The sequence below is a fragment of the Lygodium microphyllum genome, chromosome 27 (assembly GCF_053477565.2).
Source record: "Lygodium microphyllum isolate KBCC chromosome 27, Lygodium_microphyllum_v1.1.10, whole genome shotgun sequence".
Taxonomy (NCBI): domain Eukaryota; kingdom Viridiplantae; phylum Streptophyta; class Polypodiopsida; order Schizaeales; family Lygodiaceae; genus Lygodium; species Lygodium microphyllum.
The window spans coordinates 16,127,825-16,272,003 of NC_141161.1; the positions used below are offsets into that span (position 1 = coordinate 16,127,825).

Sequence of the window (144,179 nt, forward strand, 5' to 3'; positions counted from 1 at the left end):
CGTGCTAAGTGTAGATGTGTGAACCCATCTAACCAGGTTGTCCATCATTAATGTCCACATGTGTTGAGCTTGTTATCTGAACACTTCCCCTCAAGCTCAACTGCATCTCTCCAACTCCAAGTAAGCTTCGAAACTTTTGAAGCTTCTCTGTACCCAATGCCTTCGTAAAGATGTCAGCTATTTGATCCTGTGTGCTGACATACACCAAGTCAATCTCACATGCTAGTACCTTCTCTCTCACAAAGTGGTAGTGTACCTCAATATGTTTTGTCCTGGCATGGAACACAGGGTTCCTAGCCAACTGTATACTGCTCATGTTGTCACAATAAATGACAGCTGGACCTTCCACCTGCACATCTAAATTAGCCAATAACTTTTGTAGCTATACTATCTCACATGCTGCAACAGCAGCACCTCTATACTCAGCCTCTGTACTCGACAAAGCAACTATAGATTGCTTTTTGCTACTCCAAGTAATTGCTGCACTACCAAGAGAGAACATGTATCTGCTGGTAGATCTTCTATCAGACATACTACCAGCCCAATCTACATCTGTGTATCCAAACACTTGTACATCTATACCTGCCTCATAGAAAAGTCCATAATATAATGTGGACTTCACATATCTCAATATGCGTCTGACTGTATCCAAATGTGGCTTTCTAGGTACTTGCATAAACTGGCTCACAAGATCAACAACGTAGCTCAAGTCTGGCCTTGTAATGGTCATGTAGATCAAACTCCCCACTATCCTCCCAAACATAGTAGGGTCTTCTATCTAATCCCCAACATCTACACTCAACTTTACATTCTGCTCCAACGGGACTGAAAGTGGTTTGCATGCTGTCATATCATACTTGGACAACATATCCAAGCCATACTGTCTTTGGGACAACCATATACCATCATCACATCTAATCACCTCAATGCCAAGGAAGTACCTTAGCTCACCTAAATCCTTCATCTCAAACATCTTCTTCAAAAAGTCCTTGACTTCAGCAATCCCACTATCACTATCACCTGTAATAATCAAGTCATCCACATAGATGACTATGATGACCAAACCTGCATCTCCCTTTCTTACATAAAGTGAGTGATCAGCATCAGAAACATAAAAGCCAATATTAACAAGATACTCTCTGATCTTGTCAGACCATGCTCTAGGTGCTTTCTTGAGCCCATAGAGCGTCTTCTTCAACCTGCACACATACGTGGGATGCTCTAAATCTTCATAACCTACTGGCTAATCCATATACACTTCTTCCTGCAAATCACCATGCAACAAGGCATTCTTCACATCCATTTGCTGCAACCTCCAACCTTTGGCTGCTGCCAAAGCAATCACACATCTGACAGTTGCCATCCTAGCAACTAGACTGAAGGTTTCATCATAATCTATGACATATGTCTGGGCATAGCCTTTTGCAACTAGCCTAGCTTTGTACCTACTAATAGAACCATCTACATTGTGCTTAATCTTATAAACCCACCTACATCCAATAGCTTTCTTGCCCTTCGGCAATGATACTAGATCCCAAGTCTTATTGGCCTCTAATGCAGCCATCTCCTCATCCATTGCTGCATCCCAATGAGTATGACCAACAACATCCTCAAAATAAGTGGGCTCAACATCCTTAACTAGTTTCACCATAAAAGCATAATGGTGAGCTGCATAACCTTCAAAACCAAATCTTTTAACATATATCTAACCCTGCTAGATCTGCGTACCACCGGATCACTCAATGGAGCCTTTACATTATTATGAGCTCTCTGTACACCCTGTGTCCTCACTGAAGGAATTCCAAGCTCATCATCCAAGCTCTCTGAGCCACTGGAGTCTCCATCAAGAACCGCATCAATGCCTTCTAACACTTTATTCTTTCCTTTTTCTTTACCTGTAGTGCTACTAGATGCACCTAAAGATGTAGAGCTACTCCTTAGTCTCCTAGACCAAGGACTACCAGATGATGCCTCTGGTCCACTAAGAGTCCGTGATTCTTGCTTTTTAGCCTGCACATGAGTGTCATGATCATCATCATCATCTAATGCATCACCACTAGATGCATACCAACTGCTCATTTCATCAAAGATGACCTCCCTGCTCACTCTGAACTTCCATGTGACAGGGTTATAACAGCGATACCCTTTTTGCTCTAAAGAGTATCCAATAAAGACACATTTTTCTGCCTTTGGATCAAGCTTCTTCCGTAGCTCATCTGGCACATGAACATATGCAACACAACCAAATACGTCCAAGTGCGATACATCAGGCTTCTTGCCAGTAAAGCATTCTTCAGGAGTCATCCCATGAACTGCAGCTGTGGAAGTTCTGTTCATAATATAAACAGCAGTATGAACAACCTCACACCAAAAATGTTTAGGCATATTCTTTTCAGCCATCAAGGCATGTGCAACTTCTGCAATATGCCTATTTTTCATTTCTGCAACACCATTTTGTTGTGGGGTATACCTACATGTGAACTGTCTCTTTATCCCATGAGACCTCAGAAAATCACTGAACTCATTCGAAAGGTACTCTCCCCCTCCATCTGACCTCAAGCACTTTACTTTCAAGCATGTTTCTCTTTCAACTGCAGCCTTGAAAGTTCTAAAGTGCTCAAATGCTTCACTCTTTTCCTTCATAAAATATACCCATAGCTTTCTAGAAAAATCATCAATGAATGTGACAAAGTATGAACTACCTCCAAGAGATACATTTTGTGTAGGCCCCCAAATGTCAGTATGCACAACATCAAGGATATTTTTGCTTACATCTCTATCATGTGAAAAAGGTTGTCTTACTTACTTACCAAATTGACATGCTTCACATACCTTATGAAATTCTGCAACTCTAAATGTATGCAAACCTTTGGGCTGCATTAATTTCAGCCTTTGTACATTTGCATGTCTAATGTGTTTGTGCCAAATTTCAATATCTGCAACAACACCTTTTCCTTTAGCATTCATAGTAGGAATTCCAACATCCAGAGTAAACATACGTCCAACTCTACTTCCCTTTGCTACCAACGTACACTTGTCATTGAAGTCTTCTACAAAGCATCTCTTTGCATTAAATCTGACTTGCAGCCCTTGCTCTACCATTTGACCGACTAACACCAAGTTCTTTGTAATAGATGGCACATGTAATACATCTAAAAGACTTTTTGTCTTACCATCATGCAAGGACAAGGGAACTTTTTCAATGTGTGAAATTGGGTGGCATGAATCATCACCCGTTGCACATAACTTGCATTTTGCAAATTCTGCATCTCTCCAAACCATTCTGCATGGCTAGTCATATGATTGAATGCACCTGAATCAACACACCAAACATCATCATGTGTTCCCTTTCATGTAACAGCATTCAGCATATGCTACATAACAAATAGACGTTCATTTTTGTCTTCATTCTGTCGTGAAGATGATGCATAGTTTCCTTGCTGCAACTTACCATTGCGAATATCATCTTTCTTAGCATAACATTGGGCTGCAATATGACATGTTTTGCCATAGTAGTGACACACAATACCAGAGTTGTTAGAACCTTTGTTCTGCCATCCACCTCTTCCTCTAAAGCTCCCCCTACCTCTAAAGTTACCACGACCTCTTGAAACCTACATATCTCCAAATTGCTAATTCAATCTGTTTTGTTGGTTGTCACTACCACGACCTCTTGAAGAGAATCTGCCACATCCCCTTCCTGAACTGGAGTAGAAATCTTGAACCTGTTCACCACTTCTTTCAAATATCTCACTCTGCATGTTGATCTCTTCAGTGATCATAAGGGAGACCAACTCATCGAAATCTGGAAATGGCTTTCTGGCATATAAGGAAGTTACAAAAGACTTCCAAGCCTTTTCATTGTTAACTCCACCCAAGGTAGACGACACCAAATCATCATCATCAGGCATTGCATCAATCGCTGCCAAGGCATGTGCAATGCTCCTTACCTTCAATGCATACTCATTGATAGACATCTTCCCTTTCTTCAATGTATTCAACTCTTGCTTGAGTTGAATCTTTCGTGCCTTTTTATTTACAAAAAACATACCTTCAAGTATGGTCCAAGCTGCATATGAATTCTCTGCATTTCTAATATGTCCCAGTATATTATTATCAATTAGTGCAGATAGCCAATACATAACCTTTTTGTCTTTTGCATTTCATTCCTTACGTGCCTTTGTCTCTTCTACAGTTGGAGGATCACGCATCTCCGGCTCCTTTTATTCACCTAAAACAAACTCATAGAGGCATTTTCCAATAAGGAAGTTCGTGACACGGAACTTTCATGAAGGGTAGTTATTCTTGTTGAGCTTCTCAATGATGGGGTTTCCACTGTTCTCTACCATTATAACAAAACTAATGCCAAACAACAAGCAAATCTTCTGCAACCCTCGACGTGTAGTGCACAACAATACACCAGAGAGCCTTTTTCACTGTCTGCTCAACAATACATGTAATCTGCAACCAGTTTGCAGATAAACCTTGTGTTTATTCAGTGATAAACACCTTTGAACTTATAGATCTCAAATCTGTAACCTGTGCACCCACTTTCGGTCAATACAACCGAAGTCACAGTGTACCCTGAAACTGTTGTTTGCAACCTTGCGGCTCTAAAACGGAGCCTGAAACGGCCTCAGATGCCCAAAATGACTGCAGGAAAGTCCTAAAGGGCTAATCTGCAGAATACACATCTCTCTTTCCGCACACCAAATCTCACTGCAATCTGAGATTTTTGCTCTGTCCTACTTCCAATGCCTCCATAGGCACTATCCAAGAGGAGAGTGGAAGAATGGGAGAGCTTCTTACCCGTTGCTTGCTTGCTCAAACTTGGCTTCTTCTCCTTCACTTCAGCCTTAAAAATCAGCCTCTCTCAGTGGCACGGCTCTAATACCATGTGAAGAATCGCGTGGTGGGGGGACTTGCACAAAATGCTGCACCGAACACACAGAATACACAAGGAGAAGCTCACTTAAGAGACAAGAAGAGAGATGGAGGACAAAACGTTTTCTTTCTGGTTTCTTCTTCTTCTTCCACACACTTTATAATATACACAAAGTATAGATAAGATACAATATAAAGAAAAGTGGCCTACTAAGTCAAACAATGCATAATTGACTACACTAGTCGACTGGCGCTATAACTATGCCAGCTGTAAATAGGTGTAACAACCTAAATATAATAAGTAATGAGTCAGTGGCCATGTGAGAGTCATAATGACCACCGACGTGCTAAGTGTAGATGTGTGAACCCATCTAACCAAGTGGTCCATCAATAATTTTCGCATGTGTTGAGCTTGTCATCTCAATAGATATGTGATTTTTATGACAAGCAGATTCCTATATCTCATTTGTATTGATTCAAGAAGCTTGTGGATCTTCACATGAAGGATGAGACCCTTATGTCTAATTTGAACATTGATCCAGCCCACACTTCTCATGCACTTATAATGAGAGGAAAAATTTATTAAAATGAAAATAATAATAATTGTGCAAGAGAATCACAACCCAATAGGGGCAAGTCTCAATCTTGTGGTGGGCAATCCCGCAATAAGTCTTGCAATCATAAGTCCTCTTTGACATGTCATCATTGTGGGCAATAGGGTTACATTAGGCCACAGTGCCATAAAATGAAAGGCAAGGGAAAAGTGTAGGAAAATGCAAAGTCCACTGAGAATGTGTCTAATTCTACCATCAAGATCAAGGAGATAAATGCCTTGTACAATTCCAATTATTAAATTATTCATACTTTATCACCTCATGCTACTCAATTGACTAATGCTCTATCTTCTTACTCTCAATGTTGGCTTTTTCATTCAGAGGGTTAGTTCTACGTTACCTCACATTGTCATTTGTTTCATAGCTACTATATTGTTATGGGTTCTACTAAACTAGGAGATAACACTGCATTTGTTGTCGCTCTCACGCCAGCACACCACCAAGACCCACAGACCACTTATATCTTCAAGTGTTTCAAGCCAAGAGCTATGGCTACCTCTCACACGTAGCTATGCACACTCTCTTACGCACAAGTATAGTGAGCTTACCTTTGAGTCTGATCAAGTTACCTCCTTCCACGAATCCATTGATAGCTCCATGATCCAAGATGCACTTTCAAGCAAGCTCCATAGGCATGCACACGAGAAAAGAGGAGAGAAGAAGATAATAATGAAGAGAGGATAAGAATAGCTTCTCCATGGTCCCTCACTCTTTTACAAAATAAATTACAATGTGCTTGGCACTTTTCTTGCAAAAATATTAAGGTGTACTAATTCTTGTGTGCCTTCCTCTTACATTTAGAACTTTTCCTACGCTTTGTGTCTTCAAATTTTCCTGAGTGTGCCTTTGTTCTCCATCTTCCTCTTGCCTTGGGACTATCTTCCGCTTTGGATTTTTTCTATTTTGGTCTTCTGAGGGTTAACATTACCCCTCTCCTAGCCAAGTTCCAGTCCCATGGCACTTTATGGTACAGGGCTAAAGATGTTGAGGATTGGTGTGGAATGGTTCTTGGAACCTTTGGGGATGTTGGCCATGATGGACACACTCTATGAAGTACGTTTTAAGGTTGCTAATGTCAAGGATAGATTGGTGGTTGAAGAAGGCCTCTACTATTGGCTTGCCATACCGCTGCAATAGTGTACCTGAAAAGAAGAAGAGTACACTTTCTAGGGGGTGTGTGTACCTTACCGTGCAATGCACTATGCGAGTGACAGTGGAATTGGGAGATGGGTTGACATAGGTAAGCCTAAGATGTCCCACACTAGAGGACCCAATTCATGTAAAGAAGATGTTATGCGTAACTTAGGGAGACATATCTATCAAAATGTCATACCCTTAGTGTGCCCTAAGTTGTGAAGTGGGGTAGGGGCTAAGGTGGTCCCTAGGTGCAGTGGTGGTTGTGACACTCATAAAGTACAAATGGAGAGATTTTATTTTTCTTTTCTTTCCTTTTTTACATTTTTCTCTTATTTTATTTTCTTTTCTTTTCTTTTCCCTCCTTTTCTTTAAAATTATAAGGGAGTACATTAAGTGGCATCCTGTTAATGGACATGGGCCTCATCATTAGGTTGGCTATTGCATAGCTATCTATCCCTACATTAATGTCAAAAGAGAGAGGTGGTAACCGCTCTTCCTTTGCACTAGGCTTTTATTTTAGTAATATTCATAAGAGACTGAGATAATTACAAGTGGTGATGAAGATAAAATCTAAGCAAGAAGAGAATACCTTGAGGAAGCTTGCTATGGATGGGTGGAGGTCCCTCTCCATGAAGGTTAAGCATTCCTCCAAAGATGCAGTATTCAAATTGTAGATCTTAGGGAAATCATACACCTCTTGATTGAAATCAAATCCAATTCTCCATGGGTAGGGCATGTAGATAAGATCATTTCTCTCATATGGTAGTGTGCTACAAAATGCTATCCAGGCATCTAAGTTAGAGTCCCAAATGTTTCTTCATCACTAAGGTTGTGCTTCATACCCCTCCACTTTCTTGGGCTCCTCCACAACATTGTCCTCCCAGTAATCTAGAGGCTCGTGTTACCACCTTGTGGAGTGTCTAATTCTCTTCTCTGATCATCTCTTCCCTAGCCTCACCGAGAGCCTTATCACTTCCTTAACTACCCTCAAAGATAATACTATGTCCATTTTTTGAGAAAAGGTGACGATGAATTCAAAGGGTCAGTTGCGATTGTCCCATTTCTCCCATACTACAAGTTCATGGTTTCAGCTCACATGATCGCAGTCCTCTCCTTGAGGAATGGCAACATGAGGAACTTGTAGTGGCTTGGCTCAGAGTTTTCTTCATGTCAGCTCTACCTGCTCTACTGCTTATGCCTCATTTCCACCATTCTTTCAAGGGTTATGGCTTCTTTAACATGCTCTTCTATTTGTGCGTGTTTGTAGTGGGGGACTTGCTTCATGCAGGTGCTCTTTCTCAACGTGGTCATGCTCAAAGTTTGGCTTCTCTTCATGTATTGGCTCTCTCAACTCTTTAGGGAGATACTGTGCTCTTAGTGCTTTGGCTCCCCAAACCCTAGCAATTTACATTCTTCCATGGTTAATCCAACTGTGATCAAATGAGCTCTTTGTTCCTCCACACCTAAGCTGGCCCTAGGTTTAGGCACCTTGGCATGGAGTCTATGTTTAAGTACTTTCCTTTCTAGATCCAATTTCCTTTTGAGTTCATCCATTGTCTCTTCTTCTCTTGTCTGAGAGACATTTAGTACCATGTTCAAAAAGGATTTTTGTTGTTCATGTTGGGGGTAAAGGCACCTTTGCCTAATTGCTAGTGTATTACTACACTGACACTTACCGTGCCTATACATTGTAGGTAGTGTGTGCCCATCACTACGAGCTCATTCTTTATTCTTTCAGTGACATTTGAATAAAGGGAAGGCTAGTCACACATTGTGATTGTTGGAGTTCCACATTGTGTATGTCTCTCTCTCTTACTCTTGCTCCTTCCACCATAGCTCTTACTTCTGCTCGTACTTCCACTTTAGGGTTCACCTCCCTTCAACTAATATCATTCAAATACCTACAGCTCGATCTTCACTTGTGCTAGCCATAGCCTCACCTTTGAGCATTCATTCAAATACCTACAACTTGGTCTTCACTCGTGCTAGCCATAGCCTCACCTTCAAGATTTCGATCGGTCTCATCCTTCTCAGGTTCACATTGGGGCTTCTTGGGCACCCTTTCACGGCATTTATTTGAAGGTATTGGAGCTCTCTTTTATTGCTTTACTTTAGTTCATAGGGTATGAACAACAAGGCATCCATGCCTCTTTGCTTCTCGTAAAGCATACACCTTCTCGCTACATTTAAAGAGGGAGCTTCCCTGGGTCCTTGGGGACCCCGCACACCTGGCCAAAGCTTTGTTGCAGCTCCCCAACCTCTCCAAGACTAAAGGCGCCATCAACGCAGCCGATCATAGGTCACTTCTCAGCTTCACTTTGGTCCATAGCAACCCTCCCACCCAGGGGGTTCACATCGAGAGGAGCTCAAATCAAAAGGAGACTACCTCTAGGAACTCCGAGAGAGCTACGATGACAAGCAAAAGATCAAGCCCAAGTATTCAAGATAAAGGCAAGGGCACTGAGTCAAGTCAGGAGCTAGCAAAGATAAAGATGGAGCTAGCTAGATTACAAGAGATGATGAGACAATCAGCATGCCCTCACATCCAATGCATGTATTGTGGCAGAAACCACCTATCAGCTGAGTGTCAGGACCCTCGGTCCCAATCTTGTGCCAATTGTGGTAGGTCTGGCCATGATGCCATGCATTGCAAACTACCGAGGAGACTCCCATACTTGCAACCATATAATCAACCATACCTAGTGAATAGGCCACCAAACTTCTTCAAAAGGGGAGCCCCATTGGCTCTCCCGGCACCCAATGACACCGAGCTAGCCATTCCTAGGATGGAGATAAACCCTATGGACATACCTAGACCACTTGGACCCTACGTGACCGATCCACTAAGTGACATTCCACTCCACTACGTGGAGCTACGTGGAGGAGTCGAACAATGAACAGTCTTACATGCACCCTTATGTCTCGTATGATGAAGAGAGCAATGCAGTCCTTATGGACTACCAACCAGTACCAATGATGGCATTAGATAGAGGCAGAGGTAGAGGCTTAGGAGAGCAAACCCAACAGCCAATCACATGTTGAACTTGCAATCACGCAGGACATATCTTTTCGCGCTACCCTGAAAGATGGGAGCAAGAAAATCGAGACAAGGCTGATCATAGATGCGCTAAAGGTGAAATCACACACCTCTTTGTTGATTCAACTATCTTGGATTGTGGGGTGTTGCCACCTTTTCCATAGCCAGCTTCCTGTCCAAGGTTGTTTTCCATCTTATCTTAGAATAAGGCTTGTTATGACAGGGAATTTCTTCCTTTTCTCCCATAACAGTTTTGATTTTTTTCTTTTTATTTTCTCTTTTTCTTTTTTTCTTATTTTTTCCTATTCCCAAGGGTGGTTCCATCTTTTTCTTCAAGAATAGGTCGGCCTGACAAGGACCAAAGTCCTTTTCTCCCATGTCTGTTATTTATTTATTTATTTTTATTTTCTTTTTCTTTTTTGTTTATTATTTAAAAAGAGGAGAATGGAAGGAACATCATGTATCAGAACTATCCTCACCATCTCTATTGAATCAGACAGAAAGGGAGCAACGTTGGGGTGGAAGGTGGTTGTGAGGGACTAGGAGAACGAGGCCACTACATCAAGATAAGAAAAAGGGCTATCGATAGCAATAGGCAAAGCCTTACTGACCGACACACAAGGAATAAAGGAGCTATCCGTGGTGATTGTCAAAATCCTCCCAAGGAGGGTAATAATTCTTAAGGCAATCGCCATTAATTAGGAAGGGATCAGCAGAAGTATCAATTGTATGTACTTGGATAGAGCCATTAGGGTTGATGGGTGGCAAGTACCTTATACAGGCCCATCTATCGCTATTGAATCTTTCCCGAAAACTTGTTGAATCTTGAATCATAAGCAAGGACTAAGTCTCCTTCATCCTTAAACTCTGTCTCCTTTGATGAAGTTGTCATGATAGGTCTTTCTTCGAGCTTGTGTGGCTTTCATGCACTACTGTAGGGCCATCCTGCAAGTCTCATCTAGACATTCCGAGTGCAAGAGATGGTGTTGCAAGGACTCATAATCTCCCAACCACTCTTTGATAGCCACGCGCAGAAGGTAGCTCTAGTTCAATAGGAAAGATGACGTTTGCACCATACACCAACTGGAAAGGGGTCTATCATGTAGCATCCTTATCAAAGGCTATGTACGCCCACAGGGCCTCTATAAGTCGATCATCCCAATCACAATGATGTGTGACAATCATTCTTGTCAGGATCGAGCAAAGGATGTGATTGGTGACTTTCACTTAACCATTGGCTCTAGGGTAGTAAGGTATAGAGTTGCGATGGAGAATCTTGTATAGCTCTGTCAATTCTTCCATAATCTTGTTAAGGAAGTACATACCTCTATCACACTGACGAGTTCTAGGGGATTGCCAAAACAAGTGATGAATTTCACGTACAGAAGCAAGGCGCTATTGCCATCATCCTGCTTGAGAGCTTTGGCTTCACACCACTTTGTCACATAGTCTATACAGACCAAGATGTATCTATTCTGCTTCCTTTTGGTTGGCAAATTAATGGGACCCACGAAGTCAATTTTCCATTTCTCAAGTGGGAGAGATTCTTACCCGTAGCTTGCTTGCTCGAACCTTACTTCTTCTCCTTCACTTCAACCTTCGAAATCAGCCTCTCTCAATGGCGCGGCTCTGATACCATGTCAAGAATCACGTGGTGGAGGGGATTGCTCAAGATGCTGCGCCGAACACACACAGAATGCACAAGGAGAAGCTCACTCAAGAGACAGGAAGAGAGATGGAGGCCAAAACGTTTTCTTGCTGATTTCTTCTTCTTCTTCCACACACTTCACAATGTACACAAAGTATAGATAAGATACAACATAAAAGAAAAGTGGCCTACTAAGTCAAACAATGCATAACCGACTACACTAATCGACTGGCGCTATAACTATGCCAGCTGTAAATAGGTGTAACAACCTGAATATAATAAGTGATGAGTCAGTGGCCATGTGAGAGTCATAATGACCACCGACGTGCTAAGTGTAGACGTGTGGACCCATCTAACCAGGCGGTCCATCATCAATGTCCGCATGTGTTGAGCTTGTCATCTCAACACACTTCACATATGAATGTCCCACATACTGCTTCTGGGTAGAGGTCCGACTCCTTCAAGGGAGTGGTCTCCTCTTTTAATGCTCCACTAGAACGAACTTCCTCTTTCAATGAAGACTAGGTTTGCTCCTTGGGAAGCTAGAAGGGTATCAAGGCAATTTCAGGTTTGGTGTGGGGATTAGTTACCTCCTGGCTTGAGGACTCATCTTCTAAATATGCATCCAAGAACGTAACATAACAGAAACCTTTTGAGGTCTATTTGGGCGGTTGCCGAAAACTGGTGGTTATTGGCAATGTGCATCGTCATCATCCTCTCTTGGGAAGGGTTGATTAGGGCAATAAGAGCCACTATTAAAGGAAGGCTTATTCTGCTTAATCCATTCTTTATAGAGGTTTTGCATATGACACAACTCATTAGTGAGTCCAAAGGGTACTAGAGTCATTCTATCTAACAATATGGCATCTTTTGCTTTTGTAGCTTCTGAAACTTCTTCCTCATCTGTACCTTTTACGAGTAGGATAGATTCTTCTACTTCACTCTTATAATCTTCTTCTACAATGTCATCTTCGTCCTTTTTGGACTCTTTTTCAGCCTCTGTGGGGGCTCTCTAAGAGAAAAACAAACTCTCTGTTGTGTCCTCTACCTCTACTTCTACGTCTGTCTCTGCTACTATCTCTGTCTCTATCTCTATTTCTACTACAGCCATGTAACAGGGAGAAAAATACATCCATGCTTCTATCTCACTGTTAGAGGTGACTTTCAAAGTCATTTTGGGTTTAGACAGGAGGTATTGACCCATTGACAAAGACTTTGCTTCTTTCGGTAGTTGGCTTACAATGCCCACTGTCAGGGACTATGCATCTCTTTTCTTGGAAAAGATATGTTTGTGACGGCTTCTTCCTCTCCTAATCTGCCATCTGCTACTTCATTGGAAGATTCGGTTATGACTCCACTGAAAGTGGATTCATTGCCTTTTTGCAATCCATACAACTTCAGTACCACTTTGTTGGGTCCTCTGCCTAGGGTTAGGGTCTCTTTGAACCAATTCGTCTGTGCCCTTGCTTCAAAACTTCATGGTCTTTCCAGTAGTCAACAGAGGATATGAGGTCCCATAAGAATTTGGTTTTACCACCAGATAGGTCAATCAATAGTCTCTTCTTGCGAGGGTTGTCTTTACATATGGGAAAATGCCCAAAGGCTTGATTCTGCTTTGGTCTGCTAGTTTGATAAACCACTATGTAGGTTGCATTCCTTACAAGTCTAGATTCTTCATTGTCACATCCATCATTATGTTCACTAATGAGCCTCCATTAATCAATGTGCCTACTATAAAGCATCCTTCAATCCACACACCAATCTCTGGGGTACCAAGATCCAAGGAGGTGTTAGCCACATCCACTTATTTCACAAGCTCTGGCTCTTTATTAGGCTTAGTTGTTGTTGAGGGAGCAATCCTTAAGCCTCTTCTTCTCGTCAATATGCTTTTGAATTTCTTTCGACAGCTAGGAGACAATATTAATAACTGTCAAAATGTAAAGTTTGGTTTGAAGATGTCTCGGTCTTTGACCAAGTCATATTCTTCAATAGGATCCACATGCTTCTCCAGTCGGCTAGGGAATGGGGCAACACCCAATCTGATCTTCCCTCTTTATTCTAGAAGCAACAACATTTGCACTTCTTCTACTTCTGGAGGTACCTCGATATCCTCCATCTCTTAGACGTCTGGTCCCATCTCTGCAACTGTCTCTGTGGCTCTATAGTGCTCTGTATACTACATTTTTTTCTCCTCTGCACTGTTTTTTTATCCTTGGGAAGATTCAACTTCAGTGTTTTCACAGAGAGAATATTCTCTTTTGGAACTACAAGTTCTCTTTTCTTGGCATGCATTATTGCAGCAACTTTCAATTCCACCAAATTGGAAGCAGGTTCTTGGATCTTTTAATGGGTATCAGAGGTAGCTTTCATAGGAGCTGGACTAGGACAGTCTTTTGTAATGTGGCCTTCTCCTTTGCATCAACTGCATAAGGACCTATAGTCCATGGACCTTCTAGGATTTGGACAATTTGGTGAGATATGACCTTTTCTTCACATCTCTAAAACTCAACTTTTGATCTCTGGCCACCGCCAAACTATCGTCCTCTATAACTTTGAGAGGAAAACCTCCTTCGGCAGAAACTAGGACCGAACTCCTAGGCTTTGATCCGATATCCTAGGTAGTCTTCTTGGATTCCAACAAGTTGAATCTTGCTTCTTCGTCTTTCTTTCTCATTTCATGCATCTCCTTCAAAGAACAAATATCCTCTGCATGGTTCTTCCTCAAATCGTATGAATAGAAGGCTCCAGGAATAGTTGGTTGTTGGGTCTTTCTATCATTCTATTAAATGTTGTAAGAGTATAGTGAGACCAAATGGTAGCACAAAAAACTCATACAAACTAAAAGTTTCCCTTGATGGCACTTTTCACACCATGTATTAGATCACAACACATCTCTTCCACCTCCTACAGAACTAGATATGTTGGCTATATTCACCTTCAGCCTCTGTAGCTATTCTATAATCACATCCATAAGCTTCTTGATGCTTGCAACAAAATTGGACAAGTAGTCTTTCAAATATTTACCTCCTGAAGTACTTACAGTAGGGTTTTGGAAAGCCTCTATAATCACTACATAGAATGGTTGAGTTGATCAAGAGGGTCATCTATTCTGGTTCCAATTTATAGATCATGTTCAAGCCGGGGTTTGTTGGTTCCAATTAGTAGGGTTTCACTATTTTTGTTGAGTCGCCATTGGGGGAATTGTTTGAGGCCACTGTTGTTGTCGTTGAACCATCATTTTGAGATATTGACGTCTGTGACCAGCCACTGTGGATTCGGTGCACTATACTGCGGCACTATTTGCATCTAAGGATAGAGGTAGGGAATTGTCCCTGAGACTATATTTAGTGGGTATACCATTCCTGGCATGGGAGGAGGTAGGACTCCTCTTCTTAAGATTGTTGACAACCTTGCTTTTGCTTCATCATGCAGTCTTGCACCTTCCTCTATAGTAACTTGCAAGTTAATTGGTCTTCTCAACTCCACAAACTTATAAACTTCCAGTTATAGGCCTCTAAGAAAAACTCCCTTCTGGATGCATTCATCCAAGTGATGGTTGGTCTATCTCTTCAGTATGGATTTCATTGTAGAGACATATATTTCTACCCGTTCACTTAAGGATTGACTTAAGTTCATGAACTCCTCTCGCATCCGCTCTTCAAAACCTTTACGCCTGAATTTAGTGAGGAAAGCCAACTTCAGGTCCGTCCCATGTGCCAAAAGTTCCTACTTCTTGTCTCTCATACCACTGAAACGTCGCGCCTTTGGAAGTGGCAAGGAATATCACCCAACCAATGCTTGGGGGTTCTTGCATTGTTAGCTACACACACTAGCATAAACTCTGCTACATGAATATCATGGGTCTTCATTGTACTCTCCCTTAAAGATGGGCAACGAGACTACATTCGTTGGCATGTGATCAATATTTCCAAGATGGATCTGATTAGGAAGGGGACCTTGAGTCACCACATGGAGACTTCTGTAAAGAGTGCCGTTAGGATGTCAAAGGAGGCTTTTGTTGCTAGCTCATTTTTTGCTTTGATTTTTGTATTCTCTCTTCTAACATACCTCTCGACTCGTTCTAGTGCTTGACTCTTGATTGTCCTATTCATTATAGAGTTAGCTTCACCTAGTTGGTTTGTACTTTACAAAATAGAATCAGAGGGGGCTTCAGTCTCTAGAGGACTCTCTTGCCAACATTTCTTCTACTTCTTTCTTTTCAATGTCTCTGAATTCAATTGTCATTTCGCTACTACAGAGGGGGAGATAATCAATTCTGAAGGTATTAAAACTCATTCTTTTGAGGATCTTTGTGGTGCTATCATCATAGTAATGCTAGCTTTTGATGGTTTCAACAGTGTATGTTGTAAAGAACACTATGTCCACCAACTTCCAGTGGGTTGCTAATTAGACAAATAGAAGGTTGTTAATGCACCATGCGTCTCACATATCCTGCTATTGTGTGTCCACAAAAAGATTCCAACTCTTTTCCTTCTTGTTCTCGTGAACCTCCACTAACCACAACTCTTGAAGCTTCTTCATGATCTCCCACACTTGATGATGTTTGGAAACTCCTCAATAAATGCTAAATCTTCTATAGACAATTGCCCCCAAACAATTTGCCACCAAAATGTACGTCTCTATTACTTCAACAAGGAGAGAAAATAGTCCACCACATAGAGCCTGTGTCATGATGGTAATATGTTTCCGCCATTGTGGAATGAATTTCTTGTAGAAAGCGTCTTTAACAATAAGAATCTCCAATTCTTCAGTGGTAGAAGGAACTTTGCAAGCATCCATCGAATTCTTCTCCTTCAACAATGCCATTTTCAGCCTCTTCTGATGCTTGTTGACGGTGGGTTTCCTTGGCTGTGCACCAAAACCATGGAGCCTCAAGAGGAATACCAAGAATATGGAGAATCTACTGCAAGAAATTCTATCTTGTGTCATCAAAAAATATTTTTTTCATATTTAATATAACCACAACAATGAAAAAAACACTAGGAATAAAAAATCTTCACACAGCTTCATAGAAACCATTCTCCCACGGCTTTAATTTGAATAAAATTGATTATATTCTTCATAGAATTCATCAAAAGATCACAAAGATACAAGAGAATACATCATTTTGAACGAAAATCGTCACATAGTATTATTCTTCAAAGGTTCCATAACTTTCTCTCACAATCTCTTACTCATAGATAAATTGTTTTGCATAGATCTCTCTCTCTCTCTCTCTCTCTCTCTCTCTCTCTCTCTCTCTCTCTCTCTCTCTCTCTCTCTCTCTCTCTCTCTCTCTCTCTCTCTCTCTCTCTCTCTCATGCATGCTCTCTCTCTGAATAGTACAATGAGATAATCAAGAATAATCATTCATAACCCCTCTTTAGTCATGGATACCCCTTCCAAGTGGTATGTCTGGTATGAAAGTTCACCAGAGGTCACTACAATGTCCCTTCGTAGCTCAACAGTGTCACTGTCACTTCAGTCTTTGCTTTGAGTCTTCAACACCTACTTCTTCCACTTCTTTGAGCTATGTTGAACTTATATTCATCTCTTCCCAAGGTTGGAAAACTTTCCCAAGCTACACATTCATCCATCATTACACATAGAGGCATACAAAACATAACAGAACTGAGAGAAAGGCTCTACAAACGGTCAATGGAGAGTTAACAGAAGGCATCAAAAAGCCTTTAGCTCAACTTAAATCATTCAAAACCATCAAGAATCAATCAACAAGCTTCCAAACACTGACAAACTTCATCAATCATTATTCCAACCCCTCATACAGAAGAAAAACGGAGCAAAACAGAAGCTCAAAACAGACCCAAACAGAACCAATTAGACACTAATAGGACATCAATAGAATATGTCATAACATCATATCTCCACTATAAACCATCATGAGTTTCCAAAACATAATCATCCTCATCCAAAACACTCCCAAACACTTCCAAAAGAACTAATCATCATATAAAATCCATCAAAAATCAACCAACCAGTCCATGCAAGCTTGTGATGTTGGACAAACAGATCAGTCTATATAGGCTCTATAGCTCGATACTTCGCTAGAGCTTCATGTCCTCCTGATCATTATATGAGGCTCTATGTATTATGTTATGGTGACAAACTCTACTAAGCCACTTAACTATGAGGAGGCTATGTGCAAAGGTGATTCTAATTCTTGTGAGAGGACTATGCAATCTATTAGATTCACTGCAGAAAAATTATATATTAGACTTAGTTTCCTTGCCTGATAGAAAGTGTGCATTGCTATGCAAGTGGATGTACAAGTTGAACAGTATCCCTAGTCGCTGTATGCCAACATATAAGACCCAATTGCTTTTACTAAGGATTTTAAGTAAGAAAAGGGAGTTGACTTTGACGAGATCTTCTCTCCTTTGGTCAAGATGAATATCCTACGCTTGGTGTTGGCCTTGGTTACTTAGTTGGATGTTGGGGGTTAAAGGCCCCCTATGCCTAGATACATACATTTACTTATTTATTGTATCCACACACATGTACATTGTAGATGGTCGACACCCATCAATGTCCCATTGTTATTTATTCTTTTAGTGGCAATAGAATAAGGGAAGGTAGATCACATATTGTGACTATTGGAGTTCCCACACATTGATCTCTCTCTTCTTGCTTGAACCTCCATAGCTCTTGCTCCCTTCTTACTTACCTTCATGCTTCTACTTTTGCTCCACCTTTCAACTACTTAGTCCAACCTATGTAATATGTGCTCAAGAGTCGAGGCATGTGGGACTTGGTTCAAGGATCTAAGCCTTTTCCTTCTCTAATTATCCTCTAGTCCACTTATGGAAAGTTTGCAATGGAAAGCAATTATCAAACTTATGTAGTAGTTGATTCGAGAGTTTTACTCATATTTTTAGCACTCTCCTTTTGCATCAAAATGTTGGGCTTACCTTAGCAACCACTATGTGACTCAAAATAGAACATGTAAAATTAACCTAGATAATGAGGCACAAAAGTTTTCGATTTCAAAGGGAAATGACTTAAAAGTCAAGTTGAATGAATATCAACGGTTAGTGGCATCGAATTCTTCATTTGGTACACTAAAGCTAGAAGAAGATCGATTGTCTTTATTTTTAAACAAGCTACCTCTAAAGTCTTTCACTATCTTTCAACAAATAACTTCATTCCCTCATACGCTTCCTTTTACAACATATCAACTCCTATGCTTTGTACAACTACATGATCATATCCATAAGAAAAATACATTCTTCAAAAGATCCTTTAGTTTCTACATCATATAAGGGAAAGCTAAGTAATGGATTGAGTATAAAGAGAAAGTACATAGCAAAATAATGAAGAACACAATATCAATGAAAGAGAGGTGCAAGATGTCATCGAGAATAGGAATCCACTATGACAAGAGTACAATGGTTGAGTACCAGCTCACACACTCCACAATATCCATCTCTCCACGCTAAGAATCTGAAAGTATGTGAATGGATAATGGATTATAGCCACACTCCCTCCTTTTATGGGCAAGAAAAAAGAGTTTTCCCACCACAAAGTAGGTTTGCCAATTATCACATAAAGAATAAAGAGAGTGTCCATAAATTAGGCCATAGGCACCCGTGAACCTATGATATGGCCACTTCTAACACCTCTCCTAGAGCATAGGTGAACAAGCAATGAATACTCCAACAATGTGTACTATACTAGATGTGCCTCAATAAGGAAGCACCCTAAAGAAGAAATCCAAATGCCATAATCCCTCTTTGCAAGCAAAGTAGTTAAACTAGCTATATTTTGCTTCTTGTAATCACACAAGCTCCATGGATAGCTCGCCATGACACCAAGATTCCTCCCCTATGGCATAAGCATGTCCTTTGGATCCCCTCATGCGAGACTACATGAACACATCATGTTACTCATCAAAGCATGAACTTGTCACTAGACACAAAAGGTTTGAATCATCAAAAGATGTGAACTTGACAACAAGTATCAAATCTTCCAATAATGAAAGAGCATCAACATGCCCTCTCTTCACCCTCACACTTGCCCCTTCTCGGGGCTAGGAGTGTGTGAGGGTTTGTAACATCACTACAGCTAAGAAAAAACGTGACCATAACATCCACCGCATGAAGCAACATCATGTATTTTGTATCTGCCTTCTTTGCAAATGTGACAATACACCACACCATTCATTATCTTCACCTTCACATGCATAACCCAATACTATCACATCATGATGGACGTAACGATTCCTTTTAAGATGGGAGCAATCCAACACCTTCTTTGAAAAGCACTAGTGACCACAAGAACACTCAACCAAAGCTCTATATGATATGTTAGGAATGATGAATCTCTCAATCACAAGGAAGCCAATAGGATCATAAGAAAGTGAAATGAGAAAGAAAAGTACTTGCATGTTACCTCGATGGAGGATTGTACTAAAGATCTTAAAGAAAATAACTAGGGGCTAGCACAAGTTTACATGTGCGATAAACACAAAACACAATTACATGTGAGCCACCACAAACAACTTGCACATGAACCAAGTCTTGATAATAGTGGGAAAAAGAAATTTTAACGCACGAACTCCAATCGCAACCTAGCATCAACAAAGCAACGTCAAATGCAGGGACCACATGCCACATGCCACTAACTAATTCGTTAGTTGCTCAAATAAGTCAAAGGCATGAATGATGCAACCGATGCAAGCAAGCACCACATCAACATCAATGGAGCTAAACAAACGCATCAATGGAGATGCTATTTAGAGTAGCACATTCCTAGTGCAATGCAATATTGCAAGCCAATGCAAGCAAGCAATAGATCAACACTATAAGGTCGATGTTAGCACAAGTCATCATCGCCAAATTTGAAGTGCAATAGATCCGTGTGCAACTAGACCATCTCCAAGCTCCCTAGGAACACATATCTCAATCACATGTCGCATGTGCCAATCAAACACATCAACCTTCCATAATGTAGAACATAGAGACCATTCATCGCAACTCAACAAAGCACGACAAAAACTAAGACAACAAAAACATCAACATCGATTACCAAAACGCAAAGTCTACTAGCATGCAATATAAAGTGTAGCATCAGCAAGAATAGTTAGATGCATCACATTATAGCCACACAAACTCAGTTATTAAATGCAAGTCAATGACAGCACACGCAATGCTTGGAAAAAACGATAGGGTCCACATAGAATAACCACCAACAGACATAAACCTGCAAATGTCACCAACAATCAATCTAAAGCCACATGCATGGATAATGTAAAGGTGTTTTCTCTTGGCACATCAATGAAAACCAAAAGACAACCATGAAATCATAGACATAACTCCCTCAACAAATCTTAACATTTGATACCACGTTAGAAGAGCAAAATACGGCACACGCAATGCTTGGAAAAAACAATAGGGTCTACATAGAATAACCACCAATAGACATAAAGCTGCAAATGTCACCAACAATCAATCTAAAGCCACATGCATGGATAATGCAAAGGTGTTTTCTCTTAACACATCCACGAAAACCAAAAGACAACCATGAAATCATAGACATAGCTCCCTCAACAAATCTTAACATTTGATACCATGTTAAAAGAGCAAAATATGCAACGAAATAATGAAACACAAAATCATGGACATAGCTCCCTCAACAAATCTTAACATTTGATACTATGTTAGAAGAGCAAAATACGCCACGAAATAATGAGACAAAATGAATGAAGACAATACACAAGATGTAACTTGGAATAGGAATCCACTATGACGAGAGTACAATGGTTGAGTGCCAGCCCTCACTCCACAAGCTCCCCTCTCCACAACAAGAATCAACAAGTACCAAAATGGATAATGGATTGTGGCCACTCCTTGCTTTTATAGACAAAAATAAAGAAGTCCTACCACAAAATAGACTAACCAATTACCAAATAAAGAATAGAGTGCCCATAAATTATGGTAGTGGGCACCCGTGAACCCGTGATATGACCACTTCTAACAAAGGTAACACACCACAAAATAATTGCCCCTCAAGCTAAACCCAATCAATGGTGGCACAATGTGCCTCCTAAAAAAATTTGCTTGTATACCCATTGTCAAAAGGCATGCCATGTGGATATGTGTTATGTTATTAACCAACAAAATATTACTTCACTTTACTACCCTTTTTCAACTCATTAAAACATCCCCAAAACTCATATTAAAAGCCCCAAAATTGTCTAGGCACCCACATTTAATTTACTATGAGTATCCGAGTGTCACCTAAGAGTGCCTAAACGCCATGCTAGATGGTTGGTTGGTTCATGTGCCTACACTTAGGGATCTATCCAACCACTTTACACACTCCACATCCCATTTTCTATAGTTGTTGCATTCTCACATTTTGCAAACTAGCTACCATGACTCTGCATAACTACATTTCTTGTTCAAGCCAACCAATTGTTACCCAACTTCTACAATCTGGTCCAACTACAAGAAACCAATTTGCAATGTCCTAACCAATGTTCCTAACATATAGACTAATGTGTTTTGCTATCCTAACTACACTAGCTTACATCATCTCTAAAATAGTTTCATATGTGCATTTTCACTTGTTCATACTATTGTCCACTTCTCATACCTTTCATTCAATGGTGTTTTCTCCTCAGATTGCATTTGCTAGTGCCCACTTCTCTAGGACTACAACAATTGCATTTTCTTCTCCTGTTACAATGGCATCCTCCAACATCCAAGCTTTGAAGTGTGCTACTTTGAGATCATCTAAAGGTCGTCTCCCTAATAAGCCCACTCGTAGAGCCAATGGTTTGAGTTTTCCCATGCTCCTTCGACAATTTATTTTATTCATTTCATTGAGTTATTTCCCTCCCTCTTGGCTTCACTATTTATTGTTTTTTTCTAGTCTCTTTGAGTTCAAATGTCACAATCGACTTCATACACATTTTGTGTTTTCTCTGTAAACCCTAAGGTGTTCTCACACCCTTGCTCTGCCCTCTTTAACCCCAAAAAAAAAAAAAAAGTTGCGAATTGAAGAGAGAAATATAATGGCATTACTTGCATTCGAAAGGCTTATGAGATTGTACATAAAGAAATCCAATTTGAAATGCTCCTTTCTTAACTAACACACCTCGCTAGTACATAAAGGCATCCAATTAGAAATGCTCCTTGCTTAACTAACACACCTCAAAAGAGCAAGTGTCAAGCTGCACAAAAAAATGTGCATGCACTACGGCCTCCTTGCTGCCATTGCCCTGAAGAGTATTGCTAAAGAAATTTTTATTTGGGTCATGGTAACATGGAACTTGTAGCAAGAATGAGCATTTTCCTAAAATAATAGTTGCACATAAAAATTGTGCCAAAAATAAACACTACGGGCTTAGAAATTATGAGCATCTTCCAAAAATAACAATTTTACATGAGAAAAAAAATCCAAATACTACAAAGGCTTATAAGAAAGGGAGCAACCAAAAAACCACAATTATTGGTGCTCTTACACAAAGTTGCAAAACCATTTCATTCCTTGATAAGCATATCAAGAAAGGTTAAAGAGGGTACTGCCTCTTATCTTTTCTGCCAGCCCTCATTTGTATTTTGAAAAGCTCTCTATCAATTAGTTGTCCTGTTTCCTCAGGGCTATTTTCAAATGTTTAACGACTCAAGCATTGTCTGGCAGTGTAGGGTTATCTGCCAGCGTAGGTTTAACTTTGGCACGCCATACGCGTTTTGGCGGTCCATTTTTGGCTCCATCCTTGATGGCACCTTTACTTTTAGTGAGGCTCTTTCCAGTAAGTGTGCACCCAGAAGCTGAAGCACTGGACTGCTCAGAGCTGAGCAAGCTGACATCTAAAATATTATTGGCATGTTTTTCCCATTGCTTAAGCAAGTCAGTGATGTGGACATGCTTATGCGCTATATCCACTGGCCTTTTGTCATATTCATCACGAATGTCAATGGATGCTCCTGCATGCAACAGAACCACTACAAACCACAAAGATGCTCTCCTGGCTGCAATATGCAGAGCAGTCTGCCCATATCTGTTTTGAGCATCCAGGATCTGTGGTTGTGCCTTCGGAATTGAGCTCCACATTTTATCCCTGGCCACCTTGTCATAGTCCCCCTTCAAGTTTCTGAAACAGTTTCTAGCATCAAATTTCACAACTTGTTTCTCGTCCACTGTAGCAGAACAATTTGAACCTTGCACTATGCAGCTTGTTAGAGTATTGCATGTTGGGCAGTCCAAACAGAAACCCAAACCGGCAGCTTTCAGGAGTACCTTTGCCACATCTTGACGATCAGCAACAGCTGCTGCCATCAAAGGGGTCCAGCCATCTCCTGCATGCACAGATGATAGATTATCAATCCAAGCACTATGTATGTACTTCCGACCACTGAACTCAACAGCAAATTGGATTACCTTTACTAATCAACCATAAGCAATCAAAAGCATCATCTCTTCAAATACAAATCTGGTCAAGATAAAGGAACATCAAGGGAAGCTGCTGTGGCTCTGGCTAGTAATGCCCGTGGTCTTACCAAAGATAGGAATGGTGAACCATAATGTATTCCAACATCCTAAGATGTTGGAAGTCCCAATTTTAGGTAAGGGATGGGCATGATGTAGGACAATCAAGGGTTGTTGCCTATTTTGGAGAGAGTGATATACAGAAAGTTATGTACAACAAATGCTCGTTTTGAAAGGACTGTTTTATCTGTTTTATGTTTAACAGCTATGCATGCCGACTTAGTTGGTTTCCTTGATCTTTGGTCAGCATTTCTTTTCCCAGTAATGTGATTGGTCACCATATGCTTTTTTTCATATACATCTCCAACCCCCCTTCGAGACTCTTAACTGGTATCAGAGCAGGCAAGGAGTGCATGCTTCTCGAGACAGCTTAGGAGTGCACACTTCTCAAGGCGTAGTCAAGTGTGAGCTGGGTGAGCAAGCGACTGCCAAGTGGACAGTTGGCGGCCTGTTGGAGAGCATGCAGCCAAGCACAATGGTCGCATGCAGGGAGCGACCAGGCGTGCTGGTCGGGTGCAGTCGACTGTTGCACAAACGACGACTAGCGATGGGCTGGTGACAGGCAAAAGTTGTCCACGTAAGGCTAGGCACCGATGGGCAGTTCAACGATTTTTTTTTCCAAAAATACCCTTTTCTCTTTTCTCCCTCGTCGGGCGTTCACACGCAAAAGCACAAAGTCAAATTTTGACTAAGGAATTTGGGGCTTTTCCTGGATTTGGGGACTTTAATGCAGAACTAGACAATCTGACTCAGAAATTGCAAAATCGGTGCACATTTGCCCGGGAGTTTTGGGCCTTTTCACATTTAGTAAAATTTTTTCAATTTCACTAGAATTTGTGCACACCAAATGCGAGAAATTCAGGGATTTTTCCAGACTTGATGAGAACAAGACACAACAGTGATATTTGTCTTAGAAATTGCAAAAATTTGCGACATTTTGCCACCAACATTTGGGGCTTTTCATGTACATGCAAGAATTGGGCTGAAATTTACCCAATTCATTGATGCACATTGGACCCCGTGCAATTTGGGGCTTTTATTGTTTGGGTGAAATTTGTGCACCATTTAGTCATTTTATGTACATGTGGGTTTAATTCCATGCATGTCAGAGACAGTGCAGATGTATGGTTGATGCTTTCAGCACAAAAATTTTGGGGCTTTTGACTGTGCGTGTCAAATTTTGTGCCCATGGATGCATGTACAATAGAAATTGCAACTAAATTTTGGAACTTCTCAAGTAATGTGATGTATTTGTCCTTGGAACAGCTGTAATCAGTTGGGGAGTGTTGTAGCACAAGGTTTAGTGCTTCTGAAAATTTATCTGCAGATCTGAAATTTCTGCTTTTACGTGGTTATTTATTGGTTGGTTGGTACTTGTTTGTACTTTGGTCACTTGTGTGACAGTTAGGGCCTGCATTTACTGAATTTTTTGGTCACATTTGGGCTGAAAATCATGGCTGGCAGTGGTGACAACAATCATCTCATGCACATTAAGAAGCTTAAAGGAGCACATAACTTTGCAATCTGGCAAAAATAGTCCTATAATATCCTGTTGCAAAAGAAGCAAGCAAAACCGACTAAGACCAAAGTAGCAAAGCCTGCAGATATGGAACGGGAAGACTGGGATGAGTTAAATGAGCTTGCACGCCCAACCATCCAACTATCAATTTCTGACGCCTTGTTTAACATTGAAGGTTTGGATTCTACCTATGCTATTTGGACTCGACTAGAAGAACTGTATGCCCAGACGAGTGCCGCAAGCAAAGTTTATTGGCTGAAAAATCTCATGGATTTGCATATGAAAGAGGGTACAGCAATGTCTACTCACTTGAGTGAGTTTAACTCCATTTTCAGCCAACTGGTTACCTTGAAGTTCATGATTGATGAAGAACTTAAGGCTACATTCTTGCTTTGCACTCTGCCAGAGAGTTGGGATACATTCAGGACTGCTATGAGCAATTCTAATGCGATCCTTTTGTATGCTGATGTAGAGAGTGCTCTACTCATGGAAGAAATGAATCTGCCAAACAATGCATCCAGTAAGTCTTCCAATGCTTTGTATACTAGGGACAGATCATAGTAGAAAGGCAAATATTATAGCAAGGGACGCAATAAATCACATGGTAAGGATTTTGAATGCCATCATTGTAGCAATAAGGGTCACTTTAAACGTAACTGCTACAAATGGAAGAAAGAGAAAGGAAAGGGCAAGAAGACAGATGATAGCAAAAAAGAGAAAAAAGAGAGCCAGCCTAAGAAGAGCAGTATTAAAATTGAAGAGGTAAATGTAGTCACTCATAACAATAACAGTGGGAATGACGTACTCTTTGTCTCTTCACACTTTAGTACGCATGCTTTACTTGCAAATATGAATGATGACATGCATACTTGGATTCTAGATTCGGGTGCTTTTTTTCATGTCACCCCTCATCGTGAGTGGTTTTCTGACTATACAGGGGGTCGACATGGTGTTGCTCATCTTGGGGACAACTATGCATGTAACATTGCACATATTGGCAATGTGCAGTTGTAGTTTCAGCATGGTTCTGTCTTCACACTTCAGTATGTACGGCATATACCTCAGCTCAAGAAAAGCTCGATTAGCACAAGACAACTAGATGACGATGGATTTCATACCACCTTTGGTGATGGGAAATGGAAGATCTGTAAGGGATCTAGAGTGATTGCCAGAGGTTGTAAAAGCGATACCTTGTATCCTCTCCATGTATCTAGTGTGCGTAACCATATTGTTACAGTGACCGAGCAGCCAAGTGTTTCTTTGTGGCATGGTTGGTTGGGACACATGAGTCAAACTGGAATGAAAGTGCTTTCTCATTTGGGTTGTTTGCCTTGTCTTCGTTATGTTAATTTTGAGCATTGTGATCATTGTGTTTATGGTAAACATACATAGATGTCTCATAAGAAGTCTCTTTTGTTGAAATCTTCTCCTCTAGAGTTAGTACATTCCGATATATATCAGATGACAGGGTTATCTATAGAGGAAAAGAAATACTTTGTCACCTTTGTCGATGATGCTACACGGAAGGTATGGGTTTACCTTATTCGTAGCAGGACGAAGTGCTTGACAAGTTTCAAACATTCTCGGCATTGGTTGAGAATCAAAATGATAAGACACTTAAATGTCTTTTCTCTAACAATGGTGAGAAATATGTGTTGACAAGTTTCAAAAATTCTTGGCATTGGTTGAGAATCAGACTGACAAGACACTTAAATGTCTTCTCTCTGACAATGGTGAAAAATATGTGTCCAAGGCCTTTCAAGCATTTTGTGATAGCAAAGGGATAAAGAGGAAGCTCATTGCCCCTTATGATCTGCCCCAAAATGGTGTTGCAAGGCGTATGAATCGGACCATTCAATATAAGGTCCAGACCATGCTGTCACATGCTGCTTTACCTCATGGTTTTTGGGCAGAGGCTGTTATGACAGCCGTACACTTGATTAATCGGTCACCAAACAGATCTTTGGAGAGAAAGTTCCCCAAGAAGCGTGGTCAAGCAAGCCACCTTCGTATGTACACTTGAAAGTGTTTGGCTGTGAAGCATTTGTGCACATACGTAAGGAAGAACACAACAAACTTGAGCCAAAGTCCTGTAAATGTATTTTCCTAGGATATGGTGATAAAGGTGAAATGCGGTATAAATTATGGGGTCCCAAGAAAAGAAAAGTAGTATGTAGCAATGATGTTATCTTCTGGGAAGATCGCATGCACAAACAGCCCGAAAGAATAGAGAAAGTCCGTAGGGTTGTATTTCAATAAGAAACACCTTTTGGACAACAAAATGTGCCCATTGTACAGCAGCAAATACCTGTTGTAAATGAACCTGCAGATGCAAAAAATAATGTTGGAAATGATCAGCCAGTCACTGCCCATAATGATGAGCCACTAGATGTGCAGGAATAGCTAGGACAGCAAGCTGTTAATGTTGATTTGCAAGCTGAAATGCCACAATAGCAAGCTGAAAATGGAAATTTGCAAGCTCAACAACCAGCAAACAGTGATCATTGGGTTAGGAGATCGTCTAGGGCTACTAGACAACCTCGTAGATTCATTCCTAGTACAAACAATGGGGCTGATTACGTCATGTTAAAAGACTGTGGTGAACCGTCTTGCTTCCAGGAAACAATGGACAGACAGGACAGCAAGAAATGGTATAAAGCCATGTTGTCAAAGATGGAATCTCTTGAGAAAAATGACACTTGGGACTTAGTGCACCTGCCTAAAGGGCAGAAAACCCTTCCAAGCAAATGGGTTTACAAGATGAAAATCACTTCTGGTTCCTTGCCAAAGTACAAAGCACAATTGGTTGCGAAGGGATACAAGCAAGAAAATGGAGTTGACTTTGATGAGATCTTCTCTCCTGTAGTCAAGATGACTACATTGAGAACCATTTTGGGCTTGGTTGCAGCTGAAGATATGGAGCTCATATAGAAGGATGTAAAGACTACATTCTTACATGATGATCTGCATGAAGACATATATCTACAGCAGCCTGAAAGGTTTGTGGCAAAAGGGAAAGAGAAGATGGCATGTAAACTCAAAAGCAGTTTGTATGGACTAAAACAAGCACCAAGAGAACGGTATCATAAGTTTGATACATTATACAATCTCAAGGTTTTCATACAAGTCAAGTGGATCACTACTTGTACACCAAGAAGGCAGCTGATGGCAACCTGATTATCTTGGTTCTGTATGTTGATGACATGCGGATTGCTGGCAAGGATACTCATCCCTTAGACTCACTGAAGCAAAGTCTTCATGACAGCTTTGACATGAAGGATCTTGGTGATGCAAATCACATTCTTGGCATACAAATACTCAAAGATAGGTCAAAAGGATTACTCTATGTATCTCAACAGAAGTATATCTCCAAGGTTTTGCAGCATTTCAAGATGGAAAACAATTGGGGTTCCATTGCCTCTATATGTGAAACTCAGTGTAGAGGACAGCCCTACATCTGATGATGAGAAGGCAGAAATGGCCAATATACCATATGCTTCAACTATTGGTAGTTTGACATATGCTATGATTGTTGCATGTCCTGACATTGCATTTGCAGTGGGAGTGGTTAGCATATACATGGCAAACCTTGGTTAAAAGCATTGGAAAGCAATGAAAGGTATTATGAGGTATCTCAAAGGCACACAGAATTTGTGCATCTGCTTTGGAAAGCAGAAGGCATCTATTGTTGGCTTTACGGATGCAGACTATGCTGGTCATGCGAACTACAGAAAGTCCACTTCTGGATACGTATTTACCTTCACAAGAGGAGCAATCTCTTGGATCTCTAGGCTACAAAAGTGTGTTGCATTGTCTACTACAGAGGCAGAGTATGTGGCTGCCACTGAGGCATGCAAGGAGACTTTATGGCTTTCACATCTAACGGGAGAGCTTGGCATTACAGAGTTACCTGTTCTCCATTGTGATAGTCAAAGTGCTATCATGCTAGCACGGAATCCCGTCTTTTATGCAAAGACAAAGCACATACAAGTGAAGTATTACTTCATTAGAGATGTACTTGACAGCAAGAGCATTGCTTGTCAAAGTGAATACAGATGATGATCCTACAGATCTTCACACGAAGGGTCTTCCAACAGAGCGATTTGCTCATTATCGACAGATGATGGGAGTTGGATAGAAATATGTATTTCATCTTTGTACATACCTAGACTTAGCTGATTATTTTCTCCTCTTAAAGCACATTTCCTTTGAGGTGGGAGGCTGTTGGGAATAAAGGGCCATCATGCTTTTATATGTGCATGGTGTGAACGCACCCTTAGCACATTTGTACTTTCATATATATCTATCTAAAACCTAAAGAGGTACACTAGTCTTTTGTACTAAACACCCATTGTGTCGTGCTCACTCTCCTTTCTACTGCTCTCTACTCTGTGTGTGTGTTATCCTTACGTTCACTCTCAGCTCCGTCAAGCTCAAGCTCCATCAACTCTCATGTTAAAACAACTAATATTTACTAATCTAACCCTTAGATTTTCGATGTATTTTTTATGACCATGTGAAACACCGGATTTTATCCAACATTTTTTTATGTATATTCGGTACCGTACTAAGTCCACGAACTAGACGGATCGGACGGATCATACTTGACTACTCTGAACTAGCCAAGCAACCAGCATCAAATCCTCCACATGTGCACACTCAAAATCATGGGGCATCCTCTACTTCCCCGTATGTAAATTCCATCGACCTACTCTCACTTCCCATCATGTTTTATCTTCTCGCTTACACTTTACCATTACTCTTCTCTAATCATACTTTTAACTTATCGGAATTTCAGCCCACTTACCATCTCACTCACTCACCAACTTGCCTCCTTTCGAATGCTACTAATGATACCTTGGCAAAAAAAAACCCAGGTCAATTTACATAGTATAGAGAAAGCCATATCAACTAAGTACATCACATATACAATGGTTGAGTGGGCAATCAATCTAGTGGGTTGTAGCACAAGACCAATAATATACTTTGGTGGTTGCACTATTTTTCATGCAATGGTTGGTCAAAGACCGCACCTAGAAATGTACAGGACCAAGATACTTTAGTAGTTACGCTATTTTTCATGCAATGGTTGATCAAAGACTGCACCTAAAAATGTATGGCACAACTCCTTATGATATGCAACAATCTATGCATGGTGTGCAAGGCCCGATATATGGCAGCATTGGTAATATGCATAACCCTATGTATGGCAGCATTGGTGTTGGTCATGATATAAATATAGCAAATGCACCCTTTTTGCAGCATCCAATGTATGACAACTTGACTCCCAAAGGAGTAACAAAAGACTATGATGAGGATGAAAAAGGAGTGAAGTTTGAGTCCTTTGGTGGTGCACAAGATAGGCTAAAATCCTTGACTTTCATTCAACAATTTGATGCAACTTATTCAAAGGGAAATTTCACCGAATCCTCCAAGATTCGAAAGACAACCACTTCCTTGAAGGCAAATGCATTGCAATGGTGGTCCACACTCTTAATACAAGGAAGAGCACCATCAATATGGGTACAATTCAAGTAAATGTTTGTATCAAATTGGTTGAGAAGCACTTTTGTGGTGGACATTATGACACCTTGGAATAAGCTCGATGCAAAGGAATGCAAGAATTTAGAGCAATATAATAAAAAGTTTTGGCATGCATTAGTATCTGTCACTTCTTCTCATCCGGTTCCTCTTCATGAGCAAGTGGAAAAGTATGTACACAGGCTATCCAAAGAAATCAAGGATTTTTGCATTAAATCCACCATGTCTAGCATGTCTTAGTTCATAGAGACTGATGCTACAACCGATACCTTGTTGTATGGGAAAGATTCCGACTCCAGGTTAGTGGGAAAAAGCCAAATAAGAAGTTGCCAAAGATTAAGAATAGGGACAGACCTGAAAATCAGCCTTAAACAACAAATAAATGGCTAAACATCCACTTGCACAACATAGGAAATTAATGGCTACAAATAAATGCTTTGTTTGTGAACAAAAGGGTCACATAGTTAAGGATTGTTCCAATAGGCAACAAGCTGAAAATCAAAAAAATCAGGGAGATCTCAAGGGTAGGAATTCCAAAACATCAATTGCATTGGTACTTGATGTTGATAGTGATCAGGCCAATGAAGATACTACTAAGTTATGCACAACATGGGACAAAATCAAAGATTAGTATGCTTTGATCTTCTTTAATAATGGCACACGAGCCAACTTCATCTCTACACTCATGGTAGCCTGTCTAGGCATTAGAGAGGATGAAATGGGACCCATGGGGAAAGTTGGAATGGCATGCAAGGGCCATGCAAAGCCTATCACACTGCTCATTGGAAAGTTTCATTTGCATATTCATGGATGTGTGGACAATGAACAGTTTTGTATTGCCCCACTTGAGGGTTGTGATGTCTTGCTTGTTATGTCATAATGCCATCGTATGCATGCAATGATTGATTCACATGCTAAAGTAATCACTATTTAACATAAGGGAAAGACCCATACTTTGGATGTAAAGTTGAAAGGGGAATATGTCCCTATTGTATCGGCTACTCCTACCATTTCTAAAGTAATTAAAAATCACCTTTCAACGTACTTGATTTTTACTAAGAATAAGGTTGATAATAAAAGTATTGGAAACATGTCAAAATAAGAGAAGAATCACATTTCATATTTTAAAATGTATACCGATTGCTTCTCTCAGTCACTTCTAGGGCAACTGCCACTTGAAATGCCAGAAGATCATGGCGTAGATCTTATTTCTAGAAGCAGCTCACTTCATAAGCCACCCTATAGAGTCAATGCAACCCAACAAAAAGAGATTGAGCCAAGTGAATGAGCTGTTTGAAAAGGGCTGATTCAAACCAGCTCCTCACCGTTTTGCTCTCGACTACTTTTGGTATAGAAAAAGTATGGTTCATAGCATATGTGCATTGACTATCATGCTTTGAATAAAATCGCAATAAAGAATTGGTTTCCGATCCCTCGGATCAATGATGTTATGGATAAATTGCAAAGGGAAAAAATATTCAACTATATAGATTTGAAAAGTGGATATCATTAGATACACATTAGATCAAAGGATGTACCTAAGACAACATTCGAAACATCTTGTGGGTTACATGAGTTTCTTGCCATGCCTTTTGGACTTACAAATGCTCCTGCTATTTTAATCAGATGATAGATCACATCTTCAAGCCCCATAAGGGATTTGTGGACACCTTTGATGACATGATTATCTACTCAAAGAAAGAGGCAAAGCATAGAAAGCATTTGGACATTGAGTCCAATGAGTTGTGTAAGCACAAGTTTGTCATTAATGACGAGAAAAGTAAATTCTTTTTGCATAAAATCCACTTTTTGGCACACATTGTGTTGGCCGATTGCATTGTACATGAGATCCGCAGCTTATTGGGTCTATGTTCCTATTACAAGAAATATGTATGCGGTTTTGCTCAAATTACATCTCCACTACATGCTTTGCAAAAGAAGAATGTACCATTTATATGGACAATGATGAAAATTTCAGCATTTGACAAGGTAGAGGAAATGATAACTTCAAACTTGTGCTGGTGTTTGCCCAATCTAAGGAAGTCATTTGTGATTTAGGGTAATGTATGTGGAAACAGTATTGAGAGTTGTTCGAATGCAAGATAGCCGAGTTGTGTCCTATGAGAGCCATCTTCATCACGGTGCAAAGAGGAATTTGCAAGTCTATGAGAAAGAGCTCTTGGCTGTAATTCATGCATTGTCTACATGGAAACACTAAGGGGGGGACTGCTTTCACAGTGGAGATAGACCATCCGAAATTGAGGTATTTTTTGATACAGAAGAAGTTATCAAAGAAGCATATGAGATAGGCAAATTTTCTCTTATACTTTATTTTCAGATTGTACATATTGATGGTAAAAAGAATGTTGTGGCTGATGCACTATCATGTAAACCTCAAATTTCAGCCATCCGTATGGTTTATCACACTAAGTTGGATGCCATAAAGGATTAGTATCTTCTTGATTTGGACTTTACTAATGTGCATGGTCAGCTTTGCAATGGCCAGAGGCATGAGCACTTTGTGCTTAGAAATGGATTTCTTATGAGGCATGGACAACTATGTATCACAAAGTAGTTGAGGCCTAAAGTAATCATTGAGAGGCACGCTCCTTATTATGCAGGGCATAGAGGGATTGATATCACACTCAAATTGGACAGTTTTAAGGCATGATATAGAGTAGTCTGTCAGGACATGCATCATATATCAAAAGTAAAACATAATAGACTGAAGATGGTGGGTTTATTGCAGCCCTTGCATATTCTAGACAGGCCTTGGCAAAGCATTGCTATGATTTCATCTTTGAGCTTCCTAGGACACCTACAAGGAATGATGGGATATAGACTATCATTTACAGATTCACCAAACATGCCCATTTCATTCCAGTGAGGAAAAAGATAAAGGCTGGTCATATGGCACGTTTATTTTTGCAACATATATTTTATTACCATGGTTTACCACAGTCGATCATCAATGATTGAGATCCTTAGATAACTAGTTTATTTTGGGAGGAATTGTTTAAGAATATGGATACCACATTGAAACTCTCATCATCCTTCCATCCGCACACAAATGGTCAGTCCAAAAAGGCTAATTCCATAGTGTCAAATCTTCTAAGGTGCTATGTTTCAAACCATAAGACATCGTGGGAGCAATATTTGCCATTGGTTAAGTGTGCTTACAATAACACAGTGCATTGTTCCACTAGCAAAGCTCCATTTGAGGTGGTTGGGGGTGGCAAGAAGGTACCACCTATCTCATACACTAAGGATAAAATCTTTGAGGTTGATCATTATGTGGAAAATGAAATCAGCCTTCCTTTTTAGAAAGGGTGGTAATTTCTCGATTAAGCACTAATTACAGCAATTAGCAAATGAAGATAACTTCAAATGCACCAATTATCCTTAATTCTACTTGTTGTCTACTCCAATCTGCATTTAATGCAATCACCGCTACTTCCAAACACCTCCAAAATGTTGTCACCTGATCAACAATGATGTTGCCAATCCCTAGAAGGTAACTCCTTGCTTACTAAGGCCCCCAAATGGTTGCCTTCTGCAACAAATTACTATTCTCTCATCAAAAAATGAACCAACAGTTCTCTCTCTCTCTCTCTCTCTCTCTCTCTCTCTCTCTCTCTCTCTCTCTCTCTCAAGCTGTAAAACTAATTGAATGGCTGAGCCCTAGCCCCCAAAAACGTTTTCTCAATTTGCATGAGCATTTTTGCCAAGTGACAACCTTCTAGACCCATTTTTAATCAATTTCGAGAATTAAATAATCCTCAAAATTAATGTTAGCCCTTCTAACCCTGCCTAAAATTAAATGTGCCCATCCATAATTAAATTAGCAATGACCCCAAACTGATCATAAACCAATTGCAAAAATGGATCAATATAACTAATGCAAAAACTGATCCCAAAAGTGACCATAAATGGTTCTCAAACTTATCAAAAATTGAGCTGAAAATTATCGGTATTTTTTTCCAAATTGAGACAAAAACTCATGCCAAATGGATAATAAATTGATACACAAGTATAGTTTCAATGTCTGGGTGAAACTCATACTCATCTACATACATCTGACAGTGACTAGTACATTGAGTAGTAACCTCATGGCAAACATATTGTAAGCACAGTACCTTGCATGCATGCTGAATACATCCAAGAGATGTCCACAACTAGCAAAGTGGAAGTGTTGTATCCTGTTGAGCCAAAAAATGCATTAGCTTTACTTAAACACCCCCAAAACGTGTTCTTTAAACAAAAATACGTTCCTAGAGTGTCTATGTCCCATAAGCACAACCCCACTTAGGAGGATCCAAACTTTCTATAAATAGGTATGCTACCCTCCATTTAGTCCATCTTGTTTTTGTAGATTGCAGCCATCAGTCAACTCACACGTGGCAGCCCTTCCAGCCTTGCAATGCCCTGGCGTCTTCTTCCAACTATCGCCCACTATCTAGTATCTCCTTCCACGCTACGTTTGGCCTCCAGCTGCCATCACCAACCTCTCCACCATCATCTGGTGCTTGCATTTGATCTTCATTAGCCAGGCGTCAATCTCTAGACCCTCCAACTGCCTTCGTTCAGGCCTCCATTAGCTTGGCAACAGTGTAGCTACTCCTCCTCCATCTGGTGATATCTTCTTGCTTGCGTTTACACTCATTAGGAGCTGCATGACATACCATATCCTTTTGTAACTATCGCCTCTATCTCCAGCAACCTCTAGTGTCAGTGTTTTGCAAATTTCTCTCTCTTCACAGTTCAACTGGTGGTCACAGACTTTGGATCCGTCTACGGTGGACGTCACTCTCCAGCACACTGCTCTATCCTTGAGTATCTGTACACTCTTACATTCATTTGCAATATTCATTCACTTCAGAGTTGTGTTCTTTTCTCCCTTCTTCTATTTGTGTTCGAGTTTCTATGTTTGAGTTTTGAGTTTTGCGTTTAGGATTTGAGTTTTGCTTTCTGTGTCTGTGTCTGTCTCTTTGTGTTTCTATCGTGGTCGTACACTCTGTGTTTCCTCAGTGAAAACGCTAGCAATTTTCCTCACATCTCCCCCTTGAGTATCAAGCAATACTCCGGACCCCTGCTCTGCTGAATCTGTCTAAGCCCAAACTAAAGTCAGTTGTAACTAAAAGGCATCTAGGTAAAGCTGTAACAACTGAGAATGATCTACCAAGTCATCCTCTTTCATCCACATTGCATCTATTGGTAAAAGAATGTTGAAGCTTCACGAAGAAGAATATGAAAACTTTACCTCTAACTTTACTTGCCTCAAACCTCTACTGGGTTATAGACCTTTATTTCCCTTAAGCATTGTGATGCTTTTTTCTTTCACATTGCTGCAATTCCAACTTAATTAATATGCAACATTGCATCCAGTTGACTAGCCCCTCATGTATACCTGATATGTAAGGAGTACTAGATACATTAGAAAACATTCTTGTTCGCATACTTTGGACCGTTGCAATGTGACTATGCATGGAAATTTGCGTAGTGCCAGTCATACCAAAATACATTTTCCCATACATTGCATACATCACTAGTTGCATTTTTCCTCAAGACCAACACACTACAAAGCATTTGCATGAATTGCATTAATACCATGAGTCCCAAACACAGTTATAGTCAAACTTGCCACCTTGTGCCCTAGCATCATATCAACATTGTTATACATGGGGTTATTACCAGCCATACTCGAATACATTGGGCCTTGCACACTATGCATTGGTTGTTGTGTACCATAAGGAGTTGTGCCATGCATCCCCATATGTGGTCCTGGAGCCACCATAGCATGGAAACTAGTGCCACCACCAAAGTAACCTGGCTACCCCATAATTACATGTATGCCCTGTTGTCCAAAAAGCATTGGATTGGCACTTCCAAGTTAGCCTTGCATATACATCAATTGTCCCACTGCATCATTTGCTTATGCTAACCACCCACATTTGGAACATGGAGCTATTGTATTGACTCTTCCTTCGTTGCATCTTGCTGTCTTAAAGCTCTCAAAGATGATTTTCACTTCTTGCCTTTGCTACTCTCCTTTAAGGGCTCAAAAAGTGCGTAAACTGAGGATCATTTGCCAATTGCACAAACAATTCAGCTGTTGTCCTCAGTTGATCTTTACACCGGTCATTAAATTCATCTTCCTCCTCCTGGTCATCAACTTCAAGAGACCTAGGGCCCAACTCTTGTCGAATTCCTACATTCTCAACTTGTTGTCCATGCTGCGTGCCTTGTCTAAGATCAAGCATTGCATTTTCCTCAACACTGTGAATTTTCAAATTGACAGACATCATCCCTACTTGATCCCATCTCACTATTTAAAGACATTCTTGCTATAATGCTTAGTTGAATACAATTTCAGCACTAGAGTAAAGCTCCTGACCTTCAATCAGGTGTCATGAGCCCAACAATTTGAGATGATTGATAGTATCCCAAAGATGGAACCATGAAACCATCCTTCCTTCTTGGAAAGGGTGGTAATTCCCTAATTAAGCACTTAATTACAGCAATCAGCAAATAAAGATAACTTAAAATGCACAAATTACCTTAATAATCTAAGTTAGGTGATTGAGGTAAGGAGGGTAATCTATCAAGAGGAGCCGAGCCTCCTATTATAGTACAGTTGATCCTAGTTAGACCACTTGTTGTAGTTGCTAATGATGTAGTGGCCTAGGATCTACTAGTTGTGTAGAATCATGATGTTGGACAAAGCGAACGGGTCATACAGGCCCCACAACTAGCTTTGAGACACTCTACTAGAGCCTCATGTCCTCTTGATTGTATAACACAAAATCCATCGATCATTAAAAAAATGAAAAAATAAAAAGGAAAAATGTCTGCGATGAGGTGTCAGACAAGTCTATAACCCAAAACCGGTGCCCCTTTTGATATTTCTATAACTTGATTGCTAATGAAATGAGTACAAGCTGAGATTTATAATCTCCTTTGCTAATCCAAAAGCCTCTTTGCTATAGCAATAATCAACAAATGATCCGGGCCAATTGTCCCCTTCATTTTTCACCCAAGAATTGCACCAATGGAACCACCAATTGGCCAAATGTTGCCCCGATTCACAATGGATGGCCTAGCATCTAAAATCCCTATCAATTCCATGATATTCAGGTATTGATTTCAGTGTACAATGCCTTCACCTGTTGACACATGTCCCAAGGTGTCTACTAAACCCTAATGTCTGCAATATACAAGGTTTACAACATAGCTCTCTTTGCTATCCACCAAATTTGGCTGAGATATGCTCAAAATGGCTGAGAAATGCTAAGATCTCTTGAGAATGGGTTGAAGAAGATAAGAGAAAGACAAGATGAGAGAGAAATCTGATTTTCTTTGCAAGAAAACCCTATATTCTGCCTGCCGCACTCCATCTTGCATTTAATACAATTATCTACTACTAAACACCTCCAAAATACAGTCACCTAATCAACAATGTTGTTGCCAATCCCTGGAAGGTAACTCCTTGCTGCCCCTTGCCTACCGATCCCCCCCAAATGGCTCTCTTCTGCAACCAATTGTTGTTCTCTATCAAAAAATGGACTAGCAACTCTCTCTCTCTCTCTCTCTCTCTCTCTCTCTCTCTCTCTCTCTCTCTCTCTCCACAGCCCCCAAAAACGTTTTCTCAATTTGCATGGGCATTTTTGCCAAGTGGCAATCTTTTAAACCCATTTTTCAGCATTATCCAATCATTTCATTAATTTTCAAAATTAAATAATCCTGAAAACTAATTTCAGCCCTTTTGACCCTGCCCAAATTAAATGTACCTGTCCATAATGAAATAAGCCCAACTAGCACAACTTATCACAACTTTTGCCTTTGACACATACTACATCCTCAAGGTCCTTACTGTGTTACCATGAAATAACTACCATGTGCATCACATGTGCTAAACAACCTTACACATTTTATTAATAACTTAATGAAATGTTATCAACAAGATTAAAGCATCTCAAAATTTCACGTCCTCGTGATAGAAAACCTGGATGCAATCTATGCAAAGATAAAGTATGCACTTCAAAGATCGCAGGAAAAGCAAAAGAAGACAATTGATCGTCATAGATGCGCTTTGCAATTTGCAAAGGGCAATTATGTATTGCTATGTTTTGAAAAGGCAAGGCTGAAAAAGATGAAAGAAAGGGAGAGATTGTATCCAAAGTTAAGTATGAGATACTATGGACCCTTTCAAGTGTTAGAGAAAATCAAGGATGTTGTATATTGGCTGAAATTACCTCCACATTGGCATATACGCAATGCCTTTTGTATTAGTTTGTTGAGGCATTTTTGCAGTGATATGCCAAAGTGTAGATCTACTAAAACTCAATCCAAGATTGAGGAGTCGGATGAGATCTTGATACCCAAGTAAATTTTGGAACACAAGGAAAGCAAGGTTAGAGGAAAGTTTCTAGGAGATATTTGGTGAAGTTTAAAACTATTCACCAATGGATGCTAAGTGTATGAAAGAGGATGACTTGGTAGACCATCCTCAATTATTGTAATATTAACTAAATGCCTTTGAGTTAGAGCCAACTTTGGTTCGGGCTCAGTCAGGTTCAACACAATAAGGATCAACGGGAAGGAAGCACTTTCACTCCTCCACTTGTGGACGCCTCTCATATGTAGTAGATCTCACATGTATTCATCATGCATCCAAGCCTCAATGTACCATGCTTACAGTATGTCTACCATGAGGTCACTACTCTATGTACTAGTCATTGTAAGATGTATGTAGATGAGTTTGGGTTTCATCGTGGCACTGAAACTATACATTTGCATCAGCTTATGATCACTTCGAGATCACTTTTACATCAGCTTTTGCATCAATTTCTGATCAGTTTGTGATTAGTCTGGGATCACATTTGCAACAATTTGTGATCAATTTTCAGATTAGCATAACATCAATTTATAATCAGTTTATGCTCAAATTTCAATGGTTTCCAACTGGTTTTATGGACAGCAGCATGTTTAGTGAGTGCCATTGACAGTCCAACCATGATTTATGGTGAGTTTATGCTTTGCTATGGTTCTATTGTCACAGGGACGTGAAATTTTTGATGCATTAATCATGCTATTAATATTTGATTAAGTTATTAATCAAATGTGAGTTGTTAAGCAAGTGTTGCACATGGTAGTTATTTCATGGTAACATGCCAAGGAGCCCAAGGATGCAATGGGTGTCAAAGGCAAAAGTTGTAACAAGTTATGCCCTTTGCTGGTCAGGTGGTGTCAATTTTGCCCTAAGACAATTGTTTGGCCAACAAGTGTAAGTGGTGAGACTAGGGACTAAGATTAATTAAATAATTAATGCTAGTCTAAGGGTCAACAAAGGTTGGGAATCACTCCAGGTTGCAAATGGCCTAGCCAATTTAATTATGGATGGGCACATTTAATTTTGGGAAAGGCCATAATGACTAAAATTACTTTTTAGAATTATTTAATTTTGACAATTGATTTAATGGATGGATAACACTGAAAATTGGGTTTAGAAAGCTATCGCTTGGCAAAAATACCCTTACGTTTTTCGGCCTATTGGAGGGCATTTCGATCACTTTCTAGCTCGTGGGAGAGAGAATGAAGCTGCTGCAAATCAGATTTCTTATCAAAATTCAACCATTTGCTGTGGTTAACAACAACGAAAGCCAAAGGAGATCAGGCAATAATAGCAAAAGGCCCATCAATGGCTGGTGGCAGCCATTTTGGGCAACCGAGGCAACAGCTCTCTCTCTCTCTCTCTCTCTCTCTCTCTCTCTCTCTCTCTCTCTCTCTCTCTCTCTCTCTCTCAGAGCCCATTCTCAGAGGATCTTAACTTATCTCAGCCATTTGGAGCTGAACAGAACTAGATTTGGTGGACAACAAGAATATTTCTACTGTAAATCCTAATATACAGCAGTAATCAGGGATTAACAGCCACCTCGAGACTTGTGCCATCAATAAAAGGCACTATACACTAAAATTAGCACCTACAATTTGTGGTATTCTCAAGGATTTAAGATACCAACCCATCCATTGTGGATTTGGCACAGGATTTGGCCCTTTGGGGTCCAATTAGAGCAAGGACTAAGTGAAATCAAGGGACAAATTGCCAAGTTTGTTTATGTTGAAGCAACAAAGGGCTTTTGAATTAGCCAAGGAGATTGTGGAATCTTGGCTTGTAATCAATCCATTAGCAATTGAAGTTAAAGAAATATAAAAACGAGTGCTAGTTTCGAGACCAACAAGGTGTCCATATGAGATTTTTGAGATGCTTTGCTTTCAATAGAAGCATTTGATTAATTTAATAATCAGTAATGTTGTAATGCACATGTGATGCACATGGCAATTAACAAGCTCAGGACCCTAACAAAGCAATGGGTGTCAAAGACAAAAGTCGTGATAAGTTATGCCATCTGCGTTTTGGGTGTTAATTGGTGTTAGTTTGGCCCTAGAACAATTAATTGGCCAATAAGTGTCATGTCAATTGGTGTCAATTTGGCCCTAGGACAATTAATTAGCCAATACGTGTTAGTGGTGACACTAGGGACCAAGCACTAATTAATTAATTTGTGTTATCCAAGGGTCAATTAAGATTGGGGACCACTTGGGGTTGCAAATTGCCTAGCCAAATAAATTGTGGATGAGCACGTCTAATATTGGGCAAGGGCAAAAGGGCTGAAATTAATTTTCAGAATTAATTAATTCTAAAAATTAATTCACTAGCTAGAGATTGCTATGGAATTAGAAGGCTACCACTTGGCAAGAATTCCCGTGCATTGGGGAAGAAGGCTGTTTGGGGGCTGGAAAGACTCATTCAAGCCATTCAAGCTCAGAGAGAGGGGAGGAGAAGGCTGTTGATCAGTTTGTGCAGCAGAAGAGAGCCATTGGCAGCAAGCGACAGCAGGCAAAGCCTTCCAAGAGGTATGCAACAGCAGGTTTGTGGTTCCCAAGGGCCGGTGACAGCAGTATAGGGCTAGTGACTGCATTTCTGGGCAGTTTGGCAGCAGGCAACAACATCCTTGGCAGTCCCTAACAAGCAACAATCGGTTTCAAGGATATTCCCGCATGGAAATTCAAAACTTTCTCTCCTCAATATTCTCTCACCTTCAATCCATTCTCTGATTATCTTGGCAAATCTCAACCATTCTCAGCAATTCTCTGAAGTGGAGAGTGCGCAGTAAAATTTTCAGGTCAAAAGTATGAGTAGCAATGTTGAGTGTGGGAGAGAGTGAACGCAAAGATAGGTGTACCAAATTGTGATGGTACGTGCATGGAACATGGCATTCTTAGCTAGACATACTACACTCTGGCTATCACAACCAAGCACTGGAGTACGTGAAGAAAGACCAAAACCCTTAACCAAACGCCCAAGCCAAATAGCTTCCTTAGAAGCTTCTGTGGCTGAAATATATTCAGCCTCTATAGTACTTAGTGCCACAATTTCTTGCAACCTTAGAACACCAAGAGATAGCCCCACCAGCCAAAGAAAAGGCATGCCCATTGGTAGATTTCCTAGTGTCAAGATCTCCTACCATGTCTGAATCATAGAATCCCTGCAACTCTAGCGTACCCTTTCCATAGCATATACACTTCTCTTGTGTACCTTTTAAGTATTTGAAGATACATTTCACTGCTACTAACAACTCCCACTGCATGAGCAATGTCGGGGTGAGTTGCAACCATGGCATACATCAAAGATCCACAAGCTGATGCATAAGGTATGCCCTTCATAGCACTAGCAATTGCATCATCCTTTGGGCAATTGGCTTTGCTAAGCTTTGTATGTGGCAAAAAAGGCACACCAAGAGACTTAGCATCAGCCATATTAAACCTATCAAGTACTTTGCTGATATACTTGTCTTGTGAGAGAAACAACGAGTGTTGCTCTCTATCCCTTTTTAATGTGCATGCCTAAAATGTGCTTAGCTGCCCCCAAATCTTTGATTGAGAAGGCTGAACTAAGCTTGCGTTTAAGAGCATTCAAAGTACTCCTATGCTTTCCTACAATCAGCATGTCATCCACATATAAGACCAGCACAACAAGGCTTCCATCATCAATCTTTTAGTGTATAAGTAGTGATTTGCATGACTGCACTTAAATCCAAGGTTGAGCATGGAGGTATCAAACTTTGGGTACTACTATCTAGGGGCTTGTTTCAACCCATATAAGCTGTGTTTCAGCTTACAAACCAAATGCTCTTTTTCTAAAATAGTAAAACCTTTTGGTTGTTTCATGTACGGCTCTTCATCCAAGTCACCATGAAAAAAGGCAATCTTCACATCCATCTGATGCAGCTGTAAATCCAAGGATGCAGTGAGAGCAAACAAAACACGGAGTGTATTCATCTTCACCACTGGTGAAAAGACCTCCCGGAAGTCTATGCCTTCCTTCTATTATAGCGCCTTCCTATCCTTGGGCAAAGGTACAAGCTCCCATGTGTTATTTGCATATAGAGACTTCATCTCTTCCTGCATGGCAAGCTCCCACTTTCTCTAGTTTTCACATGACTATACCTCTTTAAATATCATGGGCTTACCCTCATCGATCAACAAAATGCAATCCAAAGATGGCTAAAACCTCTCTAGCTGCCTTCTAACACGTATAGATCTTCTTACCCAGTGATTTGTATTGTCAGGTAATGGGCCTACATCCTCAAGTATATGCAAACCATCACCAGGTGACTGATTTTCACCATTTCCTTACTGTTATAACCTGTTTTCAGCATGTTCTTACTGTCCTATTCTATCACGTGCTTCTATTTGTTGTCCGTTACCTTCTGGCTGTAGCACAATAGGTTGCTATTCATTTTCAGCATCAAAAGGAACAAAATCTTCAGCTAGTGGCTATTGAATGACTAGCTATTCATGCTGAAATTTGAACTTCTTTTTGTCAAGGTCATCCTATATAGTATGTTCCAACAACTTTGCCTCATTAAATACTATGTCTCGGCTACATATGATCTTCCTGTCCTAAGGGAGCCAAACTCTATAACCCATCTCTCCCTCATCTCCATATCCCATGAGGATGCCCTTGATGGATTTCATAACTAGTTTAGTCCTCTGATTTACAGGAATATGCACAAAGACATCACAACCAAAGACACGTAAATGGTCAAATGAAGCAAGTTTGCCAAACCAAACCTCTTCAAAAATGTCATTTTCCAATGCACAATTGGGAGAGCGATTGCATACATGAACGGCGATTTTAAGAGCCTCTTCCCAAAATTGCTGCGAGAGATTAGCTATGGATAGCATGCATCCAACTCTCTCACAAAGTGTGCGATTATATCTTTCAGCCATGCCATTTGATGCAGGATTATAAGAGGCTGTCAACTCCCTCTTAATGCCATGCATCTCACAAAACTTTTTTAGCTCATTAAAAACATACTCACCCCCACTATCTATTCTTATAGCTTTTAACTTTAGCCCTTTTTGTGTGGTAACAAAAGCATGAAACCTTTTAAAGGCATCCAACACTTCCTTTTTGCTCTTTAACACATACACCCATGACTTTTTACTGAAACCATCGGTAAAAGTAACAAAGTATCATGCATCCCCATATGAAATAGCAAGCATAGTACACACATCAGAGTGTACTAAATCAAGAGCATTGGACTTCTTAATGACACCAGAGTAATAAGGAAACTTCACGTGTTTTCCATATGTGCAATCATTACAAAATTCGAGACTAGAGTCTTTTATATCAAATCTCCTTAAAGAGGAGAGCTAAAGGCCTTTCTGGCTCATATAGCCAAGTCTTTTGTGCCAAAGTTCCATCTATAAATGAACTTTAGCCACAACTAAGAACTTGCCAGGTAATGCTTTACAACGTAAATAGTATAAAGTTCCCTTTTGGCTACCTTCAACAATAAGCATAGAGCCCTTGTGGATCTTTCAAGATCCACCACCAAAGATAGTAAAATATCCTCTTGCATCAAGCTGTCTAACTAACAATAAACTTTTCTTTATGCCAAGTACATATCTGACATCCCATAAAATCAGCTCTTTGCCATTTTCAAGGGCCAAATGAATGATATCTACACCCTCTATCTCATATGCATAGTTGTTGCCCAAGTAAACATTGCCTAGACAACCTGTAGTGTGTTCTGAAAATGACTCGAAAGAGGGAGTAACATGAAAAGAGGCACTGTTGTCCACTATCCATGATTGGAACAGCCCATCGAGCCGAAAGTAAAGTATCAATTACCTCATTTTTTGTGATGTGCATATCACCTGCTGCTACCATAATATCTACATCATTGCATGAGGTTGCAAGAAGTATCTCTCCACTGTCAGAGAGCTCTTCAATGACCATACTAGATGCAACATTTCCCTTTGCAATTTCTTTCAAGGAAGAGCTATCATCATCTTTCTTGTTATCCTTCTTTTTCTTTCATTGTTGTTTCTTTCTTTCTTGCTTTTTCTTGTAGTATCGGCAATCGAGCTTTTTATGCCCTTTACACCCACACTGATAGCAAGTAACATCGTGCTGTTTGCCCTTACTTTTACTCCTACACTTTTGCCTTTATTTACTGCATTACCCCTCTTCTCTGGCCTACCTCTAAGATGATAGATTGAACCACTGCTGGACTTTCTTCTTATCTCCTCATTGAGAATAGAGCCCCTAACACCATCAAAAGTTAAAGCAGGGTTGTTGCTAAGTGAAACAACCAAAGACTCTCGGTTATCAAGCAAAATCATCAACAAGAAAATAGCCTTCAGTTTATCATTGAAGGGCTACAAAACAAAGTCTTGCAATTGACTCAAAATCCCCGTGAAAGCACTCAAATGCTCAAATATCGGCTTAGACTCATCCAACTCCATGTTCACAAGCTTGCACATGAGAAGCACTTGATTTACTGGAGTTGTATTCTCATAAGTATCCATTAATTTTTTCCATATAGCATAAGCTATATCAAGGCACTTAATGTCTGTAAGTACATCAACAGATACAACCATTTTAATATATGCAATGGCCTTCTTGTTGAGTCTACCAAATCCTCATCTGTCATGGTTGCAAGCTTAGTTTCCAAGAGAGTATTATCATTGTCATTGAAAAACAAAATGCCTTCCATCCTGTCCTTCCACAGATCAAAGCCAACACCATCAAACCTCTTGATTTCAAGAAGGGATTTAATGTCACAGCTGCTAGAAGCATTAGTGGCCATTTTTCAGCAAAGTGCCAAGTACCAATGCTGTATTTTATGACAACAAATAACAGGCTGAATATTCAACTAATGTCAGCCCAAAATTTCAAAAAATAAGAGCAAGATTTGGTCCAAATACATGTACAGCAATAGAAAGGATGACTTTCATCAATATAACTGAAATGTCAGCACACATTCCATGCATACATCACTGCAAGGTGACTCCCACTCCAGCAATATCACCGAAAAATACATCTGCAACAATCTTGGATCTACAAATGATCACTAAGACTGCTGCACCATGAATATTCAGTAATACATTAACTCAATAGGAGCTGCCTAGCGTGTACTACATACATATGTGCCCAAAAGCACTTCTGATACACAAAAAACCACCAAAATTCTCTGCAATTTCTCCAAAATCTCACAAGTGGGAGATAATAAACTTGAATCACACTGCTTACAACACCAAGATTACTTCAACAATGTCCCCAAAGTACATTTCACACATCAATTTTGCCAAATTTCACAAATATCAGCAAAAGCCATAAACCTTCGCAGACCAATCTGCCCCAATTGCATTAATACATGTTCCCAAGAGCATAGAAAAGGAAAATTTAGCAAAATTTCACAAGATTTTGCAAAAGGCCCAAATGTCTCGGGTCCAAATGTGCACTAATGTCAGCAAAATTCGGCTCAGCGAAGCAAAATTTCACTAATACATGAAAAGCCCCAAATGTTTCCACGCCAATGTGCACAATTTTTGCAATTTCTAGGTCAAATTTCAATGTTATGCATGAACAACCCTAAATCCAAAAAAATCCCCAAATTTTCAAGCACAAATCTGTGAACTGTGCTTACACAAGTGAACCCCCGTCAGTGAGTAGGGGACCTGCTTGCTAAAATATTTTTAAAAATGAGGAATCTGGCCTGCACTGCCTGTGACTCGCCGATGTGACCTGCAGCGACCAGCGTGACCTGTCATGAGCTGCAAACTGACTACTGCCATCTGTCATGAAGCATCACCTAGTCCACGGTGACCTGAAACTGTCATTTGTGACCTATCACTGGCTGCCGCCTGTTGTCGCCTGCCTGCAGAAGTGACGACCTGCTGTTCTCTTCCTGCACGCGAGCTGAAACTGACCCACATGGACCTCAGGAAGCACGCACACCTTAACCACGGCTCAATACCAGTTGGAAGTGGAGAGTGCGCAATAGAAGTGCACATCAAAAGTATGAGTAGCAATGTGAAGTATGGGAGAGAGTGAACGCAGAGATAGGTGCATCAGATTGTGATGGTACACAAAGAATAAAGAATGCATTTACATGTCAGGGTACAATAAGGTGTGTTCACACACATAACTTTATACACGGAGACAAAGGGACTTTACACCCAACATTCTCAATCAAATTTGGTGGACAACAAAGGAATTTTTTTGTAAACCCTAATTCTTAGCAGAAATTAGGGTTTAGCAGCCACCTTGGGACACATGCCAATAGTTAGAGACACCGTACATTGAAACAAGCAGTTGGGATTCAAGGAATTGCTAGGGATTTCACATGCTAGCCTATCCCATTTGATTTGGGGCAACATTTGGCTGGTCACAGGTCCAATTTATACAAATCCTAGGTGAAGATCAAGGGGCAAATTGCCCAAAAGGCTTGCTAATCATCTATGACAACAAGGGGCGTTTGGATCAATGGAGGAGATCAAGAAATCTCAATTATACTCCATCCAATTGCAATACAAGTTAAAGAAATACCGCAACGAGCCCTAGTTTTGGAGCCAATAGGTTGTCAATGTCCAATAATGTAATCGTAAAGTGTGCATTTCAGCTTTATGGAATTTATTAATTGTTGTGATTAAGTGCTTGATCAAGTTTTACCACCCTCTTCGAAAGGAAGGCTGATTTCAAAAACAAAGTATGTGTACACCAAACACAGAGAGAAGACAAACAGAAAACACAGAAGAAGATGATGAATCACTCAATCACACTGAGTGAACAAAACTGATACAGCAAAGCTAAAGCTCACAATATGATTGCACTAACCTGTTTGATCAAGGGCAGCACTTGAAGGAAGTCTGCACTGCAGAGCAAGTAAAATGCAGTCCTCCAAGCAATGGGATGTCAAAGATGTATTCCAAAGGTGAAGGACAGTTGTCGAAGGAGTAGAATGCACTTGAGAAAGAAGATCATCAGCTACGAACACATAACTCTAAAAGATGAGGATCCACAGGACGACCTACCAAATGAAGGAACCCAACCCTTGAAGGAGCAAGAATTGCAAAAACGCAGGCATCTAAGGTAGCAAGTGCATGCCAAAGCCATCACTGATGCCAAGGAGATGTCAGACTACAAAACACAACTTGAGAGGCTAACTCCAAGTGGAGAGCAATGTCACTAGGTAGAAAGAGATGATCTAGCAACAGAAAGGCAAGTGCCTACTAACACCAAATGGAGATGATAGTCACCAAGTGGAGGAAGAGAATCTGCAGCCAAAGACACAAGTACAATCAAATGCTAGATGGTGGAGATGGTCCCCAGATGGAGAAAAAGAATCTACAGCCCAAAACACAGCCTAGAAAGTGAAGGAGACAAGGCGTCTAGTGCAAGGAGAGATGAAGACCACGAACTGCAATGTCCTCCGGGTGGGGTGTGAGCAGCAATGGAGAGATGGAAGAGAGTGACAAAACGTCAGAAGTAATCAATGTGGGATGTGAATGGGTGAAGTTACACACACACACACATATATATATGGGCATAGACTATCTAGAACGTCACCCACTAAAGTCTCTCTGTGGCACCCTGACTCTCGCAGAAGGCCCAGAAAGCCTTTCCGAGGCTATAAAAGGAAACCCAAAATGAAAGTATAGGAGGGAAATGATACTCGATGATATGGTTTTTCAACACGCCCTCTTAGGCCCAAAAAGGAGCATAAAAGAGTGGAGAGAGAGAAAACAAGATCAACCTAGAAATCCCAGTATTCCCCTTGTAAGGTAACCTATAGTGAAGAGCAATAGACATGAGGAGCTAATAGGACCCGTAACTCAAACTCAAAAGAGAAGCTACAAGCTCCATTACTCCATGCTGCAAGGTATATGTAAGCCTAGCCACCAAGCCATGGCTGAAAAATCCAAAGCACTGAACTAGGAAGAACTTGTAGATCCTAGGTATGATTGAAAAAAATAAGAGAAAGTGAAATCAATGGGTAAACTGGCATGGAGATGTCAACTACCCCAGAAGGTAAAGGATATGGGAAGAACCGCAAGATGAGGAGGGACCCCCTCTAAAGCTGAATGAATGGGATCCCCCTATGAAGAAGAAAGGTGAGCTCTCTTTGAAACCCCCCCTCCCCCCAGTTGAATCCCCCTCGCAAATAGACAAGGAATCAACAAACACATGGTTCACAACCTCCAAAACGTTGAAAGACCAAGGAAATGCCATTGGCAATGCCGAAGAAGGTATATGGAGCTCCAATGAAGGAGACGTTGAGCAACTCTTGCAAGTGGCCTCCTGAATCTAAACAGAGAAGGGAGTGGAGGGAAGTGTATCACACAAAATCTCCTCACTCCTAGATAGGAATCATTGTCTGTGGATCAACCCAAGAGAGGGGAGGTAATAAATAGCTCCAATGGAGCAATGGGTGCACAACACTCACTATCTCTCAATGGAGCGAATTGTGGAGCCAAAGAAGAGGAAGGAGTCGAACAAACTCTGTCTCTTGAACAAGCGGACTGACAAGAAGGCAATATCCAACAATCATTGTCTCTCGGTGGAGCGGACTGCGGAACCACTAGCCATGGCCGTGGAAGCCATTGGACCTGGAAGTAGGTAGGGAAACCTCCATAATGCATTGCAGCAATCTCCAAGAGATCATTGCACTTGATGATCCTCCTTTTTCTCATAAGGACTTAGTGTGCATCGAATACGTCTTATTGCCTTGAGCATAATACTTTGATAGCTAATGCATAACAATCTTTGTGGCCTGACAAGGGAATGTGGCACAAGGAGTGTTTGGTGGTAGACGCATGTCTCCGGTGGTGTGGGAAGCAAAGGTCGAAGTCGACAATCATCATTGGTATGACCATTCTTGCCATAGTTGGAGAACCCGATAGACTTTCCATCTATCCGAGGAGAAGCCATGGGACCAATTTGTCAACATTGGAAAGGGATTTGGGGGGGGGGGCGCGGGGGGCAGAGATAAGAGAAGGATATCTCCCAATGATGCAAAGTAAATAAGGGGGGAAATCAAAAGATGATGTCAAACCCACCACCTATCTGTACCTTCTCCAATGTAGAGGATCTTTATGGCTCTCTAAGCATATGTACAATCTAAGGCCAAATAGTGGAGACAAATGCCAAGTGGATGAAGACAATCTACAACCCAAAATGCAGCCTAGAAAGTGAAGGAGACAAGGCACCTAGTGGAAGGAGAGATGAAGACTATGAACCACAATATCCTTTGAGTAGCGTGTGAGCAGCAGTGGAGAGATGGAAGAGAGTCACAGAACATTGGAAGGAATGAATATGGGATGTGAATGGGTGAAGTCAATGCCATATATATAGGCATAGACATTCTAGAGCACTACCCATTGAAGTCTCTTGCATGACACCCCAACTCTCTTTAAAGGCCCAAAAAGACCTTTTGGAGCTGCAAAAGGAGACCCAAAATAGAAATACAAGAGGGAAACGGTACTCAATGATATGGTTTCTCAACACCCCTCTCACACCTAAAAATGAGCATAACAATGTGTGTGTGTGTGAGAGAGAGAGAGAGAGGGAGAGAGAGAGAGAAGAAAAAGAAGAAGAAGAAGAAGAAGATCAACCTAGAAATCTTAGCATTCCACATGTAAGGTAACCAATAGTGAAGAATAGTAGACGTGATGAGCTGATAGGACCTTGGGGAGAGAAGCGACGACCTCTGTTACTCCATGTTGTAAGGTATATGTAGGCCTAGCCACCAAGTCATGGCTAAAACATGCAAAGCCCCAAACTAGGAAGAACCTATAGATCCTAGGTATCATTGGAAAAGGTAAGGCAAAGGAAAATCAATAGGTGAATTGGCATAGATATATCAACTACCCCAAGAAGATAAAAGGTGTGTGAAGAACCGAAGGATAAGGAGGGACCCCCTCTAAAGTTGAAGAAATGGGATCCCCCTCTAATGAAGAAAGGTGAGTCCCCCTCTAAAACCCCACCCCCCTCCCCCAATTGAATCCCCCTTGGAGAGAGATAAGGAATCAACAAACTCGTGGATCATGGCCTCCAAAACATCGAAAGATGAAGAAAGCGCCGTGGGTGGTGCCGAAGAAGGTATTTGGGGCTCCATTGGAGTAGAAGCTAGGTAACTCCAAAAGGTGGCCTCTTGAACCTGAGTAGAGAAGGAAGTGGAGGGAGGGATATCACACAAAATCTCCTCAATGCCCACATTGGAATCATTGTCCGTGGAGCCCTCCAAGGGAGAAGAGGTAATAGATAGCTTTGGTGGAGCCATCGGTGGAATACACTTAATGTCTCTCTGTGGAGCCAATGAAGAGAGATAAGTTGAAGATCCTCTCTCTTTCAAAGGAGCGGACTAACAAGAAGGCGGTTTCTAACAATCATTGTCTTTTCGTGGAGCAAACTACAAAACCGCTAGCCATGGCCGTGGAAGCCATTGGACTTGAAAGTAGGTGAGGGAAACCTCCATAGCACATTGCAACACTCTCCATGAGGTCTTTGCGCTCGATGATCCGCATATTGCTCGTAAAGACTTAGTGCACATCAAATGCGTCTTATTTCCTTGAGCATAATATTCTGATAGCTGATGCAGAACAATCTCTGTGGCCCAAAAGGAGATGTGACACAAGGAGTATCTAGTGATAGACGCATGTGCTTCGATGGTGCGGGGAGCAAAGGTCGAAATCGACAATCTTTGATGGTATGACTACTCTTGCCATGGTTGGAGCACCCAAGTAGACTTTCCATCTATCCGAGAGAAGCCATGGGATTGGTGTGTCAACTTTGAAAAGGGAGGAGAAGGATATCTCCCGATGATGCAGTGAAAATAAGGGGAAAAATCAGGAGATGATGTCGAACCTACCACCTATCTTTACCTCTTTCGATGCAAAGGATTTTTACAACTCTCCGAGCACCTCTAGCTCTCATACGATGTCAAGAAACTAGGTATGTTCTAATACCATGTGAGGAAATGATTGTTGTTAAAGCAAACCAAAGAGACAATAGGGTTTGCAGTGAGAAACATAAAGTATGTATGGCAAACATTAAGGCAAAAAAGAAACTCAAAAAATACAAAAGCTGATGATGAAGCACTAAAGCATGCTAAGTAAACAAAGCTAATACAATAGAGCAAAGCTCAAAAGGTGACTACATTGTATTGTTTGATTAGAGGGCAGCACTTGAAGCAAGTCAACGGTGTAGAGTGAGTGAAATACAATCCTCTGAGCAATGGAATGTCGAAGATGTATGCTAAAGGAGAAGGACAGCTCTACTGACGAAGCAACACACAATCCTCTAATGTTGTCGAAGTCAAGAAAGAAGATCACTAGCTAGGAACGGGTACTTTGGAAGATGAGGATTGATAGGACGGCCTACCAAATCAACAAATCCAATCCCTAATGGAGCAAGAACTGCAAAAACACAAGTATCCGAGGTAGCAGAGCCGTCGCTGATGCTAGGGAGATATCAGACTACGAAACAAATCCTGAGAGGCTACCACCACGCTAAGAGCATTGTCACTTGGTATAGAGAGGTGATCTAGCACCAAAAATGCAAGTGCCTACTAACGCCAAATGGAGATGATGGTGACCAAGTGGAGGAAGAGAATATGCAATCAAAAACGCAGATACAATCTAACACTAGATGGTGGAGATGGTCATCAGGTGGAGGAACAAAATCTGCAGCCCAAAATGCAACCTGAAAAGCAAAGGAGACGAGGCACCTGGGGCAAGGAGAGATCACCATGAACTGCAATGTCCTCCAAGTGGGGTGTGAGCAGCAGTGGAGAGATGGAAGAGTGTGACAAAACGTTAGAAGGAATGAATGTGGGATGTGAATAGGTGAAGTCAGTGCCACATATGTAGGCATAGATTGTCTAGAGCGTTGCCCATTAAAGTCTCTTGGGTGATGCCTCAACTCTCTCAAAAGACGCCCAGAAAGCCTTTTTGGGATTGTAAAAGGAAACTAAAAATAGAAATGAAGAAGGGAAATGGTAACAAATGATATGGTTTCTCAACATCTAGGTCATGTAATGTGAAGACTCTATTAACTCCATCTCTGGACTATGTCCAAAAGAAAACTCTCGCATGAAATTTATCTTCTAGTTTAGTTTGTTTCTTCCTCTATCTCCACTCTAGCAACATGCATCCTCTCTGCTACCCATCTATAGTCTTGAGTCTCTCCTAGCTCTATATTGTAGCCAATGATGCTCTAGCAATCCTCCCCCTCTCTAGAAGGCTCTATCTCTTTCTCATGGCCTCCTCTATAATGAGGAATTGATCTCATAACAATTCTCATCCAAGTCTCTAGTTTCCCATCTAACTGAGAAAGGTTTAGACCCCCAAATATATGCCACCAACTCCCTAAGCCCCTAGTATGGAATCTTGACACTAGGATGGGGTCCTCTCTCTCTCTCTCTCTCTCTCTCTCTCTCTCTCTCTCTCAAAAAGGACTAGTTGAACCAATGAATGTCCAAAAAGAGTAGTGTCATGGATGATGCCAACCTAGGTCACTTCTATAACGTGCTCCGACCATGGGAAAAAGTCTGGTGTTGATGTGTGCCACAGCAGTCCATTGGAAGATGACCCACCATCCTAAAAGCTAAGCATTGCCCAGGGGGATCAGAGTAGGAGATGAGCTAAATTAAGAATACTCCGTGAGCAGAAGGAATCCTAATGGTCTAAGGAAGGGCATCGATAGACACCCTGTAGGGACAATGAACTTAACTAATGGGTACCATGAACGACCTTCCAATACCACATCTTGCAAAGGACTTGTCTCTTTGTATGACATGGTCAAATGCACTACCTTCTCAAAAAAGTGGATGTGAAGTACTCAATACGGCCTAAAAAGGAAAAGGTGATAGCAGTGCCTTCCCAAGAGTCAATTAGGCTAGTGGTGAAGGTTGCCTCCATTTGCTCTAGATAGTTGAACTAGACCCTAAAGCATCCCTTTCTCAAGGATACCAGTGACCACTCGTGTAAACCTAGTTGGGGTGTCCATAAAAGCCGCATGGACAAACAATCTATAGGCTAGCAATGGGCTAGGGTGCACATGCCCAAGGGCCACTTGAAAAGAAGGGGGGGAGGGGGTGGTTGGTGTGTGTCTGGGTATGGTGGGGAAGAACACTAGAACCTCCTAGTGAAGGTGGTGAACTGGCTCACTTGCTTCTCCTCCTTCCTAACCGAGTTGTCACCTTCATCCCATTTAGGGTTTTCCCTTTTTATCCCTCTCTTTTGGTCTACAAGAGCACAGCAGCACTATGGCAGGGCAGCCGTGCGTAGGCATAGTTGTGAGAGGGCAGCACTGGACAGGAGTTACTGAGTAGGGTGGCATACCAAGTCGGCTGTGGTGGCACAGGAAAATTGTGTTCAAAACTCCTTGTGAAAATTCTACAGCTGTTACCTATTCTGGCACCCATCTAAGTTTGAGGGGGTTGAGCTTCAGACCTAGCAATCTTCCTCGCCAAATTTTCTTGTAGTAACAGAGCAGGCATCTTAGGATATTCCAATTATGAACTTCATGCATGTACACATCCCCATTTTCATTACATTGTTTAGTTGAAGCTAATGGCACCTAATTTGCACAATCTGTACTTGAGTCTTGGAGGGTGCTGAAAAGCTCAATGAAACTAACCATGCTACGCTACTTTGGCAAGTGAAGGTGGAATCAGTCATATTCTTTCAGATCTTTGGGAGCTGGTTGCTATGGAAAGACCAAGAACAACAGAGAAAAATAGGATGACTTCTTCTCTCTCCTAGTTGTGACCCTCGGCCAGGGTCTGGTGGGGACATTTAGAGTTCTCACATAGTTTATGCGCATTAGTCCTTTGCTTGCATCACTGATGTTCATCCAGGCACATCAGATGGGTTCTCAGATTTGCCCATGGGCTGACCCATGGGCTGTCCAGACCTGCCTGCTCTCTGTTCAGCATTCAATGTGGCTCTTCATCAGCAGGCATCACTGTTTTCTTGCACTTAATACCACTTTATGACTGGATGGCACGTTTATGGGCAGGCCAGACATTCATCCAGCAGGGTGGCAGTTTTCATGATCACGTCGGCAGCTTTTTCTGGAGGCAGGTGGCACTTTTTGCCCTTTATCACTATCTACATCTTTTGTAGCTGTCTGAACAGCACATAATACAGGTCAGACAGGTCAGACTGTCTTCCCCTTTATAATTTATAGACTCTCACCTCCTCCATGACACTTATCACACTTCCAGTTACTTGCCTTTCTGCAGCTGATCATGCTCACATCATCCTGCCGTTCACACTTGCTCTCTCCAGCCATAATTTCCTTCTCTCTAAGTCAGATTTTCTCTCCCCTTCTTCTGGCACCCTACCTTACCTGCCCTCAGATCAGCAATCACGCAGGGGCCCAGTCCATCTTCAGCAGTGTAAGCAGCCCCGTTTTATTCATCATTTTTCAGATTTTTTGTTCGTTGTGTTCACTCTCTCTATGTTCTCTCTCTCTGTCATTGGTCTGCTCTCATAGGCAGCATTGCCTTTCAGAGATGTTAATGTTCTCTTGCTTTCTTTCTTTTCTTCTTTCTTTCTCACAGTTGCACTGTTGCTTCAGTATGTGCACTCGTAGATTACCACTTGGAGATCAGCTAAGTAAGAGGAAGATAAGTCGCAGGCACAGTGCACTTTCATACAATTTATATAGAAATTAGTGTGGATTTATTCAACTTGTATGCGGGGGCCAAAACTTGTTTTCTTATTTCCACATTGTGGCTGGCCATTACTCAGCAAAGTGCGAGTCCACCCTTGGATATTTGTATGCTTTCCAAGAGGTGCCTTAGAGAAGGAGAATCACATCCTGTTTCATTTTCTTTTGTTAGCGTAATTTATGATTGCCAAGGAATGCCTTCATCTTTGATTTTGCATGGGGCATTTCCTCATGGATAGCAAAACTTCAAGGATTGATCCTTTAGTAACTATCTTCTTCAGAGGCAGCCAGGGTCTTTGACAAATAAAAGGTAGCAACTTAGATTTAGGTAGTCAGAGTTAACTACAATGGCACAAACACATCCTATGAGCGTCTTTCATTCATGTGCACATGAGTTTCATAAAGGCTTTTAATGTTGACCAGAAGCCTTATGTCAATTTAATTCTTTTAATGCAACAAACATGAGAGAGAGCGAGTACCATATACTTCTGCACTTTGCCAATTGATGTCGTTTGAATTGCAGTGGGACAACATAACCTCCACTGCTTGTGAATGACCCCTCAATGCTGCAATATACAGTGGATTCTCACCAGACCTGTTCCTAGTAAGCACATCAGCTCCACCAAGCAAAAGTAGGTGACAGATATCTGCATGGCCAAACCATGCTGCAGTAAATAAAGCTGTTTCTCCAGCTGAGTTTCTCAATCCTGGTGAAGCACCCAAGGAAAGCAAGCCTCTGATCATCTCTGTGTCACCATCATTAGCAGCAAGATGAAGTGGTGCCCTTCTCCTCAAATCAGAGCAATTGACAGCAGCACGAAGTGCTAGGAGAACTTTTTGTTTCCACTCATCATTTCTGCCACAGCTATTAATTTTGTTTTTCAGCTTAGATGCCTCATGAGCTGGGGCAGCTTCTGTGTTTCCATACCATATTGCTGACACTTCTTGTTTATAAAATTTCAGAGTATCAGACAAAGAAAATTTGCTCACTTTGCTATATAAGCTGCAGTGAGATAAGGGTACTCCCATTGAAGTCCAATAGGAAGCTGCACAAAACACTGATTTTCTCTCACAGAAATTCCAAACCTCAACCATTTTTCCAACATGCTCCCTGAAACATTTTAAAACAGCTATGATGCTTTGGGACTTGGCAAGGCACAACAGCAAGCTGCGAATCTTAATACGTAGAAGTGAATGCAAAAACTGAAACCCAAATGCATTAAACCTCAGGGTTATACCATCATACATATTTAACACGTTACCTTATTAATCACAAACAATAGAGTCCACTCTGCAACAAGACATGGAAAAAGATTTCAATAGATCAGCTCCTGATCTCTATCTGCACTTAACCACAATATTTATGAACTCTTTCATAAAATGGGATACCCCTCATATGAAATGACAACATTTTACATACATATCACCTCACGCAACTTCAACATGTCAAATTTTGCAGATGCTAACCTCATTTCATCTTTAAATACAAGGACTACTGTTGAGTTTAACAATTTTCATGGCATCCTCACTTGTAAGCTGACCACAGGCAGTAATTGTCCTAGCCTTTTGTTGGGTATAGGTGACTTTCTAATGATAAGGCCCTTTCAGCCTGTTCATCCATTAAAATGTGAGAATAGATTATCCGGCTTATGACATTTCCCACTATGCAGGTGATGCTTCTCGTAAGGACATGATATCCAAGATTGTATGTTATCATGCAGCCTAAGCCTTGGATAACTGATTATGCTGACTGACTTTGACACCATGAAGAATCTCTTGGGCAGTGGGTATGAAAACATCAAAAAATTGAGCTGATAATTTGCCACTTAAGAGAAGCTGTTTCTTGTGGAGACACATACTCAGCGTTGCTCCATCTGGTTCTATTCTTGCTTTGAGAAAGATTGCTCCTGCTACTCATCATGAATGTGGTTGCACATCTTTGCCAACTTCTTCCTCCTTTGCCATAGCTGTGTTTTCAGTTGCAGCTCTTCACCCCGCTTTTCCAGCTTTGAGCCTGCTGTTCTCAACCTGTTTCATCTCTTCCCAGCCTCAACGCCTTCCCTAACCCTGCACTTAGCAGCCTCTCATTGTTCATGACTGCTGCCTGCATCCTATTCAAGGTTTCTGCTGTGGTGCCCAAACCTACACTTTACTTCTCAATATTTTTGCTGGTCATCTGATGAAGGCTGGAAGTGCTGCATTTTGATGCCAGACTGCATGGTGGACCTCTGGCAAAGGCTGGAGATCTGTGTATCCATCCTGGAGAAGCTGCTTGGTGCTCCATTCTGATTTGGAGAACTCCTGGTGCCTGTGTTTTTACTGTGGACAGCAGCTGAACGCTAAGACATTCTGTTTGGTGGTCATCCATCCTCCATCTTTTTGGTGATTTACACTTAAGCAGCCCTGAAACTATTTCCTTAAACCATGACTAAAACCACACGATGAACCCATTTGGTAGTGGCTTTGCAATCTGCATGAGGGACACGAGAATTCTTGTATCACTCATTCTACCCAATCTTCCCAAAGCTCAGGAGTTGGATGGCTCCAACTACTCCTTGTGGAGGGGTAAGGCTCATCACATTCGATGCTGATGTGGCAATTCGTCTGCTGGTCTATTCCCCACCCAATCCCTACATCCAATGATGGTGATTCACAGGACCAGGATGATTTTGGGACAAGGTCAAAGCCAAAGCTTTGACATTCTTTTGCCTTAATCGCATTTTGGCAAAGTGTTGGTTCATGTGAAGGATATTCCTATTGCAACACAGGTGTGGACTAAGTTCAAAAACATCTATGAGGCTCGTACTTCTCTCATCAGTTCACTTAGGAGACAAGACTTCGCCAAATCTAACCATCCAAGTCTCCAACTCTGAAGGAGAACATCAACAAGATGAAGTAGATTCAGTCTGAGTTGGTGTCTTGTGGGAGACTTAGGATTCTAGGGATTTGGCAAACACATTGCTTATCCATCTTTCCACTCCAAGTATACTGATCTGCTTACCTCATGGGCTTGTCACACGGACTTGGGAGGAGTTGATTCTATTAGTGCTTGAGCAAGAGGCTTGGCATTCATAGACCTCTAGTGAATCACAAACGATCACCAAGGCCTTCACTGCAAGTTTAATGGGGGAGGAAAGCATAAAGGGAAGGGTAAGTGTTATAAGATCCGAGATACACACTCGACCTTCTTATATACTTAAAAGATATATGGTGAATAGTATGCTGGCGTAGAGAGAGAATAGATGAGAGAAAAGAAAGATATAGAGACAAAGAGAGAGAGAGATAGAGAGATTGACAACACACTAGGGACTGGAAGATGGGCCAATCCCCCCCGCTTGTGGAGTTATATAATGGACAAGGAGCAAGCTCCTCCATTACACATAAACTAGTTCTTAACTTGTAGATCTTGGGAACAAGATTACGGTTCTTTGCACAGTATACTACCAGCTAAAACTTGCATAACTTGAAAGTTGGCACCTTTTGATCCTTCTTGAGTCTCTCCTTCTCTCCTACACATATTATGTAGGGATCTCCTCTTGGAGCTTGATTTCAGGAGAGCTTCCGCAACACTTGCACAACTCGAGGGTTGGCGAGCTTGAACTTACACAAATCCTTGCACGGTATGTAATCGCCGAGCACTTGCACAACTCGAAAGTTGGCTCCTTTGATCTTCTTGATTCTCTTCTTCTCTCCTACACAGATTGTGTAGGGCTCTCTTCTCGGTGCTTGATTTCAACAAAGCTTCCGCAACACTTTGTGAGACTCAAACTGCCTTCTCTCCTCCTCTTGCATGTGTGCAAAGTGATGCTTCCTTCACCTCCTCCACACCCAAGGAGAGCCTCCCTTGTATAGGATCCAAGAGCTTCTCTTCTTGGAGAGAGACTTAAGTGCCAAGATTGGAAAGGTTGATCTTCATGCAAGATATGGTTGTTCCAGGACTTACTCTGCACCACCAATTTTGGAATATCTCTCTGTGCGTTGCTCGAATGGAAAAACAACCAACACAAAAGTTGTAGATCTCGCCATTTCTTGAGCCATAGATAAGGAGAGTTCATTAGATTGCCTTGCACCTCAACCTTAAGATTGACTTCCACACAAAAGCTTATGTCATCTTAAACCTTAGAAAGAGAAAATCACTTCTCTTCTCACTTCCAAAGGATCACGTCTCTCGTCTTTCTTAGTGAGAGAATTACCCCTCTCATCTTTCTTAGTGAAAGAATTACTTCTCTCCTTAATTCATTAAGAGATAAAAGACCTTAAATCTTGACTTGTAAGGGAGAGGATAACCCCAAATGAATGCAATGCTCATTACACACAAGTAAACGTTCCCACGCATCCTCGGATGCACACATAAATACATATACACAATGCTAATGCACTTCTTCTTAGAAATCAATCCATCTTCATTTATATGTAACTCCTTGGTTCTTGTATATACTCTTACACTTGGCAGACACTTCCTTCCCCTTCATAGCTTGTACTGCATGTACTAGATATCCTCGTCACACTGCTCTAATCACCCCATTAAGTGATGCATTAGGAATACTGGTCTCTAAATAGTCCCATGGCCATGCTAGATCATCATCAACACTTAAAGAAAAGTGAGTCATTAATATACTGACATAAATTTACTAAATAGAGAATGCATAATAAGCAATCAATCTAGTGACAGTAAGAAAGAAAAGGAGGGCAAGGGAAAGAAAGAGAAGAAAGAATCTTCCAAGACATGCCATTTTTCTAGAAAGCGTACCCATTCAAAGAATCAACATTGGCAGAAACATCCTCACTTGCATCCTTCTAAGGACACTAAGGCATCTAACATAGTTGAAGGACTCTTTCTCTAGAGCGCTAGCTACAAAGTTTGTGTCTATCATCCTCTATGATTTAGAGAGGCATTTCTTTGGCATCATCTTAGCCAAATCGCTGGTTGGTGGACAATGGAGCCACTAGCCATACGACTTCTCAGAGAGTGGTTGCACGACGTCGAAAACAAAGAGGGATCAATCACCATTGGTGAAAAGTCTACAGTGCCAATTTCTAGTGTGAACACCATATCATCATCCCACAATTCAGTTTCTAAGTCCTTTATGTCCCAGATTTGGGGTTTAATCTCCTCTTTGTCTATTCTATTCCACAACTAGTCTCCAATTTTAGGGTTTGCACTTATTAATAATTATGTTGCATTTGTTAGCAGTCATGATTGTCATGCTTTGTCATCTCTTGCCTATGAACCTTAGTCCGAGTCAAATGAGAACTTCAAGAGCTCTGACATGTCTATCACTTGTTTTGACAATTACAACCAGTTTTAAGACTTTGATGATTCAAAGGAGAAGCATTTTCATCACTCCCCCAAATGGAAACAAGATTATCACAAAGGCTATCGCAAAGAGCATATGGAGATACCACGTCACAATGATCGTGAAGAAAGATGGGAATCACCTAACCCGTTCGTTACAAGATCCCTCTCCTCCCCGTTCTCTTCATGTTTCACAAAATGCCGGTTCTACTAGCCTCAAAATGCCACCTATGGCACCTTCTATACATGTGTCCGCACTCCCTTCTTTGCCCGAGGAAGACAAACTCTATAGTTGTGGTGTTGACACTTTGCCGTTATTGCCAAACCGTACCTCACACTCCCTTTTGCAAGTCCTACATGTCCTAGACTTGGGCTTTCCATTCCTCTCAATTTCTGGCCTAACTAGACTTGGTACCCTGGTTGTCTTCACCGAGCAAGCCATGTTTATTGAGGATTCTTCTTCAGGAGCTATTTTAGCGACATTGATTCTAGAACTCCATTCCCCTTCTCTTATGCATAGTCCTCTGAGGCAATTGTCTATTGCTGCACCTATTCTTGCTTGTGCATCCTCTATTTCACAGGTTTGTTCCCATCCCCCACCCTCTCCTCCGGCAATTCCCTCATATCCCCCATCCCTTTCAAAGAGTACAATCTCGGTGATGCCACTGTGGATTTCCTGGCCCCTAGTGTTTCACAAGGGAATTCCCACGATATGTTGAGCTAAAACACACTTTTTAGCTAATTAGCATTCTTAAACAGCCCCAAAACACACTTAATTAATGAAAAACCCTAAAACAAGGAGCGGTCCAAGAGAGTTTCAGTGGTCTCCCAAAAACCCTAATTTTTGGGGCACCCTTCAACATCTACAAATAGACGGGGTGCTCCCATTCAACCTCATTCCTCCCGTGTAGGTTTCTCACCCTTGTGTACAAATCTCAGCCATCAATCTCCCACCACATGGTGGTGACTGTTGCCATCACCTCATTCTACTACAGTGTTTTACCGCAATGTTCTACTGTTGCATTCTACTGCAGTGTTTTACTGCCACGTTCTACTACAACATTCTATTGCTACGTTTTGCTGCCATGTATAATTGCGACATTCTACTAGGGCATTTTATTGCGGCATTCTACTGCTATGTTTTGCTATTTCACCCACATCATCAGGCATCATCCTCTGCAATCGGCTCAGTCTCCTCACACTCTGGTGATCACCGTTTGGTGTTTCTCACTCCCTCACTTAGACTGGTGGTCACAGCACTTGGAATCCATCTCCAGTGGACGTCATACTCTGACATTGATCTACCCTTGAGCACACTGTACACTCTTACATTCATTTACAGCATTAATCCACTTCAGAGTTATGTTCTCTCTCACCCTTCTTCTATTTGTGTTTGAGTTTTGAGTGTTGCGTTTAGGGTTTGAGTTTTGCTTTCTGTGTCTGTGTTTTGTGTTTTTGTCATGTTCATACACTGTGTTTCCTCAGTGTAAACCCTAGCAGTTTTCTTCACATGATATCAAAGTTGGTGCTCTTGTGAAGAGTATCCCGCAGATACTCTAGTGAAGAGCTAGTCTTTGTCCGAGGCACACAATATGACTCGTAACCAAATCACAATTTCCTAGACATCTTCTTCTCCAGTTTCTATGATGTCCTATCAGGCTTCTCCATCACTGGAGGCCTTGAGATGGCATTATGGACTCGGTGAGAAGAACAGCACTCCACTTTCACCTTCACCTTCTTTTTCTACTCCTATTCCAAATTTCAATAACATGACAGAGGAGAACTTTGAGGAGTACTATCGCAACAAGTACAGTAATGTTTACACCCCTCCTTCAAGCTTTGCTACCACATTCGAATTGGTTGGTGAGGTTGGCCACCTCTCCAATCCAGCATTTGGACAATCTGGCAATTTTGGTTCTTGAAGGACACACACGAGATATAGGTCATTGTGATGTGACACTTTAGTCATATCTTTGCTCGTGGATAATTGCTATGCTTTTTGGAAAACACTAGAGGATAATCCTTTCATTTCTATTGATTTGCACAAAATATGAACTTGACACTTGAGATGGTCATAGAGTTTGATTCATACATTTATTCATTCTTTACTTTGAGTTATCTTCATCTTGAGTTCTACTATTCACTATGTTTGTCATACACTTGTAAATTCTCATCTTTCCAACGCTATCGAGGACATGTTCATATGGCATACATACCATATTCAATCTCTTGATACCCATCAGATTCGATAAAAAGTAAACAAGTTATATGTTCATCTAGTCATTCTATATTTACTTTAATTGATGTGCAGAATATGAGTATTCATGATAACATTAACCCATACCAGTATGTAAACATAAATAGAGATGGCTCAAGAAAAAAAAAGATCACATAACACCTCTACTTCATTTCAAATTCAAGAGATATTCTTTTGGGACGTCACAATACATTCCATTCCCGCCCAAGCCACCCAGTTCACACACATCTTCCACTACACATTTATTTATGCATCCATCTTTACCATACTTCACTCCACCAAGGGGTACATACTCCTTAAACACATATCCCTTAAATTCATATGCTTATCCACCAATGAGTAGTGGAGGTGCAACAATCGTTGGGGTATATACCCCAAATGAAACAACTTTGGGGATCTATTCGCAAGGGTTACCTATCCAAGCATAACAACCCCCTAGTGTCACCCAAACATTTCTACAATTTGCAATGTCCTTACCTAGAGAACCATCATTCTATAAGAGTGCGCAACACAAAGGAAAGTGAACACAAAGAGAAGACAAGAAGAGAACATGAGTGAGAGAAGGAACAATCTAACTGTAATGGCTAAAAGATACCATGCTACAATAGTCAACCCCAACACACAGCTCTGCGCGTCAATGTGGACACTAGACAGTATCAATGGGGATAAGAGAATGAGGAGGGTTGGCTGATCACAAAGGATCAATGATGAATAATGAGAGTGAGGGGGCAGACCACTTATATATAGGCAAAGTGGGGCCGAGTGGCCAATCCCAAAATATGGGTGCCCATGATAACCTAAAGTGCCCAAAAAGCAATGCACTAATGTGCCCTCCATCTAAAGTGCCTAAAGCACATATGATAGGCAAATACAATGCCAAAACTTCTAATCTCTTCATCTAGCTCAAATTGTGGTAAACTGTGTGGAAAGAACAAGGACCAAGGGCCAAGCAACAAGGGATGATGGCTCAATGATGAAAGAAAGAGGTCACCACATAGAGGAAAGGCCCAAAGGAAACTGTAATCCCTAAAGAGGCTCCTCAATATCCTGGAAGTTTCCCTCTAAAACACAAAGGGATAGGGAATCCATAGCCGCATTACCAATATCATCCACCTCTAAACTAACAAAATCCCAAAGGTGGTGTCGAGGAGACATGACCATAGAGGGTAGTTCATCCCATCCAAATTCTTAGATGTGAGTAGAGAGGGTAGGACGGGCACATGCTCACAGGAGATGCCATGAATGTGAATCAAGGACTCTAAACCTCAAAAGGATATAGAGGGGAAGAGTGCTAGGATGGTCATGGGCCTGAATGGTCCCAAACCACACAATGCCCAAAGCATACACATCGGTCATAGATGTCCTTCAAGAAGTACCCGCAAGAAAACTAAGAAGATGCTACCACTGGGATGAAAAGCAACCAAGAAGAGGTGTCCTCGAAGTAATTGGGGTCCGTAGGGCTGCTGTACAAAAGCAGACTGATGTAGGCAAGGTAGACAAGGAGTATCCAATGCTGAAAGGAACACAAAATGTTAGGCAAAAAGGGTTGGCTGCTAAACGCAGATATACAAAGGGTGATACAGCCTGTTGGAAGGTACAGGAATGATCAGAGAACTCACTGAAGTGGTAATGTGCAATAAACACAGGGGTCCAGCCAAGAAGGGACCGCGAGGATACTTGTCTCAGGCTGCCTAGCAGATGGAGAAAGTCACCCTGTTCAGAAAGAACCAGCCCAGCATAAAATGCACCAACAAGCAGAGTTCTGTCCATCTGGAAACAGGTATCCAGCCTGTATTGAAGCCGCCCTGCAGAGAAGAAACAGCCCTGGTGCAAAACATAGATAATAATGAAGCCGATCTTGAGAATCCTATAGCAAACATAGGTCCACTGCAGGAGAAACGGCCACTAGAGAGGCCACTAGAGAAGGCAGGAACCTGTAGAACGCTCCTATGCATAAAATGCAGCAAGTATTAAGGACTGTCCACCTGACGAACAGGTCGACCAGCCTGTATGATGCCAACCAGCAAGGAGAAGGTGCTGGAAACCAAAACGTAGATGTAAATTGGGATCTGTCCACCTGATCACCCAGCCTGAATGGTGCCACCCAGAAAAGGAGGAGGTCCTGCACACCGAAATGCAGAGGTAGATGGGCCTGTCCAGAAGGAAATAGAGCCACCTAGTAGAGGACCCCAACCTGCAATAAACGCAAGGTATCCAGCTGCTACAGATGAGAAACAGACCCCCCTGGTTGGAAAAGAGGGATCTAGAATCCCCCAAGATGACGTGTGAACGGCTGATAACTCAGAAAGAGTGCTCCTCTTCATAGATCTCCCACTCCCATGTGTGTGTAATACCATATGAGAGTGCACAAAATGCAAAGTGAACACAAAGAGGAGACAAGAAGGGAATGCAAGTGAGAGAAGGAACAATCTAACTGTAATGACTGAAGGATACCAAGCTGCAACAGTCAACCCCAACATGCAACTCTACGTGTCAATCTGAGCACTAGACGGTAGCAAGGGGGATGAGACTTGGAAGAATGAGGAGGGCTGGCTGATCACATAGGATCAATGATAAAGTGGCCAAGCCCAAAATATGGGCGCCCATGGTGCCCAAAAAGCAGTGCACTAAAGTGCCCTCCCTCTAAAGCACATAAAATGACAAACAAATACTATGTTAGAGCTCCTAATGTCCTCATCTGACTCAAACTGAGGCTACCTATAGTTAGGCAAGAGCCATGTGTCCCCATGCCTATCAGACTATACTGCATGCAGTACCAGGCTCAACTTCTACCTTTGCACCTCGCCCCTCGTATGGGAGACCTCAAAGTTTTTTTCATACATCTGCATCTACTAATAATGCTTTCATTGATAAGACTCATTTCAACGGGTCTACTTCACTACTTGGTCTAACTTAATGCCGCATGTTCTAGACTCATAAACCCTATAGGACCTTGTTCAAGGCCTAAAACCCAAGTCAACCCCTTTTGGTTCTCTTATGAGGCTCTCTACTTTCAAAAAAGTTGTAATGCTATAGCCATCATTGAGTTGATGCATATCTTCTGTCCAAATTTCACGCTCAATTACAACGCTTTCACCTAGCATCCAACCATTGGTCTCATTTTATTGATCGCTATGTGGCTCAAGATAGGACCCAATGGATAATTCTTGTAACGTGCTCCAAGAGTTCAAAATCACTGATCCAATTGACCCTAAGGTCAAGTTAACTTATTATCAATGGTTACCCACCGAGTTTACCACTACCATACCTCTTAGGTCCAATCATGACCAGTATACTTTGTTTCTGAACAAGCTACCACCAAAGTACTTCTCATTGGTGGTTCAAGTTTAGTAACACACACTTGATGGTTATAATCATTTCATATATTTGGAGATGTTGATTGTGGATTGTGGATTGACTCTTCCCTTTTGTGGTGGTTGTGTTTTAAGAACATACAACAAGTGATTTGACACTCTACACTACCTACTTCATATGAGTTTCAATGTTAGTTGTTGTGTTATCCACACCTATGTGATCAAATTAATATGAAATCCACTTTGCCATCTCATAGAGAAGGCCTCACTTTCCACTTCTCAAAAGCGGAAGCAAGGGAAAGGCAAGAAAAGGGACAAAGATAAAGACAGAAAAACTAGTGAGTTACAAGGGAGCACATGTAAAGAAATGCTTGATTACAAAAGACAAACACAATCCTACAATAAACACACAAACTGATAAAAAACACAAGTAGAGTTAGGGTAACCTAGAGACAAGGAACACAAAAGATAAAAGAAATCTGAATAATGAATGAATACAAAGCTCGATGCAACAAGCACACTATGCAAAGGTAAAATACTGACCCACAAACTCCAGTATCTCTACGACCAGGGCTGAGAGTATGCGCAAAAGACTATGTCTACTCCAACAAACCCCAAAACACAGCAAGCAGCCTCCTAGGATGTTTGGCAGCAGAAAACCCAACCCTAACAATGGTCAAATCAATGTCAATCACACAGTCAACAGTAGAAAGCAGCAAACACAAGCTGTATGATGACATGGCAGAGCTGGGAACTAAAAACGCAGCAAGTTGTTGCCACATGGTAGGCTGGCAATAGCAGATCAACACAAAACAGCAATATAATGTCCTCCAGCAGTAAAAACAGTCCTGCCAGTAGTAGACAGCATTGCCAGCTGATCAATAGTGGTAGACAGGCCAAAAACAGTCATGAACAGCAACAAGGGACTCCATAGCAAGCGCCGATGATGGACAGCAGCTCGAAATGAGATATCCTCCACGAACAGGGTGTGGACAAGAGAGAGATGGCACTTGCAAACTACAAAAATGAGATTGAGGCTGAGTGGTAGGCAGATTATCTATTTATAAATGATGGATCCTCTAAATTAGGGTTTGGTTTAAAAGACACAGACACACACTAACGCATTTCTTATTTACAAAAGTCTGGTAATTTAATTATAGTAGTCTTCAAGATCATAAAGACTCAACTTCAAACCACCATGTACATTGCAAGTGGTGATCACCCATCACTATCACTTTGTTATTTATTCTTACTATAACAATAGAATAAGGGAAGGGAGGTCACACAGTGTGACAGTTAGAGTTCCCATATACGGCCTTGCTCTCTCTTCTTGCTCTAACCTCCACAGCTCTCGCTTCTTGCTTCCCCTTATGCTCTCACTCTTGCTCATCCTCTCCACCTTTCAACTCGTATCAGAGTGAGTATTTAAGGAGCTTCATCCCCATTCACTTCAGCCTAGGAAGAGAGCTTCACTCACAGCTTCCATGACAGCCCCACATTCATCCGTTTGAGGTAAAGCAAACTTCCCCTCCATCTTTGCTTATTCTAGCTTGCTCCAAGGCCCTTCCATGACTTCTTCGACCTTGCCAAGTGGCTTATTGAAGCCACTATTGCCATTAGCACTCCTAGGACAGCTCGCACTATTTGTGCCTAATTTTGGGCTGATCTGCCTCTAGTTCACTACTCTCAACTACCTATTGGGCATCTTCTCCAAACTCTTGGACTCTGTCTTGAGCATTCTTTGAAGAGGTATAGCTCATCCATTACTTCACAATTGTGCACAGACTGTTGTTCGTTGTTTTGGACAACCACTATTTGATTATTTAATATTTTATTGTTGTTTATAGGGCCAAGATTTTGATGCCTAGATGATGCGTTGATGCTTAGAAAAGACTTTTGGATCCATTAGAGCTCATATAGCTCGGCCATTTGAGGGTTTATTAACGTAATACCCAATGGACAGCAAGCAAACAGCTTGACTGCTTATTTGATGCCTATAGACTCTCTAGGGATATTATGTGGATGCTTGCCACTAATTATATGAATGGATTATACTCTCATTGAGCTTTGAGCTTTGATCTTGAGCTCGGTTACATACACTTTGCAATGGATATTTGCTTCAATGGTTGCTTTAGTGATTTCCCACTTATGGGTTTGGTTACCTATTTGATATATATGCTTCCAAATGTACATTTGAAATATCTTGGGTTCCCAGATGCTTTGAGCTTTATGTATTAAGTTTGGTTCACTTATTGGCTATTTCAGTTTGCTTCCAATGGAAGTACTTTGGCTTTTCATTTGCGAGTCAATGGAAGACTCTTACATGCTTATTCATTTGCACATGCACTGTCTTTGCAGACATTGTTGATTGAGTACTGATTTAGATTTGATTTGATACTCAGTACTTACTCCTATCAAGCAAGTAGTCACTCTTGAAAGAGAGCAATGAAATCTAAGTTTGACTCACTCTATACACGAGATTTGGTTTCATTGCCCAGTGAAAAACATGCATTGCCATGAAAGTGGATGTATAAGTTGAAGAGCAACTCTAGTCACCCTAGGCTAACATATAAGACTCATTTGGTTGCTAAGGATTTTAAATGAGAAAAGAGAGTTGATTTTGATGAGATATTCTCCCCTATGGTCAAGATGACTACCCTTTGTTTGGTTTTGGCCTTAGTTGCGCATATGGATCTGGACTTATACTACTAGATGGATGTGAAAACGGCTTTCTTACATGGGGACCTACATAAGGACATCTATATGCAACAATCTAAGAGCTTTGTGGAAAAGGGTAGGGAACACCTAGTATGCAAGTTGAGAAAGAGTCTTTATGAACTTAAGCAGACACCTTTGGAATGATACCATAAGTTTGATACTTCCATATATTCATTATCATATCCCTGCAATGATATGAAACCATTTCTTTACATACAAAAGGTCCATGACTGTGGCCTCATCATTTTGGTATTATACGCTAATGATATGTTTATTGCTAAAAGCACTCATGATAAGCTAGATACTTTGAAAACTCAAATCAAGAAGAGCTCTGAGATCAAGGATATAGGCCAGGCTTTTTACATACTTAGTATATGCATTATGCACAATTGCTCTGAGGGACTCCTCTTCTTGTCATAGAAGTACATTCACAAAGTACTTGAGCAGTTTTATATGTAGGGTGATAAGCCAATTGCCACCCCTTTATCTTCTCATGTGAAGATGAGATAGACAAGATTATCCCCACTTAAATGATAAGAGAGCTAAGATGATTAAGGTCTTATATACATCCATAGTGGCCAGCTTAATGTATGCCATGATAGCCACTAGACCAGACATAGCATTTACAACGGGAGTTGTAACGCGATATACGGTGATACCTTGAAACCGGTCTATGTCTCACATAAAGCGGTAGTTCCTTCAATTAATACCTGGTCTTTTCACACACACGCACACACACAAATAAAGACCTCACTCCCTCGCTCAGCATTAGATTGGCCCCGTAAACCAGCGAAGATCTCAGTATTTCTTTATCAATTAAAAGATGAAAAGTTACAAAAATGAAATATTCCAAAATACATAACCTATGAACAGTTGGTTTTCATCTTTTCTGAGTAAATCCCAGCTGCATAAAGATAGTACAACATTACCAGAACAACATCCCTTTTAGGAGAGCATTTTCTATGACCATAACTCAATGATTCATGTGCAAATTTGCAGTCTACAAAACTCTGTAATTACTGTTTTTACTATCCAGCATATCCAAAACAACATCTCTTTTAGGAAAGCATTTTCTATGACCATAACTCAATGATTCATGTGCAGAATTGCAATCTGCAAAACTCTATAATTACTGTTTTTACTGTCCAGCATATCCAGAACAACATGCCTTTTAGGAAAGCATTTTCTTTAGTTCCTGCATTGGAGAAGCCAACAGCTGCTCCTGAACCCAGACAGTGAGGCTCTTGTCTCAACAGAAGTGCAAAGAAAACACGGAACTGTACCTTCAATGGAATCAGACCATCATGCAGAGTATTTCCTCTGAGAATAGAGAGAGAATTTACCAAAGGGAGCAAGCTCTACCTTCGTACATGAGTCAGAGACGAAGAAGTACTCTCCATAGCTGATATACTTGCAGCAATCTGCCCATGTTTAACACCTTTTCTCTATTTTTCTCTCTCCTCTCATTCTCTCAAGTTTTCTCTCTCCTCTCCCTCTCTCATTTCCTTTTGCTCTTTTCCTCTCCCTCTCTCATTTCTTCTCCCTCCCTCTCCCTCTCTCATTTCCCTATTATATTTAATGTCTCCCTCCCTCTCCCTCTCCCTCTCCCTCTCTCATTTCCCTATTATGTTTAATGTCTCCCTCTCCCTCTCTCATTTCCTCTCCCTCCCTCTTCCTTTCCCATTTCCTCCCCCTCTCCCTCTCTTTCTCTCTCTCTCCCTCCCTCTCCCTCTCTCATTTCCTTCCCCTCTCTCTCCCTCTCCCTCTTTTTCTCTCTCATTTCCTCTCCCTCTCTCAATATACACAAATTATACAAAAAACAAGTAAAAGAGAGAGAGAATGCACTCTTCCTCCCTCTCCCTCTCTCATTTCCTCCCCCTCCCCCTCCCTCTCCCTCTCTCATTTCCCTTCAAAACTTCACTCTTAGATCTACCCCTTATGCCTATTACATTTTTTTTTAATGCTCTCTCTCTCTCTTTTGAAAATTTGTGCCACATGGCATTCGTGTAACAATTTTCCCGTTTAAACCTTCCGGTCTAAAATTCTCCATGATCGGTGTAAAATTTTACCTCGGTATAGACCAGAGAATTAATCCTCATGTAAAAACGAAAATAATGACACAAACAGATTCTTGGGTCCAAAAATAGTAACTCTCTAAATTTTAGGGATGGTGACCCTTGCATTCCTCAAGTTGTTCTAAGCAACTTTTATTATTGCAACCACATCAAAAAGTGTAATGTGACTCAGTTACGGTGACTTTTATTCCGTGGGCATTCTCACATGTGCATCTTCTGTCTTGGCCAGAGACTCATTGTCCTGCACCATCTCCAGTAGCTAACACACAGTCCCAAACCAATGGCATTCTATTCTTCAGTGCCCATTCAATATGGAACCGGTCCTAAGGCTCAAAAAATCCATTAGTCCAATTTATCCTAATGGCTGCCTCTTCTCGCCATGCAAAGATCCCGGCTTATTCCAAGAGAACTCTGGAGGTAAAAAGCAATAACAACTAAAGAAAAGAAAAATAAAATATTTATATAAGTAAATAAGAAAAGCAACTGCAAAAAGTATCACCACCCGGTGACACACCTAGCAGATGGCATTAGGACGTTGTAAAGGATATCATGAGATATCTCAAGGACACTATAAACTTGTGCCTTTGCTATGACAACCGGAATATAGGAGTCATGTGTTACATAGACTGGAATTATGCGAGACATACAAATAGTAAAAAGTTCATCTCTAGCTATATCTTACCTTTGCTACAAGTGTTGTTTCTTGGATATCTAGGGTGCAAAAATACACTACCTTATCTACTACCAAGATTGAGTACATTGCAACCACTAAGGCTTGCAAGAAAACTATATGTTTAGGCCGCATGGTTACAAACCTCGATATCACATATATGACTCCTACATTGCATTCAGACGCTATGTGTGCCACATAATCTAGTCTTTCATACAAAGACCAAACAAATTGAGATCCATTACCACTTTATCACAACGGTGGATGAGAACAAGCAAATAGAGCTTGTCAACATCTCTACAGATGAGAATCCTATTGAACTGCTCATTAAAAGTCCCCCAATGAAATATTATGACTTCCTTAAGAAGATGATGGGCGTAGGATGAGATGATGCTTATTCCTCAACCTCCGTCACTCTTACTTCTTGCTTCCACTTGTGCTCTTACTCTTACTCATCCTTTCCACCTTTCAAAAAACACTTCAAACTTAGCTTTCAAACCATACACCCATGCATGCCTGTAGTAATCATCAATGAAAGTCATAAAGTACAGGTAGTTAATAAGAGATGGTACTTGCATAGCATAAATTTCTCCTAGAGTGGACATAGTATTGGGCTTTTTGGGCATTGTCAATTGATCGCAGTAACATAAATTTTCAGACAATGATTCCATTATTAGCACCAATCTTTTTACAACTGCCTTAAAGTGGAGCAAATATATTAGCAAGAAATACCTTCATTTCATGCAGCTTAGTAGCACATTTGTTTTGGGTTCAAAATGTCATAGATTCAAATCCTGCTCACTTACAGCTACAGGAAAACAAGGAATCATAAGAACTCTTGCTATACCTTCAAGCGAGGGTTCCCTTTTGATCCTGAGTTCCAGGAATCTCTCTTGGGTGAAGCTGTAGCATAAAATTAGCCATGTTTCTTTACATGAACAGAATCATCCCACTGTGCAGTCCTGAGCCCCTGGTATTTAACATCACTCTTACAAATAGTTCCTCTCAATAATGAACTCATTCTTCTAGCATTTGAAGTAACAGAGTCATGGTTTTATGATACACACTGAAATTTACAAAGCAAATTGACAGACAAAAGATGTGTGTGTGCGAACTCAATATATTCATCAAACCATTATAGCACAGAAGAGATCCATATCAACCAAAACCAGAAGGAAAATCTAGTCAGCAAAAGACATGTAGGTTCACCTGACTCCCTGTACAACATGAACTGGAAAGAATGTGGCTTCCAACACTCGTAAGAACCTTAATGACTCTACAGTTCTAGCAAGAACTGAGATTGCATTGGATGACAATTCTGGAGGTGAACCTTCAGGCCCACTCAGGCACAAAGCTTCCATAGAACCTCCAAGCATTAGAAATTCCAACACTGGGCATGTCATACCCTGCAAAATTCAAAATTCACACTTTGGTCTATTCTTTAATGACTTGTATTTTGAAACACTTCCACAAAGCAATGAAAAGAAGTTAAATGCTCACCAGAGCTGCTAGTTCATGAGCTCCAAGGCTTGCACAATTGTGAAGTGCCAAAATTCGTATCCCAAAACCTATGCCAACAGCATTCCACGCGCCACCTCTTGGAATATCAGAAACATTGCCTAACTTTGCACCTGCACTTTCATCACCAATCGGTGTATCTATGTCAGTTTCTTGTGCCTCCAGTAATGGAGGATCCCTGGGAAGATCCAGCCTGTCAAGATGACTTAGGAGAACACACTGCAGTTGGGATCCATCAGCCGCAGCTGCAGCAAGTAAATTTCCTGCTGCAGCAGGTCCAAGTCCAAAGCACCGTTGGAGACTCAAAGACTGTGGACCTGACCTTACAGATACTGCAAGTGCATCTGCTACAGCTGAAGTTCTGTATCAACATTGCATAGCTTAGCAACATTATAGAATAGTGCAACCAAGTACAGCTCAGTACCACAACTCCCAAAAGAAATGCAACAAAATCTTCCTAAATTCTAAAGAAGTCCCCAGACATAGCTATCCCAATAACCCTTTTTACAAGCCGCTGCAACAGAAATAGCAAGGTTCAAGCATACAAATCGAGTTTCTCAGTTAACCTTGAAGAGGACAAACATACTAAAAGCTTATACTTAGAAGGAAAATGCTCGAGCTTTACATGCAAAAGCAGAGAGGATGTTACACGGCTTAATCATACCTTCAAAGACCTTAAGTTATCTACTGCTTCGTCTGGAACACCCCAGCCCCTTAACACACTCTGAAAACAGCAGAACCAAGAAAACAGAGTGAAGATGGCTGAAGTGACAAAACAGACCCAAACAGCCAACAATTGTATCCATGGAGAAGGGGAGGGTACAAGCTGGTAGGGTGGGAGGCTAGCAAGCAACTATGACAGTCCATACCCAAAGGCTGCCTCTAAATAAACTGAAGAAATAGAACACAACTATTAATAGGCCATAAAACTGCTGCTTTGGAAATTAACAACCTAGTCCAACCATAAATGGCCAACATCTTACATGGCAAACATCGTTTTCATCATATGGGAATCAAACACATACTCATATGAGTGTGAAAGTATGTTCCAAGTATGTTTAGCTGCCTTGAGCTGAAACATACATGGCACTTAAATTTATTAGCTACCATTCAGTAGATTCGAGCGCTAAATATCTAGTTATTGATGGAACTGCACTAATAACTTGCATTTATCATATCAACACATAGATAGCCTGGGCAAAGTCTAAGAGGCTAAGTAAATGTCTCTTTGTAGAGAGGTACGACATTTTTTAAGGCCAAAAAGGTCAAGTATGTTTGGGCCAAGCATTCTTTGTTTTTCCAGACATTTGCATGGACAAGCATACAAGTACAACAAAAACCATGGAGGAAAATCCACCCATCTTTGCCGCCTACAGTTATCCCAGTCCTCTGCTGCTGAAATGCCCACCTAGAACACCACTCCTCGTTGTCCTTGATGCTTCTAGCATCTTTTATGTCCGTAGAAAATGTAGCCACTATGTTTACATGTAAAAGATGAATGTGTGTGTTACTCTCCCCCGTTAAAACTGTAGCTATCCCCAGAAGTGCACATTGAAGTAGAGTGTCTTTCAAGAATTGGCTCATCAAGCCACGCCACATCTTGAACCATTTACCCACGAAAGGTCATAGATATTAACACACACACGGTCCTAACCCTTATGTGCACTGATGACATACATACAACCTTTGCCAAGACCAAGAGCTCATGAAGGCCACCAACATCCACCAACTATGGCTCTTCTGTTAGCAATACATGCACAAGTTCCCTCGTGGTTGTAAACCCTATTACTCAATCTGCCGAGGCCTTATGAAGCTCTGAAATATTTTGTCCATCCATGGTTAGTTCGGTCATTTCAATCTGTTGTGGGCCATGGCCAATTGTGTCATGATCAAACACTTTGATACACCCAAATAATTGTAGTCCGCATTCATAGATTTCTACATATATGCCCTAGTGCTACTCTTTTTCTTGTTGTGGGGTGACTAAACCCAACATGCCAAAGCTCAAGCTAGGACTACGAAGAAAGAGGATAGTGAGAAAGAGCGGCTATGTCCTTCATCTTGTAGACACCATGCCTGAAACATCACCCTAGGATCTAGCCTACACACAAGCCAAACTCAACACAAAATGGACTAGACATCAGACTTGCCTCCTAGCTATAAAGCCAAACAAGCTCGCCCTCGAGCCTGGGAGCTAGTAGTACTCCGAGACACAACCACATCCCAAGGGTTGGCAACCCACACCATCCCGGTGTACAAATGCATCGGCCAACGAGCCAAGAGTCCAAGAGTGGTGATAATACAATGATGTGCACAGTAGGGCCTTCAGTCCTTTAAATAGGACTCAATTGCCCTAACCCCAAAGTGCCCTTTAGGCATTCATACTAAGTCACTTCATGACCATTATGACCAATGCTACTAGCACCCATCCAAATGTCTAGGGACATAACGCTTCCCTCCTTATGAATGATTGCTCTCCTCAACAATATCCTCATTTCTTTAACCAGTCTTCCTTCTGTGGATGGGTGGTAATTCAAAGTGAAGCAATGCAGAAGCAAATAACCATGACAAAGAGTGAACGGAGAGAGAAGAGAGAGAGAGAGAGAGAGAGAGACAGTGAAACGCAAAAAAATCTGCAGTGAAGAATACTGTATAAGAATGTAGAATTATACACGGGTGCAAAGAGAATATCTACATATGTCTCCGCCTTGAGGACCTCGAACTCCATCAGCCCCAGCGCTGTCTCTATCACCAATCACCAGCAGGCTGTAATCTGTCAAATACAAGTGATAAAAACTGATGGAAACTCGGCCTTTAAAAAGGCTGAAAAGAATGCCTCATAAAGTGCCAAAATAGGCAGGTTGGTTGCAGCCGACTGCAGTCGGACAGTCCGACTGCTGCCATGTGGCAAAAACTGCCACGTGGCACTGCTGACGTGGCAAGGAGCTGATCGCTAACACCCCCTCTCAGATCCTGAACAAGGCAATAGATGTAGGGATTTGGAATGTTGATGAAGTAAAGCCTAGGGAAATGCCTTCGTAAACAAATCTGCAAGATTGTCTTCAATCTTATAGTACTCCACATCAATGGCCGCATCCAAAAGCTTCTCCCTAATGAAGTGATACTAGATCTCTATGTGCTTTGTCCGGGCGTGGAATACCGGATTCCATGCCAAGGCAATGCAACTCTCATTGTCACACTGCAAGATAGTAGGACGAGTGTGGGGGCATCCAAGCTCCTCCAACAACCGCCGAAGCCACACAGCCTCACATGTGGTAGAAGACACAGCCCGATACTCTACCTTAGTCGCGAAGATAGGGCTACCGTGGGCTGCTATGAACCTTCTGTAGTAACCCACATGGCCTAGGAATCCCCTCAACTGTTTGAGGTTGGTGGGTGCTGTCAAAGTTGCGATCTTTTCGATCTTTGCAGGGTCTATTGATATCCCTTGTGCAGAGACAATGTGGCCCAATAGGACTCCTCGCGACGAGGAGAGGAGGCGCCGCGTCATGGCAAGGCGAGGGGGTTTCCTACCAGGATGTCAGCGTTGGAGAGTCAAGACGTGATCCGAGGGGATTTCCATGCCGTGGTCTCGAAGCAAGCATTGAAAAGAGTGCAGCACCAGGACTTCCCAGGAGGTCACCCATCCCAATACTGTTCTGGCCCAAGCGCGCTTAACTGCAGAGTTCTGATGGGATCCGGTGTATTAGCGCTGGTATGACCGCACCACGAACACAAAGGAATTTCAAAGAGCTCTTGTATACTCACAAAGTGGCACAAGAGAGCTCAAGAGCGAGGCATGGCGGCATGCCATGCCGTTCATGCCACGGAGGATGCGACTCAACGCGAACCCTAAACCCCGCGCACATGGAGGCGACGCACAAAAGATTGAATGCCACCGTCGCGTGCCATTTCTAACACGAAAAGCAAACATCCACGTGAAGAGCACCCCGTGCACACATAGGCGATGACGTACCTGGGCACTGTGCAAAACCTTTAGCAACAAGGCGAGCCTTGTGCTTGCCCAAAGAGCCATCGCTATGGTACTTGGTCTTGAAAACCCATTTGACACCAATCACCTTCTTATGAGAGGGGCGAGGCACAAGGAACCAAGTGCCATTCCGCTCAATAGCCTCCAACTCGGCTTCCATCACCTTCGGCCAAGGATCTAACTGTAAAGCCTCCTTCATTAATGTAGGCTCTCTATCATGCATAACACGAGATATCAGACAATAATTAGAGCAAACAAGTTCTGTAGTATGTGCCTAGCGCCTCCGTGACCTCCACAGTCCATCTAGCGGTTCCCATTCCTCAGGGACCCCCTCGATCCCCGAATCTCAAAGGGTGTCAAGGGCCGCTCAATAGCCTTTAACTCGACTTCCATTGCCTTCCGCTGCCAAGGATCAGACTGTAAAGCCTCATTCACTGATGTAGGCTCTCTATCATGCATAACACAAGACATCAAACAATAATTAGAACAAACAAACTCTGTAGTATGTGCCTGGCGCCTCTGTGACTTCCATAGTCCACCCAACAGTTCCCACTCCTCAAGGACCCCCTTGATCCTCGAATCTCGAAGAGTGTCACGGGCCCAACAAGGAGGAGGCTGGCGGATCTCTCCTTGGTGCTCACCATCCATTGAAGACTCGGGTACATCCACCAGCGGGATCTCCACTAGGGTGGCCGGTGGAAGAGAAGACACTGAATCTGAAGAAGAATCTCCATCAAAAGGCTCTGGCTTCAAAGGAACTGGCATGGGAGCCCAACTCTTCCCCGGATCTCCAAGTACAAGGTGCTTCTCACCCCCCTCAATGGGCGTAACTTCCACAAACCGCACATCTCGGCTCGTGTAGACATCCCGCTTCACACGATCATACAAGCGATAACCTTGGAATTAGGAGCTGTAGACAACAAAGACTTGTCGAGAAGCCACCTCAAATTTGTCACGTTGCGTCTTTGGGATATACAAGGCCTTCTTTAACCTGTAAACCTATCCTTGTCGGAGAAATCCTTCTTCCAATCGCCGATTTTACCACAAATATGGCATGTCAATTCTTTCTCTTTGTCCTTCTTGGATTTGTTGTCCTCCTTCTTTTGGTCCTTCCCCTTTTTCTGAGAGGCTTAACCAACCAATGCCGCTGATTTGGAAGCATTCTGCTGCTTCAATTGTTCCTCCTAGTCTAAGACCACAGGAACCAACTCTTTCCATCGAAAAGTCAACTCCCACCGATTCCCACCGATGCAATAAGAGCGGAATAAAAAGTACCGAATCGTGGCAACAACTAGGTCAGTAAAGTGATTGCCATGTCTTCGAAGGAAATGGGCTTCCCCGCATTTTGAACTTGCATTTGAAGCTGCCGAAGCTTGTTGATGTGTTCCCGAAGCGAAGAAGACTTAGTCATGGACAAGGTCTGCACCTGCACCTCCAAAGAAACCCTCTTCATCATGGTCATCTGGTTGTACATCTAGTCAAGCTCCAACCGTATCTCACAAGCCACTGACAAGTGCTTGATGTGAGCTATCACAGCTATAGTACAAGACAGAAAAAGAAAAGAACAAATCCTAGCATTCAGTTTGCCCCAATGAGACTAGGCTTTGGTCAAATCCGCACGAGCACTGGAAGAGAGTTTGGATTTATCTCTCACCGAGAGCTAATTGATCTCCACACAAGCTCCGCCAAATCACAAGACTCCAATATGGCCAACATCATCACTTGCCAAATACAATAATTGTCGCCATCAAGCTTCTGATCTGATGGAAGAGCTGGTAGGACAGGCACCTTCCGATCCATGATCACCTCGAACTCCACGGCAATCTCTGTAGACATCTTTACTTGCAATGCCTGCACAAACGCAAAAGAAGCCCCTCTGACTGTGAAAACACAGTCTGCTAGGACTCTTGTCTCCAATTCCTGAACCTTCTTCAGCAATCGAAGGCGATGAAAAGGTAAAATCTGCACTTAAAGGGTAAAAACACAGCCTTCTTCCTTCTCTAACAGTAGAAAAACAGCAACAGCTTCAGCAAATCTTCTCTTTTCTCGCATGCCCGTGCTCGCCTCAGCCTTGTTAAGATGCGCAGTCCACCTACTCACACTTGAACATTGAAAACACAGCCTTGTGTCAAGCTAAGGACTCCTCTTCAAATAGGTCCACCCTAGGTCATTCCTTCGATGCTCTAATATCATGTCAAAGTGAAGCAATGCGGAAGCGAATGACCATGAAAAAGAGTGAACGGAGAGAGAAAAGAAAGAAAGAAAGAGACAGTAAAACATAGAAAATCTGCAGTGAAGAATGCTGTATAAGAATGTAAAATTATACACGAGCAAAGAGAATATTTGCATATGTCTCCACCTTGAGGACCTCAATCTCTGTTAGCCCCAGTGTTGTCTCTGTCACCAACAAACTGTAATCTGTCAGATACAAGTGATAAAAAATGTTGGAAACTTAGCCTTTAAAAATACTAAAAAGAATGCCGCATAAAATGCCAAAATAGGCAGGTCGACTGTATTTAATGCAGCAAACTGCAATCGGACAGTCTGACTGCTGCCACATGGCAAAAATTGCCATGTAACATTGCTGATGGAGCAAGGAGCTGATTACTAACAAGTAATGCTCTAATTACAACTTAGTTACATTGACAACATTTATTACAAAACTAAGAAATGTGAATTAACTTACAATCTTGGACAATGGACACCTTGTTGAACCCAAAAGTGGCACTCCTTGTCAAAAGATGACGTACCAGTGAGACAGTAGGGTTGGCGGGGAGGAACACAGAGCGAACTTAGCAAAGATGGAGAAGAGAAGAGAAGAGAGAAGAAACTCTAATGAATGAAATAATGAAGATCTGAATAATGGAGTGAATGTGATACAAGGGAAGGGAACAAGGGTGCCGTAGCACAAGAAAGATGATGAAGACAACCACAAACCACAAACCACAATGCCCTCCTGAAGGGGTGTGAGGATAGTGGAGAGGTTGGAGAGGAGAGGTGACGGACTGAATGAATCAGCCGTGAGGAATGAATAAGAGTGGCCTATAAATAGGCATAGTCAATCTAGGATGGCACCCCTTTTTGGGGTTGCAAACCCTAACCGCAAAACGCAAAAACGCAAAAATGCAAACTGCGGGTGAAGCGTGAAGGGTTTCTCAACACCCCCTCTCAGGCCCAAAAAGGGGAACAAGAGAAGAGTGAGGTAGAGATGCAATGCTACATGCTGAAGAATGCTCATGCAGCAAGTGCCACTTGGACAATGTCCCTCGTGGGAAAATTGTTCACTTGCCCAATCGCCCTAGTACAAAGATAATGAAAACATGCAATACATAGGAGGAATGTCAAACTTCCTGTGGTGCCGATAACCATAAGGATATGCCCCTACTTGATCTCGGGAGGTGGCTCCATGCTAACCAAGTGACCAAGGCAAGAAGAGAAGAGAAAGAAGATGTAGAGGATCCCTAAGATCCAAGATTTCCACCGGAAAGGAAACCTACAGTAAAGAACAGTAGACAGAGTGAACTAGAGAACCCGAAACTCAACCTCGAGAGAGAAGCCACTAGCTCTATGCATCCATACTGGAAGGAATACGAAGGCCTCGTCACCAAGTCGTGGCTGAACCTCCAAGGTCCTGATCTAGGTGGTACCTGAAGATCCTGGGTATCAGTAGAAGAGATGACTGGTCGAAGACAACAACCCCAAGAAAGTAGAGGATGGGTGAAGAGCTTCATGTGGAGTAGATTCCCCCTCTGAGGTGGAAGGTGGAGGGGCCCCCGCTGAAGTTGAAGAAGTAGATGCCCCCTCTCAAGGCAAAGAAATAACAAAAACTCATGGATCACAGACTCCAAAATGTCTAATGACATAGGAAGTGCCACCAGTCGTCCCGAAGAAGGTATCTAGGGTGCTGAAGAGCTCCCAGAGGTAGCCTCTCGAACCTGAGTAGTCGAGGATGGGAAAGGGTGGGGCTCGGAATGAGCAAGAGGTGGGCAATAGTCATTGTCTCTCAGTGGAGCAAACTGGGTAGCCAAAGAAGAGAAAGGAGTCGAGCAGCCACTGTCTCTCGAAGGAGCAGACTGACGAGGAGACGGTATCAAACAATCACTATCTCTCAATGGAGCAAACTACAGATCCGTAGGTCATAGAAGCCACTGTACCTGAAAATAAGTGGGAGACGACTACCGCTAGCATTGCGACGATCTCCAGGAGGTCGTAACACCAATCGATCCTCCATGTGCTCGAAAGCACTTAGTGCACATCGGATACGTCTTATTGCCTTGCGCACAGAACTTTGATAGCCGATGCAAAATGATCTCTGTGGCCCAGAAAGGAGAGGTGGCACAAGGAGTACCTGGTGGAAGACGCATATACTCCGGGGGGATGGGGAGCAAAGGTCGAAGTCGACAAGCATTGGTGGTGTATCCGGTGATGCCACAGTTGGAGCACCTAGTAGTCTAGTCATCTGTTGGTAAAGAAGCCATGGATACCAATGTGCCTTGCTGAAGAAGGAAGAGGTCAGCCACTATGAACCACGAACCACAATGTCTGCGCCTCAAGGGGTGTGAGGGCAATGTGAAGCACGAACCGCAATGTCCGCCTCAAGGGGTAGGAGGGTAGTGGAAGGGCTGGAAGTGAGCTGCTAGTGGGAGGAGGATGGGACCAGCAGTAAGAGGTTGCAACTAGTAGAAAAACGTAGGTGAGGAGAGAGAAATACTAAAAATGCAAACAATATAGCCTGTAGGAGAGAGAAATACTAAAAACGTAGGCAGCAGGTGAGAGAAAGACTAAAAACGCAGGCAAGACAGCCTACAGGAGAGAGAGACTAAAAACGCAGGAAAAAAACAACAGCAGCAGTCAGTATGCTGAAATCAGCTCCAAACAGTGTGCAATAGGCTGGGAACAAGTGCCAGACTGTTGTAGACAGCAATGGCCAGCTTGGACCGCGATGTCCTCCGTGTTTGGGATGTGGACACCAAGCTGAAATACCTGAAATCTGCAAAAACGAGATTGTTTTCTGAATGGAGAGTGATCGGCAATAGTCGCTCTGCTGTAAACAGCTGCAAACTACTAGTAGAAGGCTGAAATAGATGTCATACTGTAGATGACAGCAAGGGACAGCTGAGACTGCGATGTCCTCCGCAAAAGGGATGTGGGCAGCAAGCTGAAAACACCTGAAACTTGCAAAAACGAGATTTTGATACAGAGGAAGAAGAAGAGAAATGGATGTCGAACCTGCCACTGGTCTTTGCCTTAGTTGGAGTGGAGGATCTTTGCCGCTGTTTGAGCAGATCCAGCTCTGATACTATGTCAAAAGATGACGTATCAGTGAGACAGTAGGGTTGGCGAGGAGGAATACAGAGTGAACTTAACAAACATGGAGAAGAGAAGAGAAGAGAGAAGAAACTCTGATGAATGAAATGATGAAGATCTGAATCATGGAGTAAATGTGATATAAGGGAACAAGGGTGTCGTAGCACAAGGAAGATGATGAAGATAGCCACGAACCACGAACCGCAATGTCCTCCTGAAGGGGTGTGAGGGTAGTGGAGAGGCTGGAGAGAAGAGGTGACGGACTAAATGAATTAGCCGTGAGGAATGAATGAGAGAGTGACCTATAAATAGGCATAGTCAGTCTAGGATGGCGCCCCTTTTTGGAGCTGCAAACCCTAAACGCAAAACACAGAAACGCAAAAATGCAAACTGCAAGTGAAGGGTGAAAGATTTCTCAACACCCCTTTCGATATTTCTTTAACTTAATTGAAGAATAAGTTAATGTACAATGGGATTCTCCCCATCCCTTTCACTATTCCAACTCCCCTTGCTGTCCAAAATGACCAACAAGTCTTCAATCTAATTTGCCCCTTGATTTGTGCAATCAATTGGCCTTCACCTGCTTTTATGGAGATCGAAAATGCCCCAAATTCATCAGTTTGTTGGTCCCTCCACCTAAATTAAACTGAAAATAGCTTCAGCCCTGTTGAATCCAAGCCTTAGAGCTTCCAATTTCTGGCATGCTTCCTGAGGTTGCTACTAAACCCTAATTTATGCTGCAGATTAGAATTTACAGTAGAGGAATCTGAAATTTCTCAAGCTCTGGTGATCTCAATGTTGTAATCTTCAAAGCAAGGCTGTGGAAAGGCTTGGAGATGAGAGAGAATGCTAAGGAGAGAGAAAAATCAGACTTTCTTCACGAAGAATTAAAGAAAATCAATTATTTACTAGTGCTGCTGAAACCAGCCTTCCTCCTCAAATAGGGTGGTAAAAGGAGAGAGGAATTGTGGGAGAAGGAGAGAGAGTGTGTGTGTGAGTGAGGGATCGTGAAGAAGCTCTTCTTCTCCTCTCTTCATCATCTTCTTCTTCTCTTTACCCCTCTTGCGAGCACAATTATGGAGGGGTCAAAGCTCAAAGCTTGGAGATGGAGCTTGCTTGAGGGAACATCTTGAATCATGGAGCCATTGGCCGATTCATGGGACGAGGTACTTGATCGGATTCAAAGCTAAGCTCACTACATTGGTGTGTGGAAGAGTGTGCATGGCTATGTGAGAGGTAGCCATAGCTCTCATCTTGAAACACTTGAAGCAATAAGTGGTTTGTGGATCTTGGTGGTTTGCTCGCAAGGGCGATGATAATGATGATCACTGAAGAGAGACATGCACACATCTCAAGTACCTAAGGATCGGCATGGATATGCTTGTAGACATTATGGTGTTTTACCTCAAGACCATGTGCCCCTCCCCTGATTTAATCCTTTCAAAGAAATAAAGATTAATGTAGCTCAAAAAAAAATTAGCCACGTATAGATTGTGAACGGCCAAGCCTCAATGTACAAAATGCTAGACGAAGAAAAATAATCGAACCCAGCCAATGATAGTGGCGATCCATCCAACGAACGTGAGTCCATTCAACAGGACGTTAACTATCCAACCCTCTCTATCACACTCCCTTCCCTGCCCCACAATTAACCGACAAGAGTTTTGTGACTATCCATCACCATCCATTAATCACCATTCGTCTTCTCTCTTCCTTGCCTCATGCAACTGACTGAAAGTCAATATGTAAATCACTAATTTCTCTTTCTCCTAGACAAAATAAAGATTTTATGTGTTACTCTCTGTCCTACCTTTCCATTATCTTTCTCAACAACCAATTTTTGTCTCCATGACAAGTTTTGAATGTTTGTTTCTCCTCAACATTCAAAACAAACATTGACAACAAGGTTAGTACACGCATTCATGATAATGTGGACATTAAAAATGATGATAGCATTCACATAAACATTTATTGTTTGAACCACAATAGCATTTAGTGGTACACTAACATTAAAATTAATGATAACATTAACATTAAATATTGAATTAACAAAAATTATTGTCAATGAAAATTCTTTGCTACTCATTCGAGCAACAAGACTTCAATTTCCAATGATGGTCTGCCATAGCCCTGGAGTGGCAACTCTCCAAACTCCAATCATCAAAACAACCAAAAACTCTTGCACACAAGCATTGCCCCAACACAAAACTCAAGTACGGATACGAAACAAAAAACATACATTGCTCTCATACCCACCACTTGCAGCACGTGCCCCCTGTGCACTCCTCCCCCACCAGCAATGTCCCATGCTACCGTTAATGAGATAAGGCGTACTTGTCAAGTGTGAGCCATCACAGTTCCATGAGAAAAAGTGGTTTTGTGCATGTCATTGAAGCCCACATCCAATTGCAGCTTAACACTCTAATACCAATGAAACATCCCCCTAGGATCCAACCTGAACAAGGCATGATGCAAGCCAAACTCAATACAAAAGGGACTGGATATCAAACTCACCTCCCAATTGTAGAGCCAAACAGGCTCACCCCCAAGCCTAGGAGCTAGCAAACACTTCGAGACACGACCACATCCCAAGGGTTGGCATCCCATACTACCAAACCATACCATCCCAGTGTACAAATGCATTGGCCAATAGGCCAAGAGTCCACGAGCGGTGATCACATAACGATGTGTACAATAGAGCCTTGAGTCTTATAAATAGGACTTAGCTGCCCTAACCCCGAAGTGCCCTTAGTGCCTTCGTACTAAGTCACTTCATGACCACTGTGACCAATGCTACTAGCGCCTATCCAGATGTCCAAGGACATAACAATGTCACTCTCATCCATGACACACCACGTTTCTCATCTAACCACCATGAATCTGAAAGGAGGACACATCAAACTTCACAATAAGCCATGGGCCACAAATCTTACTCACTAATATGAGATGGAAACCAAGATCAAGTATATAAAGGACCTCCTATGTAAAGCGAATGCCATGCCTCTCCAAGATGATCAGAATCTCACCAATACCATAAACTAGGGTTGAAGAACTGTCACCAATGTAGACCTTGCATTGCATTGTACGCAAGTGCTCAATGCCCTCTTGGATTGAGTCATGTGGTAGAAAGCACCAATGTCCATGATCCATTTGTGAGTTATGGATACCATCAAACACCACATCCTTTAATGAAGATGTCTCCAACACCTCCCAAGTGAAGAAACCCTAATGGGTTGAGCAGTCACTACTACAAAAGGCTTGAAATCCTTCTTGGAATTTTCCTTCTTGTCCTTGTCCAAGCAATTCTTCTTCCAATGCATTGTCTTGCCATGCATGATACTTGTGACAGGTACTCCCCTTGTGTGGGAAACATAGCTTAAACTAGTTCTTCAACAACATGGGCACCAGCTCCTCCCATATAATGTTATCAATTTGTCTCGAAGTGATCAAATTGTATCAAGCTAGTAGCTACGCCAATAAGGTATTAGCCATGTCTACAGAGCAAATCAACTTTCTCATATTACATCTGTTACACTTTAGGAGCTTGTTGATGTAATCCTTCATGGTTGTAGACTTGTTGGTATCCAAGATCCACATTTGCACCTCTATAGACAACCTCTTCATGCATGTCATCCTATTGTAAAGCTGCTCCAAATCAGCATACACCTGTTACCCGTCGAACACTTCAGATGCACAACCACCACTGGCATACAAGAGAAATATGAAAGAGTAAATACGAGCATTCAACTCATCCCGATGCACTTGTGCCTTCTCCAAATCAGCTTTCTCGAATGTAAAAAGAGTTTTGGGGTCTTTGACCATTAGACAATCCATTTTTTTAGTCACCAACTCTACAAGATCATAGGACTCCAAGAGAGCCTCATTGTCACCTTCCACATGCTGAAGCCGTCTCCAATAAGCTTCTAATTGTGGGGTAGCATAGGTAGAATGGGGACCCTGCAAACCATAATGGCATGGAAATCCATGTCCAAGTCACTAGACATCCTTTTCCCACCTTGAATTGGTCACATTTCTCGGCTGGTTCCCCTCTAACTCCAAAAATGCAACCTCACAAGACTTCCTCCACCCAATCACTAAGGCTCCATTATTGCCAAACATGATAGAAACACAAATAATGCTTCAAATGCGCTTCTCTCATTGCCTCCTTTGCAAAAATCAGGTGTACATGCTTCTTCCAAATGTTGCATAAACTAAGCAACCCTCTCAACCAGCAAAACTAGCAAATCTTTCTCTATTCACATACTCCTCAGTTCACTGCCATAAGTTGATGTGCATGTCCCCCTGCTCACCCTTTACCCTGAAAATGCACCTCCATTGACGTGCTAAATTCTCCTCTTCATATTTGTCCATCTCAATACAGCCCTTCACAACATGGATGCACAGGCTAAGAGAGTGGAATACAGAGAGAGAGAGAGAGAGGTGTGTATTTATGTCTCCAAATGGCTAAAACGGCCTATGACACAAAGAAACATAGACACAAGTAATGGATGGGACTAACATGTGGGACGCTAAGACACTATCCTCAAGACACTTCAATAACAGGACGCATCACACTTGACTATGATGTCACTTTCTTTGGCATCACAATGTGATGGATCATGGAGCAAACGTGAAGTGTGACAAAGCACCTTGTAAGTGACGGATGATGTGACAAGTAATGTGATTAATCGTCTTTCTTTTAAAAGTCGCTATTTTATTACATTGTCAATCGTCAATTTTAAAATGTGACCGACTAAATCGTCAATTAAAAAACATCATTGATTCACTAATCATTTAATCATGATAAATCGCCAATTTAAAAAATGGGCCAACTAATCTCCTTTTTATTACGTTATCAACTCCATTTGGATAGGACGAACAAAACAAGTGAGTATTCGCACTTCTCGTTGCACTTCAATATACATGAGCTGTCTCGTGCAAAATTTGGTATCTAGGATATCTAGAAACTCGAGTCACAAGTGAGCTCTTAGTATAACCTCCTATCATTGTAAACTCAAATATGCATAATCCACTGCTAAACCAATAGATCTCCCTAAAAGGGTAAAGTCAATGATATCTGGCAAAAAAGAGGGTGATCCTATAGTGTACGGTACTCCATCCCCCTTTGGGATTCCACCATGTGAGCCCTCCTAAACTTGGCCATCATGACATGTCGTTGAAGATGCGCAGCTTGTGTGCACTCCCCAATGCAATGAAATGTCTACCATACTTTGTTATCTTCCCAATGTCACATGATGATCATTGCATGTTCATATCCTCTAGGGCAATCTATCGATACATGGTGTCATGCGTGTCATACATCACTATTTGAGCAATCAATGTACACGCATTAAAATCTCCAACTAGCAATACACCTCCCATATTGACAAACCAAAAAATATCATCATACTATGGTATATAAGGGAACTCCTTTGTTGTATCTCTTGATGGTGCAAACCTAGAAGCAGCTGATTTAAAGTATTAAATTGCTCTATATAACTCTCTGAGTCCATCTCTACATACTCCGATCCATAAATATTGTGCCTCGGTATCTCTATGTAGAATGTATGACATGCACTCCATCACAAAACTCCTCCCTAAATACAACAACTACTCCACATCCTCTAGCACCCCCTGCTAGGCATAACTAGGGGGGAAAAACTATCTACCATCTATATCCTCGTACCTTTAGTAAATGCCTATGACTACATTGGTGTGTCTCAGTATACATGGCAATATATACATTTCTAAAAGTGTCCTCAAATTAACCAACATATGTTCGAAGAGCTCCATTACAATTCCAGACTATAAATCTCAATGTCTCATAGGCCAAGCAATCATTTGGACCAACGATTGGTAATAATCATCTATCCATCATGATTTACTACAAATTTCGCCTCCTTACAAGCTTCGAGGGCTCAAAGCGCATGCTCTTTTCTATATGCCACTTGAGCCGGAGTGAGGTCTTCATCCAAGTATATCTTCTCCCCTTTTAAGGCTCCTCTCTTGGACTTGGACAAGAAAGCCCTCTCTTACTCCATATCCTCAAACCTAAGAATTAAGACCCTCATTGTACCCACATGCCATGCATCCAAAATCGGCACGTCATTCGCACCAATTTTTGCCACAAGTGCTTTTGCATCTTCTTGGGGGTGCCCTTCTCGGTCCACCCCACTACACATACTCACAAAGCACACACTACAATTTTCCTCTTCATCAACAATGGCGTTCATGACCTCTGTTGTGAGTGTGGGGATAGAGGAAGCGTGAAGACTTGCAACAAGAGAAGTGTGCAAGTGAGTGAGAGTGACAAAGAGAGAGTATGAGCTGATTTGGGTATACCAACAATGTATTGGTACACAAAGAATAAAATGTATTTATACTTAGGGCACGTAAGGGTGCATTCACATATACAATATAATAATACACGTGTGCAATACATGGAGGTGAATAAAGGACCTTTACATCCCAACAACCTCCCACTTAAAGGTCCAAAGTAAACCTTTAACCGACTCCCACTAGTCGTATGCAATGCTCATGCTAAGCCTTGCTTAGACTTTTAATGAGAACATCTCCAGGGTTGTCCTGTGTTTTGATCTTGGTCAATGTGATTAGACCATCTTCTAGAATCTCTCTAATAAAGTGATATCACGCATCTATATGCTTTGTGTGTGAATGATACATAGCATTCTTAGCCAGATACACAATACTCTGGCTATCACATCCCAACACTGGAGTACTCATAGACAAACCGAGATCCCCTGTAAGTCGGCTCAACCATATAGCTTCCTTGGAAGCTTCAGTAGCTGATATATATTCAGCTTCAGTAGTACTCAGTGCTACGATGTTTTGCAACCTGGAGCACCAAGAAACAGCCCCGCCAGTAACTGTAAAGAAATACCCACTAGTGGACCTGTGAGTGTCCAAGTCATCTGCCTTGTCTGCTTCACAATAACCCTGCAGACTAAGTGCACCCTGCCCATAGCAAATACACTTTCTTTGTGTATCCTTTAGATATTGAAGAATACACTTGACAGCCTCCCAATGTGGTTTGCCAAGATTTGACATAAACCTGCTGACAACTCCGACTGCATGAGCAATGTTTGAACGAGTAGTGACCATAGCATACATAAGAGAGCCACAAGTTGATGCATAAGGAACTCCCTTCATAGCATTGGCTTCCATGTCATCTTGTGGGCTGTTGGCTTTACTAAGCTTAAGATATGGAGGTAAGGGCACCCCAAGAGGCTTAGCTTCAGCCATGTTAAATCTGTCCAATACCTTTTCAATGTACTTCTCTTGAGATAAGAACAGCAATTTCTACGTTCTATCCTTGCATATCCTCATGCCTCTACATTTCCCAAATCTTTCATGGAGAAAGCTGATTTCAGCTGATCTTTGAGAGCATCCAAGCTAGTCTTTCTTTTCCTAGCTAGCAACATATCATCCACATACAAAACAAGTATAATGGGGTTGCCATCTGTACCCTTTTTTATGTACAAACAATGATCTGCAGGAAAAAGTTGTTTTCACATCCATTTGGTATAGCTCTAAATCCAATACAGCAGTGAGAGCAAAAAGCACACGTAGAGTGGTCATCTTTACAACAGGTGAAAAGACCTCTTGGAAGTCAATCCCTTCCTTCTATGCATACCCTTTGGCAACCAGTCTTGCCTTGTACTTGGGTTTCCCATCGATTGTCTTTACTTTATAAACCTATTTGTTTGGAAGAGACATTCTTCCTTTGGGCAACGACACATAATCCCAAGTATCATTAGCATACAGAGATTTAATCTCTTCCTACATAGCTAGCTTCCACTTACTACTAAATTTGCATGACTTGGCCTCTCTATATGTAAGAGGCTCACCCTCATCTGTAAGCATCACATAGTGCAAAGAGGGGTCATACCTATGTGGCTGCCTTCTTAAGCATGTAGACCTACGTACCCAATGATCTACGTTCTCAGGAATTGGGTCTACATTTGGAGGCATGTTATTTTCAGCATTTATTGGCTGCTGTAAGCCATTTTCAGCATGCTGTTCATGTTGTACACCACCTTCATTTTCATTTCCAACACCTGCATTTTCATAATTAGCAAGTCTATCTTGCTGTCCATGACCTCCTTGTGCTTCTATTTGATGTCCATCATCATTTGGCTCAAAAATAACCGGCTAATCATCAGTTTCAGCCTGTGATACAGCATCATGAGGCTCATCATTTGAAGTAATAGGAGGCTGTAAATTCTGAAATTTGACCTTTTTCATGTATTCACATCAAAGGCTAAAGTACTTTTCAGCAACTTTGCCTCATTAAACACAACATTATGGTTGCGAACAATTTTCTTGAACTGTGGTAACCATACTCTATAGCCGAATTCACCCTCGTCACCATAGCCCATGAAAATGCCTTTGGTGGATTTCGGGTCAAGTTTACTCCTCAGCTCATCTCTAACATGCACAAAAGCATCACAACCGAATATCCATAAATGGTTATATAAGGCCAATTTGCCAAACCAAACCTCCTCAAGGATGCCATTATTTAAGGACCTATTTGGATAGCGGTTGCAAATGTGAACCGCAGTTTTAAGCTCTCCCCAAAATTCATGAGGGAGATTAGCACTGGACAACATGCACCGCACTCTCTCATATAAAGTCCTATTGTATCTTTCAACCACACCATTTGAAGAGTTGTAAGGAGTTGTAACCTCCCTTTTGATTCCATGCAAGTCATAAAAAGACTTAAACTCAGTAGATGTAAACTCCCCCCCATTATCAATTCTCGAGCATTTCAGTTTTCTACCTGTGTGAGTGGTCACAAATGCATGAAAAGTTTTAAAAACAGCAAACACTTCACTTTTCTTTTTCAATAAATAAACCCAAATCTTCCTAGAACAATCATCAATAAAAGAGAGAAAATATGCAGCACCACCTAACGATTTCACAAGCATACTACATACATTAGAATGCACTAAGTCCAAGACATTGGACTTACAGAAGAAACCAAAGTAAAAGGAAATTTTCATTTGCTTTCCAAACTAACAGTCATTACAAAAATCAAGTTTAGAGCCTTTTCCATCAACCCTCTTCAAAGAGGTGAGGACATCAAGTCCTTTTTGGCTCATATGACCTAATCTCTTGTGCCACAACTCCAAATGATAGTTGATTTCAGCACCTGCAAGAACTTTGCCATTCAAAGCTTTACAGTGCAAACAATACAAAGTGCCCTTCTTGGTTCCTTTTGCAATCAGCATGAAACCCTTTTTCAATTTCCACAAACCACCACCAAACAATGTAGTGTAACCATGCAAGTCAAGCTATCCAACAAATAGTAAACTCTTCTTGATGCCAGGCACATATCTGACATCTTTCAACACAAGCTCTTGCCCATTATCCAAAGACAAGTGCACGATGCCTATCCCATCAATGCTTTTCCATAACCGCCTGTATTGAACATAGCAAAACGCTCCAAGCAAGAAGTTACATGGAAAGAGGCACCAGAGTCTACAATCCAAGTTTGAGTGACACCATCATCAACCGATAAAAGTACATCAATCACATCAGCCTTGGTAATCTGCATATCCTGCATGTGACATACAAGGGCATCATAATCTATTGCACATAGATCAATCTCTGCATCTGAGAGCTCCTCTATGACTACACTGGAGGCCACATTGGCCTTTTCCTTGCCTTTGACTACCTCAAATGCATCTATCTTATCCTCTTTCTTCTTTTTGTCTCTTACACTCTTCTTTCTCTCTTGTTCCTTCTTGTAGTACCTGCAATCGGGCTTCTTGTGGCCCTTCCAACCACGTCGATTGCAAGTAACATCACTGTTTTCCTTTCCTTTGCTCTTGCTTCTACTTTTCTGTCTAACATTTGCATTTTTCTTTTCAAACCTACCTCTAACATTGTAAGCTGAGTTGTTGCCTTCTCCACAAGACTTACGTCTAATTTCTTCATTCAAGATTAAACCCCTCACACCATCATATAAGAGATTGGGGTTATTACTGAGAGAAACTACCAAGGTCTCCCAAGAATCAGGTGGTGTCATAACCAGAAAGATCGCCCTCAACTTATCATCAAAATCCAAATTAGCATCCTTAAGCTTATTTAAAATACCAATAAATGTACTCAAGTGCTCAACTACACGCTTGGACTCATCTAGCTGCATATTCACCAACTTGCGCATTAAATGCACCCGATTAACAAGTGTGGTGATCTCATAGATAGTTTTCAACAAGTGTGGTGAACGCCCGGAGGGGGAAAAAAAAGAGCTGACATTTCTGATTTTAAAAAAGGGGAAGGGGGGGGGCGCGTTTGTTGGTGACTTGCTCGTCTCTGTCAAGACCTATCCCACACGCCTCCTTGCTGGTCCCCGCTGCCCAATTGCGAGCAGTGTTCGCCTGCCTGTCTTCTGCTCAGCTACGTGTGGCGCTGGCTGGTCTTCTACACAACACCTGCACTGGTCTTCTGCACAACCTGTTCGTTGGCTGCCTGCATGTCGCCTGGGCTATTTGCCTACGACTCGCTTGTCGCTTGGTCATGCAGGAATTGCAAGAGTCACCTTAGTCTGCCTGGTCGGCAACTGGTCCCGACTACTACCTACTGCCTTAGTTTGCCTGGTCGGCAACCAGTCCCCGACTACTACCTACTGATCTCAGGAAGCGTGCACAACCTGTGCTCTAATATCAATTATTGTGAGTGCACAAACAGAGGAAGAGTGAAGATTTGCAGCAGAAGTGTGCAGGTGAGTGAGAGTGACAGAGGAAGAGAGTACGAACTAATTTGGGTGTACCAACAATGTATTGGTACACAAAGAATAAAATGTATTTATACTTGGGGCATGTAAGGGTGCATTCACATGTACAATATAATAATACACGTGTGCAATACACGGAGGTGAATAAATGACCTTTACATCCCAACAACCTCCACTTTATGAATGGGTGACATTCTTTGTTTTCTAAGCATGTCAAACCATTGCATTGTTTTTTACTTGTACTTGAGTTTGTTTCGTCACATCTGCCCATGAATTCATTTCTTTTTCCATCTGGACATGGATTTATTTAATCTCGCCTTGGACCTTTGGGGGTGATCTCCCCCTCCTTGTTGAGAAACCACTTCTTCTGTTTCCACATTTCAATTAGGGCTTCACACTGATAGCCCTAAAAATGGGTTGATGTCCATATTTTGGTCATTTTATCAGCGGCACGCTCACTCAGTGGTGCGCCACCCTCAAAAGCTTATGCCTACAAATAGGATGTCACTTCATTCATTCTTCACCCCTCTTCTTCCATTACTCTTAACATTCTTTTCTTCTCTCTCCAACCCATAGCAGCCAAAAACGTCGAAAACATTTAGAAACAAAACATCAGAAACGTTTAGAAACAAAACATCAGAAACGTGTTTCGTAAGTTTCTTTCAAGAGAGGGTAAAATAAGAAACACAGGTTTTTTTATATAGGGATTTTTAATAGTTTTGACTGGAAAAAGAGATTCTAAACCTCTATGGAATTCTCTTAAACAAAGAATGGCTAATTAAGCTTGAGTGATAATAGAGTCAATTGAGAATAATACATTATACATTACATATCCATGATCCATCATTGACTTGTCACTTATGTCAAAGTTAGTCTTTGGACAAGCTATACTATGGTTTATAACTCAAAAATTATGATTCATACATATCATACAAAGAAAATTAAAATGAACATGTAAATAACACATCTATAATATGGACTAACTCAAGTTGCAACATCATGATTCTCATTTCAAAACAAACTGACAAAATGTCAAAATCAAGAATGAATCGTAATATATCATAAATAACTCATAAATGAGACTAAAGTCATATAATATTCAAATCTCAAGACAAGAATAGATACTAGATTGACAAGGTCCAATAACTAAACAAAATCACAAAAAAATTAGTCTCTCATCTAAAATCCTAAGCCCTCACGAGTCATTACACATCATCATCATCATGTTTAACATTGCCCATTAGTTTTTATCAAAAAAACCATGTTTTGGGTTCCAACTCACCAAAAAAATAAAAAATGCTAAAAACGCCCACGTTTTTTACTCTCAAAAACGTTTCATACTTTAAGAAACATTTTGTAAGTTTCAAATTCAAAGAAACACGTTTCTTAGCTGCTATGCTCCAACCCTTCCACTACCCTCGCGCCCCTTCCAGCGAACATTGCGGTCCATGGTTCATGGCTGCTTAGTCCATCTTCACCCTCCTGCTATCATGCACCAGCCTCCACCATCTCTTAGGCTGCATTTTGGTGGCAATCACCCTCCTCTTCAGCTAGTGCATCTTCCCTACAATTCGTAGCAACACTCCTACCTTGGCGTCAATCCTCCATATCTAGTGACCTCATCCAATCCCTTCACCCTTCATCAAATTTATGTTTGGCTGCCTAGAGATCTCCTCCAAATCTAGCATCACCTTCCCTAGCTAGGCATCAGTATCTTCCTGCCTGGCATCAACCCACATATGGCGTCAATTTCTGTAGCCCAAGGTACCTACGCTTTTGGATGACAGGCCTTCATAGGCTATGTTTACCCTCCTGGTCACTGCCCCTTCTCACCTGGCAACCTCTATCTCATCAAGCGTTAACTTACACAGGCCTCAAGGATCTGCATTTGCAGCCTAGGCCATCTTCCCAACATCTGAGGACTACACTTCACCCCCTCGATAGCTAGTGATCATCTTTCTTATCTTCCACAACATTTGAGGACTGTGCTTCACTCCCTCGACAATTGTCCTTGAACTTCCAATGATTACTTCGAATGCCCACTGCTAGGAGAACCGCATTTTCCTCTCTTCACTATGCGGATTCCCCATAGGTGCTACTGCCTAAGTCAGGCAGGACAATGTAGCCATTTTTTGAGCTCCGGCTCCACTATATCAACTTGCCTTCCCATAGCATAATTCAATGCATCATCACTACATTGTTCTTGTGTTTTTGAGTTTCTCTTCTCTCTTAGTGTTTGCCATACTCGCTCTGTGTTTCTCCTTGCAAACCCTACTGTCTCTCTACACCGTCACATATCTTGACATGGTATCAGAGCATACCCGATATCCTCACATGGTGTCATAGCACAAGAGATCAAAGAGTTAAGGACCTTGTTCTTCGGAGAAGGCAAAGATAGGTTGCGGATTGAGCATCGTCTATGATTTCCCCCTTCTGCTACGTCACCAGGAGACAAAGATATCCTTCTCTTCCTCTCCCACCCACCCTCCGTTTTACAAGTTGACACTCTGGTGCTATGACTTCTCCATAGAAAGATGGACAGACCATTGGGTACTTCTCTTCCAAAATTGCCGGACCTCCCACCGATGATGCTTGCCGACATGGACCATTGCTCCCTACACCCCCAAAGTATATGCATCTACACCCTGGCACTCATTGTGCCACCTCTCCCTTCTAAGCCACAAGTTTATTCTACATAGGCTCTCAAATTTTTATGCTCAAGGCAATAAGACACATCCAATGCATGCTAGGTCCTATCAAGCAAATGAAGGATCATCCGGCACCATAGTCTCCTCGCAACCACCGCAATGTGTTACGGAGTTTGCTTCTACTTCTTCTACAATTTTAGGAATGCCATCTCAAGACAACCCACAGTTCTGCAATACGCTCCACCAAGAGATAGTGATTGTTGGCTACCGTCCCCTTAGCAATCCACTCCTTCGAGAGACGATGCTTGTTTAACACCTATTACTTCAGCTCCATAGTCCACTCCATTGAGAGACATCGATTTTTGCCCACCCTTGGCTCAACATGAGCCTCACCTTTCCCGACCCCTTTCTACTGAGGTTCAAGAGGCCACCTCTAAGAGTTCTTCAATACCTTCAACACCCCAAATACCTTCTTCTTCACGATTGGCCACACTTCGTTCGTTATCAAATAATTCGGAGTCTGTGATCCATGAGTTTTTAGATTCCCTCTCTCTCACAAAGGGGGATTCACAAAGGAATGTACTCTCTTTGCCCTCAGAGGAGGCTTCTACTCCTTTGGCTTCAAAGGGGGCCCTTATGTCTCCACCCTCTCAGAGGGAGCACCTACTCATCATGAACTTCTTCCACACCATTTACCCTTTGGGGATGGCTGTCTTCGAGCAGTCATTTCTCTTATTGATACCCAAGATCTTCAAGTACCACTTAGATTGGGGCCTTAGAGGTCCAACCGCGACTTAGTACCAAGACCTTTGAGCTCCTAGCATGGAGTTTCATAGCTAGTGGCTTCTCTCTCGAAGTGGAGTCAAGTTCTTCATATCATCCCGCCTACTATTCCTTACTGCAAGTTACCTTTCAAGTGGAAATCTTGGATCTCTAGGATCCTCTACCTCTCTCTTCGCTCCTCTTTCTTCATCCCTTTTCAGGCCTCAGAGGGGGTGTTGAGAAACCACTTTTTCAGTTTCCACACTTCAATTAGGGTTTCACACTGACAGCCCCAAAAAGGGCAAGTGTCCACATTGAAGGTAAGGATATCGAGACAAGGCCTCTGGCAGGGGGAGAGAGAGTGTGAGAGAGTGTGAGTGAGTGATACTAACATCTACAAAAGGCTAAATCGGCCTCTGAGACCAAAATGTTACATTTGAAAGTCAAGGAACTTTTTCCAAGTCCCAAAAGAGCTATCATCTAATGCTACAACTAACTATATAGAAAAATAAACAATACATAGATTATGAATACAGGATGGTGTCTTTGGCAGATACAATGTGAAACTACTCTGGGAGTACTCTCATCCCAATATATCCCTCATGAGCGTACCTAGCATAGAAAAGTTGAAGCAAGGAGGTAGGGCTGTTTGATAGCGATCCAATATCCTTTGCATCTGCAGATCATACCTCTAGTGGGGGTGTGGACCAACTGGGCATGGGCGGCAAGCTCTACATCTCTCAATGGCTCTATCTAGAGTGACTCCCCGTGGTGGAACCATGGGTTGGTTAGATAGGTGCTCTATGGTAGTGGGGGTGGTCAAGGATTCTCCATCCTGATGCTTGATGTACTAAAGGGGTGGGGGGTGATCCATATGGAATCCATGTGGCACTCTTTGACAAGATGTACATGACCACTAGGGCTAAGGCAACATATATAGGCTACAAGAAAAGAAAAGAACCACATTAGACAAGCTGAAATTGGCCAATTACACTATCATGTGGCAACCTACCTAGTCAAATTGTAGCCCCTTGCCCATTGGTCGACCCGTGTTACCTTGTACTTGTTGAGCTAAATTATGCATTACTTGCTGATCAGCCTCTTAAACAGCCCCAAAACACACTAAAAAATGCTCTTTTAGAGCAAAACCCTAAATCGGGGAGTGGTTCAAGAGAGTTCAATGGAAACCCTAATTTTTGGGCCGCCCTTCCACATCTATAAATAGACAAGCTGTCCCCATTCAGCCTAATTCCGTCTGTGCAGGTTTCTCACTCCACGTGCAAATTTCACCCATCAGCCTCCTCCCACGTGGCTGTCCAGTCCTCTCACTCCACGTGCAGATTTCACCCATCAGCCACTCCATCCGTGTTTGCTCCTGCTGCTGGCGCCTTCATCCATGCTAACGTCAATTGTTGGCAACATCATCATCTGCTGCAATCTGATCATCTAGTCATCGCCAGCCACATCAGACATTGTTTCAGCCTGCTGTTTACAGCAGACTGTGCACAGTTTCCAACCTCTGATCGGCGGTACACTACTGCGTTTACCAGTTTTTAACCTCCAAACTGCTGCGTTTCAGTGACCATCCTGCTGCCATTCACCATTCAGCACTCCTACACTCCGACTGGTGGTCACAGACTTGGAATCCGTCTCCGGTGGACATCACACTCCAACATTGCTCTGCCCCTTGAGCACACTGTACACTCTTACATTCATTTACAGCATTCATTCACTTCAGAGTTGTGCTCTCTCTCTCTCTCTCTCTCTCTCTCTCTCTCTCTCTCTCTCTCTCTCTCTCTCTCCATTCTTCTATTTGTGTTTGATTTTCTATGTTTGAGTTTTGAGTTTTGCATTTAGGGTTTGAGTTTTGCCCTCTATGTCTGTGTCTGTCTCTTTGTGTTTCTATCGTGGTCGTACACTATGTGTCCTCAATGCAAACCCTAGCACTTTTCTTCACATAGTATTAGAGTCAATGCTCTTGTAAAGAGTATCCTACGGATATTGTGGAGAGTGTGCCTTTGTGCAAGGCACACAATACGACTCGTAACTGAATCACAATGTCCTAGACACCTTCTTCTCCAGTTCCTATGATGTCTTATCAGGCTTCTCCATCATTGGAGGCCCTAAGACGGCATTATGGACTCGGTGAGGAGGACAACACTCCACCTTCACCAAATTTCACTAACATGACAGAGGAGGACTTTGAGGAGTACTATCGCAACAAGTATTGAAACTAGCCTTCCATTGCCGGGATGGGTGGTGATAACCTAATTTAAGAGTTAATTACATCAATAAATAAATCCACATAAAATGAAATACACACTTTACCATAACATTCTTGGACAATAGACACCCTGTTGGCCCCAAAATTGGCGCCCCTTGCGGTATTTCTTTAGCTTTCATTCAATTGGAAGGATTACAACTTAAGATTCTTCAATCTCCTCCTGCTAACCAATTGCTCTTGCTGTCATAAATGACCAGCAAGCCTTTTGGGTCATTTGCCCCTTGATTCACCCAAGACTTCTTCTCCAATTTGACCCTTGTCTGGCCAAGGGCTGCCCCAAATCAATTTGGGATGGGCTTGCTCCTGAAATCCCTTGATAATCTTCAATTATCCGCTGCTGATTTCAATCCCTTGAGCCTTCAATCTCTGGCATGGATCCCAAGGTGGCTGCTAAACCCTAATTTCTACTATAAATTAGGGTTTACTACAGAAATTACAAATCAGCCCACCAAAAATGGCTGAGATCTCCTCCGAATGGCTAAGAATTGCTGAGAATGGCTGAGCATAGGCTAAAGGAGATGAGAGAATGCTGTAGAGAGAGAAAATTCTGAGATTTGTCGCAAAGAACTGATCAAAATCAGTTTCTGCCCTGCTGTACCAGCCCCAAACAGATGCACCAACAACAATAGGAGCATCAGAGACTGTGATCTTCAAGAGAAAGTGCATTAGCAGCAATCGCCAGCTTCCCAAGGTCAAGAATATGCAATCTCCATCACCAAAATGGTCTCCAACGGCTGGGAAATGGCCGCAAAAGCTGGCAGCAACAGTCCAACACCTCTTTCCAACAGCCCCAAAATGAAAAAACGAGATTTCCCTCTCCCTTCAGCCCTATTTAGCCTTTTTCCCACTTGCATGGGAAAGTTTTGCCAAGTGGCAGCTTTCTTAATCCATTTTCAGTAATTTCCAATCATTTAATTACTTTTCAGAATTAATTAATTCTGAAAATTAATTCAGCCCTTAATCCATGCCCAAAAAATTGACCTTGCCCATCCAAAAATTAATTGGCTAGGCCATTTGCAACCCAAAGTGGTCCCATACATTAATTGACCCTTGGACAAGCATTAATCCACTAATTAATGCCTAGTCCCTAGTGTCACCACTGGCACTTAATGGCCTATTAATGGTCCTAGGGGCAAACTGACACCAAAATTCACCTACAATCTAACAAGTGTAACTTGTGACAACTTTTACCTTTGACACCCATCTTTTTCACAGGGTCCTTCGGCCTTCAACTGTAAAAAAAGTAGCTTGCACCTCACATGTGCAACACATGTGCATCTTCTAATTGCACATTTGATTGATTCTTTAATCAAATGTCAATTAAACATAAGCAAAGCATCAAATTTTCACATCCTCGTGACAAGTACAGTGATGTTTACACCCCTCCTACCAGTTTTGCTACCACATTCAAACCGGTTGGTGAGGCTCCGATCATGGAGGACATACACCATTCGAAACGTGTGGCGATCCATCTTCATCATCTTAGCGACATCCAGTGTCAAGTTTGTACAATTCTTTTGTTTTTCATGATTCAAAACCCTCGCATGTTTCTTCTTTTGAGGTACAGAATCCGGATGGCTTTGCGTATGTGAATTTCAATAGAGGGGGCTCACAAAGCAAACGAAATTCAAGTACATCTACAACTTTTATTTCATTTGAGCATATCACATGACACGCACTTCTCACTTTCCTCCCATCCCACCCTCTTCTATATCACACCTTGATCACCTCTCATCATCTTTCCAAAACCTTGGATTACACTCCACATCTACATCACACCCCCTAGGGGTTGGATCTTCCATCTCCGCTCCTAGCACCTTTTCCTTCTCCAACCCATTCTCTATCTCTTTGCACCATGGTACTTCGTTAGGGGGAATGCCACCCTTTAACACAGTGCCTCTCACCTTTCAACAAATGAGCACACCCATAACTCCTGGGTCGATTGTGATGGGCATCCCCCTCACTATCCCCAACTTCACATCTCACATGACCACTCAAAGATAGGGGTTTCCATCCTCAGTTTATGGTGTGTCTTCACACTCTCCTTGGGTTACACCTACGCAGAGATTCTCATCTACTTTCCATGCTCCCGTCCCACCTCCTTGGGTTCCTCATGTGGCTACCATGCTCATGCCTAGTCAACCTATCCCTACCTATGGATCCACCTTGCACACTACCCGCATGCCTGGTGGGCACTCTGGGGCCCATTCCCAAGTGTACTCCACTCCCGCATCCTACCCACACTAAACTTTTTCACACTATCCATTTCCAAGCACTACCACTCTTGTTGCAATGGCCAAGAATGCCTTCACGGATAAGACACATTTTAACGGGTCAAATTTCACCACTTGGTCTAATTTCATGCAACAAGTGCTTGAGTCTCAAGGTCTTTGGGACCTCGTCATTGGTCTAGAGCCTATGCCGGACCCTCAACTAGCTCACCCTAATTACATCCGTCAATGGAGAGCCCGCAATGCCACAGCCAATGTTGAGCTGATGCAAGGATTGCTTCCTAAGTTTCACTCTCAGTTGCAGCACTTTCCACTTGCGTCAAAGCATTGGAGTCACCTTCTCGACCGTTATGCGGCTCGTGATCGTACTCAGCGCATCAATCTCGACTTTGAGCTTCAAGGGTTCTCTATTAAGGAATGGGATGATCTGAAAGTCAAGCTGGTTGAATATCGACGGTTACTTGCCAAGTTTGCCACTACTGACTCTCCAAAGTCAGATGACGATCAAGTTACATTCTTCTTGAATAAGTTGCCCGAAAAATACTTTAATTTCATTCAACACATCATCTCCCAACCTTGATTGCCAACCTTCTACAAGTTTGAGTGCCAATTCTAGCGTTACGCGAGGCGAGGCTGCATGATCAAGTCAATAAGAAATCCTCATCACAGCCTTATTCAGAGCAGAGGGGGTTGGTTGCCTCTTCTTCGGGAGGGAAAACCACCAGTGGCAAGAACTCGCAAGATGTGAAGGCAAGCCAATCAAAGGGTGACTCCTCTTTCTCAAATGGAACCAAAGAATCTAGACCTATTTAGCAGCAACTCCCTAAGAAAAACCGAGTTTGCACACTCTAGAGAGCAGGCCATGTGGATGAGAAGGGTCGCTCCAAGGCCCAAGGTCTTCCACCTAAAAAGCCTCTACAGACCGCTGCAACTGCACAGTCTAGTGGGGCTACGCCTTCCGCTCCTGCTTCATCTGCTTCTTTAGCACCCACCGTTGTTATTGGACATGTGGCTCAAATACAGCCTCAAAAGCCCATCTCTTTCACTACCCCTGAGGGGACTGGTTGATTGGTCTACAAGTTCCGATCTCCCATTGCACTTCATGCATCTATCTCACCTTCCTCCCATCTCGTCAGGCGTTCCCTTGGCAAAGCCCTACTACTAGACGTACGCGATGGTGGCCACCTTCTTAGACTAGTATGTCTCTAGGTCCTTTCGAATACCCTAGGTCAGTCTAGCATTCATTTTTCGCACTCTTAGAGTCGGTCCCATAGGATTTTATTATCCTTAGCTTTTCCATTCTTTTGACTTCCATTGCATTTACTCACACACATACACATTCATTGCATTTATTTTGAGTTAGATTTCCTTTCTGTTATGATTTTCTTTGGAGCATCTCACCACTAACCTCTATGTTTGCAGATTCTCATCTCTTTTGCAGGATTTTGTCTTTCCGTGTAGGACTCACTTGCAGATTGCTTTGGTCCTACCTAGGCTAGAGATATGGGGATGCCCAGCGTTCCTTTCACGGTTTCATCATTCTAGGCGTGCTTGCTCTTCTTCCAGCATGGCAATCTCCCCTTCCGAGTCGGATGGTGCAGCATAGCTCTTAATGCTATCATGGTGGTGACTTCTACCTTGCTCTTCTAGCAGGGTGCTTCATTCGCTTCATCTTCTTTCATTCCTTATGGTTCTCGGCACCATATGAAGACCAACATCATGCTCCTCTTCCTTCTTTGGCATCTACATCCAGGTTGAGAGGGGGTTCCTACCCTTCTTGGTATTCTACAGGCTTCAACACTTTGACTTCGACATCAGCTTTTCCCCCTGTTGTATCTTAACTTTTGCATTGCATGATTTCATCATCTTTGTACTAGGGCGCTTGGGCAAGCGAGCAATTTTCCCATGACGGACACTGTCCAAGTGACACTTGCTGCATGAGCATTCTTCAACATGTAGCATACTTTGCATCTCGTTGTGCAAAGCACCACTTGAGCAGACCCTAAGCTGTTTCCATCGACAATAGATGTCACCACACCACCATCCTTCTTCATCACATGGATACCTCATCACCCATTTTTCCTCATCATCAACACCTTGAGTGGATGGGTTAGCTTGTACTGTTTTGTGATGTGTTGGGTATACCCTCCCTACTCCCGTCTTCTGGGTTACTATTACTCAATCGGCCGCATCCCATAAAATTTACCTCACTTATTTTTTTGTTTTTTAAAGTTCCATGGAGTTTCATCCACATTTGTAGGTCTTGGTAGGCCACTAGGCAGCCGACATGCAGCCTTTGTCCAATGCCTTGGAAGCTTTGGGGTGGGACCCCTTGGGGTAAATAAACATCACAGCAATTGGCCTAACCTTTGGACTCAGGTTTGGGCCTGAGAGGGGGTACTGAGCTAAAATATGCACAACTTGCTGATTAGCCTCTTAAACAACCTCAAAACACACTCAAAAATGCTCTTTTAGAGCAAAACCCTAAAACGAGGAGCAGTTCGAGAGAGTTCAGTGGAAACCCTAAAACGACGAGCGGTTCGAGAGAGTTCAGTGAAAACCCTAATTTTTGGGGCGCCCTTCCACACCTATAAATAGACAGTCTGCCACCATTTAGCCTAATTCCGTCTGTGCAGGTTTCTCACTCCATGTGCAGATTTCAGCCATCAGCCTCCTCCCATGTGGCTGTCCAGCCTCGAGACTGCTACCACTCCATCCGTGTTTGCTATTACTGCTGGCTGTTAGAGATCAGATCACAGCCAGTGCAGTCGGACAGGCAGCCGCAGTGCACAGTCGGACTGCCACGTGGCAGTCCGAGCTGTGCAAGCAGTCGGCTGCATTTATTGCAGCCGACAGGCAGTTTTCTGGAGCCCTATTTTCCCCTGATTTCTGGCTATAAATAGCCGACATCTCCAGCAGTCTTAGACACTTCTCTGCTCGCAGATTACAGACCGGTGACACGCGCAGATTCCGTCTCTGTTCGTAGATTTCAGACAGGAGACAGTGCAGACTGCAGCGGACTTTGAGGTGAACAGCAGGTTGCATCGTCGAGGTGGAGACACGCAGTCCAACGCACTGCACCCGTGTATATATCTGCATATATTTGTATTCAGCACACTTTATACAGCAGATCTTCATCTTCCACTATCTCTTTCTCTCTCTTCTCTCTCTGCGTTCTCTCTCTCAGTCCTACCCTTCTGCACCGCTGCACTCTGACATGGTATCAGAGCAGTGTTAAAGGGCTGACTGAGCGCAGAATCAACCTGAAGAGGAGTTTCTATCGCGACACAAATTTGCGTTTTTTTGCGTTTGAGGGCAGACAGGAGGGTTGCGCCTTGGAACAAGGCTGAAGCGAGTGTGGGAGCACAGGAAAGGAGTCCAGGTGGTGGATTTGCTGCTGTTTACTGCTGTTTGACGCGGAGGAAGTTTGAGTTTACAGCCTACAAGTGCAGGTTTTGCTTTTTCATCGCCTCCGGAGGGTGAAGAAGTTTCAGGACGCGGAAGAGCCTTAGCAGGCTGAGTTTTCACAGTCAGAGGGGGCTGCTTTTGTGTTTGTGAAGGCATTACAAGTGAAGATGTCTACAGAGATTGACTTGGAGTTCCAGTCGATTATGGACCGGAAGGTGCCTGTCTTACCGGCTCTTCCTACAGATCAGAAGCTCGACGGCGACAACTACCGCATATGGCGCGCCATGATGTTGGCCATCCTTGAGTCTTATGATGTGGGAGCTTTCGCTCAACCGCCAAGACCCACGGACCGCTTATTGTTTCAAGCATTCCAAGCGAGCTCTCATGGCTATCTCTCACCTAGCCGACGCGCCGTCGATCCTACGAATGCAGTGAACTTACCTTGATGCTTGATCAAGTGCCCTCCTCTCTCTCACACTTCGGTAGCTCCACGATTCTTGATGCTAGCTCAAGCATCCTCAAGCCTCCTCCATCTCCAAGCCTCATCCTCCATAGCCGCGCGCGCAAGAGAAAAGAAGAAAGGAGAAGAGGAGAAGGGGAGAGGAGATGATGGAGAGCTTCACCCTCTTGATTCCTCACTCTCTCACACACTCACTCCCTCTCACACACACTCCCTCTCTCAAGAGCACACACAAGCAAGAAGGAGAGAAGAAGAGAGGAAGAAGAAGACTAGTTTTGCCACACCAAAGAATGAGCTCTTCATTCACTTTTCAACTTTATATACAAAACCCTACTTCCCTTTTGGGCGGTCATATTCCCTTTTTCCCTTTTTTTCATGGCCGGTCATAGCCCAGGCCCTGTTTTCCATTATTCTTTTCTCTTCCTTGCTTTCTTTTCACTACCCTTCTATATTTACAAATAGCACGGGTGAGAGCCCGGCACTCTTTTACAAGATTTTAGGGTGCGCTTTTTATGCGCCTTTCCCTTTTTGTGGTTGCCTTGGTCTTTAACGGTTGTCCTTGCGCTTTTGGGCTTTTCTCCTTCTTTTCCTTCCGTCGGGCTACCTTCTTTTCGCCTTTGCCTTGCGTCTTCTCTGCTTTCTTTCGCTCTCGTCGTGTTGGGGTTAACAAATGATTTGGCAGAACTTGTACAGGAGGAGATCGACCGGCCCTCGGTAAGAAATGAGTCCAAACTCTCTTCCGATGCTCGTGCGGAGTTAGCCAAGGCTCAGTCTCATTGGGACAAACTGAATGCTAGGATTCGTTCCTTTCTTTTTCTATCATGTACTACAGACGTGATCGCTCACATCGAGCACTTGACGGTGACTCGGAAGATATGGCTGGAGCTTGATCAAATGTACAATCGAATGACCCTTATGAAGCGGGTTTCTTTGGAGATACAGATGCGGACCTTGTCCGTAAACAAGCCTTCTTCGCTGCGGGAGCACACTAACAAGCTAAGGTAGCTTCAGATGCAGGTTCAGAATGCAAGGAAGCCAATTTCCTCCGAAGACATGGCGATCACACTATTGTCCTAGTTGCCGCCACGATTCGGTACATTCTACTCTGCCCTTATTGCTTCAGGGCGAGAGTCTACTCTTCGGTGGGAAGAGTTGGTTCCTATGGTCTTGGACCAAGAGGAACTGTTAAAGGGACAGAATGCTTCCAAGTCGGAGGTGCTGACAGGTCAAGCCTCTCAGAAGAAGGGGAAGGACCAAAAGAATAAGAAGGGGGATAACAAGTCCAAGAAGGACAAGGACAAGGACAAGGACAAGGACAAAGACTCCACATGCCATATTTGTGGAAAGACTGGCCATTGGAAGAAGGATTGCCCTGACAAAGACAAGAAGGACACCAACAAGAAGGACACAAAGGATTCTGGAGCGGTAGCTGCACCCTCATCAACTGCATTTCTTCATCTAGCTGTCATTGAGGACTCTTCACCAAATGCTTTTGATGCTGCGATGGCGGCTTCCCAAGCTGGAGAGTGGATCGTTGATAGTGGTGCCTCCCGGCACATGACTCCTTCATCAGATGGTGTTGCCCAGTTGCGACCCTCGCGTGGGCAGATTCTCATTGGAGATAGCTCTTCAATATCTATTGCAGGTCGGGGTAAGATGCAGCTTATTCCAGATGGACGAGGTGGTACCCATACCTCGGAGGTTTTGCATGTACCAGGCTTAGGTACCATCTCCTGTCAGTTCATAAGATTTGCTCCCTTGGCCTTTTGGTGGAGTTTGACAGTACCACAATGCGAGTCCTTGATCGTGGATCGAGGAAGGTTCTATCATCCAGATATGAGGAGAACGGCATTTATAAATTGAAGTCTTCCACCGCCCTCTCTACTCTCCTTATTACCTCACAGTCCCAGTCAGAGTTATGGCATGCTCGGTTTGGTCACCTCAACTATGATTATCTTCGGAGGGCGTCACGTGGACAGTTTGTTCGAGGGTTGCCGGATATAGTGGTGAGCCAGCAGCCATGTGTCTCCTGCATTCGGGGGAAGCAGCATAGGGATGCCATTCCCCACACAGCTTCGCGGCGGTCTACTTCACCGATGGAGCTTGTATCTACGGATCTATGTAGCCCTATGAGGAATGAGTCCTTGCGTGGGAGCTCGTACTTCATGCTGATCGTAGATGGCTACAGCAGGATGACATGGGCCTATTTTTTGGCACTAAAGTCAGAAGCTCTCACACTTCAAGGATTGGCTTCTCTTTGAGGAGAACCGATCGGGCCGGAAATTAAAGACCTTGCGATCCGACAAGGGCGGTGAATTTGTTTCTAATGAGTTTGCTCGGTTTTGTGCAGATAAAGGTATTCACCAGGAGTTTGCCAATACCAACACTCCTCAAGAAAATGGCATTCTTGAATGGAAGAACCGCAGTGTAATCGAGATGGCACGCACCATGATGGAACACCGACAGACCCCTCAAGTTTTGTGGGCCGAGGCTGTGGCTACTGCAGTCCACATCCTTAATCAATCCCCTACTTCGGCCGTGGAAGGGATGACCCCGTTTGAGGCTTACTTTGGGACCAAGCCAGATGTTTCTTACTTTAGGGTTTTTGGGTGTGATGCCTATGTTCACATCCCTAAGGCTCACTGTGATAAATTTGAAGCAACTTCCCGAAGACAGGTATTTGTTGGCTACAGCTCCCAGTCCCAAGGCTATCGATTGTATGATCCCGTCAAGCGGGATGTGTACACTAGCCGCAATGTGCGGTTTGTGGAGGTTTCGGCTATATCAACGGGTGAGGAGCATCCCGTTCTTGGAGATCCACGGGAGAGTTGGGCTCCTGCTACAGTTCCACTGGAGCCCGTGCCTTTTGATTATGATTCTGTTTCTGACACAGAGTCTACTGTTCCACCGGTCACCCCTAAGAAGTTACCACCGGTGGATATTCCAAAGTCTTCCGATGATGGAGAGACCCGAGGGGAGGTTCGGCCTCCTCCTCGCTGGGCCCGTGACACACTCCGTGATTCAGGGATCGAGGAGGTTCCTGAGGAGTGGGGACCGCAAGATAGTCCGCGGCGGTCACGGCGGCACCAGGCACATTCTACGAAGCTTGTTTGCTCTAACTATTATTTGATGACCCGTGTTATGCAGGATCGAGAGTCCGCCTCCGTGAAGGAGGCTTTACAGTCCGCACCATGGAAGAAAGCTATGGAAGCTGAGTTGGAGGCTATTGAGAGGAATGGCACTTGGTCTCTCGTGCCCCGCCCCCCGAATAAGAAGGTGATTGGCGTCAAGTGGGTCTTCAAGACCAAATACCTTAGCAATGGTTCTTTGGATAAGCACAAGGCTCGCCTTGTTGCTAAAGGTTTTGCACAACGCCCAGGGATTGATTGTCATGATACTTTTGCCCCCACAGCTCGTATGGCGACCATTAGAGTTGTTCTTGCCTTGGCTGGCCATAGGAGATGGCCTATTTAACAATTGGATGTGAAGTCGGCCTTCCTCAATGGTGATTTGAAGGAGGAGATCTATGTTGAGTAGCCTCCTGGCTTTGGATCTTCAGATGGGAAAGTCTACAGGTTGAAGAAGGCCTTGTATGGCCTCAAGCAGGCTCCGCGTGCATGGAACGAGAAGATTGATTCGTTCCTCCAGTCTCAGTTGGGATATCGGCGTTCCAAGGCCGATCCGCAGCTTTATGTTCACACTTCCGAGGATGGTTGTGTGCTTTTTGTATTATATGTTGATGATTTAATTGTCACAGGTGATGATGCACAGCAGGTCCAAGAGACGAAGTCAGCTTTACATCAGACGTTCGAGATGACGGACTTGGGTCTACTCCATTTCTTTTTGGGCCATGAGATTTATCAGTCTCAGAGGGGGATCTTCATCTCTCAATAGAGATATGTACAAGAGCTCTTGGTGTCTTTTCAGATGGAGGATTGTCGGGCCCTTTCTACTCCTATGGATCCGAACTGGAAGGCCACTTCCTATTCAGCTTCTCCTATGGCGAATGCTTCCCGCTATCGTCAGCTGATTGGGTCCTTGATTTGACTTCTCAACACTAGGGTTGATCTTTGTTTTGTTGTTGGGCTCTTGGCAGGGTTCATGAGTGAACCTAAGACGGTGCATTGGCAGACTGCTCAGAGGATACTTCGGTATTTGAGGGGGACGTCTGATATAGGGATTCATTACCCCGTAGGGACGGATGGTTCAGATCTTGTACTTGCAAGTTGGAGTGACTCGGATTGGGCCGGTGATGTGGACCACAGGTGGTCTACTACAGGTTACTATTTTACCTTGGGTGCAGGTGATATCTCATGGAGTAGCAAGAAGCAGCCCACGGTAGCCCTTTCGTCTACTGAGGCGGAGTATCGGGCCGCGTCTTCCACCACATGAGGCTGTGTGGCTTCGGAGATTATTGGAGGAGCTTGGGTGCCCCCAGACTCGTCCTACTTTGCTGCAATGTGACAATGAGAGTTGCATTGCCTTGGCACGGAACCCTGTTTTTCATGCCCGGACGAAGCACATAGAGATCCAAGGTGGGAGGCATAATGAGAGAAGATCAGCCCATGATATTTCAAACAAAGAGCATGTTTCAAACATTCAACCCTCATCCCATGGTTTTAGGCCACTGACTTTTAGGTAAAACTCTTGGAACAATGAGTCATGGAAGCAACATATTTGGGTAGCCATCTTACAAAATGAAAAAGAATACAATGAAAATATCAATATCACTAATTTCAAAGGGGATAATGCTTCACCTTCAAAATGGGAGGAGTGGCTTGAATTGTACTTCACCTTTTATCTTAGAAGTGAAGAAGCCAAGATTTATTTCGTGGCTCTTCATCTTGAAGGTTATGCCCATACTTGATGGCATTACATACACAAAATTGGGCAAAACTTTCTCACTTGGGAGGAGTCCAAGCAAGAAATGATTGATATTTTTGTTTCTCCTTTGGAAAAAGAAAGGCAGCCAGTGCAGTCGGACAGACAGCCGCAGTGTGCAGTCGGACTACCACGTGACAGTCCGACCTGTGCAGGCAGTCAACTGCATTTATTGCAGCCGATAGGCAATTTTCTGGCGCCCTATTTTCCCCAGATTTCTGGCTATAAATAACCGACATCTCCAGCAGTCTTAGACACTTCTCTGCTCGCAGATTACAAACCGGTGACACGCGCAGATTCCGTCTCTGTTCGCAGATTTCAGACAGGAGACAGTACAGACTGCAGTGGACTTCGAGTGAACAGCAGGTTGCATCATCGAGGTGGAGACACGCAGTCCAGGGCACTGTGCCCGTGTATATATCTGCATATCTTTGTATTCAGCACACTTTATACAGCAGATCTTCATCTTCCACTGTCTCTTTCTCTCTCTGCATTCTCTCTCTCAGTCCTACGCTTCCGCACCACTGCACTCTGACACTGGCGCCTTCATCTGTGTTGACATCAGCTGCTGGTGACATCATCATCTACCGCAATCTGATCATCCAATCATCGCCAGCCACATTAAACACTGTTTCAACCTACTGTTTACAGCAGACTATGCACAGTTTCCAGCCTCTGATCGGCAATACACTACTACATTTACTAGTTTCCAGCCTCCAGACTACTACGTTTTGGTGACCATCCTACTGTCATTCACTATTCAGCACTCCCACACTTCGACTAGTGGTCACAGACTTGGGATCCGTCTTCAGTGGATGTCACACTCCGACATTGCTCTGCCCTTGAGCACATTGTACACTCTTACATTCATTTACAGCATTCAGTCACTTCAGAGTTGTGTTCTCTCTCTCCCTTCTTCTATTTGTGTTTGAGTTTCTATGTTTGGGTTTAGAGTTTTGCCTTTTGTATCTGTGTCTGTCTCTTTGTGTTTCTATCGTGGTCGTACACTCTATGTGTACTCAGTGCAAACCCTAGCAGTTTTCTTCATAGCACTTCCCTAAAACTGCATGCCATCTTACCTAACTACTCAAATGCCCTCCACCTAATGATAACTTGCGCTTGTAGGCATCCCTTCAAATGAAACCCCACGCATTGTGTAGCATGTTTCCCTTTTATATTGAATGGAGCATTCTTGAGGACTCTCTGCTCACCCATGATCTCGAGCATCTACCACATTCCATGTGGTAATTACCCTCTTCTTCCACCATACCTCACCATACTTCTCCATCAGCACCCTTGCCATACAATTATTCTTTGTGAGGATCCTACTATCAATTGTTGCCTCACAAAATTAAAAACATAAGACCCGTGTAAAGAAATGTTGGAACACATAGAAAAATGCTTAGTATAGAACGAACAAAGAGTATAATGTGGAACTCAAGATCTTTAGAGAAATCAGAGAATGAATCAAGAATCAATATTAATCTGCTAAATATGATACAAAGGGGCCTCAAAACTCCATGGCTTGGGGACCAACAATGAGGTGGGTAAGAGTGGTGAAGACGAAGCCGTGCCAGTGCCAGTGCCTACGAAAAGTGACTCATTATTGTACACGTCATTCTCATGTTTGGTATATGGATTCAATTTCCCAAGACTTCTTCTAAGTTCTCTTCTTTGCAGCGTTCTTTTGTGTTTTTTCTCTTTTGTCCTTATGTTCGGGAGTTTATCACAAAATCTATTTATGTTTCCATTGTTGCATCAACTTTTGACATGGTATCAAATTTCAGGATCTTCGCTTTGCATGCTGATTACAGATCTTCCACTTGCTTCTGCTGATCAGGAGACAGTTTGCTGATGCCAATTGTGCTGGTTTCAATAGTATAGAACTCTGTTTGCTGCATTTAATGCAGCACCAGCCTGCGGTTTCAGTTTGCCTCCCACATGTTGCTCAAAACAGCTCCTGACCTGCTGACAACTGCTCAGCCTCTCTGTGTTTTGATCATCTGCTGATTCGTACAGCTCTCGGTGGCATATTCTAGCTTATTTGCTGCAAATTTTTCTGATTACACCTTTGTGGTTTTGAGTGATCAGCTCTTATTCACTATGTGACTATGTGTGAACTCTATTGTGTAGTCAATGCTGTTGGTTGGCTATACTCTCTCTCTCTCTCTCTCTCTCTCTCTCTCTCTCTCTCTCTCTCTCTCTCTCTCTCTCTCTCTCTCTCTCTCTCCCCCCTTTATTTTCTATTCCTATCTTGTCCAGATGGCTCCCCCCTATTGTTCCATTGATGACAAATTATATGGCCTTAATTATCTCACATGAAGTGTTGTTATGGAAGCTTGGTTTGTACAAAAGCAGATATAGTACTTTGTATCTAGCACTTGTGAGTGTTCTAATCCTCTTCCAACTAATTTTGACAAGGACAACTATGAAGAGACTATGCTCACATGGGTTATTGATGATGCCCGTGCATATTCTGCCCTTCTTTGCTATATCTCCAAAGAAGTTCTTCCAATACTCACCTCTTGCAAGACTTCTCTCACCATTTGGCCAAAGCTTCAAATGTTGAACAAGGCTCCTTCGTCTATGCATGTCGTCACTCTTTATGGACAGCTCTAGTTCAAGCCTAAAGATAATATTCAGTCTTTCTTCCTTCGTGTCACACAAGTACAAAACCAACTTCAACACATGCAATCCCTCCTTCTAGAGGCTTATCTTGTGGGGATTGTGATCTCCCTCCAAAGTTTGATGGAATGGCCAATGCTTTGCGTGCTCATAGACATCCTCAACAACCGTTAGTTTTCTACAAATGTCCTTGATGCTACTTGAGCATGAGACGTCTTTGCTTTTATAGGGGAGACTTCCTGAGTAGTCTGGTGGTTCCAATGAGGCCTTTACACCTTCAAAGAGAGATGACAAGAAGAAGTCGAAGGCCGAATGTTATCATTGTGGCAAGAAGTACATTTGCGCAAGTATTGCAAAGAGTTAGCAGCTTCAAGGAAGAAGGAAAAAAAGGAGGAAGGTCTGGACTCCTCCACTTAGTCATCCTCTTTCTCAAACTCCAACTCAAATCCTCCAACCATGGCCTAGGCCAAGGCCTGCAAAGGACCATCTTCTTCAGATCACAAGAAGGGCTTGGCAACCCCTCCTCATTCTACTTTCTAGTATCGGCGATGCGGTCATCCCTCACAACTCTCCAATGCCAAAGAGGGGAGTGTGAGAGAATGGTGAGATGGAGCAAGTGAGCCTCATCTATACAGATATATAGATGCATAGATTCCATGGAGGAATGTGCCCCCTGCATCAATTGAAGTCTAGCAGGTTCAAATCCTAGAGCTAGAATTGACATCCCGGTTCATGATGAATTGTTACTTGACAAAGAGCGGGATTAGCTCCTAGTTTGAGCTCACATGAGGGGACTGAGGGGGCACTTTGGCGGTCTTGGCCAAAGGTGGGGAATCCATGGTCACATGTATTCAAAGGCATTTTTGACAAAATGGTAATATATGCTACTATGAGACATTGTTGACGGACATTGAGACCTATTATGACTCCTCTCTATTTTTTAGGTTCTGGTACGATTAACATCAACATTAGATTCTCTCCGAGGCATCTTGGTGGTGGCTTGATCACCCATTGCTTGGATATCCATGCTACTAGTCGAGTGATTCTTTGTTGCATGGCCTAAGATTAGACTTTATCATTGTATCATATCAAATCACCCGTGATCTGAAAGAGGGTGTTAGCAATCCAGACAACTCACATGTAAGTCTGACCTATACTGAGCATGGCTAGGTTATTTAGGCATTTTATTATGATTATCATGATGATTATTTGGGGCATTTTATATTGGCCGAAATGCCCCTATTTTGGCATTGTTTTCTTCTTTATGTATCTAGCTTCCTTCTCATTCAAACACATCATCACCTACAAGTTCTGTGGAGAGAGGGAACCGGTGCCATTGTCTATGAGCCAATGACTCGCTATTATATGCATCATTCTCATGTTTAGTATATGGATTCCATCTCCCAAGTATTCTTCTAAGACTTAAGTTTGTCAAAGTGCAGCGGTGCGGAAGCGTAGGACAGAGAGAGAGAACGCAGAGAGAAGAGAGAGAAAGAGACAGTGGACGATGAAGATCTGCTGTATAAAGAATGCTGAATACAAAGATATGCAGATATATACACGAGCGCAGTGCGCTGGACTGCATGTCTCCACCTCGACAATGCAACCTGCTGTTCACCTCGAAGTCGGCTGCAGTCTGCACTGTCTGCTGTCTGAAATCTGCAAACAGAGACGGAATCTGCACGTCACCAGTCTGTAATCTGCGAGCAGAGAAGTGTACCAGACTGCTGAGAATGTCGGGTATAAATAGGCGAAAAACCGGGGGAAATAGGGTGCCAGAAATGGCCAGGCGGCTGCATTAAATGCAACCGACTGGCTGCTGCAGGTCGGACTGCCACGTGGCAGTCCGACTGTGCAGTCCGACTGCACCAGACCTGGCCTGCTGCCCTGATCTGATCTGATCTCTAACAAAGTTCTCTTCTTTGTAGTGTCCTTTGTGTTTTTTTCTTTTGTCCTTATGTTCAACAGTTTATTACAGCATCTGTTTATGCTTCCATTGTTGCATCCACTTTTGAAGATAACCTCTCCCTTTCTTCAATTACCACTTGTGCAATCTAGGTTACCTCAAGTTGTCACTGGCCCATGCAACTATGAGGAAGAGGGAAATGCCAATAGTAACAGCAAAATGTTTAATTGTGATAGGTGTTGAAACACAAGGCAAATGATGAATAAAAAGAAAGTGACTACAAATGTTTGGAATCCAATCAAGGTCAATAGAAGAAAGCGCTCAACAAAGTTAGATGCTATATACTATTTGCCCTCTTCTATAACTAGAAGGTTGATAACATTATTGAGTTCTTGTTTTAATTTGTCTAACTTTGCTTGCAACAGTTTTTCTGCTTTGCTTCATTCCCTTCTCTTTAATCAATGAATGCCAATTTCAACTCATCCTCTGTAAATATGAAATAATTCAGTGCACCACTGTGTTGATTCTTCATAATCAATGGGCAACATGCTTCAGCTTTCTTTTCCTAAGATTGTCAAAATTTCGCATCCATAATTGCAATGATACAAATTTCGCATCCATATCAGCTAATTTAGAACAAGAGTTAGACTGAAACGAACATAGACCTGCTAGCTAGGTGACCCATCTCATGGATGTTGGCAATTTCCAATATGCACTGGGCTAGAAACTCCATCCCCTCAATTTACACTATCAAGCATAGCAACTAGTATCATCAGCCAATAGCATGGCAAAGACACAATTCTAAGCAATCAGCAACTTCTAACCTGATCCAAGGTCCCCATTCCCCATGCAATAACTCTCTGATCCAATGACTAGAAGTCCAGTCCCAAAGTTGTATGTGTAAAATGACCACCTGCTGGTGCTAAAATAACTGTAAATACCCGTTACAACTAGGTTGTGAGCCTCCAAACTTTCACCATAGCCTCAACCTCAAGGAGAGTCTTTCCCTTATGTTCAGTGTAAAGCGACCAACCTTAAAAACAGCACAGGCGAAGTATAGTTTGCAATCGAACCCAACGTTCATAGACTGTGACTAAAATAACCTACCCATTATGCCACCTTCTAAAAATAGGTTATGCAATCAAGATTTGAGTTATCATTCCATTCTGAGGGACAGAGCAACGAACTGACAAAATTTAATGAAAGTGTTGCTTACAGCTTTTGACAGCCATCCAGGATAAGGCACTTTAAAGAGCGCAAATCAGCAAGAACTGCAGCCACGTCTTCATCAACTATCCAACATCCAGACAGATCCAGAACCATAGTAGCAGGCATTTGTCTCCTTACAGTGCACAACACCTTCCTGGTAATGGTCCCAACAGATGCTGTCAAACTGAACTTGTTGTGAGCTTGCTCCTCAGCCAAAGTTCCATCTTCCAACTTTGCCATGCTTGAGAGCCTTAATGTATAAGGGACTGACTTTGACAGTGCTCTGAACAATCGACACGAACACAAAGTGAATGTAGCAGTCACAGGATCGGAAATCCGTGCCAAAATGGAGCAGAGGAGAGCGTGCGGCAAGTCGAAGATGTGAGTGCCTCCATCATGGTCTGAATTTGAGGAAGCTTGTGTGAAAGTTTCCGCTGAATCAAACTTCCCCATTGTGTATGCAATATCCTTTACTGGTGGTGAGAATGGCTATGCGGAATGGTGCGATCACAAAAGTCTGCTGTGTGAGATGATGCCTTGCCCTCTGCACAACTTGCCTGTGTATGAGAGGCAGGTAATCGGAGAACGAGCGAGTCTGTATGAAAGAAAAGGCAGAAACCGTCCACCATCCATCCAACGAAGCCTGGATAGCACCTGAATCCGCACAGTTCTTGCACGCAAAAAGACTCATCTGAGGCCAGCTGATGCAACGACGGAATGCTTGGACTAAATCGTTATTGATGCAGGCATCGCGATCCCGTGACCATGACACCCTTACCCTGCTCTACGGTAACCCTAAAACATGCCTGCAGGATCAAACATTGCTGCTACCAACGCATCACGCCGTGTCCTGTCTGATGAGACGAAGCCATTCCTCTGAGAAGTCCCACTAGCGACAAAACTTGCGAAACACGTAATGCTATAAGAAAGCCTTAGTAGGAGTGGCCCACCACACCTAAGTGGCACCCCACGTGTCCTACCACACCTAGGTGGCAGCCCACGTATTTTTGCCCTATTGTTGAAAGGTTATCCAATTGGCAAGGTTGGAAAATCTCTCAACGAACAATACACTAATCGACATGTATGGCAAATGTGACTCTATGATTGAAGGGCAAAAAACATTTGACAAGATTCTAGCTCTAGATGGGGTTTCATGGATTGTATCGATTGACGGATATGCTAAAAATGGGCTCAATGGAGAGAGGTTGTTTCCAACCAATGCAATTGAAATACGTCCCTATGGATTTACCAACTCTAGTTCTCAATATAAAAGCTTGTGGCACTATGGGGGCCTTGGAAATGAGCAAAGATCTACACCTTGAAGCTATACGTTGAAGTATGGAGAAAGGGTTGGGACAAAGAGCTTTATGTGGGAAGCACACTTGTGGATATGTATGTGCAATGCAATTTGCTTGCAAAAGCACCACCCCCATGAAAATGTATTGGAAATGCAATTCCCTCACTAAAGCACACCAAGTTTTCAAGAGCCTGCATGTTCAAAATGTGGTTTCCTAGACTACGCTCATCCCAAGGTATGTTGAATCAAGAAATACTAGATTCTTAAAAATAGATGCAACTAGAATGATTGCCTACAAATGCTATTGCATATGTTTACTGCTTAAAATCTTATGCACCATAGAGATTGTGGAAACAAGCTAAGAACTACACGTTGAAATCGTTCAAAAATGGTTAGAGCAAGAGTTCCATGTCAACCCCACACTAGTAGATATGTATACCAAATGCAACTTGCTTATAGACACAGGATAGCTATTCGATAAACTACAGGTTAAGGATGTTGTGTTGTGGACTATTCTGCTTGTAGGCTATGTTTCAATCCAATGCAACTAGAAGGTGTATCCAGAGATTCTATCACATTCATTCTCTGCTTGAAAGCTTGTGGGACCATTGGAGCCTTGGAAGTGGGTTGGCAATTATATGCAAATATCTAATTGGCAAGATTGGAATTGTTTTTCTCTCAACAAGCAATACATTAGTCGACATGTATGGTAGACATGGCATTATAGCCAAAGGCAAAAAAAATTTGACAAGCTTTTAGCTCGAGATGGGGTTTTATGGACTATATTGATTGAAGGATGTGTTGAAAATGAAGTGTTTCCAACAAATACAATCAGAATATATCCCTATGGATTTATTGATTCTAGTTTTCAATATAAAAACTCGTGGCACTATAGGGGCCTTGGAAGTGCACAACGATCTACACCTTGAAGCGTGCTAAAAGTTCTTTGTAATAGTACTTCTTTGCTTAAATGCTAAAAGGTGCATATTGAAATCATAGGTAGAGAATTTGAGAGAGACCTTTGTAATAACAATATTTTGGTGGAAATTGCTCTTGTGGATATGTGTCTTGAATGTGGTGCACTTGCAAAATCAGAGCATGTATTTAATAGAGTGCTAGATCAATGTATAGACTCATGGTCTCAATTGATTGCTAAATCTGATGAACTTGGCTTTACTGAGGAAGTTTTGAGTTATTTCAAATAGATGTAGTTGGAAGGTGCATACATGGATTTAGCCATTTTTATCCAATGCTTGAGAGCATATGCCACACAAGGTCTTGGGACGAGTTGACAAATCAATGCTCACATTGTAAGAATAGGACTAGATAAGGAGCATGTTATGAGGAATGTGCTTATAAATATGTATGGAAAATATGACTATGTGAAAGATGAATGTAAAATTTTCAATAACTTATTGTTTCAAGATGTTATATCATGGACTGCAATGATAAGGACTTATGGCAAAATTTATGAGGTTAGTATGGCTAAATAATGTTATGAGGGCATGTAAGACTGTACATGAAAGTGCTCAAGGACTTTCTAAACATACTCCTTCTATGACAAATAAAAGATCCCCTTAGAGCAATTGTGTGTCGTGCACATCCCAAGAACATGTGTGGCCTATCCCATGTCCTTCATCTCAAAGCTCCTCTTAAGCTAAGTTTTCAAAGCATCCAACTCATCATGAACTCTCCCAGCAATAAGCATATCATCCACATAGAGTACCAAAATCATAAGGCTACCATCATGAGCCTTCTTAGTGTATAAACACGAATCCATAGGACTATGGCTATATCCCCATGAATGTGTAAAAACATCAAACTTGTGGTACCATTCCCTAGGTGCCGTCTCAAGGCCATGCACGCTCTTGCTCAATAGGTGTTCCCTACATTTTAACTCAAAGCCCTTAGGCTGCTACATATAGATCTCATCATCCAAGTCCCCATGTAGAAAAGCCATCTTTACATCCATCTGATAAAGGTCCAAATCTAGTTGAGCAACCAATGCTAGTACCAAGCATAGGGTCATCATTTTGACCACATGAGAAAAGACTTCATTGAAGTCAACACCATATTCTTGCTTGAAACCCTTAGCTACCAATCTAGCCTTATAAGCAGGCTCGGGGCATCCAGGGATCCTTTTCAACTTGTATACCCACTTGCATGGCAATGCCTTCTTGCCACTAGGCAAAGTAACCAAATCCCAAGTATGGTTAGTCTATAAAGGAGTCAAACTCTGAGTGCATAGCCCTATCCCATGAGAGACTATCATCTATGTGCATGGCCTCAACATAAGAGAGAGGCTTATCACTTGCATTTGTCACCATAACAAAATCCATGGAGGGTGTAAAGCGCTCAGAGGCTAATGTCTAGCTCTAGTAGAATATCTCAAAGCAGGCTAATCCTACACAATAAGTGAGGCATGGGCCATCGGAGTATTAGCTACTGCATGTTGTCTATAATTAGTTGTATGGGAGTAGGAGGCTCCTCTTGAAAGATCACCCTGTGTACCTCAACCACTTGCTTAGGTTGCTTATGCATCTTTTCCTCATAGAAAACAATATCATGGCTGTGGATGACCTTGTGAGCCTATGGATCCTATAAGTGTAGCCCATCTCACATACATCCCCATAACCAAGAAAGATGCATTTCACAAACCTAGTATCCAACTTATTACTCTTGTCCTTGAAAACATGGAAGAATGCCTCACAACCCAAGACACCCAAATGAGCATGTGATGGAGGTTTTCCAATCCATACCCACTCCATACCTCCTTTGGAACCTAACAATCAATAGCAATGCCAGGGACTATTTAATCAAGTGTACAACATTAGTAACTACAGTCCTCAACCCAAAAGTGTTGTGGTAAGCCTGGCTAGCTAAGCATGTTGCAGACTCTCTCCTAAATCGTCTTGTTTATGCATTCAATAATACCATTCTTGTGAGGGGTGTAGGGGGCAATCAATTAATGCTTAATACCTCACTCATCACAAAATTGCTCAAAATCTTTTAAGACATACTCATCCCCATTATCCGATCTTAGACATTTCAACCCATACCTAGACTAGTTCTCAACAAGAGCAAGCCAACACTAAAAGGTAGACAAGACATCTGATTTCTGCTTAATAGGGTAAGCCTAGACCTTGTGTGAGTAATCATCAATGAATGTGACAAAGTACTTCACACCATCTAGCAACCGAAAAGGCATGGGACCATATACATTTGAATGAACAAAAGTCAAAGGCTCACCCATGCACTTAATAACAGAATTCTTATGTGTATTATATGTTTGCCCGCCATATAAACAATGATCACAAGACTCAAAACACTTACAATGTGGGGGTGGAAGATACTACAAACTCATAAGCATTTTCATTCCTTTCAAAGACATGTGCTCAATGTGACAATGCCAAAGAGATATATGTGGAACTGCTACAATTGCTAAAACATGGTTCAGTAACCCAGATATGAGCAAAGGATAGAGGGTACTAGACTTAGCACCACATGCAATAACAAGATTCCCATGGGTAATCTTCCATAAGGAATCACCAAAAGAGACAACATAACCTATATCATCTAAGGTGCCAGCAAAGATAAGACTCTTTGTGAGAGCTAGTACATGACATACATTGTGAAGAGTGAACATGCTACCTAAACCAAAATGCAACTGGATATCACTAATACCAACAATCTCCAATGCCAGGTCATTATCTAAATGGATAGATCTAGTCATACTGCGATAGGAGTAAAACCACTCTCTATGAGGGGTCATATGAAAGGAAGCCCTTGAATATATCAACCAACACTGAGTATATTTTGACAAAGCATTAGTTAGCTATGAAGCTTCCAAAGAAGAAGTACTAAGCAAAGATCATCAGATACATTAGGTTGCACTACATTCATCTCTTCAATCTTCACACTAGACTTACTAGGCACAATGCTGCAATTATCATTCTTGCCATGCACTTTACCGTTTCCCTTTTTCTTGCACTTGTCTTTGCACATTTTATGGCACTGTGGTTGAATATGACATGCTTTTCCAAATAATGATAGGTATGATTGGACTTACGACACGATATTTATTGCAAGACTATCCATGTGTCCTAGACTATCCATGTATCCTAGACTACTCATCTATCCTAGATTGATACCTATTAGAGTCTCTACCACGGCCATTTCCATCCTGTTAGCCTCTCGTAGTCAATGCACGTGACATAGAGAAAGCATCCATATTCTTTTGGTTCACTTCTTCTATTAAGAGAGTACTCTCAACATCCTACAATTCCATCCCATCCTTAATACAAAGAGCTGCACAAAAAGTGTCCCACTACTCATGTAGAGTACCAAGTAGAAATAAAGGATGTAAAGGATCCTTGAACTCAAGCACATGCGAAGCTAAATGGCTAATGATGGAGTGAAACTCGTTCAAGTGTGCAAACATAGAAGTCCCTTCCTTCATATGGAAGCCCATCAACTGTTTCAACCAATACATTTGAGATGCAGGACTTTGCTTGTCATAAAATTCTTCATTTGCATCCAAAGCTCATATGCAGCCTAATTGCCTATTACAACATTGTAGTGAACATGCTTAGAGAGTGATAAAATAATCATGGACTTGCATAGCTCATCTAACTCATCCTGATCCTTGGCTGCAATGTTTTCAGGTTTGGTACCCTTGATTTTGAGTGGTCTAACCTACAATTTCTACACTAAAACCTGTTATATCTTGGTCTTCAAATAGATGTAATTGGTTCCATTTGAGTGGTCTAACCTACAATTTCTACACTAAAACATGATATATCTAGGACTTCCAATAGTTGTAATTGGTCCCATCTAGTTTCTTAATATTAAAGATAGCATTGTTGCATGAACCATAGCCATAATGAGATCGAGAAAGTACATAGAAGGGCAAGATGGGGACTATTGTAATACCCTAAAAATCAACCCCAAAACCACTACTAAATCAAGTGGGAGATAGAAGATACTGCCAAAGTTATGAGGTGTCCATGACCTATAAACAAAAGTCAAGTCCAGGTGACTGCCCTTAAATAGAATGCATAAAATTGAAATGATAGGTTGTTGTAATAAATTGTAGTAATATGCCAACAACCAGATGTGAGCAACCAAGAAGGAAGAAGTTAGGAACAATTGGCATTGAAGACTTTCACAATTGTAGTGTGTCAAAAACCATATATGCAATAGGCATGAACATCATGCTTGCATAGGGTCAGTCAAGGGTAAATGAAGAGAACTGCTAGATGCATAACCCACGAAGCAAAAGCTCAATACATAACCTTGAATAAATACAATTGACAACAACATGACAGACATAAGTACTAGGTCCAAGCCAAGAGATCAAATCAGCCCATGATAGGGTAACAACATCCAATACGTTAAGAGAGCATATGCATGTCACAACAAGTCCCACTATCTCATTATGATGCTCAATTACATAAACCAAATGCTTTGTAGTACATCCAAGTGTCAAAGTGGCTCAATACATAAAGCATAATAGCTCCCACTGAAGCAAAAGGAAAATGCCAAATAAGCAAGCAAAGCTTAGAACATTATGTTGATGACATCTAGACATCCAAGATCCATAGAGCATACATTCGGAAGCATAAAACCCAATATATTCTTCAAGACCTTAATTGCATAAGCCACTGAATCAATCAAGGTTTGAACCACAATCAAGATGAATATTGCCAAGCTCAAAATCAAAATTGAAGAGCATCCCATAGCATATTCGAGTGTATAGACCAATGCTAAGCATTAATACATATATATGAAACACCCGAATGACATTCAAGAGTAATGGGCATTTAATGTTCCCTAAGAAAAGCTTGTTGTCCAATGTATTACATCAATGAAATCTCTATTAAGAATGAGCCAATGCAAGCTCAATTGAAGTCCAAAAGTGTTCTAAGACACACGTCAAGCATTCCCAAGTGTCAAGCTGACATCTGAGTGTGAATACCAAGCCCCACAAGCATTAAATGACAAGATGCATATGCTTTTCCTAAATAAATGACTTTTAGTCCCACTATTACAGCAATGAAATCTCTAAGAAAATTGAGCCAAATGTTTGCTCAAATCAATCCAATAGCATGTCACATCAATTCCATATCACCCCCCAAGTATTCCGCATCAATACATGTGCATACAGGCATCCCTGGAAGCATGTACAAGCTCCAAACACTAAAGTAGATCCTCTTAGATTTGTATGGCATTACGTTTGTTATACTATATATAGTAGAGAGTAGAGATTATGGAGCTCAAATGGAGCTTAGAATCACAAGACAAATTTTAGGAAGAGTCCACAAAGGCTTTCAACAAGTGCCGAGAGCAATGCCACCAAGTGGAAGGAGGTGGGATGAAGTAGGAGAAAGAGTAGGACAGCCAAGCGCAAATCACGTTGTCGTGATGATATGCAGACATAGTGTGAAAAAGCATGGAATGCATCATCATCCGACTTTCTTATTGATCAAGAGAGTCAACGTGATCTAAGTCATTAATACTAGTATGAGTATCATGAATGGTCCAAAAATACTTGATTTTTGGACAATTTTAGCCTATTTTTAATATTATTTATTGTAAAAAATCCAAAAAAGTTAGAAAAACTTCTAGATTAGGATGGCATGCAAAAAGAAAGTTGATTTTTCAACCAATTATTGGATTTTTCATTAAAAAAACTGATGGTGAAATCGTGCGCGTTGCGATCGTTGTTGATAAGCTGAAACTACAATTTGAACTAGAAGAGGAAGAAGGAGTGATCTTAGAGATCCGTGAGCAGGTGTCTTGTAGTTTTACCCCCCTTTCAAAGCCAACAGAGCCATCAGATTTGGGTTTCGAGTAGCAGAGAAGGAGCTGTTAAATTTGATGCACGAAGGAGCTCCAGGAGATCTATTGCCTAGAGATTGTTTTTGAGTAGTGCCAGACAAAGGATTTCAAGTTCTATCAATACATATTGATTCAATTCATTGTGCTTTTTCTTTATCGTGTTTACCTTTTGTTTATTCTTTTTCTTCTCTTCCATCTCCTATCTCTACTTCCTTCCATCTCTGATCTCGGTATACGACCTTTCAACAAAAGCCCCTTCGACAACGTTGGGTGTCCCTACTAATGTGGCTACTATTATTGATGATGATGGAGCTCTCGAAGCACTCTAAGACGCTTAAATAGGCCAAGTGATGCCTTGGAACAAACCTCAAAGGGGGAGAAGGATAAAATATAAAGCTTACTTTGGGGTGAAAAATCCATGGCTACCCTTGTTGAAGAGTTAAAGTGTTTTGAAATTGGGCTAAAGTAAACCGAAGAGGAAGAGCTCCTCAATCCTAGTGTAATGGCATTGATACTAGTTGAAGGGAGTGAGCTCAGAGTGGAAGCATGTGAATGTAAGTGAGAGCTATGGTGAAAGAAGCAAGAGCAAGAGAGAGAGAGAGACACACACACAAGATGTGGGAACTCCAATAGTCATAATGTGTGACTAGCCTTCCCTTTATCCAAATGTCACTGAAAGAATAAAGAATGAGGTGATAGTGATGGGTGCTTCCCACTTACAATGTACAGGTATGTGAGTACTGCTAATGCAATAATACATGGGAGGCTAAGCACATTCGCCTTTACCCCCAACACCATATAGGGTTATAGTAATGGCTCTTCTTAATGCATGTAAAGTTTATGGAGAATTGGATTTGGCGAAAGATTCTTTAAGCAACTTGCAACTCAACAAGATGCTTCTACCTACTTGATGATGGCAAACAAACTAGATAACACAAGGAAATGTGGAGAGATAAAGAAGAAGCTTGGTAGTGTAGTTATAGAGTTGAACAAGTAAAAACTATATCAATTTGTTGTTGGTATGGATCGAATATAGGAAATGATTTCATTGTTAGAAACTATGTATTCTTATATGAAGGGTAAAGGGTATTTGCCAAATGTAGATTAATGCTAAGATAGTGTATCTAGAATTACATTGTAATCTATTGACATAGGTTGATTGATTATTTGATCAGTAATACTCATCAAGGAAACTTGGGGTGAGGGGTAAAAATTGACTTTCCCCAATGAATTGTTTGTATGCCACTTTAATTCTTAGAATGGGTAGGATGCTAGTTGGCATTCAATGGCCCAACTTACATAGATGATGATGAATCCTAATCATAACTAGTACCTCTCTTTCTTGAGCCACAGTGGTAGCTCTCTTTACAGTGTTGGATCTCATTTAAGTATTACTAGTAGCTTTCTTTGGTGTATAACAAACAAGAACCATATATATGGGCTTAATAGTGTTACATTGGGCATGAATGGCCAAAAGTTGACAATCACTCATTAGATCAATCAAGTAGCTTTTAGCTGCTTCTTGGAGAGCGAGCAAGGCTTGGCTTGACCATCGCCCCACATTCCTTACATGGTTCCTTGAAAAGTACTTGTGATGATTCCATGACTACAAATCTTGTAGTATTATATGCACCAACCTAGAGAATGGTGCCTTTGGAATAATCAAGTTGGCACTCTTTTAGAATTTCCTTATCTCACGTAGTGCAGTTGTACTTGGTCTCCATCTTCGCTTCTTATGTGTTGGAGGACGTGTATTACCAGCTAGAGCTGTAGTGGGAGGTGGAGCAACTGGAGCATGTGGACCACCATTTCTGGACAATGGTGAACCATCATTATTGACCACACTAGGGACACCATTGTTGGCCATAGTCGCACCATTATTAGCTGCAGTAGGGCCACCATTGTCAGCCCACCAGAGGACCTTTGTCACTCATAGTACGCTCACTAGATTCAGAAGAGTGTTGAGCTCTTGCTCTTGTAGGTGCCTTCTTGATAGGAAGCTTGGAATGTGCCATGGTTGTGATGATGAAGGATAGAAACATGGAGGGTAGAGTGAAGAGTAATGGAAAAAAATGAAATGAGAGATTTGACTTAAATGTGAAACTTTTAAACTTACTGTAGTGTAAATGAACTTTAAAATTATCATTATCATTTCATTTCTCCACCCCATCCCCACCTCTCTTTGTCACCTACCACCCGCCTTGTGCCTCTCTCTCTCTCTCTCTAGGCCAATGAATGCTCCAAGGTTTGGAATTTTCATATCTTTGTCTTAGGATTTTGAAATTGACTTTTCATAGTTAAAAACATAGTTCAAAATCGACTTTGAAAAACATAGTGACAAACCTTTGAAAGTTTTTACAAAATTGGTAAGACATCTCATGTTAAAGATAGGAGTATTGATGTGTCATATCCTTAGTACCTGCTCTCTCTCATGGACTCTAAATGCATCAAAATTGTTATCTTTATCTAGGTCTCCATTTCTTGCCATCTCTCTCTTGGGTTGCTAACCATTCAGCATGGCGTTGTCTAGCTGTGCTGTTTTCATATTTTACTTTTCTCACTTCATATATTGCCCTACTTATAAATTCTGCTTGAGAGATTTTTGACTTCTTTTCTTTTTCCTTGTATCATATCTCTTATCTCCTATACCACTATTGAAATGATTGCCTCATAGAATTGGTATCATTGATGCCACCTCCATGTTCAGGTGCCTTTTGAAAAGCACATCAAGCACAACAAGCTTGCTAGTGAGATTGTTCCATGCCTTGAGGTGACCATACTACCAAACTTCCTTGATCTACAAAGTATGGACCATGTGCTTCAAGTATATGTTGCACAGGAAGAGAGATTAGAAACACAACCTAATTCAAAATGAATATATATTTTTGTAGTGGTGACAATATTGACCATGTAGTGTGTTATGCTGTTTGTAGTCTATGCCTCCACTGTGGGCTTATGAAATTTAGCAAATGTCTCTTTAAATGTATTGGCATCACCATCCCTAAACCTCAAATTTTGTAAGAAATTTGCTAATCTATCTAAGTGTGTCCACACTTCTGCCTTTGCAATCCTCATTTGTCCCCCATTGCTCCAATTTGGAACAACAAGGTGCAACTTTTTCCATGCTTCATACTTCTCTGGTTGTTTTACAACTATATTGCCTTTCTCATCTCGAGGTGGAGATATAAACTTCCTAGCCTTTAGTCAGCCAAAGCATGGTTCACAAGGGATATTTTCACTTTTGCCCTGTTTTTTTAAATTTCTACTTAGCCCTTGTGCAATCCAACTTTAGAGAGGGCTTGTTCTACCTTCTTGCATGTACTATCAACTTCTGACATGGGATGCATCTTGTATGTAAAGCATATATATTCATATACTAGCTTCTCAATTATTCTAACAAAAAAATGCAATGTGCAAAAGTGAACCCTTATTAGTGGTATTTCCAAAATAGGGCACTAGTTTGGATCCACTAGAACTAGCATTCCATTTTTCATGACTTTTTGATCATGTGTTGGAGCACCTTGTTGTCCTGCCTCAGCAAGCCATTCTTTCTTTCCATATTTCCCTTTCTTCCTAGTTTGCATGCAGTATATGCACAAAAATTTTGCATTCGCCGCATTTGATAAACCAAACATACACTTTAACGTTTTTAAATCACCTGCAAGATTCCATTCAACTTGATAGTTTCCAAACCCCTCTATGTGTAAAATTGCTCCATTATTTTGATGTTGAATAACATTGGGTATATTAGTGAGGTTAATTTTTTTAAAAGTACTTCATTGTCCTCCTTTGGTACTTCAAATGCTACAAGTCACCATATTTCATTCTTTGATTGCACACTGAAGTATAAATGATGGTTTTCATCGATGTTGGCATCCAATGCTCGATTCATAAGTGTTATGCTCACACGTTCAAGTTTTTGCCTCTTAATAACCTCACTCTCATAAGCTTGTCTCTACATTCGTCCATAGACATATTGTAGAACTTGACCATAGCAATCTGAACCCTACATATATCCAATACAAATTTGTTGGATACATTCAATACAAAGGCAACTTCTTTGGGACCATACTTTAATATATGTATGTGTTCCAGATGTGTAGACTCACCAATTAGTTCTAAAACTTTCTCTTTAGTTATTTTTGAGCCTTGTTCACGTGAGATGGTTTCGATAGAGGCATTACTCGCTTAAATTTGAAGACTTGCTTAAAACCTATATCCAAATGTTGATAGAGCATAATGTATGACTTAGAACTCATTCCCACCTTGTCATGTAATCCCTGAGCATCTGTAGTAGTAAACAAGTTGCTCACATCCTTAAGATGTTCACTTGTGCCCCCATCTACAATGTCCCTGAATTTACGATTTTTCAATCCATTTTAGACCGTTTCCTTGCTTAGGACTTCAGCAATAATATCATTCTCTACATGAGGGAACATATTTCTCATTGTAGTAGATTGAGCATATATTCGGAGCATATATCCGTCTATGATATTATCCACTTTCTTTGGTTATTTGGTGAATTGGTTTAACTAATCGGATGCATTGACTTGCTTCTTTTGTTTTTTAAAGCGGGCCTAATCTCCAAAGTTTTTGTGAGCTTCCTCTTTATGTTTTGATTCTCCTTCTCCAAGTCCATAACTTTAGACTGTAACTCCATATTCTGCACATGTGTAGTATGCATAGCATCTTCAATGACAAGCATTGCTTGTTGTAGGATTTGGTTCTCCCTATCCTTCTTAGCTAATAATCTATCCCTTTCCATCAAAGACTGCATATTCCCTTGTAATCTTGTCTGCATATTTGTCAAGGCTTGATGAACCCCTGCTAATCCTTGTGTGACAAGTCTGCATGTGTATCCATACGATCCTTCATTGCTTTTACAAACAAACTTTACAAATGATGTAAGCCCTTCAATTTGTGGTGGCCTTTAAGTGAGTGGATCGGGTGGATAAATGCACCCATCAACCCAAAGGTCCACATTTTTTTCCCCTACATTTCTTTCTTGTCGCATCCTGTATCTTATTGCATCATCCCTTTCCACAGTTCTTTTGAACATTGGTGCATATTCATTCTCCAATTGAAAGTGAACATCTCCCTTTCTCTTGGTATATCCTGCACCTGCATTCTTCAAAGAAAAATGTACATCAATTTTAACTTAGATTAACATTCAAATCACACAATTACACCCCTTTGATTCACTATATGTGTTTTTTTAAACCCAATTGGATCTTGTCTCTTTCTCTTGATTTCAGTCATCCTGATAGACCCTAATCAACATTTAATCTTAGCTTTTAATCTACCTCTAATTAGCATCAAATCTTATCTTCTGTTCTATCCAAAATATTCTCTCTCTCTCTCTCTCTCTCTCTCTCTCTCTTTCTCTCTCTCTCTCTCTCTCAACAAGAATTTATCAAAGATATTTAAACACATTTATACCAAAGCTTGGCTAGTGGAGAACAATAACATCATCTTATCTTCTGCCCTAATTTACTCTCTGTCACTCTATCACTTATTTTCTTAGTTAATCTCACACAGTTCTCTCTCTTTCCTCCCCTTCTCCCTCCCTCTCTCTCTCTCTCTCTCTCTCTCTCTCTCTCTCTCTCTCTCTCTCTCTCTCTCTATATGAATTGATGCTTAAGGATTAAACAACAACTGTGAAAAATAATAACATCACATAGATTAAACAAAAATAAAGCTACCTCCATTATCACTTGATTGCTTGTAGTATGAACTATTGAAGAGGAATATATCTTATAGCATAGTACTAAAGAGGGTGATTGCTTGTAGCAGGGTAGAGAGCGTTGTAGATAGGGATTATTTGATTTTAACAAATGGTATCAAAACCACTCCTCAATGCTACTTCAGAAGAATACGTATGCAAGAAACCATATTTTGGAGGAAAGGAGAAGAGTACACAAAATTTGGAACAAAACTAGAGGTTTCAAAGGGAATGAAAAAATGCCCAAAAATAGGCATATACTTGTCAAAAAAAGATAAAAATTTACAAGGAAACTCTTGAGTTTAAAAGGTGTCTCTGGGTTTAAAAAATCTTAAAATATAATGTGTACATCATTTTATATTGTTTTTTAACTTTTTCCCTTTTAAGAAGCGAGAATAAGAATGATTCTAATATATTTTAATGTTAAAAATTCATGAGGACATTAAAGAGTTTTATATCAATGATTGGCTTCATTTTTAGAGAACATAGAATTGTATTTTTTTAGTTATAAGAATTTTGAGAAAATGTGACATTATCCTACAAATTGGAAATAAAATAATAGGTGAAATCTATTGAAAATACAAATAAAAGATTTGTTTGATTATAGAATATCTCTTATTATAATAATATTTTGGAATCTATTTTTAGAGAGAGAGAGGTGAGAGAAACTCCTTAAGGGGAAAAAAAGAGTCCATATTTCTCCTAATGGAGAGAAGGCTTAGCCATGGTGTTTGTTATAAAGAAATTTTAGCATTATCTATTGGCTATGCCTTTTACTTTCTTTGTTGGCCATAAAGCCTTGCTCTATCTTGTTAATAAACCTCGTGCTACAGAATGCATTGATCGATGGTTACTTATGCTGTTAGAATTCAACTTCTTTGTGGTTTTCCACAAGGGGAAACATCATTACATGGCTGATCACATATCCCACATACCCATAGGAGAAGCTATTGGACAGGGTATAGCCGATGATTTCCCATATGAGCATATCTTTAACCTTTTTAGTGAGAAATATTTGTTTAGAGCCGACTTGACGCCATACTAGGTAGATGACATAGTCCAAGTGCTTGAACACGAACTATCCAAAAGACCCATCGAGTAGGCCTGACTTAGGCAACTCATCCTCAAGATGCAACCCTGTCAGTTGATAGCATGATAGCTCTATAGGTTAGGGCATGACAACTTGCTACGTAGATGTGTGTGCAAGCATGAAATGCATAACGTACTTGCAAACACACATAGCGGAATTGTTGGAGGACACTTCAGCCACCACAGACACGACAATCCACAAGGTGTTATAGTCTCAACCATGGTGGCCTACACTTTTTCGGGACATAGCATGATTTGTAAAACATTGTGATGAATGCCAATGGACCAAGGTACCTATTTGTAATAAGGACAAGATGGAGTTAACCCCAATCATTGTAAGACAACCTTTCGAAAAATGGGGGAATTGACTTCATCAGGCCAAGTAGTCCCCTAGCAGAATATTTGTAGGCCAAGTACATCATGGTTGCCACACAGACTACCTGACAAAGTGAGCAAAAGCACGAGCCACAAGAAAGAATGATACTAGAACCATAGCTAAGTTTCTTTGGGAGCAGGTAATCTCGTGATTTAGTTGCCCTGTTGAACTAGTTAGTGATCAAGGCACACATTTCATCAATGAAGTGATTGCTCACCTCTTGTCCACCTTTCTAATCATACATCAAAAATCCTCACCTTACTATCCTTAAGAAAACAGTGAGGCAGACTAAGATCTTAGTGAATGTCTTGACCAAAGTTGTCTCTACTTCGTGCAACGATTGGGACAACAAGCTGATGGTAGCCTTATGGGCCTATCAAACAACCTATAAAATGACTATAGGATAGACCCCCTTTAGGTTGAACTACAGAATTGATGCCATTTTACCAGTAGAATTCTTTTGTCCCTAGCTTGAGAGTAGCCACTCAAGAGAGATGGGATGGAAAGGAGGCATGGAAGGAACGCCTAGTTGAGCTAGAGACTCAACTTCTAGCTACCAATGCACTGATTTGCAAAAAGGCAAGATGTAAGAGCTAGTTTGACAAGCATGTTAAGCAGCGAGACTTCGATCAAGGTGATCTCATGGTGCTATACTCAATGAAAGGCAACAAGTAGAAAATGAAGTTTAGGGGATTATGGACTTTTCGAGTTCGCACCATTAGTCGAGAACCAGCAATGTGGAGCTCGAGACCCTTGATGGAGAGGGCTTAGGCTTCTTTAATGGTAACCGCATAAAGAAGTACTATCCTCCCACACATCCACTACACGAGCCTCCCATACTAGAGTCCCCTATGAAAGTCCAACTTGCCACAATTACAAAAATTGAAGATGAGGATGAAGAAGCAGTAGAACCTTCTTACCTCTGCATAACAATTACTGCCAAATGAACATATACATTCCATGCATTGATCGATGAAGGAGCTGATGTTAATATCTTAACTCATGATCATTGGGCTCAAATCAGTTGACCACAACTAAAACCACCATCGCCAAACTTAGCCCTTTTGTGAGCCCATCATATGAACTTTTGGAAAGGTGCAAAGTTTTACTCTCTATCGAGTCTGAGAGCATACCAATCATCTTTTATGTGTTGCCAAACTATAATGTTTTGACCCAACAAAAAAATACACGACTATGAATGTGTTAGTACTTAAAATAAAACAAAGCATACAAATTATATAAGCTTTCTTTTTGTTAGAAAAAAAAAGGCTGATTATAAGCTATAATGAATGTTAATGAAATCAACAGTATGGACGTTAGCATCCCTATCATCATGGACAAGAGCACCCTCATCATCATAGGTGTCAACATCATCGCATTGCAGAATAATAACCCCCTGCCCCCAAAAATAAATTACACGTAAAGCAATGTGCTTTTGATCAGCAACTCCCCCCCCCCCCCCCCCTTCAAAACTATAAATTGAGGGCATGGGGATATCCAAAAAAAAAAAACAACAACAAGGGAAATCTTGATGAGGAGAAGATGGTGATCGAGAAGGAGGAGACTCTATTTTGCAATTCCAAGATGAGGAGACTCTACTCCATCAATTCAAGAGGAAGAGACTCTACTAACGAGACGAGGATACACTATTCCATTCAACCCAAGGATGGGATATACTAAAGATCTCTCATCCTCTTCTACTCTAATCCGAGAAGAGAAGACACTGAAGAACTTTATCCTATTTAATCAATCCGGTTAGAGGTCATACCTCTACTCTCATCCCTACTTCAGGTCTACTAGAGAGAGAGATATATATTATGCCTATTCTCTCACTCTTGCTCTATACTAGAAAAAGGGCTACTATTGTTATTACCCTTACTTCCTAAGGTGAGATAGAGAGAAGTATTGCTCTCCACGAAGCAAGAAGAACCATCCACGAGGCCTACATCATTGAATCCCGGAATAACCATCATCATCATCAAGAGTCTTACACCTTTGCTAGCCAATATTACTACCATTTTCTTCTCCTTTTACAAATCATATTTCCGTCATAGCCCAGAAGAGAAGGAATTCAAAAGCAGAAATTGCAAGTGGCCCTACTAACATGGAAGCAACAGTTGGAGTTGTGAGCATGGGAGTCACTAACGGAGTCACGAGTACATATAACAATCCTTTACCATCGCGATACCACATGCTTTTCTAAAAATTTCTATCTGAATTCAATAAGAATAAGATAAGTCTCTTAAGAAATACTGAGATCTTAGAGCATTCACTTGGTAAATTATTATAACATCTTATAGGCTAGAAACAATTAGGAAAACTATGCAAACCTAAAAGAGAAATCATGAGGAATTTTCAAGACGTATTTATTAAGAGCAAAATCCTGAAGAAATTAGTCAAGAATATAGTTTTAATCTAGAAGCTTTGATAAAAGATTTTTAAAGACTGGAAATATCTCTAAGTTGAAGAAAGTGACTTAAGGCCAAGAAACTGGGGTTATAAGAATGTCATCATAAATGTCAAACTGAGAAGTTAGAGACCCCAAAATCTAGGTATCCTAGTTAAATTCCAAGGGAAAGAGCTCACTGCATGAAATTCAAAGGTTGATTGCTATGAGATTAATCATCACTTGAAAGCTGCATGATTGTTTGAAGTCATAACTGCTTGAGGACATCAATCTTGTTTGTGATTTTCTAGATTAGATCCCGATTGAATCAAGTATTGGAACATATAAAAATTGAGGAGCCCTATACTTCCCCCAATGATAGTTGCTAAATTCCCATACCAAGAGGGGATGTTTTTACCATCGTGGAAGCATGGACTGACTCTGATGGCGAGAGGTCTCCCAGCAGGGATAGTATTAAGTAGGAGGTGGTTAGGGTTCCAAGGGGATTTGGCTAGTAAATCCTTTACGCACTAGGAACTACCTGGTCCCCCGTATGTTCCGAGTTCTACTTGGGACACCTAAAAACACTAGCTATAGGTGGAATTGATCTTGGTGACATGCAGATACGCCGGATGAGGCAGCATGTGGAATTGCAATTTTTCTTCTGTATGGGTAGGAGAACACACATTATGGAATATAATCAATGAATTTCTTTTATTCTGATTGTATGTCCATGATTAAATTATGCAAATAAACAACTGTGCATAAAGGGATTTTTAATTAATGAAGCTATTTTTATATGTTTCATGTAATGTGGTAGGTAATTAGATAACTAAGAAACTTCATAGAGGGAAGCGGGTGGATGGATTTCCAACAAATCTAGTTCCATGGTAGGGTGATCTCGATTAGCAGAGAGGTTTTTCCAAAAACAAATGCTAGGAAGAAACTTTATGAAGGGCCAATTCATTGACTTACATAGGGTTTGGTCTTAGAATCGATCTGTAGATTATCTTAGGGAAAAGGTACGACAGTTGTGCCAAAGGACACCTTTGGATGTGAGTTAGTTGTTGATAGGTGGCTGTTAGGTCAATTAGGAACCTTTAGGTTGGTCCTCCATGGGTAACAGCAAGACACTCCCTATGGGGTACACCTAGGGTTAACTAGCCGAAAAAAATCTGACCATTCTGGTTAGAGTACGGATGGTGAGGTTGGAAGGTAAACTTTGAGGGACTACTAAAACATTACTCGTCATGTAATCAAAGTGGGTGCGTTACAATTGATATCAGAGCCAAAGGAAATAAAAAAACTTGGTAATTGTAGCCTAAGATATGAGTTGTTTTTCCCTTCCCTTTTGCTAATATGTGTTTCTTTTTAAAATCTTACCCAGAGAGATGAAGATTGGGAGTGATTCGTAGTCTTCCGAGAATTGTTTACATTAGAAATACATTCTATGGATTATGGATGAAGAATGCAAGTAATGCGGATTCTGATCGCATCTACGATCCTTCTCTACTATACTGGGATAGATGCTGGATGATAAGTAGTGGATATTGTTACATCCACGCAAACTGTCTTGCCTTTCTTCAGACCAATTTGAAGAGGATAAGATGGATGGAAAACCTTAAAGTCACGAAGGCTTATTTATTCCATGAAGCTAGAGTGAATTCAATTTTACTCACTGGAGGTCGGGAGGTTAAACTAAACTGATATGTTTACAAGGAAGTGACAAAGGTCATCCCAGTGGACTAAGTTATGGTTACTGGTCACTCTAAATGCCGCAACTACGTCAAAGGATGGACTTTTTGATTTTCCTTTAAAGTAGCGATTTTTAGATATCCATTCTTCAAAGCCCGATTATTACCCAATGGATGTATTCGAATGCCATGCTTAGATTGTAGTAGGGAAATCATCTCTCCCAAATAACCAGCCATCCCAAATAAACCATGTATTTTTTTTCCTACGGTGAAAGAAATTATTTTGTCTATCAAATGTATATCAAATGTATACAAAATTGGTTGCCATTCTAGCAACTATATATATATAAACCATCTTACAAGTCACTAGATTCATCTGAAATCCATGGTTAGAGTCCTTAAGTTAATTCAAAAAACTCTATCATGATGTAACCCTCTTTTCTGTCCTTCTGAAATGATTTCTCTTTTTGAAGGGATACAAGAAAATTGTAAGATAACATTTGTGGAGCTGACTAGAGAAAATCTTATGATACCCCAAGAAGTTGTTCCTACCCTTAATGTTTCTGAGATCCAACAAAATAAGTTCTTGCTTAAGCAAATCAAACCACCTAAGTTTGAGGGTAAAGGCAAAAACGTCGAGGCTGAAGTAGAAATATGGATCGAGTCCATGGAAGATTATTTCATTGCTGTCGAAATTACCCTAGCTAATCAAGTAATGATCAACAAGTTAAAGCAAACAGGAGAAGCTCGAATTTGGTAGAAACAATGGTGTAAAGACCAAGGAATCTCCAAAGCATTTGTTAGTTGGGACATATTAAAGGATGCAGTGCGAGGCCGGTATCTTCCGCTAGCATACTCCAAGCAAAAGATGAATGAATTCTTGGGGCTAAAGCAACTTGGAATAACACTGGAAGCCTATTACTCAAAGTTTGTAACACTTCTCAAGTAAGCACCATTTATGGATATTGCGTAGCAAGTATCTAAGTTTTTTCCGGATTGGATGATCCCTTGAACACACAGCTTGAAGCAATGAGTCCATTTGATCCCCAAGACGCATTGATAAGAGAAATACCAATTGTGCAGGAACTCCAGTCCAAGCCAAGAAACAATAAGCCTTGGAATAATAAGTTCCAAAATAGAATTATGTCTAGGGGCTATGCAAAAAGAGCCCAAGGTCAATTCCAATGTATTAATAGTAAAGAAGGCTAAGACATCTATGGTGGGGATTTTTATTCCATCTACAGGTGGTAATAAGGATACTTTCAAGTGCTATTATTGTAATGAACCTGGCCACATCCAAAGTCAATGCCCAAAAATTGGACATAACAAATACAAAATCTAGTTTTGTAATGACCAAAGTCATGACAACCACAGCTAAAGAACGAGTTGTCAGAATAACCCTCAAGAAAGTAGAAGATGATGAAGGTCCCACTTTGGAAACTAACATGGAGAGAGCAAGAGTTCATGCCTCTCTCAACAAGAAGGGAGCAAATCGACAGTTTTCAATGATTCAAACATTGTCAACCTATAACGATAAACCCTATAAAATTTTGATTGATTGTGGAAGCACACATTCATTCATATCACCAAGGTGTGCTAGAAAACTAGGCATAGACACTATGCAAGCACCGGGGTTGATAGTTGAGTTAGCTGATAGAAAAGAAGTTTTCTCAACATAGCAAAAAAGCAAGGTGGAGTTTAATCTAGGTGGCAATCATACCAACATGCATTTCATGGTGATGAACTTGGGAACCTATGAGTGCCTATTAGGAATGAACTTTGGCTAATTCCCAATGACACTCATATTCATTGTGGAAAGGGCCAAGTCACATTCTTGAATCATGTAGGACAACAAGTGACCACACAAGGAGAAGTAGGAAAACCAAAGATTCAATTAGCGAAAGCTTATCGAATCGTTAAAGGTTTAAGAAAAGGCTCACTTGTATACCTAATCAAATTAAATAAGATTGAACAAGATAAAGAAGTTGAAGATGAACCGTAGTGGCTTAGGGAATATGCTGACAAATTTCTTGAAGAATTAACTAAACTTCCACCACAGAGAGAAGTTGACCACGAAATCAAGCTAGTACCAAGAGCTGCACCAGTTGCAAAGCAACCATATTGAATGTCCATTCTGGAAGCTATAGAGCTAAAGGAACAACTTAAACAACTCTCAGATCTGGGATACATTAGACCCAGTAACTCACCCTGTGGAGCTTCGATGTCATTTCAAAAGAAGAAGGATGGGACTCTCCATCTTTGTATTGATTATCAAGGGCTAAACCATGTAATGATAAAAAATAAGTATTGAATTCCAAGGATTGACGAACTACTTGATCGACTACAAGGAGTAAATATTTTCTCTAAGATTGATCTCGGATCAGATTAAGATCAAGCAAGAAGATATTCCAAAACCGCTTTTAGCACAAGGTATGGTCATTACGAGTTTATCGTAATGTCATTTGGATTAACAAACGCCCATGCTACCTTCAACAAATTAGTATAAGATATATTCAGACCTTATCTTGATGAATTCATCCTTATATTCTTTGATGACATCTTAACATATTCCATGGATAAAGGAAGTCACGAGTCACAACTGCAGATAGTTCTTGAGACAATGCGAACTCACAAGCTATATGCTAAGAAGAAGAAGTATGTATTCTTCAAGAAGAAAATCAAGTATTTAGGGTTTATAGTTTCAATAGAAGCAAGGATGTATAAGTGGCTGCCTCCAACCACTATAAGTGAAGTTCGTAGCTTTTTGGGTTTAACATGATGGTATCGGGTCTTTATTAAGAATTATGCCTTGATTGCTGCACCCCTCACTGGCCTACTCAAGAAGTAGGTCGCCATTAAATGGACCCAAGTTGAATAGTCTAGCTTTGATAGGTTCAAGCTAAGCTTAGTCACGACTCCGATCCTCAAACTACCCAATCTTAGCAAATAATTTAAAGTGAAGATTGATGCGGGATCTCTTGCTTTAGGATGCATACTCATGCAGGATGGACATTCAATAGCATATTCCTCTAAAAAATTCAAGGCTCATGAGGGAAATTATGCTACTCGTGACTTGGAATTACTTGCAATTATCCATGCTCTTAAGTTATGGAGACATTATCTGCTTGATAAGAAGTTCTCACTGGTTAACTGACCATAATAGTCTTAAGTGGATCTTCACTCAACTAGAACTAAATATGAGGCAATGTCGGTGGATCTAAGTTTTGCAGGAGTATGATTTTGAGATCAAATGTAGACTAGGAAAAGAGAATGTAATTGTAGATGCTCTAAGCCGCAAATCATTTCTCAATGCACTTATCTCAGAAGAACCTTCTAGAGCTCAAACACTGGCTACAATGATATCAATGCCTAGCAATCCTATCATCGAGCTAGCCAAGGAGAAGGTGAGCAATGATCCCAAATATCGGCAAATGCTGAAGGAAATTCAGAATAAAGAACAAAATTCTAAGCTTAAAACAAAGTATCTTAGATTCTTTGTTGACGAAGGACTTGTCTACTTCAAGAAAAGATTATGTATTTCTTCAAATCAAGAACTTAAGAAAATGATTTTATGGGAAGCTCATGATTCCCCATTTTCAGGACATCTGGGCAATGCCAAAACTCTCAATGCAGTTAGGAAAAGCTATCATCGGGAGAAGCTCAAAGGTTCATACTTAAATATGTAATCGAATGCTTGAGTTGCCAACGAGTAAAAGTTGAACGAGATAAGCTACCACGAAAGCTACAACCACTTGATATTCCTAAGATGAAATGGGAATTCATCAGTATGGATTTTGTAGTTGGATTACCCTTAGTTCAAGGAGGATAAAACTCAATCATGGTAATTGTGGACATGTTGGATTAAGGTTACCCACCTTATTTCGATCAAAACCAATTACAAAACCTCAGATATTACCAGGATATTTGTCAAGAAAATCTTCAGACTTCATGGACTACCAAAGAGAATTATCAGCGATCGTGATTCTCTATTCACTTTGCATTTTTGGAAGGGATTATTTGAAGCTCTTGGTACACATCTTTGTTTTAGTACAACTTATCACCCTCAAACTGATGGGCAGACAGAGTGTGTAAATCAGGTCATTGAGGACATGCTTAGGACATATTGTTGCAAAGAACCTGGATAGTAGATACAATATCTACCTTTGATGGATTTTTCTTACAATGTGTCCTATCATCAGAGCATTCAAAGGACCCCATTTCAAGCTCTATATAGGCAATAATTCCTAACTCTGCTAAACTTCTCCAACCCTACCTTGAAGGTTGAAGCTTCTAAGAAGATGCTTGAAGAGATGGAAAAACAAGTCAAAACTATCAAGAAAGATATATAAGGTGCCAAGGATTGACAAAAAGCCTATGCTGACCTAGGGAGAAAAGAGCAAATCTTCCAAGAAGGGGACAAGGTTTTTATCCATGTACACCCAAAGAGGAGTTCTTTATCCTTAGGAAAATTCAAGAAGCTAAGCCCAAGATACTGTGGACCTTACAAAGTCATAAAGGCTGTTGGACCTAATGCTTTTAAGGTGCAACTTCCTAAAACCCTAAAAGTTCATGATGCATTCCATGTAAGTCTCTTGAAGCCCTATGTACCTAATCCTGATCATATTCTTGATCATCAACAAGTTGTAATGCCGAGCCAAGGTATACTTGAACTTCAACCCGATAGATTTTTGGATGTAAAAGAAAGGATCCTTAGGAATAGGACCCTTAGAGAATATCTCATCAAGTGGAAGGATTATCTTGAGCAAGATGCCATGTGGATTAATGAAGAAACCCTACGTAAATACCCCCAACTTCTTTTGAGATAAGGACATCTCGATTCCTCTAAGGGGAAGAGGATGTATTGTTAGACCCTACAAAAAATTACATGACTATGAATGTGTTAGTACTTAAAACAAAACAAAGCATACAAATGATATAAACTTTCTTTTCGTTAGGAAAAAAATCGATTGATTATAAGCAATAATGAATGTTGACTAAATCAACAGCGCGGACATCAACATCCCCATCATCCTGAGCAATAGCACCCTCATCATCATAGACGTAAGCATTATCGTGCTACAAAATAATAACCCCCGCCCCCAAAAATAAATTACATGTAAAGTAAAATTAACGTGCTTTTGATTAGCGACCCCCCTTCAAAACTATAAATTGAGGGCATGGGGATATTTAAAAAAAACAACAACAAGGGTAATTTTGATAAGGAAGAGACATTGATTAAGAAGGAGGAAACTCTATTCCGCAATTTCAAGATGAGGAAACTCTACTCTATCAACTCAAGAGGAGGAGACTCTACTTACGAGACAAGGAGACTCTACTCTGTCAACTCAAGAGGAGGAGACTTTACTCATAAGATGAGGAGACACTATTCCACTCAAGCCATGGAGGGGATACGCTGAAAGTCTATTATCCTCTTCTACTCTAATCCGAGAAGAGAAGATTTTGAAGAACTCTATTCTATTCTATTAATTTGGTTATAGGTCATACCTCTACTCTTGAGAGTGGAGTTTTGAGCCTGGGATGTGCCTAAAATTTGCCAAAAAATCTGAAATTTAGGGGAAAAATATTCAACATCGAAGGCGGCAGCTCCAGCTAGGACGATTTTAAGCACCAAGTGAAATACGACTCTTAAAAGGCGCCCGAGCGACACTTGTTGATTTTTGATAATTTTTCAGACTTCCGTGCAAGTTGTCAAGAGCTGCTAGCCAATGCGGGATGTCAAGCCCGACGCCCAAGATTTTTAAGAGCTTGATTTGGAGCCCGGACGGGGAAATGGCCAAGGAAACGGTCAAGATGCGAAAGGGTAGACTTCTTTTTGGCCAAATGAGTTCTGACCTTTGGGCATTGGACAACTTATGCCACATGAAATGTGGCATGCAAATTGTGGAGAGAAGGGGGATGAAGAAAACGTGATAGTATGGCGCCGATTTTTGCGCCCAATCTTGGAGGATGGAGATGGCAGCCTCAATACAACCCACCCAAGTGATCATAGGCCTTGATTCCCTTCTGGTTGCTGATCATATCACCGCCCTTCACTCGTCCAATGATGGCCTGGATGAAGAACTCTGATTTTAGTCATTCTTTCTCCTCCCTCTCTCTCCCCTAAGGGGCTGTTCTTGTGTGCAAGAGGAAAATGAAGAATGGTGAAGAAAAGCTTGTCCGGATGAGACCGGATCAATGAGGACATGAAGATTGCTGATCTTGAAGATGCTAGACATTGAATGAGGGCTGACCCGCAGTCCCGCACCAAAACCGAGATCCCGAGACATGAAGGCTAAGCGGTAATTCAATTTTTATGAAGAAAAAATGAGTTTTTATGCTATTTGGTTGATGAAATATTGTTCTCATGGGTTGATTATGCATCATAGAGAAAGGGCTACTCTTTCTCTATACTAGAGAAAGAGCTATTCTTGTTCTTACCTTACTTGCTAAGGTGAGAGAGAGACAGAAGTATTGCTCTCCACAAAGCAAAAAGAACCATCTAAGAGGCTTACATCATCAAATCCCGTAATAACCATCATTATCATCAAGAGTCTTACACCTTTGCTAGCCAGTATTACTGCCGTGTTATTCTTCTTCTACGAATCATATTTCTGTCACGGCCCCGAAGAGAAGGAATTCAAAAGCAAAAATCGCAAGTGGCCCTACTAACGTGGAAGCAACGGTTGAAGTTGCGAGCACGAGAGTCATGAGCGCGGATAACAATCCTTTACCAATTGCAATACCACATGTTTTTCTAAAAATTTCTATTTGAATTCAATAAGAATAATATAATTCTCTTAATAAATATTGCAATCTTAGAGAATTCACTTGGTAAATCATTAGAACATCTTAGAGGCTAGAAACTGTTAGGAAAACTATGCAAACCTAGAACTCAAGAGAAATCATGAGGAATTTTCAAGATGAATTTATTAAGAGCAAAATCTTGAAGAAATTAATCAAGGATATATTTTTAATATAGAAGCTTTAATAGAAGATTTCTAAAGATTGGAAATATCTCTAAGTTGAAGAAACTAACTTAAGGCCAAGAAACTAGGGTTACAAGAATGTCATCATAAACCTCAAACCGAGAAGTTAGAGACCCCAAAATCTAGATATCCTAGTTAAATTCCAAGGGGAAGAGCTCATTGCATAAAATTCAAAGGTCGATTGCTATGAGATTAATCATGACGTGAAAGTTGCATGATTGTTTGAAGTCATAACTGCTTGAGGACATCAATCTTGTTTGTGATTTTCTAGATTAGATCATGTTTGAATTAAGTATTGGAATAGATAAAAATTGAGGAGCCCTATATCTCCCCTAAGGATAGATGCTGAATTCCCATACAAAGAGGGGATGTTTTTACCACCGCGAAAGTATGGACCAACTCGGATGGCGAGAGGTCTCCCAGTAGGGATCGTATTAAATAGGAGGTGGTTAGGGTTCCAAGGGGGCTCTGGCTAGTAAATTCTCTATGAACCTACGAACTACTTGGTCCCCTGTATGGTTTGAGTTCTACTTGGGACACCTAAAAACACTAGCTATAGGTGGATTTGATCTTGGTGACATGCATATAAGCCGTATGAGGTAGCATGTGGAATTGTAATTTTTCTTCTATATGGGCATGAGAACAGACATTATGGAATATAATCAATGAATTTCTTTTATTTCGATTGTATGTCCATAAGTAAATTACCCAAACGAACAATTGTGCATAAATGGAATTTTAATTAATGAAGCTATTTTTATATGTTTCACGTAATGTAGTAGGTAATTAGATAACTAAGAAACTTCATAGAGAGAAGCGACTGGATGGAATCCAATCCCATGGCAGGGTGGTCTTGATTAGCCAAGAGGTTTTCCCAAAAGCAAATGCTAGGAAGGGCCGATTCACCAAGTTACCTAGGGTCTGGTCTTAGAATCAAACTGTAAATTATCTTAGGGGAAAGGTACAGCGGCTGTGCTAGAGTACTACTAGGGATTTCATAAATCCTTAGTTTGCTATTGGAAAAAAGGGTTGTACTCCATGACCTAAGGGTAATGGCAAACGCTTCTCCCAGACAAGAAGCCTCTCGAAGGACACCTCCAGATGTGAGTTAGTTCGTGATAGGAGACTGTTAGGTCAATTAGGAACCTTTAGGTTGGTTCTCCATGGGTAACGGCATGATGCTCCCTCTAGAGGGTAAAACTAGGGTTAAGTATCCAATCATTTTGGTTAGAGTACGGATGGTGATGGCTGGAAGGTAAACTTTGGGCTACTAAAACGTTACTCATCATGTAATCAAAGCGGGTACATTACACAAACACAGAAGGTACCAATAAGTAATCACTGCTAGGACACGCCTTTGAAAAATAGGCCCATGGCAATGTTCAACTACGAGTCACAGTGCATTCACTTTGCCATCGGCAATGTATGCATCGTGACAACTTTCAACAAGGGCAATGTGGTTACATCAAAGCCCACAAAGCCACCAATAGAGGAATCCACCACCAATTTTAAGGAGGGGGGCTGTGACTTGTCACAACTCACCA

At 41.6% G+C, this 144,179-nt stretch overlaps 1 protein-coding gene and 1 non-coding gene across 4 annotated transcripts; both read right to left on the reverse strand.

Moving 5' to 3' along the window:
- Window positions 1–22,684: 22,684 nt before the first annotated feature.
- On the reverse strand, window positions 22,685–117,144 carry LOC148012094 (uncharacterized). Of its 3 annotated transcripts, none has more exons than XM_087669050.1 (6): window positions 116,253–117,144; window positions 73,757–74,135; window positions 73,466–73,662; window positions 56,406–57,037; window positions 35,030–35,092; window positions 22,685–23,643 (listed from the first exon to the last, which is right to left on the reverse strand). In XM_087669050.1, exons 1-6 carry the CDS (start codon window positions 116,696–116,698, stop codon window positions 22,967–22,969), a joined length of 2,394 nt encoding a protein of 797 aa, XP_087525176.1. In that variant the 5' UTR covers window positions 116,699–117,144; the 3' UTR covers window positions 22,685–22,966. The 3 variants fall into 3 exon arrangements, with proteins under 3 accessions (XP_087525176.1, XP_087525177.1, XP_087525178.1); XM_087669052.1 differs by lacking the exon at window positions 35,030–35,092 and having other exon boundaries at window positions 23,269–23,438; window positions 23,585–23,643; XM_087669051.1 differs by lacking the exon at window positions 35,030–35,092.
- Window positions 77,385–77,503, reverse strand: LOC148012095 (5S ribosomal RNA). Its single transcript, XR_015689239.1, has one exon. It is a non-coding gene; the product is annotated as a 5S ribosomal RNA (ribosomal RNA).
- Window positions 117,145–144,179: the final 27,035 nt, after the last annotated feature.

What these genes read in the sequence shown, in the direction of transcription:
- LOC148012094 (XM_087669050.1), bottom strand. Translation starts at nt 116,698, where the DNA reads ATGGGGAAGTTTGATTCAGCGGAAACTTTCACACAAGCTTCCTCAAAT. An exon ending in CTCATGAACTAGCAGCTCTG is followed by an intron (nt 73,663 to 73,756) that starts GTGAGCATTTAA and finishes TGAATTTTGCAG; the next exon opens with GGTATGACATGCCCAGTGTT. An exon ending in GCAAAGTGCAGAAGTATATG is followed by an intron (nt 35,093 to 56,405) that starts GTACTCGCTCTC and finishes TTGGCTCAACAG; the next exon opens with GATACAACACTTCCACTTTG.